The sequence below is a fragment of the Mesoplodon densirostris genome, chromosome 1 (genome assembly GCF_025265405.1).
Source record: "Mesoplodon densirostris isolate mMesDen1 chromosome 1, mMesDen1 primary haplotype, whole genome shotgun sequence".
Lineage (NCBI taxonomy): Eukaryota > Metazoa > Chordata > Mammalia > Artiodactyla > Ziphiidae > Mesoplodon > Mesoplodon densirostris.
The window spans coordinates 9,524,794-9,645,314 of record NC_082661.1 but is presented as its reverse complement, the minus strand read 5'-3'; the positions used below and the strand labels follow the sequence as shown (position 1 = coordinate 9,645,314).

The 120,521-nt window shown below is 50.5% G+C and overlaps 1 protein-coding gene across 1 annotated transcript; it reads left to right on the top strand.

Annotated features, from left to right (window-relative positions):
- Positions 1-52,586: 52,586 nt before the first annotated feature.
- DMBT1 (deleted in malignant brain tumors 1) lies at positions 52,587-118,954 on the top strand. Its single transcript, XM_060095479.1, is given in 48 exon segments — positions 52,587-52,638; positions 52,957-53,148; positions 53,232-53,287; positions 54,633-54,667; positions 55,355-55,413; positions 55,473-55,545; positions 56,078-56,157; positions 56,367-56,396; positions 58,251-58,574; positions 61,074-61,397; positions 62,176-62,209; positions 62,276-62,293; positions 63,874-64,220; positions 66,720-67,043; positions 68,050-68,089; positions 68,685-69,085; positions 73,041-73,043; positions 75,448-75,759; positions 77,264-77,575; positions 80,075-80,398; positions 81,177-81,216; positions 81,451-81,454; positions 82,117-82,140; positions 82,864-83,221; positions 84,001-84,019; positions 84,245-84,278; positions 85,694-86,045; positions 86,825-86,900; positions 87,536-87,861; positions 88,985-89,011; positions 90,467-90,493; positions 94,213-94,536; positions 95,316-95,355; positions 95,847-95,865; positions 96,004-96,352; positions 97,484-97,510; positions 98,966-98,992; positions 102,711-103,034; positions 104,041-104,070; positions 104,753-105,096; positions 105,497-105,500; positions 107,951-107,980; positions 108,243-108,393; positions 110,293-110,501; positions 111,361-111,545; positions 116,054-116,442; positions 117,032-117,303; positions 118,788-118,954. Coding segments are annotated over 48 exon segments (7,518 nt in total).
- The last annotated feature ends 1,567 nt before the right edge of the window (positions 118,955-120,521 follow it).

The following is a 120,521-nucleotide window of genomic DNA, read 5'->3' as shown; positions in this document are numbered from 1 at the left end:
TGCGGGGTTTGGAGCAGGGCTCCCCCTGATGTGTCCTTGAACAGATGCTGCCTTAAGCAGCTTTGGGAACTTTTAGCTCCATGAAAGCTTCCAGGAGTTTGGGAAGCTGGACCCATGAATATGGCGGCCAAGCTTTAGCTTGGAAGTTTGCACAGGCCTGAGTGCCTGCGGGGAAGCGCCCACCACAGAGGACCCTGCTTACACCCAGAGCAAAGCCTGAAGGATTTCTAAGTGTCAGCAGTCAAGAGGGGGGCCTCGGACAGGAGGGAGGTTCAGTTCTGTAGACTGAGAGCTTAATCCTTCCTCGACCACGAGATCTCTATGAGCAATTCATAACTGGAGAGGCTGTGGAAGGTGAAAGGCCGCAGCGAAATGGAGGCGCAGCAAAGCCAAGCCCTCATCAGTATTGATGCTCAGCAGCCGAGCAGCTTGTGCTCTATTGAGCGCAGTGTGTCCCTCTGCTCTGTGCTTAGATGACCTTGTAGAGTCAGGAAGGAGCCAGTAAACGCTTTCCCTCCTGGCATGGGTTTTGCGTTCCCTCCCTCCTCATTAAAGTTGGTGACTCAGAGAATGGCCTGTGGCTTCAGGGGTTCATCCTCAGATGTTTTGCCTGTGGGCCTGCTCCTCTGGTGGTCTCCGGGGCCGAGGTGCTACCACAGGTGGGGAGGACGTGCTGGGTGGCATTGAGGTCAGCACCCGCCCGGCCCCCAGCCCATCTATCTTCGGCCTGTCGTCCACTCGGGAGATGACAGATGGTTCCTCTGGAAGGAATCGGCCTGGCAACTGATGGTCCTGAATTGTCTGTAAACACTCAGCAGTATCTCCCGAAGATCCACAGGGCTCTGGGTGGGGTTGGAGTTTTGCCTGCATATGTTTGGTTTGTAGGCCTACATACAAGGCTGCAGAAAGGACCGCTCAGCATGCTGTAGGCACATGATGTGTCTGGTCACAAGGCTGCACTGGCCTGTGGGGCTCTGTGTCCCATGGGAGCTGCTCATCCTAGCACCCCATACTCATCCTTTAAGCTTTCACAAGACTTCTCAGAACAGATATTTCTTTTTCTTCCTTTGGGCTGTGGTGGAGGTTTTTGCAGCCCGAATTAGCCTTAAAACGTGGGAAGCAGAGCTGAGTTGAAAGAGCATGGCTTTCGAAGTTAGATGGACTTGGGTTCACTCTACTGTCTACAGTGTACTGGCTGTGTGACATTTGAAGAGTTACTTAACCTCTCTGTGCCTGTTTCCCATCTGTAAGAGGGGGATAATAATAATACTTCCTATGGCTGTTGTGGGGATTAAATGAAGTCATACATGGCACACGGTAAGCACTCAATAAATACTAGCGACATATATGTTAACTGTCTTTGAGCCTCAGTTTCCCCCTGTGTAAAATGTGGAACAATAATAATGTCCCCCTTGTACTGGAGTTGTGAGGGTTAACCATGATGGCACGTGCCACTAGGTCAGTACAGCTGCTAGTGTTTTTGTTGTTATTAGCCTTCCATTGTTCCGGTCTTTAATGACACTCACAGTAGCAGACGTCTGTTGGATGCTTGCTGTGTAACAGACACCATGCTGAGCATCTTACATTTATTAGCTAGTAGTTCAGTCCTCAGATCAGCCCTGAGGTGGATGCCACATTTATCCCCTTTGACAGGTAAAGAAATGGCTCTTCAGAAATTAGGCATCTTGATCAAGCCACAGAGCTAATAAGCAGGAGCTGTGATTTAAGCCCAGGAGCTCTGAGTTCATGGCTTTTGTACAGTGCCACCCGGCCCATCTTTACCTTCTTAGGACCAAGCCTTCTGGTCCCTTCATCTCTGTGTAGCCTAGGTCCATCACCGCTTCTAGAAGGTGGTCATGGGGCGTGCGGACTCAGCCCCCTGCGGGGTTGGTGACTCATCCTGGCCCTTTCAGGACTCAGCAGCCCCACTGTCTGGTAGGTCAGCAGCTGCCCCTCTTCTCTGTCTCTGGCAAAGCTTCCTCTGCTCACCCACGCATCTTCCAATCTCGGCCCCCCGGCTCCAGTCCTCTGCTTCCAGCTTTTGCGAAACGTCAAGCGACGCTGCCAAACACGGGCTGGATTTCGCCAGCACGTTTGCGTCAGTTGCCGGTCCCCATCCAGCCCTGCGGGATGCTTTACGAGATGCTCTGGCCAGGAGGGGTTCTGAGCGCAAGAGTTCCTCTGCTGTGCTTCCCGGGCCCAGCTGAGTGGGTGTCACGCCAGCAGCTCTGTACAGGGTCACGCTCTTTTCTGTGTGAACATTTGGAAGAATGCCCATGTCTGGTGGACGGGGTGACGGGCAGAGTGTGTCTACGAGAACTCGCTCAGCACTTGTCTCCACCTGGTTAATGCTTCAGACAGGCCCGAGCCTCCGACGGTGGTGCTTTGATTGGCCGGCGAGGGTGCTGGGCCCATTTTGGTAAATGCCACTCAAGTCAGGGCCACGCTCGCTGAGGTTGTGCGGAAGGGGGCCCGTGTCTGGGCGAGTGGGCCGGTGCGGGTTCCGGGTTATGACGAAAGCTGCCTTCTCCTCTGAAGGTGGTTATAGGTAGGTCAGGGGTATGGTAGCACCAGGGTGGCTTTTTTTTTTTTTTTTTTTTGCGGTACGTGGGCCTCTCACTGTTGTGGCCTCTCCCGTTGCGAAGCACAGGCTCCGGACGCACAGGCTCAGTGGCCATGGCTCACGGGCCCAGCCACTCCACGGCACGTGGGATCTTCCCAGACGGGGCACAAACCCGTGTCCCCTGCATCGGCAGGCGGACTCTCAACCACTGCGCCACCAGGGAAGCCCCCTGCCAGGGTGGCTTTGTGCCACGACGGCAAATAGATTGCTACTGGGTCCTCCGGGCTGAGCCGGTTGTAAGACTCAGCGCAAAGGTGTTTTAAAAAAGAACTGATGTTGGGGGTTCACTCTGAGCCATTCTGATGATGTAACTGACAGGCGGGCCGCAGCGGGCGGCCTGCTCTCACACTGCCCCTCCCCTCTGGAACGTTTCCTCTTCCCCACTGCCTGTCCACCTGGCTGCCGCGTCTCACCCGCTCCACAGTGCTTTCTGTAGCTCTCCAGAGCCATGTTCACATGCCACTGCCCACCTCTCCTGCAGGGACCCCACGTGCTTCTAAAGAACTGTCACCAGAATTGGCCTATGGGATGTGACTGTTGGCTACCTGGATATGAGTGGACCATCAGGATACTCACTTGAAAAGCCACCCCTGTTTTGAAACAAGTGTTATTGATGACATTTCTGAGCATGTATCCCCCCACACCCCCAGGATGCACTGAGCCACAGCTCACAGGAAGGAGTCTGCCTGCCAAGCACAAGGCCCGTTCCTGGAATTAAACAGTGCCCGCGTGTTGGAAGCCCACATCAGAAGGGCCACGGTCTTTGCAAGAGACCTTGGGCCTGGCTACCTGGGCCTCCAAACTCATCTGTGTCCTGCTTCTGGGGCCCAGCTGGGCTGACTCGCTGCTGTCCGCGCTGGCTCCCACCCGGAGCCAATGGTCCTCTGGCGTTTCCATCAAAATGTGGGTGGTGCATATGCAGAGAGCAGAGGCCTTCCTGCCATTAGGCAGTTGTTTTATTTAGAACTTTAAAAGTTGCCTCCGTGTGGTGCCTGCCAAGAATCAGCAAACATCAAATGAAATAAACACTAACAAATGCATTATTAGTTAAAAAAATAAAAATGAAAAGTGGTTCAGATGCTTTATGATAATAATATTCTTACATGTGTCTCACTGGGTCAGGTAAGCTTTTGTACATGAACTGCCTGATCCTCTTTCACCCCATCTCCTCTTCCTCCTCCACCACCATTGTAGGATCTCCATTTTACTGATGAGGATAGTGAGGCACAGAGCAGTTAAGTAACCAGCCTGAAGTCACACAGCAAGAAGGAAGGTAAACTTGCTTCATTGGAACTCAAGTGCCTGGCTTCAAGCCCTCTCTCTCTCTCTTTTTTTTTTTTTAACATCTTTATTGGAGTATAATTGCTTTACAATGGTGTGTTAGTTTCTGCTTTATAACAAAATGAATCAGTTATACATATGCTTATGTCCCCATATCTCTTCCCTCTTGTGTCTCCCTCCCTTCCACCCTCCCTATCCTACCCCTCTAAGTGGTCACAAAGCACCGAGCTGATTTCCCTGTGTTATGCAGCAGCTTCCCACTGCTATCTATTTTACATTTGGTAGTGTTTACTACAACTATTTTACATATGTCCATGCCACTCTCTCACTTTGTCCCAGTTTACCCTTCCCCCACCCCATATCCTCAAGTCCATTCTCTAGTAGGTCTGCGTCTTTATTCCCGTCTTGCCCCGAGGTTCTTCATGACCTTTTTTTTTTTTTTTTTTTAGATTCCATATATATGTGTTCGCATACGGTATTTGTTTTTCTCTTTCTGGCTTACTTCACTCTGTATGACAGACTCTAGGTCCATCCACCTCACTACAAATAACTCAATTTCGTTTCTTTTTATGGCTGAGTAATATTCCATTGTATATATGTGCCACATCTTCTTTATCCATTACTTAGGTTGCTTCCATGTCCTGGCTATTGTAAATAGAGCTGCAATGAACATTTTGGTACATGACTCTTTTTGAATTATGGTTTTCTCAGGGTATATGCCCAGTAGTGGGATTGCTGGGTCGTATGGTAGTTCTATTTTGAGTTTTTTTTTTTTTTTTTTTGCGGTACGCGGGCCTCTCACTGTTGTGGCCTCTCCCACTGCGGAGAACAGGCTCCGGACGCGCAGGCTCAGCGGCCATGGCTCACAGGCCCAGCCACTCCGCGGCATGTGGGATCTTCCCAGACTGGGGCACGAACCCGTGTCCCCTGCATCTGCAGGTGGACTCCCAACCACTGCGCCACCAGGGAAGCCCTATTTTTAGTTTTTTAAGGAACCTCCATACTGTTCTCCATAGTGGCTGTACCAATTTACATTCCCACCAACAGTGCAAGAGGGTTCCCTTTTCTCCACACCCTCTCCAGCATTTATTGTTTGTAGATTTTTTGATGATGGCCATTCTGACCGGTGTGAGGTGATACCTCATTGTAGTTTTGATTTGCATTTCTCTAATGGTTAATGTTGTTGAGCATTCTTTCATGTGTTTGTTGGCAATCTGTATATCTTCTTTGGAGAAATGTCTATTTAGGTCTTCTGCCCATTTTTGGATTGGGTTTTTTTTTTTGTTTTGCGGTACATGGGCCTCTCACTGTTGTGACCTCTCCCATTGCGGAGCACAGGCTCTGGACGCACAGGCTCAGCGGCCATGGCTCAGACCGGGGCAGTGTCCCCTGCATCGGCAGGTGGACTCTCAACCACTGCACCACCAGGGAAGCCTGGTTGCTTGTTTTTTTGATGTTGAGCTGCATGAGCTTCAAGCCCTCCCTTAACCACTCGGCCATTATCCCCTTCGGCTGATGCTGCCCAGTGACATTTGTAACTGAAGACCCACATTTCCAGTGAGGTATAATTTTCACTTGACCCATCTCCGGCCCCCACATGGCTCCCACGTAGCTCCAAGCCCGGTTCCTTGCAACCTGCTCTGCCAGGGCTTCCCGACGCGTCCTTTGTCTGCGACAGAAACACATGTTCTGATGGAAGAAAGTCTGTTCTTGGCTAATGAGGCCGGGGGCAGGGGGGACGCTGTGTCTTGTGCTGGGGGCTCTGTGACGTGCGCCAGGCAGACCGCTTCTGTGTGCGTTTCTACCCCCTGGGTGCCACCCCTCTCCTGTGGCAGTCACCTGTCCTTGTGACAAAGTCCCCTGGAGCCCAGTCAGGGCCGAGGAGGCTTTTGATGACCACGGCTGCCTCTACTCCGTGAAGCCACCATCACCTCCCTCCTGGGCTCTCGGGCAGTGCCTTTGGCTTCTTGCATTGTCTACCCGCCCCAGGTGCCCCTGCCCGGCTCCTGTGCTCTCTTCCCTCCTTGAATGCCCCCGCCAAGCCCCTTTAGGAGTGTTGGGCTACTAGGTCTGGGACCACCTGGTCCCTGCTCACACAGGGTTCCTCTCCTCCTGCCGGATCATTTTATAACCTCCTATGAAGCAGGCATATCACATCTGAGCTCCAGACCCCTAAACTATTCATTACTCGGCTGGGAGAGGAGAAAAGGTCCCATTCAACATCACGGCTGGGATGACGGGGTAGGTGTGTCCACTAGGGGGTGAGCTGGCCTCATGAAAGTCCAGGGAGGTGTCAGAGGACTTGGCTGTGAAAAGGAAGGGTGCCTGGAGGAAGCAACCGGGAGGACCAGCTGGCGAGCCTGCGGGCAGGAGTGGGCAGCTTCCCCCAGCCATGACTGGGCAGCATCGCCAGGCCTAGGGGAGCAGCTCTGACCCCACCGGTTCCCTTCTGTGGTCCAGACACAGCAGCCCCCTTCTCTTCTGTGTGCGCACACGCCGATCTCATTGACTTGTCTGCGTGTTTATTATTTGTTTCTCCTGCTAAAGTATGAATACAAGCCCCCTGACAGCAAGGACCTTACGTACAGCCTCTCCAGTGGGGCCAGGAGTAGGAAAGGAACAGCTGAGGAATAATGAAAAAATGAGCTGCAGTAGAGAAATGTCCTCCACGCTCTCAGGCATTTGCTGTGTCCCTCCTGGCCAATGGGAAGCATCCTGCCGCCTCTGGCTTCCCGTACTTTGAAATCTGGGACAGTTAGACCTAAGGGGCAGGGGAGTACCACTGGGAATGCCTCTCTGATCTTCAGTTTGGGTAGCTGGTTTCCTCTCCTGCTGTATTTATCTCCTCTGGTCATAGTTCTCTTTACTTCTAAGCATCTCTCCCATTTTTGAAGATCAGCAGGACTTAGTGTCCCCAGTGGCACTGGGCTGTGACCTGGTGTAAACTGCTGTGTGTCTGTTCACAGGGACACACCTGGTCTGAGGATCCCCTCCACCCTGGATTCCTGACCCCCAGACCCACCCAGAGCTGAGCCTGGGAACCTGCATGCTAACAGGCCCTGTAGCTGAGAAACCCTGCCTGGGAGATCAGATCTGTTTCCACCTTGTGCTGGGCCCTCTTCCTCCCAGCAAGAAATACTGGGAATGGAGATGATAAGTCGGTCTTCTCCAGGGTGGCAAATTGTCAGGCTGAGAACATTCATTTACAGCCGTTTCTGCCCTCCTCTGTTCCCACACCCACGGGCCTCCAGGCCTCTCCCATCACTCATGTTTTCTCAGGCTCTGATGTGAGTTACTTACTCCTTGCAGAGATGCTGAGCGAGCGATTCACACTCTGGACCTTTTGAGGCTTCCCTATTGTTAAAGGTTGAGGCTGCTGGGGTTCCGGACAATGAATAGGGGGGAGACAGGGGGGCCGTCAAGCATGATGGTTCCAGCCCAACGTGAGGCAGAGGCGGGGACTGAGCAGAAGTGGGTCAGAATCCACCCGCTGCTGGGTGCACAGCCTGGAAAGTGCATTTCAGGCCATGTCCCAGGCGATGTTGGAAGTTATTTAGTCTCTTGGGGCCTCAGTTTGTTCCTGTCTCTGTCTCTCAGTATAGCAAGCACCCATCTTCCATTGAACCAGGTTTAATAACTGCTCCCGCTTTGCTATGTTTGCTTTTTTACAAATAAAAAGGAAATGCCTTACAAACACATTGGAACTTCCCTCGGACCACCTTCGCCCAATCCCATCCTTCCTGCCTCCTCACCCCAGGGGCAACTGTTGTTATTAATTTGATGTGTCACTTTTTCATACATTTGTATATTGCATATATATCTATGGGCAACATATACTGTTTCATCAGGCTTTTAGAATTTCATTAGCGGTATCATAGTGTGTATTTTTCTATAACCGTTTTTATACAACTTTGCTTTTTGAGATTTATCCTGTCATGATAGGTCTATATCTATATGTATATGTTTATCTATATGTATATGTATATGTATATGTATATGTATATCTATATGTATATCTATATGTATATCTATATCTATTTCTGCATCTATTTCTCCATTGTAGTACTCCATCATATGAATATGCCAGGATTAAGTTTTCTGTTTCCTGATTGATGGACCTTTATGGTGAAAAGGTTCAGTGTCTTGGTCTGTAAAGTGGGAATCATTATACCTTTCTCACACATTGTGGAGCCTATGTGAGGGGACACAGGTGAAGGCATCTCACATGGCCCCTGGCCACAGAATCTTCTTAAGACCTACAGGGAGTGGTTTTCCAGCCCCCAGGATGAGTCCTGTTGCAGGACACACTGTGTCCAGTATCTTCCCCAATGTCCAGCGAAGGCAACCTTTCTGGTTGGCCTCATAAAAGGAGGGCTTGTGGCCCAGTGAACAGGGTCAGCCCTGGGGGCTCCTCTCTAAGACTGGAAAGAATTTCATGAGTCCTCTAACCCAGCTTCCTTCACAAGTTACCACCATGAACTGTCCATTCCTTCCAAACCCTAAAGGGCAGCTCTATCTTAAATCGGGTCAGATATCTGTGTCTTGCTAAGTTCTACTTTTTTGCCCCAGTTCTGCCTGAAGGGGTCATACAGGCCATCCCACCCCTCCGTGAACCCCAGCACATTGCACATTTAAGGGCAGCAGCTATGCCCATCCTTACTTCTTTCATCGTCTAGGCTAACCACCCAGAATTTAAGAAGGAGATGCAGCCTTCCTGGGACGCATTCTTCCATCCCTTCGCCATCCTGGTCATCCTCTGAATGTGTTCCTGTTTCCAGTCTCAGATGAGAGATTCCTGGTGAGCTGAGTTTCTGCTGAAATGTTTGGGACTGCAGTGTATGCCAGAAACGAGGATGGCGTACACTCTCTGGATGCTTTTTGCCTTAAGTATAAACAACTTTGTACTGAGCATCTATTGTTTTTTCTGCTCAGGGCCCTCCCCCATCCACAACTTTTCTTGGAACTATCTCTTCACCCAATTCACATGGAAAGTGCAATTGGCATCCAAGCAGCCTCCTGGCACAGTGAAGGGACCAGGGCCCTGGAAGCTCTGAGAAGTGGTTAAGCCTTCCACAACCCTCCCTCCCAAGTCCCCTGATGTTCATTGCTGAGGACACGCATTCTTTATTTTAGGCAATTGATTCGGCCTTCTCTAAATTGCCATACAAATGCAGTGTCACGCTCTGCTTTCCAATTTGTTGGCTTTTTAGGTTGAAACGAAGAGATTCTGGGTTAAGGTTGTGGGTCTCTTTAACGGAGCAGATGCAAATTAGAGAGTTGCTGGCAGCCAGAGATTTCCTTGGTAAGCAGAGAAAATCCAAGCAGAGAGAAGGGGAGGACGGAATGAAGCAAGAGGCCAGTGAGAGAGCTCTGATGGAGCAGTGACGAGGGAAGGAGAGCGTCCCAAGCAGCCTGAGCCCCTGCTTCCCATCCCCTCCTGGGGGCCTGCTGTGTCCTGGACCTTGGAGACCATAAGACACCCCGGACGCATAAAGAATCTTCCTTTTCGTGTGAGCTGCTTCCAGTTACTTTCTGTTTCTGGCAACCAAGAGACTTGATTCATGCAAACTGGAAGCCAAGTTGACTCTATTACCAGAAGCAGCCATGTGACCTGCTGTCGAACCACATCCGCTCCCTCATCCCCTCTCCCTGTGGCCTCTATTCGAGAGTTTTTTTGGTGTTTTTTTTTTTTTACATCTTTATTGGAGTATAATTGCTTTACAGTGGTGTGATAGTTTCTGCTTTATAACAAAGTGAATCAGTTATACATATACATATGTTCCCATATCTCTTCCCTCTTGCATCTCCCTCCCACCCTCCCTATGCCACCCCTCTAGGTGGTCACAAAGCACCAAGCTTATCTCCCTGTGCTTTGTGGCTGCTTCCCACTAGCTATCTGTTTTACGTTTGGTAGTGTATATATGTCCATGCGACTCTCTCACTTTGTCCCAGCTTACCCTTCCCCCTCCCCGTATCCTCAAGTCCATTCTCTAGTAGGTCTGTGTCTTTATTCCTGTCTTACCCCTAGGTTCTTCATGACATTTTTTTTTCTTAAATTCCATATATATGTGTTAGCATACGGTATTTGTCTTTCTCTTTCTGACTTACTTCACTCTGTATGACAGACTCTAGGTCCATCCACCTCATTACAAATAGCTCAATTTCATTTCTTTTTATGGCTGAGTAATATTCCATTGTATATATGTGCCACATCTTCTTTATCCATTCATCCGATGATGGACACTTAGGTTGTCTCCATCTCCTGGCTATTGTAAATAAAGCTGCAATGAACATTTTGGTACATGACTCTTTTTGAATTATGGTTTTCTCAGGGTATATGCCCAGTAGTGGGATTGCTGGGTCATATGGTAGTTCTATTTGTAGTTTTTTAAGGAACCTCCATACTGTTCTCCATAGTGTCTGTACCAATTCACATTCCCACCAGCAGTGCAAGAGTGTTCCCTTTTCTCCACACCCTCTCCAGCATTTATTGTCTATTCGAGAGTCCTTGAATGTCCACCACTGTACTGTGTTTTTATCCTAAGCTACCCCTATTGCCTTGGAAGGCAGTAGGGCATGACCCTGGAATCAGTAAAACGTAGGAGCGGAGGGGAAACTCCCTGTTAAAAGGCTCAATCTGGACTTTGTTAGGGACCGCATTCCACCACTTCATCTGGTCCAGAGAGAAAAAAAATCAGCTCCCAGCTGGGAAACACGTGTGCTTGTAACTATTCTTGCAGTTGATGCAGCCAGGAGAATTGTGCAGCCCAAGGCTTCAGGAACTGGGCTGAGGTCCGGGTCAGCGTGCACATCAGCAACACCCAGTTGCTGGAAAAATTGAGTAACCTGAGGAGGAAGTCCACTCTCCTCCCTGTCTCACCTCTAGCCACCCAGTGTGTCAGCTTGGAGACTTTTGATTTTAGGCAGCGCCAAGGAGCAGCTTTGCAGGGGAGGAGGTGGGGCACCTTGGTTCTGCTCCACGCTCAGCCCTTATTAGCTAGGTCAGCTCAGCCAGGTGAACCTTTAATTCTGTGTGTGTATGTGTGTGTGTGTGCGCACGCATGGATGCTGTTTCATAGAGTTTTGAGAGGATAAAAAATTTTTTAATGGATTAAAAACCTGCAAAAAATAAAAATTAAAAAGGGATTAAAGAGTTTTTGCCAAGCAATAATAATAATGACAGAAATGGCTACCATTAGTTGAAGATAGAAGTGTGTTGACTCTCAATGTTGGTGAGGATGTGGACAAAAGGGAACTCTCTACACTGTCGGTGGGCATGTAAATTGGTGCAGTCACTGTTGAAAACAGTATGGAGGTTTCTCAGAAAATGGAAAATATAAAAATACCATATGACCCAGCAATTCCACCCTTGGATATTTATTCAAAAAACAAAGAAACACCAAAAAACTCATTCAAAAAGATACATGCACCTCAATGTTCATAGCAGCATTATTTACAGTTGCCAAGATATGGAAACAACCTAAGTGTCCATCACCAGATGAATGGATCAAGAAGCTGTGGTGTATATAGACAATGGAATACTACTCAGCCATAAAAAAGAATGAAATTTTGTCATTTGCACAGATGGACTTGGAGGGCACTGTGCTAAGTGAAATAAGTCAGGCAGAGAAAGACACATACTGTATGATATAACTTATATGTGGAATCTAAAAAAGAAAACAAACTAGTGAATATAACAAAAAAGAAACAGACTTACAGATATAGAAAACAAATTAGTGGTTACCAGTGGGGAGGGGAGAGGAGGGGCAATATTGGGGTAGGAGTTTAAGAGGTACAAACTACTACATAGAAGATAAATAAGCTACAAGGATACATATAACACACGGAATATAGGCAATATTTTATAACAACTATAAATGAGTATAACCTTTAAAAATTGTGACTCACTATATTGTACTCCTGTAACTTATATAATACTATACATCAACTATACTTCAATTAAAAGATAAAAAGAAGTGTGTTGACTCTCATATTTGGTCCTTAGAACACCCTGCAGCATAGGTGTTATGGCCCTATTTCAGAGATGAGCAAAGTGAGGTTTTGCTCACTAACTAGCTTGTCCCAGATGCTCAGCTAATAAGAGCAGGAAGTTGATTCCAGGTCTTTTCTGACTCCAGGGTCTATGAGACGCGATTCTCTGCTTCCAGGAGGCACCCTTCACACTGGAAGGCAGCATCGTGCTGGTTCTCCGGGGTGGGTACAGCGCTTTAAGGCCACTCAGAGTCAGTGTGGTTTTACAGCTCTGGCAGAGAGAGGGGACACTGCTCTTTAAACCTAGAGCTGTCTGCAGCTGCCATGCAGCCCCAGGGCAATGGCATCACTCACACCACAGCAGGTGGTTCTTTGTTTTGGGGGAGAATTTGGAGGCCTTTGGGATTGAAAAAGTGAAGGCTCCAACTCAGGCGAAACTCCTGATCTAGAAGGAGAAAAGCAGAAGGAGATGGCTGCTTTGTCAAAGATGACAAGAGGAATTTGGGTCTTTCCTGGGCAGCCTTCAGAGAGAGGTTAGCAAGCCCAGAAAAACCGAGGGCAGAGGGGCAAAGAGGCACAGATCTTGACGGGAAGCCAGTGAGAAATTCCTGGGGGTGAGGAGAGCTGACGGAGGTGCTTATACTTGAAGCTCTAGCTCTTCTGTAAACCCCTTTCATTGTCCCCAGACGTGGGTAAAGTTGTTTTTTGTTGTTGTTGTTGCGGTACGCGGACCTCTCACCGCTGTGGCCTCTCCCACCGCAGAGCACAGGCTCCGGACGCGCAGGCTCAGCGGCCATGGCTCACGGGCCCAGCCGCTCCGCGGCATGTGGGATCCTCCCGGACCGGGGCACGAACCCGTGTCCCCTGCATCGGCAGGCGGACTCTCAAACACTGCGCCACCAGGGAAGCCCCGTGGGTAAAGTTTTGCTGATGAAACTTTAGGTCAATGCTGGGCAGAGAGGAGCAAACGGATGAGGTGGTAAGACCCTGGTGAGACCGGTCGCTGAGCTCAGTGGGTGCAGGAAGCAGGCACCAGTGGTGATTTCCAGTATGAGTTACAGAAACATGGGAGCTGTGCTGATGCTCTCAGTAGGTGACAAGGGATGTGAGCGCTTTATATTTAAATATTGGAGCCCTGGGTCACTCCATAAAGCTGAAGGCGTGAGGATGCACAGACGCTTGACATCGGGTGTCTCGGCCCTTCCTAAGGTGCTGCCTGTGCTTTCCAATTTCCCTCCCATGTTCTGATGCCACGTCCATGGTGCATCCAGAGGATGCTGGGTACCCGTCTGTGACTTTCCTGTTCCTGTGGTCCTATTCCTTCCATGAGCAGAGGGTCTGACACGTAGAGAAGGAGAATGCGAGCTCCCCTGCCCCATCCTCCTGGTTGCAACAAACCCCAAACTCACCAGCACTGCACATTGAAGAGGCAATTGCCAAGCGGCATGGAGTCAGCCACCCACCACTGGGATCATCACCAACAGTCCCTTTCAGACTTCTTTTTCTCATCAAAGCAAGTCCATGTTTTAAAAGGAAACCTGAGAAGGGAGCATTTCCCTGGCAGTGGGTAAGGACTGGAGCCAGCACCTGCCACAGCCCAAGGTGGCGGCTGCGTCACTATGGGAACGGTTTGGAGCCAAGTGCATTTCCTTTGGCTTGGCCACACCCCTAACCTCTTTTTATTCTGGATGGAAATGGCCAAGTAATTTGGCAAGAGATCTTGACAGCTAGATGTGGAACTTATAAACTCTGGGAAGGAGAGTGGCTCTGTAAGATGTTTTCTTGGTCACTCCTAGGACACTACAGTTTTCACTGACAATTTCTCTTTTTCTGTGTCCTTCCAGCCTTGAGGGGGAATAGTCTGTAATGAGCAGTTGAGGTGGACTTCATCTCTGCTGTTTCCAAAATCCTCTTTCTATGGCTTACATATTAGTCACGCGGCAGGCTCACCACGTTGCCAGGCACATTACATACATTATCTTATTTAATCCTCCCATAGCCCTATGGAATAGACATTCTATTAACCTACATAGAAGGAAACCGAGGCTTTGGGTTTGCTTCACTTCAAAACTTATGCTCTTACCAACCGCCTTTACCTACCGTTCACAGCTCAGCTGGAAAGCCTTTTCTAATAGAAAGCCAACCCCTACTCATCCCACCTAAGGGGTCTCCCTCCCCCAACACTGTTTCCTGGATTCCTAGGTCTGCGCTTGTCTGAGGTAGGCTGAATAATGCCCCCACGTCCTCATCCTAATCCCTGAAACCTGCCACTGTATCGCCTGACATGGCAGAAGGGACTTTGCAGGTGTGATTAAATCAAGGATCTTGGGCTCTGGAGATTATTTTGGACTATCTGGGTGGGCCCAGGGTCATCACAAGGGTCCTTATAAGAGGGAGGCAGGAGGGTCAGAAGGAGAGAAAGCAGATGTGACCACAGGAGCAGAGGTTGCAGTGATGTGCTTTGAAGATGGAGGAAGAGACCATGAATCAAGGAATACGTGCACCTCTAGAAACTAGAAAAGACAAGGAAATGATTATCCCCTGGAGCCTCTAGAAGGGACATGGCCCAGCTAAAACCTTGATTTTAGCCCAAAAGACCTATTTTGTTTTGTACTTTTGCCTTCCAGAACTGTAAGAAAATAAATTTGTGTTGTTTTAAACTACCCAGTTTGAGGTAATTTGTTCCACAAGCAATAAGAAACTAATACGGTCCATGTCATGATTTTTTCCCCTGCACTTATGTCCACACCCCCAGCCAGGATGTAAGTTTCTGAAGCCTGGACTGACTTAATTCAGTAGCTATATTTTGAGCACTTGTTCTATTTCTGAGAGTATTGTCTCTGTGGAAAGCAATGCAGGCATGAGTAAAACAACTCTCTTCCCTCAAGAAAAGCACATCTAAAATCTTTGTGTTTTTAGAGGTCCCAGCTCAAAAGAAATGAGTAATAATTAGCTAGTGACTGAGGGGCCCCATCATACAAAGAAAACAACATACAAATGAAAACACAATTAAACTGGGTCAACTTTTGTAAGTGAAATTAAAATAGGAGTTCTCTGATTTTTAAATGAACAGCCGTGAAGCTAAACATTTCTTTAAACTTAAAGACAAAGAACCAGGAGAAGGGGAGGTACTGGAGCCCAGGGGACATGAAGGAGGGAGAGAATTGGTGAGAGGATGGAGGGAGGGATTAAGTGAAGGCACTGCGGCCAAGGGGGTAGGAGTTTCTGAGAGAGAGCAGGGACTTGGTAAGCTGCTTGGAGCATATCTGCCTCTATGATTTACAGTCACTTGCCAACTAAACAAATTAGCCACCTTCCCAGGGGTTAAAATGGCCTTTATCCTTAGACCCAAGCCCTCGCCTCTGAAAAGAATAAGGAAAAACAAGGACCGGGAACTATTAGCGTTACTGTTCCTTACACCAGGGTGTGGGTCAGCCCCAGGGCATTGCTGATAGGCATCCTGCCAGGGGAGGGGATGCCCTGTACCCAGATGGTCAGCTACATCCTTTTAACGTGCAATCTCAAAGATCACCTGTATCAGAATTACCTGAGCCAATATTAAGATTCCTTACCCCCTCCCAGACCCCTTGATTCTGATGTTACCTAAGATTTGAGAACAGTGTGACTTTTCTGTTTATTGGACCAAAGTTTTTCAAAAGATTAACAATCTTAGCAGTTTTATGAACTTAATTAGCATGAAGTTTGGGGCCTTAGTACACCTGGGCTGAACCAATTAATTCTTATGATTGATTTTCCTGTAAGATTTCTAGAGAATACAGAACAGTCTGGATAAAAGCTATCTCCTAATTGCCCTCTAGTAACAATGATTAGGAGTAAACGGATTTCCCTGGCGGTCCAGAGGTTAAGATTCTACGCTTCCAGTGCAGGGGGTGTAGGTTCAGTCCCTGGTCAGGGAACTAAGAACTCACATGCCGTGTGACCGAAAAACAAACAAACAAAACAAAACAAACAAACCCAAAAAACAATTATTAGGAGTAACAACAGTAAGCATTTTATGGCATGTCCAGCAGACATCAGTTTCCCTAAATTAACATGTATTATTCCACCTGTTAACTCATGTTATCAGTATGCTACTTTATAGTATGATATATGGCTCTTAGGACCCTGACATTTGACAAATAGAGGAAGCTGGACTTTTTGCCTGGAAAACTTTGGGAAATCAAAGTTATTCATAAAATAAAGCCACTCTTGGGACATGGTGTTTTCTCACTATCTAAGTGACTGATAACTTACGTCAGCAATTTGGTAGTTTTATAACATACTGGAACAGTGACAACTAATCTTTCTGGCAGATTATTTTTGTGCTGTGCATTACTTGCATGGTCTAAACTGTGACAAAACACTGAAAATGATTAACTGAAGTGTGAAGATGAACACACTGGATAATGTTGGATATTAGGTAGGTGTCTCAAGCCCATTTTCATGGGAAGGAAACCAGATCACCTAGTTTTAGGCAGCTCCCCAGGAGAAGGGCTTCTAGAACACCAGCCCTGGGCTTGGGGTGGAAGATGTGAATTGCTCATGATCCAGTGAATGGGTAACTGTGAATGGAAGACTTCTTAAAATAATGTTGAAAAGGAAAGGTCAGCATGAAGCTCTTAACTCTTCCTAGATCACGGATCTATGTTGTGTGGTGCTAAAACCTAGAATTACACTGTGTTTTAAAAATTACTATTTTGAATATGCTTTTGGAAGACCAAGTACATAAAACAGATAAACCAGAGGGTATTCACGTTACAGCAAAAGGTTTGCAGAACGAGCTGGTTGGAAGTAGGCAGGGCTCTGGAGGCAAACAGAACTGGGTTCAAGCTCTCACTCAGCCAATTAGTAAGCTATTATTGTAGCGCCACTGGGCAATATTCTTCACTTTACTGCAGCTCTAAAATGGGCCGATAAAACTTACCTCCTAGAATTGTTGTAGTGCTTTGGGACACTGTGTATAACGTGCCAGCGCCATGTTGGTCCTTGTTAAATGGAGGTGACCTTCATCATTGCCACCATTCTTCAATCCGACTCCATAGATTTGTGCCTAATTTTTAGGGCTGTATAGATTACATAAAATGTATCCTGCATCCTTATTTTTTTGCCAGGAGGGACATATGAAATGTCATTCATCTCTGTGACCACCTTCCTGCCCACAGTTGCCTGGGGCTTGTTGACTTGTAAGTGATAGGTGCTGGGTTAGATTATGGTTGAATTCAGTTGAATTATAAGCTTTAGATCTTGACAGGGGATGGTGAACTTGAGTTTTTCACCCTTGAGCAGACCAAAGGAAATGACTAGACCTGAAAAGAGTCAACAGAGACTATTATGTCCACCTGTTTACCTGTAATTAACATGCACAATGGCTCTTTGAAATGCGTTCACCTGAGTCCGAGCTCTGAGCACTGTGAAGTCTTGGGAACCTGTCTGGATTCCCTTTCTTTTTTTTAAATTCACATTTTGCTGGAGACACCTTTGGGGCCTACTGGTACCAGGCTTTCGACTTGATTTTATTGGCAAAGGGGACAGCTAGAGGCTCTTTGTAATCGTAGTGCTCTTGTGTTCCCATAGGAGACGGCAAGTGCTTCTGACCTTGGGAAGAGCAAATACAAGCTAGTGGTTAAGCACACAGGCTGGAAACCACTTAGACTTAGACCTGGGATTGAATCCAAGCACTGTCACTTATTATTTGTGATAAGAGTCTACTTACTTAACTTTCCCAAGCCTCAGTTTACTCATCCGTAAAGTGGGTATGATAACATTGGTACTTGTCTCATAAACTATGGGCGGATAAACGAAATACTGCAGCACAATGCTAGTAAAGCTTCTCTCTGTCATCATTGTCTGGTCTTCCAGAGCGGTTTGGGTGCCCTCCTATGAACTATCTTGACGGCAGAACTTGAATTCATTGCTCTTCTTCCTGCACTTTGGACCTCCGCTCATAATGGTTCGTTAGATGAGAACATCAACTTCTAAAGCTCAGACTCTTCTGAGAATTAGATGAAAGCCATGGACTCTATAACTAGGAAGATGCACACACCCCTGTACTTTAAATGTTCATAGGCCTCTCAAGCCCATATGTCCATGGGACCAGGTTTGGGAGCCCCTGGCTCAAAAGAAATTAATCATAAATGGATTATGGAGCACTTACAACGCACCATGCTTGCAGTCTGGTGGGATTCAAAACCTCACTGGCAGTTACTACTTTTCACCAGCCCTTGACTCTTTTGAAGCTGAGGGTCCAGTGGGCTGACCCCAGTCTTCTTCCTTGAATCACAAATTCTGCCAAAGTCAGAATCTGGGTCCTCAGTGGAGGGAGCTCCTCAGCTGTCTTTCCCAGGGAAAGGTCTGGATGCTCAAATTAGAATACTTGTACTAAAGAGAATTGCCTTTTTGACTCAACTCAAGTGAGAAGTATTTCTGTGGTCAAGTTCAAGCAAGCAAGCTCAATAAACGCCTTATGGGAAAGGATGAGGCAAATCAAGAACAGATTACTACACTGTTCTTCGTTGGTGGTCGTTAAATGCATCCAAATAAATTAGTTGGGGGACTCAAATAAAATAGGAGTGGATAAAGGGGAGAACGTTATTTTAGTCCCTCTTTACCTACATGTTTGATTGCTTATGGTTCCTCCTCTAGTCTGGAAGCCCCAGGAAGGCAGGCCTCCTGTGTTCTTTGCTCACTGTACAGTGCCTGGCACACAGTAGATGCAATAAATATTTGTGGAATAAATGATGATTCCTGATTCTCAAACTGCTGTTCTGGGCAGAAACTCTGCCATCAACCAATAGAAGTGCTTCTATGGGTCTGTTTGAAGGACTTAAGATTCACGGAATGATCTTTGACTTCTCTACTTGCTGTAGAAAAAGGTATTGAGGGAAAAATCAGAGGTTCATATAGAGCATGGAGGCATCCAGTACATCTTTCTCAAAGTCCTTATAAATCTAACAAGGCTGACACAGTTAATGCTAATTAAAATGCTTCCTTCTTCTTTTTTTTTTTTTTTTTTTTTTTTTGCCATGCTGCACAGCTTGTGGAATCTCAGTTCCCAGGCCAGGGATTGAACCCCGGCCCTGGCAGTGAAAGCCTGGAATCCTAACCACTAGGCCACCTGGGAATTCCCCATAATTTATGGAAACCTTTAAGATTTTATTTTTTTGGCTGTGCTGAGTGGCATCTGGGATCCTATTTCCCTGACCAGGGGATCAAACCTGTGCCCCCTCAGTGGAAACGCAGAGTCCTAACCACTGGACCGCCAGCGAATTCCCCCTTCACAGTTATTATGATCAACTTTTCTTTACTAGGATTTGCTAAATCCATGATTAATTTGTTGTTGATTTCTTGGCCAAGAACACAATATCCAAATATGACATTATTTTTTTGTAAGCTTTCTGGTTATTTGGCACTAAAAAAAAACCCCGTTAATAGCTGTTTTTATTTTGACTATATCTTATGTATGAACAATAGGGTCAAACAAAGCCAAAGTTTATAGAGTAAAAGGGGAAATTCCCCTCATAGATTTACGTTGCCACTTTCAGAGCTAAATATCCTCCATATCTTGCTGTTTAGTAATTCAGACCTTTATGGATGTCAGTGGTTGCTGATATGACTGGTGGTCAGGAGATAACCTTGGCAGTACAGGAACCATGGTGAAATCGTCTGAATCTCATAGTGAGAACATAGGTCCTTGTCCACTCTCCTGCACTCTGTTAAGTAAAACTGTCTCTGGTGCTAGGCTTTAACATTCCCTAACCTTGAATCTTCCTTTTAACAACAATTGCACAAAGCTCAAGTTCTGACCCATGTTAATCCAATCCACTTTTTAAAACGTACATTGTGCCTTTATGAGCACATCCCCTGCCTCTAGGAGCTCACAGTTTAGCTCGGGAGATGAGAAATAAACTTATGAGAAATTTGACAATGCCAGATGGCATGTATGAAATGCCAGACATATTCTCAGGCTCTGAGGTGGGTCTTAGAGGATAAATAAGTTTGCAGGAGGGCTGGCCGTTGTAAGCAAATGAGAAGAGTTGGAAGAGGGTAAGCTCTGTTACTAGGACATGGTTGGTCGGGAGGAGAGAGTGTGTGCAGAAGCAGGTAGATTGGATGGAGGTGGTGCAGGCCCTTGAATGTCAAACTTGGAAGTCTGTCCTGTAGACAGTGGGCATTGAAGGCTTCTAGATGTATCTGATGGCAGCTGGAAACAGGTCAAAAGGCTAAAGAATTGATTCAAACCCAAAGAAGCTACAGCAAAGAGGTGGGTATATCAGGCCTCTAGATCCATGAGAAATTGCTGTCGAGATGAAACCAAGCCCCCTTCTACAGCCACGAATGCACCCTGTCTCCTCGTTCAGGGGCTCACACAAGGCCCCCCATCTCTCACCAGGTGCCTCCTCCTCCCACTCTATGCTTCCCTGGCAATTCTCCCAGTGTGCCAGTACTTTCTCGTATCTTCATGGCCTTGTACGTGCTAATCCTCTTGTCCACAAAACCCTCCCCACCCTCCCTTCCCGCCTCTGCTTCCTTACTACCTACTTTGTTTCATGACTTGGCTGGAGCGTGGCCTTAGTGACTAATGCTCTCACTCTGCCAGTCCCCAAGCAAGAGGCCCCTCCTTGGTGCCCCCAGAGCTTCCTTAGTTACGATATCACACTGGACGGTTACTATCTGCTTTATAGTTCTCCCCATTGTTTCAGAAGCACTTTAAGAGCAGGGACCTTGTATTACTCATTTTGAAGCCCAACACCTGGCCCAGGAACTGACATGGAGCCGGCTTTCTGCAAATTCTTATTGAATGGATTATGCAAGTTTTTTTCATTTTTTTCCCCCTTCCTGGAACTGGACTTAAATGAAAGCAAAATGTTATAAAGGAAAACTTCTAGGATGTCAGGATAATAAGACCCTAGAACTGTGGTTCTCGAGTGGAACCTCAACAGGTTATGAACCCTTGGATAAGAGTCAGATAAACATTTAAAATGTACTTTTGTTTTAATAAAAGATTTATTTTGTTAGGTGGTATTGATCATAGGCTCGTTGAACTAAGCAGGCATTTGAAGCGAGGTAGCTCTTTCCCCAAAGAGTCATGAGGCTTAGCATGAAATTGAGTCAGAGACAGATGTGGACGTGAGTATTTAAGAGAATACAGTCAGGGCAACAAACATTCTTGATCAAACGGAGATATGGTGGTAAAAAACAGCCAAGTGAATATCACATTAACTGTGAATGCTTTTATAGATGGCATGGAAATCCTGTTGTAATCTTTAGTGTTGTTTTGAGTCTTTTATTTTTCAAGTTCCTGCCAAAATCTAGATGGGAAGCACTGCTATAGAAAGAGTTCCTGAATGGTGACCAGGCCATTGGTCAATAGGTAGCAGGTCTTATGGCAGAGAGCAACAGGAGATATTGGTGGTCTTCTTGCTCTTTCAGCTTGATGCCATTTTTTTCAAAGTGATGAAAGGATAAAAAGTCAAGGACTGGCTTGCTCTTGCTTTTATTAAATTGTTACCCTGTGGCAAGTTTTTTTTTTTTTTTTTTTTTTTTTGCGGTACACGGGCCTCTCACTGTTGTGGCCTCTCCCGTTGTGGAGCACAGGCTCCGGATGTGCAGGCTCAATGACCATGGCTCACGGGCCCAGCCGCTCCGCGGCATGTGGGATCTTCCCGGACCGAGGCACGAACCCGTGTCCCCTTCATCATCAGGCGGACTCTCAACCACTGCGCCACCAGGGAAGCCCTGTGGCAGGTTTTATAAATGTGTCTTGTATTAGGTTAATGATTAAATGATCATTTTCCAATAACCATCATTTTTCAGTCATGTTATTCACTGATAAATTATTTTCAGGCTGTTAAGAGAAAGGGAACTGAGAATCACGGAGTGAAAACTTCTGCCTTTTATGATTTACCTGAAATTGCATTAGTGGTTGGATTTTAATCAAGGCTTGGTGACTAATAGCCCCATTTTTTTTAAAAACAACTCTTCTGTATTCTTAACAATGTTATGCCTGCTTGATCTGTAAGTGTCTGAGAAAAACCTGCTAAGATCCTCAGTTTTTGCTTAATATGTTTCCAGATTATTTTGGTAGATGCAATCAAATTTTGGTGGAATGTTTCTTTTATTACTATGTAGCATTCTTCCTTATCTATATTAATGATTTTTGGTAAGTCATATCATACTTTACTATAAATTAATACCATTATGCAAACTATGGTTTAGTACTTATACAGTATATCTTTCCTCAATATTTCTGTGTCATTTTGTTTTAGGCATGAATTTATAGACAGAATATAGCTTAGTTAAAAAAATATGAATGGATAGTTTGTTTCTTTTAAAGAGTAAGCATGATCTACATTTATTGTGATTTCTCATATATTTAAACTTATTTTAAACATCTTCTTTTATGATTTGTGCTTCCCATCCTTTTTGTTTGCATTTTTTTGCAGTCCTTCCTTCGATTAGATTGATGAAACTTTTTCATGTTCCCTTTTCCTCCTTTGCTGATGTGGAAGCTATAAATTCTGCATTTCTTATTTTATTCTTACCCCTAAATGTCTAAACTTAATACATAATTCTAACTTTTTTTAGAAAAATATAAAGGTATTCAGTTTCTACCATCTACCATCTTAATGTAATAGCTATTGGCATTTTGTTACCTTCCGTTCAATGTATTTATTATGTTTAAATGTGTCTTCAGGCAGTGGTGTTGTCAGAGCTCACTACACCTATGTACAGACTTACAAATACTTTATTTTGGATGTCTATTGTCTTGAGTCTTTTGTCTTCGATTCTTTTGAGGGTAGCTTTCCTTTTGCTTTGGGAAACTGCTTCATCCACTGGAGCAGGAGTTGCCATGTTCTTAGAGACTCCAGCAACTGGCCTTTGCTCATTGGTTCAGGGGTGAGCACTGAACTTAAATTAGGCCAATCAGAGTCCTCCCCTGATTTTTTTGAATTGGAACAGAAAAAAGAGGGCCTGTCCTTTCTAGTCACAGACACTGTGATGGCTTGTGTATGGCACAAGCACTGTCAGCACAATTCCTACAATCCAGAAGTGGCCCAATTAGAACAAGGAAAGGAACCATGAAATATTCTAGGTGGTAGGAGAAATTCATATAACATGTGGACCTGAGAAAAGATGCCATCTATAATGCACAAAATGAATTTTGAAAAAATTCTGAATGACAGGTTTAATTTAATATCCAGCTGAATCTCTTTTTCTCCTTTGCCTGTGTTTGCCTGTGCACCTGTGCACACATGCTTATTTAGGGCAAGGGTGCTTCTCAGCCAGGCTGACACAGGCCATTCCATCCCATTCCTGTTTCTGCTGGTCTCAGAGGAAGGCAGAGGGAACCTTGCCCTAGCAGGACTGGAACAAAGGGACACTTCCTTATTTTAGACAGTGTTTAACAACATTTATTCTCATGACTTGTGTTTTATTTCCCACTAAATAAGGTGGCTGAGAGTAGTGGAGCCTTGTTTTCTGAATTTTTTCAAAGCAAGAAAGTTTCGCCATCTGGGGTTGGTTCAAAGAGATATTCTAACCTGAAGACTGTGGTGCGGATATGTTGGCTTCTTAGTGAAACACTTCTTGTCCAAAGATCCCCAGATATTACGCATATGTGTTCTGTGATGAACACGGTGTGGCTGGCAAGCCCTAGCCCGGTGACCTGACAGAGGCCCCTGAAATGTACACCCTGAAGCTTTAAGCGTTAGTTCCTGAGCTCATGATGACAGATGGCGAAAACACTGTGGACACCGCGCGAGGCGAAGAAAAACAGAGTGGGACAGGAATAGGAAGGCTGTGAAAGAGCCACGTGGGGAAGGATGCCTGTTCCAGGCACAGGGCAACAGGACAATAATCAGGATGGAGACAGGCAGGCACCAGTGGGGTGGGCGGTCTCAGGCCTGGCTCTTTGGCAGGACCATGCTTGAATTCTGAGATGAGGCTGCCCAGACAAGGAATCAGGTGGTGAGAGGGTGAGGGTGAAGGCCCCGGAAGCCAGCAGGCAAAGGGGAGGCTAGGGAACCCTCTGTCTGGCTCCGGAAGAGCAGGTCAAAAAGAAAGGAAGACAGACTAGGAAGAGGTCGGAGAAGACTGAGGCCCCGCCATGTGGAAGGACAGGCCGTGGACGCTGACTGAGGTGACAGAGGGCAGTTGGGAAGTCTGTGCTGGCAGTGGGCACAGGAAGCTGTCCCCCACTCCTGTGCAACCTTTGCTGTAGTCACTGCCACACAAAGAGCACTCAGATGACCTGCCCCTTGTCCTGGGGCTTCTGGGGCATGGCGGGGGCTGCGGGGGCTTCTCACTGATAGGGCGGCTCAGTCCTTCTGGAGGACACTTACCTGAGTGGCCCCTGCACAGCTCGGAAGCTGGGTGAGATGTTTCCCTTTTCCCCACAGTGGCCTTGTGCGGCCTGTCCTTCCCGTCACACACGTCCCCCAGCTGAACGGTCTGGAGGGCAAGCAGCTCTGTGCAGCCTGCAGCAGCCGCTTCCGAGGGGGGACTTCCCAGAGGCAGGGTGACCAGTGGGAAGCAGGAGGGGTTGGACCCACTCCTTTGAATTTGGATGTGTGCTTTGACTTCCCTGGAACTCTGTTTTCTCATCTCTAAAACAGGGGCAGGAGAAGAATTGGATGTGAATGTTCGCTGAGGTCCTTGCTGGTGCTGGGATCCTGCGACTTAAGGGGACCTGAAACTGCAGGTGGGTGGTTTCCAAACAGGGAAGCCAAGGGGTCCTAAAGACTTAGGTGAAGGGGCCATGCCTTCCTGTGGGTTTAAGACTGGGTGCTCCTGCTCTCCTGTTATCAGGACAGCTGATTTGCCTTTTGAATTTCCGTTTCTCAGGCAAAATGGAAAGAAGAGTTTAATTAACCTAGAAAAGTAAAGTAAACTAAACCTTTGAGCGAGCTGATGCTTCAGAAGCCTGATTTACCCCCAAATCACTAGCAAATGATTTTTCAATGTACAAGTAGGGTCCTGATGGATTCCTTTAAAAGGCCAGTTTCCCTACTTTCCATACAAATAAAGTTCCATTCACACAATGTTACTCATGAAGTTTCAAGGACATCTCTTTTGTGTAAAGAAAATATACTTAAAATCCTTCCGGGGCCATTTCGAGACTCCTAAATCTTTTAGGGGAATAGGTAGGAGTCTGTGTTATGATAGGAAGCCATTCATTTTATTATTTTGTAACTTATTTTAAAAATCGTACTTGTCCTTTAGAAATTTGCTTATGTAATTGATACGCTGAAAAAACGCAGTCCATGGTGTAATCGAAACACAAATTTATTTTTTGTTTTTGTCCCTTAAAAATTTAGTATCGCCCCCTGTTCCAGAAAGAAAACTTAGGCTGGTGTTCCTCAGAAGCGCTGTAGAGCACCGTGGTTGCTTAAAATCACAAACCAGAGCTTTGGGGCTGCCAGCCTGGGGGCCTGGGCACTAAGCCCAGGGGCTTGGACACTAGGGTCACCCACCCCTGAGTAAGCCAGCTGGCCTGGGCAGGATGCAGGTCAAGCAAGACTTGCTTCTACAAAGTTATAGTGATGGATGGCTGAGGAGGATCAGGATTAACCTAGTATCAGTCAACCGAAGGGTGGGGATGAGAGGTGGAGCGGGGTGGTGGGGACTTGAGACCACCCAGGAAGAACCTGGGAGCTCAGTACCACCCTAGAAGGCAGGAGAATCCCTGAGGAATGATGGGTGTTGGCCTTCTCATCAGCATTGGTGAATGGGGTACTTCCTTGGCAGTCCAGTGGTTAAGAGTTCAAGCTTCCACTGCTGGGGCCTGGGTTCAATCCCTGGTCGGGGAACCAAGATTCTGGAACAAGCTGTGCAGCACAGCCAAAAATAAATAAATAAATAAATTGGTGAATGGGAGGCTTGTGGCAGGACTTGATTGGATTAAGAAAAATTAATGTGGTGTTTATTCCATCTGAAAATTGTGAAGCAGTTATCACCATGGCTTGTGATAAAGATACAAACATATTCTTCTTCTTAAAAAACATTTATTTGGAAGATGCATTTATACAAATGTAAAGTGAAAGAGTTTATTTTCATATATTTTGCCCTTTTTCATAAAATGAAACATTTTACCCTTTTTTAAAAAAAGTTGCACTTCCATTACAAAATTGTATAGGACCTGGAAATTAAATTTTTTTTTTTTTTTTTTTTTTTTTTTTTTTTTTTTTGCGGTACGCGGGCCTCTCACTGTTGTGGCCTCTCCTGTTGCAGAGCACAGCCTCTGGACGCACAGGCTCAGCGGCCATGGCTCACGGACCCAGCCGCTCCGCGGCATGTGGGATCTTCCCGGACCGGGGCATGAACCCGTGTCCCCTGCATCGGCAGGCGGACCCTCAACCACTGTGCCACCAGGGAAGCCCTGGAAATAAAATTTTGATAGCTTGTTGCAGCAATTTGTCAATGAGACTGTTTTAAATCTAAGCACAAATGGTAATTCATGACTCAAATTACAGCTTATTTCAACTCCCTCTGGCTGCTGTTCTGTCAATACATTAGAATTTTCTAAAGCAGTTTGTGATCAGACACTTACAAGATCTGGGGACACATCTCCCAGCAATGTCAAGGATTTTGACAGCACCCACAAGGTCCAGCTGAAGCCTTAAACTGCTCTAAGTCTCCTTGCATCCCTCAAATCCATGGAAGCTGACTTCACAGGCCACCTGGTGCATTCACCCACCAGACACAGCACAGATGGCTTGTGTACTGCTGGTGATTTCATTTTTACCTCTAAATAAAAAATATTTATGCAAATAATAATTCAAAACACCCAGTGAGGGCTTCCCTGGTGGCACAGTGGTTGAGAGTCTGCCTGCCGATGCAGGGGACATGGGTTCGTGCCCCGGTCCGGGAAGATCCCACATGCCACAGAGCGGCTGGGCCCATGGGCCATGGCCGCTGAGCCTGCGCGTCCGGAGCCTGTGCTCCACAACGGGAGAGGCCACAACACTGAGAGGCCCGTGTACTGCAAACAAACAAACAAACAAACAAAACACCCAGTGATTTTCTAGCTATAAAAAAAGTGAATACATAATGTAGATGAAGATTTGAACTTACACATGCCTAGGCACTGCCAGGTACCATCTCACAAATCTTTCCCTATTAGAGATCTGACTCTTATCTGTTCCCCAGATTCAAGCTTTTAAAGGAATTAGAGTTCATCTAAGCTTTTTTCTTAAAGTCAAAATCTTCTATGGTCTCTAAGGTCTTAGAGGGGCCGAAAAGTTTCCATCTGTTATTTTCTGATGAGCCAGTGATTTTTCTGTCCAGCTGGATTGTTCGTTTCTTCAGGCAGGGATTATTTTATTCTTCCTGGTAGTTTTCCAGCCTCCTGCACAATATGACGGGTGTGGCTGTGCTCGATAAATGTGTGTGCACCTCCATGCATCCCGATACAGACACACTGTCATTTCTTGTTCTATTGTCCGTCTTTATAAAAGACGCATCTCACCACTCTCCTCCTCAAAATTAAATGCAGAGTCCTCCATAAGCTGTTTGAAATCACCTCCTTGCAGCCCAAACCTCCTTTCTGCTGTTCTCAAATGAATCTGCCACTGCCCCAGTGTGAATTTCCTTCCGTGTTTGCAGCCAGGAGGTCCTGCTCAGAGCTGGCCTCTCTCAGTCCCCACACCTTGGTGTATATCAAAATCGTCTGGGAAATTTAAGCAGAAAGATCTCCAGGTCCAACCCCAAACTTAGTGCATCAGAATCTCAAGGGCATGGGACCCAGGCATCTGTATTTTAAACCGATACCCCTGATGATTCCATGCCCCCCCAAGCCCTCACCAGAAGAGCTCAGTGGCCTCTGATTTTGGAATCAGTCTGGAGCAACCTCATCAGCTTCCCACTGCAGGTCGCCCTATTGAAAAACAAAAGGGAAATTTAATGAGCCCCTGCCCTGTGTAAGTTTCTACGGTTCTATGAGGACAGCTTCCAGGAGGACCTGGAGAAAGTTGCTCCATCCCCAGGGAGGGTCCTCCTCACCTTGGGCCACAGGACAAGGGAGGCAAGGTATTTCTGGTTCAACCAGGAAGCCAGCTTCAAAAACTCTGGCTCTCTTATCTCCACTTATCTTGAAGCTATCATTGCAGTTTGCTACTGGAGAGGCAGTGGTGATCAAGGAGTTGTAGGTTCTTAGTTTTATTAGAAATCTGTAAAGAGTCATCAGGTGGAACGGAAAAGAACTTTGATCAGGGAGGGGTCGGGAAACTTAGGGAAGATATATAACCCTTAGGGGCATTGAGTAGATGACGTCTAAGCTCTCTTTTTTGTACTGCGAGGAGCTATCAGAAAAAAACCTTTTCTAATCAAACTGTTTTGTTGATTCACACATGCACGTTGTGGGCTCGGTTTTTAACAGTTCTGAAATCGGGAATTGTCTCAGTTGAGACACTTTTACTGTGCTGTTTCTCCCTTCCTCCTCTTCCAACATAGTTATCAACTCAGGACAAGACTTCTATATAATCCACGCCACATTATAATCAAGGACATTCTGTATATTTTAAGAGGGGGACACAGCCCTTCTCTCTCTGCTGAGTGTGGAGTGTTTTTCCCTTCTCCCTCCTTTCGAGGAGAGAAGAGACAAAAGCTCTACTGGAGAATTCTTGAGAGAATAATAAGGTCAAGAGAAAAACCACCTCCAAGGGGGTTTGTCAGCTCAGGAAAGGCACTGAGGGCTCCTAGCAGTGAAGAGGAGGAGGAGAGGAGAAAGGGACAAGGGGGTCCAGATGCAGGGCTTCTTGCACGGGACTGAGATCCTTGTGCGTCTGTTTGCGTAGAAAAATGAAAGCCTCGTGGGAGTTCTGGGTGCTAGAAAATAGGATAAGATGGAAGATTTTAATAAAGTCAAAGTCAAAATTCCTGATGGCCGTGAATTGACACGCAGGAGCTGCCTATCTCTAGGCTTCACAGGCCACCGTAGCATTCAAGTGTAATCTCTGCCCTGCTGGGGCTGAGGTTGGTGGGGAGGAGGTGGGTGCAGGAGCACAGCTAGCTTCCTCGCCCTTCTCTGCATCACACCCAGGGCACCCCAGGGCACCCCAGGGCTGTGGGAATATGAATTGAAAGCTGCCGTGTTTCACCCAGGTAATCTGTCCGTGAGGCCATTTGGGAGACATTTTTTCAGGGCTTGGGAACAAGAAAACTAATGCCTCTAAGAACAACAGATGAGGGGGCTTCCCTGGTGGCGCAGTGGTTGAGAGTCCGCCTGCCGATGCAGGGGACACGGGTTCGTGCCCCGGTCCGGGAAGATCCCACATACCGCAGAGCGGCTGGGCCGGTGAGCCATGGCCGCTGAGCCTGCGCGTCTGGAGCCTGTGCTCTGTGATGGGAGAGGCCACAACAGTGAGAGGCCTGCGTACCACAAAAAAAGAAAAAAAAAAAAAAAAAGAACAACAGATGAGTTAACTTTTGTACTGATCTTGTTTCCTTCTTAGCTTTGGCTGCTAGGAAGCTTAGAGCCACAATTCCAATTGCTCTCTAGCAACTAAGGTCCGTCGGTGGAAGACCTTATGGTATTTCTCAATTTTGTGTTGAAAATTTCCCCTGGCTTTGTTTTCTAACCTACCATTAGTTTTCATGGTCTTGTTAAACATTTCTCTCCTTGCTATTACACCATATGTGGTTTTGAAAATCGCATCAAACTGTTTTGGAGCAAGGCAGGTGCACACAAACTATGGGAGAAATATCCCATCCCATCAGGGAATCTCAACCAAGAAGAGTATCATCAGGGAGCTTGTAGGATCCGAGTCAGGTAGTCGTGGGTTTGTGTCCTGAGCTCTCCCCACTCTGCTCACTTATTAAACTTGATCGTGGGAGTAGGTACTTCACCTCTGCGAGCCTCAATTTTCCTCATCTGTGAAGTGGGCTGAGTCTCACCTGAAGAGCATATGTGAGGCTTTGTGGTCAAGTACAGGGTGCTGAGAGCATGACAGCTTTTGCAACTTGTCCTCAATTGCTGTTTGAGATCTTGCTGGGTATGCAGTGCTTGGGGAGTGGAAGCTGTGGTTCCTGGTTTCACAAGGAGGACCCAGATTGTGATATGCAGAATAATTAGGCCCCGTCCAATGTTGCATGTGAGCCAGAGGAAGACAGGGAGTGAGTGGGGCCACTGACTCCATGAGTGTGGAGAGAAAAGGCTTCGTGGAGAGAGGCAAGAGGGCTTAATCCGGTTTTCTGAGAATGTGTGAGGCAAGCCCAGAGGAGGAGAGAGAATTCTGAATAAGTCTTTTGGCTGAATGAGAAAGGGTTAAAGCCCTCCCTATGCCCTGGCACTTTTGGCAAGAGGAAAGGGTTAGGCACCAGCTCGCCTACCAGTCCAGAGCTCCTCTTCAGAGCCCAGGCCACCAATGGCTCAGAAGTGACCCCAGAGGTGGGGTAGGTCACGCAGCTCTCCCCCAGCCTTGGGTAAAGCCAGGCTGGCTCTCTTGGCCTGAGGTCAGCTCCCTCCTGGACTGGACTCCCTGGTGGTCAATTCTCAGCCTGATCAAAGGCTACGGCAAAAATGTGCTTCATTCCATTAAATCCACCCAGATGGTTGGTCAGGCATCTCCTGGGGGATACTGCCCATGCGTGGGTGCAGCACACACATACACATACACACATGTGCACTGGCTCTCTGAGTCTTGTGTGGTAACAAGGAAGAAGGAAATACGGACGAAACATTTCTCACTCAAGGAACTAGCTGAGACCCAGTGAGAGCTTTGTGGAGGCCATCAATCACGTTGCCTTCTTCACTGGCCGTGCATAAGAACTCCATTATGGCTGTGCTCTTTTTAAGGTACTTTTGTTTTCTTTGGTTTGGCTGAGTGTTAGGTGCTTGTCATTGCCCTATACCCTTTTAAGACTCTTTTTTCGTTCCAATTTCCTTGGAGTTTTATAGTAGGTGCTGTGGTTTTCAACACCACCTGTCAAGGCCAAAAGGAAGCCTAACTTGAGGGTTGTTCATGAACAAAGAAGTGGATTTGAACCACTGCCTCAAACTCAATGTGAACCAGCTCTCAGGAGCCGAGCAGCCATGGCCACGGCTTCCCGGTCCCTGGGGCCACCCCTGCCACCTGAGCTCACTTTGGGACTACAGTGGGCTCTTCAGCCAATGTGGGCAACAGGTGATCCTCCTTTTTTTAATAAAAAGCTTTCCTTTTGGGTGATAAGGTCCTTCAGGATGCTCTTCTCTGTCCACTTTGATTGCTGTTTGGAACCACTGCCCTCTATCCTCAGAATCAGAATGAAAGGCTGGACACAGGCCTCATCTCCAAGACTGAGAGTGGTGGCTTGGGTCTGATGCCCTTCCCAAGGGTCCGATGGTGGTCCTGCTGGGCTCCTGCTAAGAGCTGGGCTCCCCTCATATTTCCCCTCCAATTCTGGGGTCCAGAGACGTGTGAAGATCCACAGTATTGGGGATGGTCAGTCTGGGTTTGAATCTGGATCATTTACCACCAGTGTCCCCCCTCCTGTGATGCCCACATGGCTTTCCTCTTCTGCTTTGGTGTTGTTTCACTGGCTTGAAAGGCCCATACTCCCTGTTGAAGGAGAGAGAAGGATGTGAGCAGAGAGTTCCAGATCCTGCGGGGAAAGGGCACATGGTGTGGCTGAGGACAGGAAGCAAGGCCAGCCGGGCTGGAGGCCAGTGAGCAGGGGCCAGATGTGGGAGGGCGCGGGGGCCATGTCAACTCATCCCAACCAGGACACTGGTGTAAATGGACGGATGCTCCAGCAATCATGGCTCTGGGATAGGAAGTAAGAAGCGGGGCTGTCCGGGGGAGACTGGACGTCTTCGGTCCCTCTCAGGCAGGGATGCTCCCCTGGCATCTGCCGTTGGCCCTCACCGCCGGCCCCCAGATGCTGACGTGTGGACAGCGCCACCAGGATGAAAAGGGACTGATCTGTGGCAAAATGAGAAAACAGGTCTCAGGAAGGATGGTCCTTGAATCTGATCTTCTGTCATCCCCGATTCTTTTTGTTTAAACATCTATACGTTTATGAAACAATGGTGATGAAAACTGGGCTTTCAAAACATCTTCATTTACCAAATAAAACATGGCAGGCTTGTGGGGACAAAAATGACCCCAAATAACATTTATCTGAAAATTGATAGGTCTGTGAAAGCAAGTGTCTGGGAACAGCAGGTCGGGGTCACGTTGAAGGGCAGAGTCCAGCAGCGCCTCGGTTCTTGGACCCCTTCTGCCCAGTGACCTTCCTTTATCCCATGGCCACACCAGACCTTAGCAGCTTGAAGAACCTCAGCCTGATGTGCTGCTGCCAGACACCACTCCCGGCCACGAGCCTCCACCCTCCCTGTTCTTCGTGCCTCTTCACGGACGATGACAGGTCCAGACCTCATTTCACAGGTGGCCCCCAGGTTCATCTGCTTCACCCCCAGCCTTACTCCTCCTTTTCATCACGCCTTCCAGACCCCCACCCTTGGAACCTCCCAACATTTTCCCCGCCCCACGCTGGGTGGAGAGGACACCGCCGTCCAGGGGTCTGGGCTGCTATTATCTGTGGCTCAGTCTCGGCCAGCCCTACTGCTGGTCCTTCAGTGTAGTATCTTGTCTCGGGGCCCCTCTCCCACCCCCTCCAGGGCTGCATCGACTGAAGGTGCAGGTTCAGCTTTTGTGCAGGTGGAGGTGACCAGTGGGAAGTTGGAAGAGGGCGGGGGAAGCAGGGACTGGGGAGAAAGCACTGGGGTGAGTGCGTGTCCCAGGTCCATGAAGCCAAGGGATCAGAGTCCGTCAAGAGGGAAGAGAAGAGACAAAGCGTTCATTGTCCCCAGTGCCCACCCTTCCTCCTGGGCTCCCTGTCCCATGTGGTGCCTCTTTCACCTGGAGGCCCAGAGACTTGGAGCAGAACTGGTTTTCCTGGGCTCCCTCATCCCCTTTGTCCCTACGCCCTTGCCAGCCAGTCGGCCCCCAGCTTACATTCCTGACTTCAGCTACCATCATCTCTAAAATCTCCTTCCCCACCACCACTGGCCCTGCTTTGTCCCTGCAGTTCAGGGCCCTGCTTTACTCACCTGGATGTCCCCGGCTGGGCAAGTGAGCCCGCCGCGCAGGCAGCGTTCCCCGCAGGTTTGTGTAGTGCAGAGTGAGCCTCGGAGCTCCCGCAGATTGCTGGGACCCACTCTGCAGCCCCAGACTTTGCAGTTCTAACAGGTGCCCAGGTGATGCCGGTGCTGGTGGTCCAGAGACCACACTGTGAGCACCAGTGGTTTTAGTGCACCAACTGGCCGGACGAACCTGGGTTAGTACTTGAGGTATGGTCTGGTTCATCCAGAGGGAAGTGAATTCTTCCTCATTCAGGCCCACCCCACGCCTGAGCAGCAATTAAGATGCCCTTAGATCCATTCACTTTTGGTGGCGCCTTTTCCCACTGCACTCCTGTTATGTTTCCGGTCGATTCGAACATTATAATGGTTTTTACACATGTAAAAACCCACCACCCACCCCCACCATCCAGGACTGGTACAGTTGATTTTTAGACTCAAAGACAGGTGTGATTTGGGTACATGTAATCAGGTTGGCTTAGCTGGTGGTTCAGTCTTTCTAGATTGTCATGCATACGGGTGGTAACTTCTGTTTCTGTTTCATTCTCCCCTCTATGTTGTTGCCCAGTCATGTGTAAGGGTGTTGAAGGAGCTGGGGCTGATGGATTCTCCTGCAGCTCAGGAAACCCTTCGGTAGACCCATCATGAGCCCCTTTGGACCACAAGACTTCACCTAAAGTAACTGAGCTCTAGTCCCTTAATTTAACAAAAAGACGGTCAAATGCCACCCTTCTGAAGCAACTGAATCGAACATGAAAAATCATGAAACGAACCAACCTGGCTGTGGCCCAAGTTCACCCATGCTCTGGTTGGACCTGGTCTATCTGAGTCTCCTGTGTCTCTTACTTACCAGGGGCCCCATTGTCAGGGCTTTGGAAGGGCAGACAGTGTGACAATGTTTAGAGGAAGCCCAAACGGTTCTTTATGCGGAGACTTCCCAAATTGGGTAATGACAGGCTCCATTATCTTGATAAGAGTTTCTTTTGGACACTAGCCAGTTTCCTTGCTCTTATTCTTTGTTCCCCAAGCAAACGACTGGCATATAATCTGATCTCTCAAGCAGAAGAATTCTTTAGTCAAAGGATACTCCGATTGCAAATGAATGGATTGGTCTCCTGGCTCACCCATTAGTGTCTGGCGAGTGTAACTAATGTAGCTGGACTTCCTAGAATCTGATCACACTGGGGCGAATTGAACTTGAAAAGGCTAACACGCCACGATGCTGCCATCCCGTCTACAGCCCCGCGGAAGCAGCCATCCCCACTGTCCCCCACTGCCCTGCGCTTCCTTCGCTTTGCTGTTAGACCTCCACGCTTGAGGCTTCCCTGCTCAGTTGCAATAACCCCCTTGGAAGGGCAGTGTGCTGGGCTCCACCAACCTCATGTACCTTAAGGGAAAGTGTTAAGGATTAAATAACTCCAGGGGGATGGTCACATCTCTGATGTTTTATTTTCCCACTTTGCTGTGAGCCTATTGGGCACTGCAATTTTGCCTATACTACTTCCAACCATGTTGGTCTAGATCTAGTGTTGCCTTTAAAGATATTCTCCCTTTACTCTCTCAGGGAGAAGCCGTTTAGCATCTTTCGTGGGGCATATGTCAAAAAATTCTGTGCTTGTTCTGATGACCTCAGAGCCAGTGTTCCTTCTCTACCCATTCCTGTGAATGTTTCTGAATAGCAAGGCATCCTTTGGTGGGGGGCACTTAGACACAAGGCCTGCCATTTGAATGGAAACACAGTCTTCTTGGGGGAAGGGGAAGGCTTTGGGGTCTAGTGGAGAAATACCAGGCTTTGGAGTTAGACTTCAGTTCAAGCTCTGGCTCTGCCACTTTCTAGCTGTGTGACTTTCATAAGTTACTTAACTTCTCTGAGCCTCAGATGAGGAATCTCTGAAGGAGTTATTGAGCTAGTGTGAGATTTTGACCACCCTATCCAAATAGCCCTCCCTACCACAGATACTTGCTATTCTATCACCTTGTTCATTTCCTTCAAAATTCTTATCCCAATCTGAAATGTTTCTCCCTACGTATTTATCTCATGCCTATTGTCTGTGTTGCCCTAGTTTATAAAGCCCAGGAGGGCAGCGGTCATGTCTATCTGGCATTGAACTTCAGCCCTATTACCTAGAGCAGTTCCTGGAACATCGTAGGCGCTCAGCACTTATTTGTTGACTGAACAGATGTATGGATAACATAATCCTCAGCACGTGGTTGACACCCAGTTAATGTAGAACTCACTCAAACCATCTGGGTAAAGAGCCCTGGTCCTCCTCTTCCGATCTGCCCACACTCATTCAGTCAACTCATTCTGCACATATTTCCTGAGTACATACTATGTGCTAACTATTGTTCTAGATTCTGGGGATACAGCAGTAAACAAAACAGACACAAATTCCTGCCTCATGAAGCTTAAGTTTTAGTGGGCAGACAGGCAAAAGAATAAAGAAGTAAAATATAAGGAGGCCAGATGGTGAGAAGGGCTGTGGAGTGGGTAGGGAGTGCTGGGGAGGGATGGTCAGGAAAGTCTGCCCGGAGGAGATGATATGTCAGAAAAGTCCTGAAGGAAGGGAGGGGTGAACTCACAGATTTCTGGGGGAAAAGTCTTCCAGGCAGAGAAAACAGCAAGTGCAAAGGTCCTGGGGCTGGATGATTGCCAGAGTGGGCTGCAGGGATAGAGGTCATGGGGGTTGGTTGAGCACGCCCTTGTAAACCATGGTGAGGGCTTTCCGCATTGCTCTGAGAAAGATGAGAAGACTATGGTGAACCTTCTATTTTCTAGGGTCATTAGAGGGCTGTGTTTGTTGCTGGAAGATTCTGCAGTTGGACTGCCCCCTGGTGAGCAGAGAGCCGTGTCCGGCTTCCACTCTCCATCCTTCTCACGAGAGGCAGTTTCTGCTGCCCTGGACACTGGCCTGGCTCTGTGTGTCACTTCCTCTCCCTGGAGTGTCCCCTGCTCGAGGCTGTAGGTTACTCTGGAAGGCAGGGGCCGGGGGTGGTGCTGCTCTTGACAGCCACCTTCAACAGCCAGTGCCGACTGAACACCTGATCGGCTTGAAGCTCCCAAGTACAGAGGAGCAGCAGGAAAGGATGAGACTCAGCTTGGTCCTCAGGCTGGGGGCTGGGGTGGGGTGCGGGTCCCTGGTAACCTGGTTGGGAAGACAGGCTCTCTGAGGGCAAAGCTGAGTGATGTTGCAACATTGTAGGTATCACATACACAGTGCCCAGAGGGTTGTTACAATGGTAACAATGGCTAACAATTATGTCAGGCTACTCAGCGACAGTAAAATTAGGTTTTAGAGGTCAAGCTGACACCCGAAGGGGAGCCATGGTCACACAGACTCCTGGGACCCAGTACCTGGAAGCATACGGTGATGCCTGAGAGCCCACAGCCCCCGATTCTTCCCACCTAGGTCTGTCCCACGTCACGGGGCTCCCGGCCTCAGAGATCAGAGACCTCACAGGGTGGGAGGACCCAGGTGGCCGGCAGGATGTAGAGCCAACCTCTAGGGAAAGGGGCTTAGATAACCCAAGCTGAGGGCAGGTGCCTGCTCTACGGCGTCCACTTGGGACCCGGCTCAGTATCAGGGCAGAGCCTCTGGCAACCCCAGGAGCCTCTCTGAGCCTCCAGTTCCTGGTCTGTAAAGGGAGGGGCTGGCCTCCATCAGGGAACCCCCAGCTCTGCCACAGGCTGCCCTCTAGGAGGACAGGGGCTGGTAGCACCGGCTGAGCTGGCAGGGACTCCCCTGCCACACTCAGAGCGGTCCCACTGACTTGTTAATGTTCATATTTGGAGCTTCCCCACGACTTTCAATTTAGGAAAGTGTTCTGCCTCTTTAAAAAAAGCCATGAGGGACCCCTATAGAGGATTCTCCCCAGTGAAGGCCATGCCTCCCGGGTTGAGGTCCAGCGCTTGGTTCTGCCTTCTGGAGTTTTCAAGAGCAGGTAGTCATCAGGACCATAATCACCCAGGGAAGGTCCTTGAGAAATGGGGTCTGAGGGCAGAGTCTTGGATCTTTAATGAGCTTTTCCTTCTTCCTACTGTTCTTAATGTTAGGTTTCATTAGGAAATGGAGTTCTGTAGCTCTGGTCTTCTACCCAGACAGGCTGTTGACATAGATGCTTCTAACCAGTGGGCAGGGGAAAGAAAGGTTGGCCCTCTGAGAGGGGTGGGTCTCTCCAGGACCCTCCTCTCTACACGAGAGGAAGACCACTCTGAACAGGGTCTGATAAAAGGCCATGGGACACAAAGGGCCTTGGGACAGGGTGGGGTCCTGGTGATGAAGGACCCACACTGTGGTGGCAGGTGCCCTGTGGCCCCACTGTGTTCTTCCCTCACATCCAGGACCCCACTGCCTTCCTGCTCCACTGACATCACCCACCTTTTCACCTGGACACACCTCTCCAGCTCGCTTTGAAATGACAGGTAGGTTCCCTCCTCTTCCTTCTTCCTGGTGTCTTCTGAACAAAAAGCTCACAAGCCCTTGTTGTGTTAGGATCTTTACGCTAACCACAAGGGCGAAAGGACAGGGTCATCACAATGACAAAAATGAGGAAATGGTGCTGTTCTTTCTGCTCTGAGCTGAGCTATTGATGGGGTTTCCTCCACAGTCTCCTGGCAGGATCCCTACCACCCACTCCACTCTCACACAGTCCTCGAAGGTCACTCCTGTTCCTCATCTGGTCTTCCCACCCTTGTTTGCCCGATGACCCCTGCTTATACTTCAAGTCTCACTTCCTTAGAGAAACTGCTTCTGCCATCTGACTTACATGTTTTATTCCCTGTATTCTCCCATAGCAACTTGTATTAATACTCATGCCCTGTTGTCATTGTCACCATGCAGGTCTGTCTCTAAGACAAGACAGTGTGCTTCTGTGGGGGAGGGACACTTTGTACCCCCTCCTCCCTCGTGGATATTTCGTACTCCTACCTCTATTTTTGTCTGCTGTGCTCAGGGCAGGCATTACGAATCAATCACAGCGCTCTTTTTTTGATGATCCCAAACTCAGCACTTCACAATCATTCTCAGCCCAGCCCTTCAAGATCCAAACAATCATAACCCCCGTAAGAGGAATCCACGGTGCTGTCTGGTCTTAGGCATTCCCTAGCAGATGTGTATCCTGGTTCTCTTGTCACCCGACTCTCATCAATTGTTGGACTGAAAGTAGGAGAATGAAAAAGAGTAAGGTTATCCTGCGGAAATTTGCCTATTCTCATCAAGGGGAGAGGAGGAACTTGGGAACGATGGGAAGAGCTATAGGATTAAAAAAGAAATCCAAGGTTGAAAGTAACTTTCATCTGGATGAAGCCTAATGCAGACATCCAGCCCTAAATCCTGCTTGGTGGCTGATACAAGGCACGGGCTCCTGGTATCCTTCCAGAACGAAGCACCAGGAGACTAGGGATTAACAGCTCTGTGGCAAGGAAGCCAAGGTGTCATCTCATAGCCTCCACATCTCAGCTGAAAGGTGGGACATGGCTCACTCAGGCCACGATAACAGAGGCAAGTCCTACAAAGCCATATGCTTCTAACCAAGAGTTACCAACCACCAATAGAGTTTTGATAAAAAATAAATGACAAGAAACCTTCTTGGTAGATTGTCGGGATAAAACCAGAGTCTGGTGATAAAGAAAGACTGGGGGTCCCAAAGCGATACCTATGTAAGAGAGGGATTGCGGGCAAGGTTGGGGGCAGGTGTGGTGTGTTTGCCAAGCTCCAAAGGTCAGACAATGTGAATGCCAAGGGCAAGAAATCAAAGATTGTGAGTGGTTGGAGGTGGTTCAGTTTGAGGTCCCATGTTCTCAGCTCCTGGGTTATGGAATCCATGCTAGAGGCAGAAAGTGATGGCTAAAGCTAATATAAGCCCGTGGAATCCATGGGTAACACTCACGTCTTCTGCTCTCCAGTCACGTCTGTACTGTCGCCATCCTCATTTCTCCAAGGCAAAGGGCCAACGGGAGACCTCCCTGCCAGGGCAAATCATCCCCAAGAGATGCTTTTCCCCTTTGGCACCATGTCCTGTATTTGCTCAACAACCTACATCCTGCTGTGCCCCAAACCTTGGAGCAGTTTTCCCACAAATTCATTCACATTCTCCAAGTTTAAAATCAAGCCTATATTCAGGGAGCACTTGAGAGACTTAGAGGTTCACCTAGAAGGAAGTGGAAATTGCATCGCTAATGTCAGTGCTTTTGCAGTTGGAGAATAGCCAGACTGTTCATATGACAATCAATCTAACACGCCTAAATTGTTCCCACAGATTAACCATCGATTGTTAGAAAGGTCACTTACTTCCTTTATCTTTATGGCAGCAGTAGAAATAGAGTACCCCAGGAGACACGCCTCCTTATAGCAAGGAACTTATAAATATCAAGGCATTTTTATTCAAATTGAGAAGAACCCAGAAAATGGGGATCTCTACAGTCATCCTTGAAATATGTCTTTTATTGGGTCAAGTTCTATCTACAGGTATTATATCTAATTACTACATTTGTTAATTTCACTGCTCTAACTCCAAATCATGGCAAATTATATGTGTTTCTTGGTGCTAGACTTTCCATCTCAAGGGGAGTTTTCTATCAAGGGTGGGGGCAATTCTTTGCTAATCATTGTAATTGCAAGTATTTTTATTTTGTTTCTGGCTGAGAAATGCCATGGTTGTAGTTAGAAAAAGTCATTCATTATGTCAGTGTCTACAGTGAGTCACTCAACTAACGAAATGATTGATTGGTCTTAGAAAAATTCCTGAAATTAAGGAAAAGTGTGCACCATTAAGAGGCCCTAAAACTTTGTCATCATTGGTTAAGCCCTTAGTTTGTGTACTGATGAAAATGGGCCGAAAAGATTGCCCTGGAAATGCTCATAATGTGACGTCTTTCTGCAGGTGTGTCTGGCTTATTAATTAATATTTACCAAGCAAGATCAGATCAAGTGGCTGAGCACAGATATGATCATTAAGATTGCAAGTTTGTGTCTGTCACTGCTTTAGAGAAATGATATTTTTTTATAAGATGTGGTTAAATTCTCTCTTTTTTAAAAATTATTTATTTATTTTTGGCTGTGTTGGGTCTTCATCGCTGCGCACGGGCTTTCTCTAGTTGTGGCAAGCAGGAGTTATTCTTCGTTGCAGTGCTTGGGCTTCTCCCTGCGGTGGCTTCTTTTGTTGCGGAGCACGGGCTCTAGGTGCATGGGCTTCAGTAGTTGTGGCACGTGGGCTCAGTAGTTGTGGTTCGCGGGCTCTAGAGTGCAGGCTAAGTAGTTGTGGCGCACGGGCTTAGTTGCTCCACGGCATGTGGGATCTTCCTGGACCAGGGATCGAACCCGTGTCCCCTGCATTGGCAGGCAGATTCTTAACCACCACACCACCAGGGAAGTCCTAGAGAAATGATCTGAAGCTTAGTTAGTCAAGCATATCTTTGTGTTCTTAGAGTGTCACGTGATAAAATGGACACGAAAGAGCCCTGGGCAAATCAGTGAGACCTTGAATCTCAATGTCATTTTACCAAGATGCTAAGTGAACAGGACGATTAGCCAGTCTGTCTATTAGTTCTCTCTTTTTTTCTCTCTGTCTCTCTCGCTCTCTGTCTCTGACCAGGAACACGCTGACAGTTGACACCCACCTTCCCTTCTTGTCAGGAGGACCTCAGGGGGTACTGGCTCTGGACAATCTGAGGGCTGGAGATTGTGCCTCCATCAAAATATTTGAAAATGGAAGTCAGTGTTCTTAGCTCCAGCTTTTACGAGTATGAAGTTAATCCCTGGACTTGCACTGGCTCTGAAAAGTGACAGGGGATTCATGTCAGCCCCTAAAGGACAGGGAGCAAATTGCCATGTCCTTATCTACAAAGGGGCTTAAGGCAGCTTCTACGCGTGGCTTGAAGGAACCTGTGGTTTGACATGATGTTATGTGCACACATATGCCCAGACACACACATACAGGTGTGCCTGCATTTGTATTTTAGACATAAGAATTAACCCTCTGCAAAGTGCTGGCTCTGTACCAGTTGCTCTGTGAGACAGGGTACCTATCTTCCCTTCTCTAAATCTGCTAACGAGTTAGGTATCTGCATTGCAGATGAGGAAACTGAGGCTCAGAAGGGTTCTGTGTCCCGTCCAAGGTCAGCAGTTGCTGCGGACGGTGGACCGGGATTTGAACCAGGAGGAGGTCTGCTGGCATTCGGGTAGTGGGTAGCGGCTTTGGCCCATTAACCCCTACTGTTCCTTGCAGAGATCTGAGGAGTGCTGGAGCCCCCCGGGGGAGCTTTGTGCTGGGGGAACCCATGCAGCAGACACTCTTCTCAGTTCCGGTCTCTGCACAAATTCTTGAGAAGGAGTCAGTGAGCTCAGGTTTGTGCTGGGCTCTAGGGGCCATGGAACGCCTGCTGCTCCTGGCAATGTCTTTGGTTCTGCCATTTACCAGCTCTGGAGCCTCTGCAAGCCTCATTTTCTTCACTGGTAAATTGGGGTTGTGTTCCAGATTCACAGGGTTGTATAGACCTGAGGTCACCCACGCGGTGTCTGGCACCTGGAGGGTGTGAGGGGGACTGGGTGCCATCCACTGTTACTCTTCTAGGCATTTTCCTCACATAACTTCCTAAATGCAAAGTGGTATCTTGGACTCGATCCTAGAAAAAGGAAAAACTGGTGAAATCCAAATAAAGTCTGGAGTTTAGTTAGTAGGAATGTACCATTGTTGATTTGGTAATTGTGACAAATGTACCTCAGTCATGTGAGATGTTAGCATGAGGGAAAATTGGGTAAGAGTATATGGGAACTCTCTGTATTTTCTGCAACTTTTCTATAATTCTGTAAAGTTATTGTGAAAGAATTTCTTTTAACTCAACTTCCCTTGGCCCCATTTCTTCAAGGTCAATGTTTTGCAAAATAGAAAGTAATAATTGCTTACAAACTAATTCCTAGCTAAGTGTTAATGCCTGTACTTCCCCTCTTCACGGTTTATCAGGGGTTTTGGCAATGATTAACACCATGAAAAAAAGGAGGAAATGGAATGGAAGGACTTCAAGGTCCTTATGCGGGTGTCATTGGACTGGGGGAGGCACTTCTGTTATCACTTAAACAGACCTCACAGATGTCTAATTACTCCCTCGCCAGTTCTCTTGGCTGCAACTCGTCTTTACTGTGCAAAAGTCCCCCCGGGCATTATGTCACTCAGTCCAGTCTAGGTGCGGAATGTTACAGAAAGAAGATAAAGTCCAAGGCCGTGCCCCGGGACCGAGTCCCAAAGTGTCACAGTCTGACACCGGGACCCTGCATTCCTGCCCGGCCATCCTCTCCAGCCTCCTGTGTCTCTCCAGACCCCCACCTGGGTTTCAGTTCCCACTTGTTCCCTGCTGTTTTCCACCCCATGATTTTATTTGTTCTACCTGTTTTCCAGGTTACTTGGTAGCAGGATGTCTCACCGTACAAAGCAACCTGTTCTGCCCACCTTGGGCCCTGCAGTAATGCTGCCTCTTGCCATGGTGACTGCGTTCACGCCGTTCCCTCCACCTGCAACGCAGTCTTATTCTTCCCCTCCCCTGGCTAAATCTAGCTGCTATTTTTAAATACGATGGACACTGTCCCATCCAGGAACCCTGACATGTACTCTCGACACACACACACATGCACACACACACACACACGCAGTGTGTCACCCTATGGTTGCCATTCTTATTCTCCCATAACATCTTAACTCTTACACTAGATCATCTGTGGATTTTTCTAGAGATCCTGCTATGCCGGGAGTCCCTGGAGGGCAGGGACCACATCTTGCTTACTTAGTACAACACAGTGCATCACCAAGAGCCTGACAAAGGCTCCCACTGATGGTGATGGAAGGGCAGGAGAGAGGGTGCTTGTGCCCTGAGACATCCCCTCTGTGCCCTGTGCCAGGTCCTGTGAAGTATTTCTCTTCCCTTATGTATAGTTTATGGGGAGCCAGACACTGTATCAGGAATAATACTGACCACAGCCTCTCCATTACTAAATATTATTATTTCAGAATGTTTTGCTTTCTGACAAGTTGAAATGGAATCTCAGTGTTTTCACTTGAATTTTGGGAAGCAGTGGAGCTGAGATGTGAGCACACTTGCTCTGGGATCAGTGCACTCGACTTCCAGCATCAGTTTCACTCTGTCACAGCTGTGTGACCTTTGACGGGTTGTTTTCCTTCCCTAAGCCTTGGATTTCTCTTCTATAGAACAGATTGTGTAATAATTCTACCATAAAGGCTATTGTGAAGATAAAATGAGATACTAGCTTAATTAGCTTAATGCCAGAATGTCCTAATTGCTAAAAGGTATGAGCATCTCCCCTCCCTACCTCACCCCTCTCCCCTCCTTCTTTCTCTCTCCTCTTCCTCCCTCTCTGCTTTATCCTTAGCTTCATTTTTTCCTTATCTTCTTTTTCTTTTTACCCTTGTTTTTTTCTTTTAGGCTACAACCCCAGTTCCCTGCGAACCTAAAAGAATCTGCCTCCTACCTTACCTGCCACCTCATCTCATGCCTTCAGCCTCAAACCACAGCTTTTAATGCATAGTTAGTGTGGAAAATGTAGGAGCTAGAGAAAAACAGAGAAGAGGTGAAAACTCGCATCATCCTATCACCCGAAATTGCCTTTGTTAAAATACGTATTTCTTTCAAATTATGTGATATCATTTTTTCTGGCCGCAACTGTGCGGCATGAGGGATCTTAGTTCCCTGACCAGGGATCAACCCTGTGCCCCCCTGCATTGGAAGCTCAGAGTCTGAGCCACTGGACCACCAGGGAAGTCCCTAAGTGATGTCTTTTCATATACAGTCTTTCTATAGTTTATATTCTGAACATTTTAACATGCAGTCATGATTTTGGAGACTGAAGTTTTTTCAGGTTTTCTCCTTCCTTTTTTTTTTTTTAATTTCAGCTTTATTGAGGTACAATTGACCAAGAAATTTATAGGATATTTAAAGAGTACCTCGTGGTGATTTGATATGCATATGCATTGTGAAAATGTTCTCCCCCACCTAGTTAATGAACATATCTATCTCCTCACATTTTTATCTTTGATTTTGGTGAGAGCATTTAAGTTCTATCCTCTTAACAAATTCCAATTGTACAATAAATACAGTGTTATCAACTATAGTCCCCATGTTTTACATTAGATCCTGAGAACTTATTCATGGTATCAGTGAAAGTTTGTACCCTTTTACCAACCTCTCCCTATTTCTTCCACCCTCTTTCAGGTTCTTTCTGTAATTATAATGGCTAATACTGTGAGGATGATGTTTGTTCATACATCTTTCTCCACATTAAGTAAATTATGATTTCCTTTGGCTAGGTTCTTAGAAGTGGAATTACTAAGTCAAAGAGTTGATCATTTTAAGACTTTTAAAACATATTGATAAATTATTTTCTAGCAGTATACCAATTCTTTCTCCAATCAGTAAAAAAAACAAGAGTGGCAATTTTCTACACCTTCACTGGATCTGAATATTATTATTCAAAAATCTTGGCTGGGGGCTTCCCTGGTGGCGCAGTGGTTGAGAGTCCACCTGCTGATGCAGGGGACGTGGGTTCATGCCCCGGTCCGGGAAGATCCCACATGCCGCGGAGCGGCTGGGCCCGTGAGCCATGGCCGCTGAGCCTGTGCGTCCGGAGCCTGTGCTCCACAACAGGAGAGGCCGCAACAGTGAGAGGCCCACGTACCACAAAAATCTTGGATGAATTGTTGGGTGAAAAACGGTGTACAGTCATTTTAATTTGCATTTCTTTGCTTACAGTGAAGGTGAATGTTTTTAAGCCATTTACATTCCTTTTCCTTGAAGCGTCTGTTTATATCGTTTATCCATTTATTTTGTGTGTGTGAAAGCTAGTATCATCTTTGTTGATTTATATAAATTCTCTCTATAATTTGGATGTTAATACTTTGTCCGTTACACTGATGACAAATATTTTCCCAGTTTGTTGTTTGCCTTTTAATTTTGATTTTCTTCCACACAAATATTTTATATTTTTACAAAATTAAATTTATTGCTATTTTCCTTTTTGATTTCCTGTTGATTTAACACCTAGAAATTTCACAGAAATCAGATAAACATTTAATTAGTTTCCTGTTTTGGTGTGTTTTTAAAAAATCTAGTTCTTCTGTTCTGAAAATTATTTTGCTTTCTGATGTGAAATAGGTATCTAAAATAATTTTTAAATTATTTAAATTTTTAAACTTTGTTTTAATTTTATAGCTTTATTTTGAATATTTTGGAGCTAATAATAATTTTTTGAATGCTGACTACATGGCAAACACTATATTAAGCACTTGATATATTTTTCTGATTTTGTCTTCACAATAACCTTGTGAAGTAGGTTCGTGTAACTACCTTTTTGCAGATGAGGAAACTAGGACTGAGTGAGAATTAATGAATTGCCCAAGTTTAGAGACCAAATAAGCAGCAGAGCTAGAATTTGAACCTAAGTCACCAGTCTCCCAGGTTCATAGGTGGACAAGACCTCCCAGCCCCACTCTCACTGCCCCTACCCCTGCCCCTGCCCCTGCCCCATCAGTATTTTTTTCTTTTTCAAGAACTTATCAGTCATTTTTAGCCTATTTATTTTTTCCTGATAAACTTCAGAATCATTTTTTAAAGAACCAATCAATCCAAGAAAAACCTTTGGATGGAAATTATATCAAACCTATGAATTAGTTTAGAATGACTGATTTTCCTATATTCAGTCCTTCCATCCAGAAACCTGATTCATCTCTTCATCTGCCAGGAGACAGCCAAGAAGCTTCACATAGAGTTTGTAGTTTTATTCTCATGAGTTTATTTCAAAAAGAAAGTTTATTCATAATGTCTTTACTTCCTTGGAGCCCATTTTCACCCATATCTTCCCCTCTGCCTGGCGCACATCCCCTTGGACGTCCAGGTCCCATTCCAGGAAATCTCACGTGATCTTCTGCCGGACTCCTGGACGTCCAGCAATCAGAGCCCTCAGTCCCCTGTCCTGTCATTGCTTACCTGCAGGTCTCGACAACTAGAGCCAATTACCAGAGGCAGCATCATGTAATCTCAACATTCCCCCGGCTTCCTGGAGTCTAGCATGCAGGAGGTACCAGTAAATGATTGTTGAATGAATTATTCCCTATCACTGTGTCGAAACGCTCTTGGTGCAGGACACGAGCGTTTTTCAAACCTTAGTGTGTATCAGAATCACCTCGAACGCCTGTTAAAAACACATATTGTTGGGCACCACCTCCAGGGTAAATTCTTAAGGCTGGGGGAGGCCTAAAAACGTACATTTTGTACAAATTCCCACATGCTGGCTGGAGCTGCTGATTCATGGAACCATTTTAAGAGCCACTGTTCTAAAGGAACACTTTTCTAACGTGACTGGGTCTGGTAGTTGGTTGGTTTTTCAAAAATGTTGTTTAAAATGGGGTAATCATAAAATATGATACAGACACATTTTAAATGTTTTATTTTATCTTAAAACATATAAACACACTTTGATCTGCCAATTTGTTGCTGTAGGCTTTTCTCTCAGTAGGGATCTTCTGCAATTCTGCAATGTCTTTCTTCCAAAAACGATGCCCATTTGGCATTATCTATAATTTCTAATTTTAGTTTCTCTAAAGCAGAGCATGAAATGAAAGACATTTGCAAAGCAGTATGAGGGGAGAAGTTCTATTGCTTTACATATCCTTCTACTTTTTGCTGTTTAATCCACTTGATTTCTTTTAGCAACTTTATTTTATTTTATTTCCAAAGCATTCAGCCTTATTTTTTTTAAGACATCTTTCTTTTTGTACCCATATTTGATCAATTTACTTAATATTTAATCTAAGGCCAGGTACAACCAGCATAAACAGGTTCAGGACTCATACCTGCCTTTAATCGATCACACAGCTTGGTTGGAGTGAAAGATGCCAAGTGTACTAGATATTAGCATACCAGCCTAGAGTTTAGTAGGTTTACAGAGAGGATGGAGAGCCTCAGTGGATCTGGCTAGTGGGTTACATATAGGGTAGTTAAGACAACTTCTAGTCTACTGCCACGTATGGGATGCCTTTCATCTAGAGTAGCCGGATATTGCATATAACAATACAATGCACCCAGTTAAATTCGAATTTCAGATAAATTTTTTTCTTAAGTATACATATATCCCATGTAATATTGCAGACATACTTATATTAAAGCAGTATTCATTGTTTATCTGAAATTCAAATTTAACTGGGCATCCTGTGTTTCATCTGGCAACTCGACTTCCACCCTGTTTTTTCCTGATGTATGTCTATGTCTTCTTCTAAGCCTTGTTGAAATATCCTCTCCTCTCTGGATTCCTCCTGCCCTTCTCCCAAGCCCAGGAATTGCTCCTTTTGAGATTCCCATTCCCCTTCCACTGTGTTCCTCATTGGCCAAGATGGAGAGTTACCGGTTAGCAAGTCTGGCTGCCAGGTGGCCTCTGAGCTCCAGAGGACTACACCTTACCCTCTATGATGGGTCCCTACTGTCCTGTGCGGTGCCCCCTTTGCGGTCAGAGACTGGTCCATATTCCCTGAGTGAATCAATTAATGAACGATGGGTCCAGCTACCTTCCAAAGCAAAGAGTAATGCAACTTTCTCCCCTGCTTGAATTAGCTGGTGGGAGGGTGGGTCCGGATTTAATTCTTGTTTTTGGAAGACCTCTCATTTGGCTATTTTTCCTTGTATTTTCAGCAACCTCAACAGTGAGTGACACCAGAGAAACTACTTTTTGGGAGACACAGACACTCAGCTCTGGTAACTCTATCAAACTCGGGAACCGGGTGATTGTGGTGCCCAAGGCCACCCCCAAGAACTCAGGAGGGACTGCTGCAGAGTCCTGCTGGGTTTTAGATGTAGGACAGGTCCTCTGAGGGAGTCCACTTGGACCCATAGCTCCTTCCTTGTGAGGTGTCATACTGACCATAAGATAGGCCCCAAGTTTCCATGCAAGTCTCTGTCCAGCCACACTTCTTTCCTAAGGTCTCTGTCCCCCAGACTGCCCCACTGGGTGTCCAGCAGGGGTTATAGACAGCAGGGCAGCAGGGGCAGACAGGGACAGCAGCATCTAACTGAGCCTCTCTGGATACAATCACATTTCTCTTCTTTTCTAGAATTGTTAACAGGTCTTGGGGATATAATGAATACCCCTGCCTCAGTCAATGCTTTAAAGGCTAACTTCTCCTGTTCCCTAATTCCTCTTTTATTCTAGTCCTGTGCATGCATGAGCATACCTGCCTGTGCAAAACTGCAGGCCATGATTTGGGCCAAATAATACAAACGTTAAAAATATATATACTGGGGGCTTCCCTGGTGGCACAGCGGTTGAGAGTCCGCCTGCCCATGCAGGGGACACGGGTTTGTGCCCCGGTCTGGGAAGATCCCTCATGCCGCGGAGCAGCTAGGCCTGTGAGCCATGGCCGCTGAGCCTGCGCATCCAGAGCCTGTGCTCCGCAACGGGAGAGGCCACAACAGTGAGAGGCCCGTGTACCAAAAAAAAAAAAAAAATATATATATATATATATATATATATATATACACACGCACATACATACACTGGGAGGCAGAATAGTGAAATGGTTAAGAGCAACTGTTTGAGCACAAATCCTGCCCCGTCACTTACTAGTCAGTTGATTGGGTCACCTACCCGAGCCTCAGTTTCCCTATGGGGTTGTACGAGGATTAACTAAGAGGACACATATAAAACTCGAATATGACCCCAGGTCCCCAGGTTAGAAAAGGTACAAAATCTTCTGCCATGATTAAGCTTTTAAAAATCAGCACCCTTGGGTGTCTGTGAAGGAGGAGAAGAGATGACACAGGTGTGGACTTTTGAGGCATTTCAGAAGCAAGCCTAGACCTCTCATTGCACTAGAGTCTCAAGAAATCTTTTCAATTTGAATTAAATTTCAAAAACAGATTCCAGATTTGTTGATGTTGAGTTACATGCAGTTGTTACATCTTTAGTTCAGAGTCAACTATAAGAAAAGCAATGGCTGAAAGGTGGATTTTTGGTTAGGGTTCCCTGTGCATGAAACATGCATGCGTCTGATTTTTCTTTTATTCCTTTATAGTTTCTGAATCAGATCTTCCCAGAACAAGTGGTAAGTACTTTGAAAACAGCATCTTGTATTTGGTTTAAAATTTATTTATCCTTCTATACAGTTATTTATATCTTAAAGAATAAACACTGCCTCACTGGACTTTGATGAATGGTATGAAGGTTGCATAAGAATATGGTTTGTGTCCTTTATGGAAATACAAGGGCAATAGAAACTTCTTTCAGCTACAGCATAAATGGACCATGTGGTTATCCAGTTAGGTTCTTCTTCAATTTTAATTTGCCTTTGCCTCAAACTTCAGTGCACATCAGAATCAACTAGGATATTTGGCTGAATGCAGGTCCTTAGAGTTCACCTCCCCACTCCAGACACTTGGATTTGGCTGGTCTGGGGTGGTGCTCAGGAATCTGCATTTTTATATAACCGAAACTAAGGATGGTCTGCAGACCACACTTTGAGCAAGCATGCTGCATGGCCCAGGGCTGAATTAAGTTTTCATGTTTACAATGTAATTATGGGACTTAGTTAAAAATTTCCAAAGCAAGCGACAGAAGATACGTGTATATATTTTAAGGGCTACGTTTTTAAACTTATTTTTTCTTAATGTCTGTATTTTGCTTAATGTCAAGTAAATGCAGGTTTTTTAACATTTTCCCAAATGGTTATTGGCTACATCATAAGTCTGACTTGTTGATGTAAAGACTTTTCCATAAGTGAATTGCTGACATTGAACTTTTACACATCTTTCACCATGGCTTCGACATCCATGCCACCTCATTTGGCCAGAAGAGGTCCTACCAGGGATCCTTCTAAACAGGAGAAGTCCCTGCAGGGACTCAGGGTCCAATGGAAAGATAGACATTAATCTCTGAGCACACAGTTACAACTACAGCTGTGATGGGTGCTGCAGCAAGAGGGCCAGAGCAAGAGAGACATTGTCAAGCCATCAGAGAGAGCAGCCCCGAGGAAGTCGCAGGTGAACTGAGGTCTGGGGCTGATGGTGGAGTTAGCCAGACAGAGGAGGAAGGAAGAGTGTTATTCTGTTATTCATTGGCACTGTTGCCAGGAACTTGAGGGAACAGATACAGACTTAGGTTGACAGTAGCCACCCTCCCCCTGCAGTCAGATACTCCCCCCTCCCCATGCTTAGTCATCCTTATATCATGTAGCTAACCAGCGTAGTGTGCTGATGGGAGGTTATCTCTAGGTCCCATTCCCCAAACTGTGCCTTTGATACATTTTCTGAAGCTCTAGAAAAAAAAAGTCTTCTGATCAACAAAGTTTAGAAGTGTCATCTGCCATTGCTGGTAGAACACCGTTTGTGTTTTGGGGCAAATGGGTGAAGAGCTGGTGTGTGGGCAGCTGCAGTCAGACTCGGTCCTTGTCTGCTTTCCAAGTCCTCGTCTAAATCTGCATGGAGATGATGGAGGCAAATCCAGAGATGTATCCATGAGCACATCTCCCGGATGCTCATGCTTGGTCTCCAGCCGACGCATCAAGCAGTGAGCAGTTGGGCACAGTCTCCACTCTGTGCTCCCCTGTCCCTCCGTACCATCCCCTTAGGCCAGACATCCTCCCCTTCGTCCATGGAGAGGGCCCAGACAAGGCTCCCATCCACAGAATCCTTCAACTTCACTGAGATAGATTCATTCTGTATGGCAGAAAAGATAGTACCTGAGAGCGTGAAATAAGCTGGGTGCTTCCTGAGCATAGATCACATCCTGGGACTGTAACTAGTGTTAGAGGGCCTGGTAAGGAGACATGTACTGTATTACATCTAATATTACTGAACACCCCAGATCCAACCCACTTGTTTTAAAGGTCTATTGCAAAACCCCAAACACTTTCAGCAAGAATGCTGCAGGCACAGAAACCCAACATTGAACCACAGCACCCCGTGGCATGATTGTGAGGTGAACTTCGAGCCAGTTTCTGTGACTGTAGATCATTTACAAACAGCAGAATCGCCTAAGATGAATTTGATTTCTTTCTAGATCTGTGGGTTCTCCACACCACAGATGATGGTAAGATATTTTTTCTTTATTTGTCTTCCCGGGGTTTTGCTCGCTGGCTGGGTCGGCCAGGGTTACCTGAGGCTGAGTGCTATCTTGGCCACAGAGCAAGTGCCTGCCCTTTAGAATGCAGGGATGGAGAGGGAGGGGTCAAGGGTTCAGAGATCCTCTGCGTGTCCCAGACACATGTTCAGCCAGTTTTGTCTGTTATTCACCTTCCTTCTTCTCTCTGCCTCTCAGTTATTCATTGCATGAGATTACCTTCAGCTTGGTGTCAGGAGACAGAGGTGAAAAAACAATCAGTGCCTCTTCTCACCATGACTGTCAGTTCTATCAGAGATAGCTAACATCTCCCAAGCATTTGCTTTGTACCCTGCCCCCAATTATTTTCATACACCAAATGAGTTAATGTATAAAAAAGCATTTAAAAGACTGGCTGATGCATACTAAGTGCTCAACTCATGCACATAGTAAGTGCTATTATCATGAAGTCTTTCCAACAACACTTTGAGGGAAGTAGTAACATCACCTTCCTTGTGCAGATGGGGAAACCGGGGCATTGTTAGGTAACTTCTCAAGTTCTTTGTCTAAGGTCACATGGTGGGTCAGTGGCTGGGCAGAGATTTGAACCCAGAACAGGTGCCTTTGCCTCTGTCCAGGATTCTTTCTAAATGTATCATCTCTTCTCCTCTGCTCAGTGAGAATACGCACACTTTGCGCCAAATTTGATACGTCAGGGTCCTTCATGTGCTCACTTAGGGCAGCTGACCCTGCCATTGGGTCTTAGCTGTTTTGAGGCCAATCCCTGCCCTTTCAGAGCATGCCCTGAGAGTCCAGAAATGGCCTGGAAGGGACTTGAGGGACAGCTTTCTGGTGATTGACCTTCAGCAAGGCACAGGCCGAGGCTGAGATCTCTTCTGCAGGGACTTTTCACAGGAGTGACCAGAAGGGGACAGCAGGAGGGGCTAAGGGAGCCCAGAATGCACCTTGGGAAAACCCAACAGATGGTCCATTTGGCCTTTCCTCTCTCTTTCCCCGACCCCTACCCTGACAACGGCCATGAGCACCACCTGCCCCTTTCTCTTCCATCCCATTCCAACCTCTCTGATCACTCCCCGACCCAAACTTTCTCATAACCTCAGACTAACCGCTGACAAGGCTCCTGTTGTCAGGACGCTGGGCTGGATCCCTCAAAACCTGCTGCCTGTTTTCCTTGTGTCATCAGCGTGGGTGATTGCACAGGACCATGGCAGGCAGGAACACGGTGCCCTGTCTGGGGGAGACAGATGAATCAGCTCAGCACAGGAACTGGCACAGAGTAGGCACCTCAGGAATGCTGGTTGAGTCTGTGGGTGTGGATGGATTTGAGACAGGAAGGGCAGGGGCAGGGAGACGAATAGGCCGGCCCCTGGGGAAGGCCAGGCTCAAGGGACGGAAGACCTAACCTCGCAAAATGGCGGTGTAAAAACAGAAACATGACCTTGGAGACAGGCTGGGTATAAGGGATGGGGAGAAGGAGGGATCAAATATTACGCTCACATTTCCGACACAGTTAATGCGGAGCGCGATGACGCTGCTGGTTCAGGTGGAGGAAAGAGCCTGTGCTCAGTGTGGCCGGGGTCGGCCGGGGCAAGGGATGGGATCTAGGAGGCCATTTGAAAACGTTGGTCCAGAGCTTGGGGCTGGGCTGCTCCGGGCTGCTCAGGGCTGGAGAGGTGGAATTGGGGGTCTTCTTCCTGGAAAGCCCTCCAGGTGGGGAAGAGAAGAGGGCTGAGATGGCGCTGGGGGAGCCGCCATATATAGGGTCCTGAGAGAGGAGAAACGTCGGTCCAGGAGAGGGGACAGTGGTCAGAGGACGGAGGGCCGAGGGTGCCGGCTGGTGAAAGCCGGGGCGGCAGAGCGCGTGACAGCAAGGGCTTTCCACCGTGTCCACGCAGGGTGGCCGGGGAATGGAGGTGACCAGTGTCAGGGCCAGGTGGAGCTCCTGTACCAAGGCTGCTGGGACACCGTGTGTGACGACAGCTGGGACAGCCGGGATGCAGACGTTGTTTGCCCGCAGCTCGGCTGTGGCCGTTCACTGCCGGCCATGAGTGGGATGCACCGGGACCCACCTGGTGGGACCCACCCTGGTCAGGGCTCAGGGGACATTCTCACGGGCACCGTGCACTGCTTGGGAAGGGAGCAGCCCCTGCCCCGCCCAGTTGCCCTACAGCAGGTGGTGTGACCGTGAACGTGGCCACGGGGAGCACGCTGGAGTCGGGCGCTCAGGTAGCGCAGACGTCACTGGACAGGGCTCCCGAGGTCCTCAGTGTCGTGACGCATACCCGGGACGCTCTGCAGTTTACCTGCTCTACTCTTACTTGATGTTCGGGGGCAGGTGTCACTGTCCCTTCTCACAGATAAAGAAATGGAGCTTCAGAGAGGGCAGGCGACTTGCTTGAAGTCCTAAAGCTTCACGCAAGTCGCCTGAAGTGGTGGAGGTGGGTTTTAGTCTCGGCACTCCCAGAGCTTGCTGGCGCCGTCCCCTGGGGTGCACGACCCTGTGCACAGCATCACAGCCATCCCTGGCCTGGGATGACCAAACACCTTCCTAAGTGGTACCTTCTCATCCTTTTAAATGCAAGGAAGAAGGATTGGGGAGTTTCGGTCTTTAAAACTTAAATCTCTACCCAAAGCAAACTAAGCAGTAACCAATGTGTTCTCTTTATCGGTGATTAAATGACAAATGAAGGTTATTTACAGCCTCAGTGAAGAAGAGAAATTCTCCCTGACTTAACCTAGCAAATCCCAACATTTCTCCTTTAAGCTCAGAGTGCTGGGGGGCCTTCTAGCACCAATGGGTCCTTTAATCCACAAAGAAGCCTCTAAGGATGTCACTCGTCTTGTGTGCCCCAAAGGGGTGTTTCTAGTCAAAGTATCCATCTTTAGAGCAACCTCTGGCATTTACTATGTGGACTGCTGTGTGTACATACATGTCACTATGCACAGGATGTGACCATGATAATCCAGCTGTCACATGAGAGTGTGCTCCCCAAGAGAGCATGTCTGTCCAAGCAGTCACTTGGGAGCAGGTTATTTTGACATTTGGGGCTCCATCTTTGGAACCTGCCTTTCCTCCTAGCTGGGACCACATTGAGGAATATCTCAGTGATGGTAGGTATTGTCATTCGAGACTACGTTTGAGCCATAGAAATAGGCAGTTGGTATTTGAAGTTTAATCTTGTGGATAGATTTGGGCTGTTCATCAAAGGGTGATATTTTGGATGGACATTGTGGAAGCATAGGAGGTGGTGAATATCCGGAGCCAAGAAGGTCCCTGGTGGCCTCCAGCATTGAATGAGGGCCGACAGAGTGACAGAGAGATGGGTTCTGCTTCAGAAGGAAGACAGCCTTTGGGCAGTGGGCAGGGCTTCCAGATCTTTGCATCCAGCCCCTTTTCTGAGCCAAGGTGCAGGGGGTCAACCCTCCCGGAGGAGAGCCAACATCGAATGACCTTTCCTTCTCTCCACTCTGTAGCTTTGTTTGTCACGGAGGAACCCTCAACAGCAAGTGCAGCAGAAGGTAAAGTTTGTTATGTGGGATCCCTGTGGGCTCATTACCTTTCTGCACCCAGAGGTCCATCTCTGATCCAGAAGAGGTGCAGATGCTGTAAGAGATGGGGGTGCTCAGCTTTCAAGGGTGGGGACTTCTGAACAAGGCCTCAGGCCTGAAAAGGTGTCCCTTCCATGGACCTTGACTCTGAGAGATGGGAGGAATCAACCTGCAGAGGTATCTCCAAGGAGCTCCAAGAAGGAGCTTGGTGTTCTGTCTCCAAGAGGGCCTTAGTGCCCATGCTCAGAGCCTACCGTGTGGTCCTCACTAATGCATGTTGACCTCTGGTCAGGCTAGGGTCCTGGGTCTCTGGCTGCACAGCCTGCAGAGGCAGGTGCATACCTGCTGAGGGGGCCACATCTTCTGTGCCCTTTCCTGAGCCCATATGAGGCCACATTTATTTCTTTTCACTATACAAGAACAATGACCCTTCAGCCTGTGGACATCAGAGGTCCTGTAAACCCCCCTGGGGATACCCCAAGGAGGAGAGCTGGGAGGTCAGTCAGTAGAGCTTGAGATTCTGGCAGCCTGGGCTTGGGGAAGGAAAGTCTCTGTTCATTTCCCTGTGATGAAGTTTAACTCATGGCCATGTTCAAAGTGACCCACTGCCCAGGGAATGGTAGCCATTAAAAATGGTGTGAGTCTGGAACCGGCCTTAGGCCTGTGACCTCAAGAGAGTCATGAGGCGGTGTTCTTGTGCCGTCCTCATCCCCCTTTGCCCCTGTGGTGCCCCTTCTGTGCAAGGTGTCTGATCTGCCTTCTCTCTCTCCCAGCTGCCAGGCCCCAGTCCACGCTCCTGCCAGGTGAGTCCTGCAGCCACTTGACTCCGGGGTGTCCCCTCCCTCCCCACTCACCTCCACAGACTCCAACCAGGAGCTCCAGGCGGGGCGAGTGGACGTTCGCCACCTCTCAGTACCTGCCCTGGTCACTCTAGAGTGAGCAGACGCTCCCAGAGGAGCCATAGCACAAGGATCCTCGGGTCTGGCTCAGAGATTTAAGGACACTGTGGCTACACAGTGTCTCCCCAGAGCTTTGGGTGACAAGGAGCCCTGTCCTGTGGTCGTTTCTGCTCGAAAGCATTGTCTAGACCAAGAGTTATGTGTGCCGGGAGAACAGGGCTGTTTCATGTCCCACGCCCCTGGCGGAGTCTAGGGGATGCTATTACCAAAAGGGAAAGGTGCCCTTGATGGCTTACAGACTGGGGTCCTCTCATAGCCGACTCAGTCAACAGAGTTCCAGTGTAAAAGGTGCACGTGTGAGTGCGGTGCACACAGTTGAGAAGGCGGAGGCGTACGGGAGGGGGTGGCTGTGTGGATTGGTACCGAGCCTGCTAGGACACTGGGGCAGGAGCTGGACCCCAGGCAGAAACTCTGGGGTGCCTGGATGAGCCTCACCCTCATTGCAGCTGGGCTGGTGGACTTGGGGTCCTACCCTAACCGCTGGGGCTCATCCTTGCTGTTCCCACAGGGAGTTAAGGCGGAAGCTCCGGTGGCCAGTCGCACTGGTGGCCGGTCGCAGGCATACCAGGGACTTTCATAACCAGGAAAGTAAGCCCTCAGGTCCAGGCGGTCAGGCACAGGCAGTGAGACACGACGAGGAGCCCCAGTGGACTGAGTTGTCGATGGTGGGCACACACTCTCCACGCGGAGGCCCTAAGAAAAGCCTCAGCAACGTGCGAAGGCTGAGCTTCTTCCACCTGGGATCCCAGTGGGACCCCTGTGTGCTTTGTGTCTGACTTTCCTTGTCTTTCTCGCAGCTGCTCAGCCCCAGTCCACCGCCTGGCCCAGTGAGGCTCCGGCGACCTTCCTCCGGATGTCCCTTTACTCCCTGCCCATCCCCCATTCTTCTCCCCTCTGGGGGAATCGCTGTACTTTGCAGAACCTGGGAGGGACACATCCTTGTCCCCTCCCCTGCTCAGTCTCCCAGCTGATTCTTCTTCACTAGACATGGGGTTTCCAACGCTCCCACCTTCCCATTGATCCATCTGAGTTGTCACGTCCTGTCCTTCATACTGTCTCAGAGATTGTCACCTGCAGGTTCAGAGAACCAAGAATGAGTTCCACCACTCTAGGCCCTGTTACATCCCAGCTGAGGAGAGTTTTGTGGGAGAAGGAAGGTTGATAATCACTGACCTTCTGTTGATGGGACATGAGAGCAGGGAGGCGTGCCTGCATCCCTCACTCCGGGCCACACCTCAGATCCAACAGAGCCACACCTGCAACCGGACGTGGCAGGGACAGTGCCCAGGAGATGGAGGGTCATAAGGGACTGCAGTGCTCTGGGTGCCAGGGACCGTGATTGGCTCCAGCTTCACCCCCTGACTTTTCTGTCCACTTCTGCCTCTGGACAACCCCTCAGATGTGCCAGTGCGGACAGGGCTCATGGAAGGGAGGTGGCAAAGGTTTTCTCATGGGAAGGAGAACATGCCAGGCTTAGAGAGGTGGAGGGAGCCGGCTGACCTCAGACAGGGCCGTTGTCCCAGAGGAGCTAGCTGAGCAGGAGGCTTGCTCAGCAAACACAGGGAGCAAGCGGCAGGTTCCAGATGTGGAACTGGTGTCATCATGCTGCGTAAAAGTTTTGCCAAGTCTTCCTTCCTGTGCTGTCTAACTCTGACCTTTCCCTTTGTTGCCACTTCCAGCCTCCTGGCCGCTTTTAACCTCACGTGCTCCGTCACCAACAGGTAAATAATCCTATCCATCTCCCTGGGGCTTATTTTCTGCTTCTGGATAAACTGGGGGTTTGGATGTGACAGGAGGAGGTTCAGGGTGTGGCCGTCCATATCCTTGTGCCTGTGAGTGAAGCACGAGTCTCTGGAGGCCAGGTCTGAGGTCCGATCTTAGTGGACTGGTGAGCTGTGTCCGGTGGGATCGGGTCCAGATGCTCAGGAAAGCTTCTCCTCCAGGAGGTCAGTGTGGGCTCTGGATGCCTCTCCATCCTGCTGGTACCTCTCCCGGTCTCTCAGGCCATGGATGGCTCTCCGGCCCGAGGGGTTGGGTGTAAAATGCCTGAACTGCTTCTGTCTGGCCCGGTCCCGTCATCTCCAGGGGCGCAGCCAGAACCCAGGGAGAACCACCCGGGAGCCAAGAAGCTACCAAAACGGGGATGGTCTTGGCCTTCTTCCTGCGACCATGACGCTCTAGCCTGGGTGTATCCTGGGTGGGTTGGGGTTACCTTCGTGCTTGCCTCCTCTTGGAGTGATGGGCTATGCCTCTGCATTTGAGCATCTTCAGACTTGGGCAGAATAGGAATCTCTGCTCCCTTCCCTGTGATGAAGATTAACACCTGGGCATAAAAGAAACGTGATTGCTGCCCAGGGGAGAGTCACAGTCCGGAAGTCCCCTGAGTCTGGAACCGGCCTTAGGCCTGTGACCTCAGGAGAGACATGAGGCGCTGTCCTTGTGCTGCCCTCTAGGGACTGAATGGACTGAGAGAAAAAGCGTAGCTCAGTCCAAAGCAGAGGCTTCTATCAAAGAGCCCCGTGGGGATAAATGATGATGACCAGGCTCAGTCAGGTGGTCCGGAAGGAGAACATTACCTTGAACTCAGACGTCTTTCCCTGGAAGGATTCTGAACCTCGTTCGGTCCTCAGGACCTGTTCCTTCGGAAGACACAGGAGAGTGATTTTCCCGTCTCCTTCCAGGAACTGAATCGGGATTGGCCCTGAGGCTGGTGAATGGAGGTGACAGGTGTCAGGGCCGAGTGGAGGTCCTGTACCGAGGCTCCTGGGGCACCGTGTGTGACGACAGCTGGGACACGAACGACGCCGACGTGGTCTGCAGGCAGCTGGGCTGTGGCCGGGCCTCGTCGGCCCCAGGAAGTGCCCGGTACGGTCAGGGCTCGGGGCCGATCGTCCTGGATGACGTGGGCTGCTCGGGGCACGAGCGCTACCTGTGGAGCTGCCCTCACAGGGGCTGGAACACACACAACTGTGGGCACGGCGAGGACGCTAGTGTTGTCTGCTCAGGTTGGTCTCACATAAGCTGGGTGTCCCTCTCTGGGGGTGTGGTTTCCTTCTGACACTCTGATCCCCTCGCAGAGCATTTTCTACATTCCTCGCTTCCTTAAATCACCTTGTCTCTCTGCTAAGAATTAGTATGAGCTTTTGACAAGCTGCCAGGTATGTAGCTGGGGAATTGGAGCAAAGAACCAAACTGAAAGTGACTTGAGGCCTTTTTTCTCCATGCCACAGTGCAAGGCAGAGGCAAAAGAGGCTAGTTCGGTCACGAGGTCTCTGAATGGAGGTCATGACCTAGGACTGCAGGTGGCACGGAGTTTGGTTCCTGAGTCCTGGACGGTAGCCCCTCCAGGGAACTGGGGTGCACTGTCTGCGCACCAGGGCTGTCGTGTGCAGGGCAGTGGCCCCTGTGTGGCCTGCCAGGCACAGCCTTCTCATCACCTACGGTCGGGCCTGACAGATCTCGCACGGGATTTGGACCTGGAGCTGGACCCCTCAGTCTTGCTTCCTCAGTGAGCCCATAAATGCCATGAGGCTGATGACCGGTTTGGGTCCACTCGGTCATCTAGACACAGAGCTAATCCCCTTGACATTGGAAATAAGGGATGCTGGGCTGCCTGGACCTCTCAGGAGGAGCATCCTTGGGGGGTGTGGACGGCAGAGGTCCCACCCCGCGTGGCAGGGCACAGGCATGGACTGAGCGTCTCACCTGCTCAGCGTTGTCCCCCTTTGCCCCTGTGGTGCCCCTTCTGTGCAAGGTGTCTGATCTGCCTTCTCTCTCTCCCAGCTGCCAGGCCCCAGTCCACGCTCCTACCAGGTGAGTCCTGCAGCCACTTGACTCCTAGGTGTCCCCTCCCTCCCCACCCACCTCCACAGACTCCAACCAGGAGCCCCAGGGGGGACGAGTGGAAGTTTGCCACCTCTCAGTACCTGCCCTGGTCACTCTAGAGGGAGCAGACGCTTCCAGAGGAGCCATAGCAGAAGGATCCTCTGGTCTGGCTCAGAGATTTAAGGACATTGTGGCTACACAGTGTCTCCCCAGAGCTTTGGGTGACAAGGAGGCCTGTCCTGCGCTCAACAATGCTTGAAAGCATTGTGTGGACCGTGAGTTATGTGTGCGGGGAGAACTGGGCTGTTTCAGGTCCCACACCCCCGCGGAGTCCAAAAGGGATACTTTCACCAGGGAGCCCTCAGTCAGGAGAGCGTGCTAATCACTCCTGTGGAGTGTGGCGCCTCATCGCTGTGCCGTGGACAGTTGAGGGCCTGATCTGGCTCACGGCCAGCTCTCAGAAAAGGCCTCTTCCTCCCCCAGGCAGTGGAGATTCTCAGACCCCACTTTCCCTGATGTGAGTGACAGGTCACGAGAGCAACCCTGACTGTAGACACCTTCTCTCTAATCCTGCTGTGTTTTCCCTTCAGGCTGGTGGACGCCCACAACTCCTGCCGATGGTAAGCGTGGCTTGGGTCCTGCAAAACACTCCACTCCTCAGGCCTGGGTGCAGTTCCTGACTCTTGGTTTGAGCCTCTGAGCTCAGCGCCTCATCTACTGTGGAGGGTTCCTTTCGCGTGCCAGAGTTATGGAGAACCTTCACCTCTCACTTGTGGCATACGTTACTCAGAATGCTTTTGTTGCCAAGCGATAGGATCCCAACTGACACTCTCTTGAGTTGGGGGTGGGGGTGGGGGACGCAATGACTTCCATAGGTCAGTGGTAGGACGGTCTTCAGGTAGAGTTGGATCCAGAAGTTCCAGTACAGCTTCTCCCGTGCACTTTTATTACCTCTATTTTCTAATGTTTATAAACTTCACTGTCAGCTTGCTTCCTGCCAAGGGGCAGTTGTTAGCCACAGGTCTACAGCCCGAGAGGGGAGAGAGTCTGGTTTTTTTCTAGCTCTTCAGCCAGCAAGCCGTGGAAGGGCTCTGAACAGCCTGCTACCAATAGATGCCTTGTCCCTAGGCGTGTCCATGTGCTCTGATGATTTTCAGTAGGTGCACGGCTTCTTCAAAAGTCAGCAAAAGTTTGGGGTTTGAAAATGACATGAGTTAGTGTGCACCGAAAAGTAGTTTTTAGTATAACCTTGGTCCTGATGGAGTGGGTGCCCATGTGGGAATGAGCTTCTGAAGGAGGCTCCCTGGCGGGGTCTGGGAAGCTGTCTCTGGTGGGCTCCTGCTGCAGGGGCTCCAGTTCATCCCAGTGGTCCCTGGGGATTCAGGCTGTGGACTTCCCCTCTTCCCACCTCCTTCCCAAGGTTGGGATCAGCCACCAAATTGCTGGGCCTTGTGGGGAACCCATCAGAGAAAAAGCATAGCTCAGTCCACAGCCAAGGGTTGTATCAAACAGCCCCGTGGGGCTAAATGATGATGACCAGGCTCAGTCCTGCCTGCCAGAAGGAGAACATTACCTTGAACTCAGAAGTCTTTCCCGGGAAGGATTCTGAACCTCATTCGGTCCTCAGGACCTCTTCCTCTGGAAGACACAGGAGAGTGCATTTTCCCGTCTCCTTCCAGGAACTGAATCGGGATTGGCCCTGAGGCTGGTGAATGGAGGTGACAGGTGTCAGGGCCGAGTGGAGGTCCTGTACCAAGGTTCCTGGGGCACCGTGTGTGACGACAGCTGGGACACGAACGACGCCGACGTGGTCTGCAGGCAGCTGGGCTGTGGCCGGGCCTCGTCGGCCCCAGGAAGTGCCCGGTACGGTCAGGGCTCGGGGCCGATCGTCCTGGATGACGTGGGCTGCTCGGGGCACGAGCGCTACCTGTGGAGCTGCCCTCACAGGGGCTGGAACACACACAACTGTGGGCACGGCGAGGACGCTAGTGTTGTCTGCTCAGGTTGGTCTCACATAAGCTGGGTGTCCCTCTCTGGGGGTGTCGTTTCCTTCTGACACTCTGATCTCCTCGCAGAGCATTTTCTACATTTCTCGCTTCCTTAAATCACCTTGTCTCTCTGCTAAGAATTAGTATGAGTTTTAAGCCAAGCTGCCAGCCATGTAGCTGGTGAAATGGAGCAAAGAAGCAAACTGAAAGTGACTTGAAGCCTTTTTTCTCCATGCCACAGTGCAAGGCAGAGGGAAAAGAGGCTAGTTCGGTCACGAGGTCTCTGAATGGAGGTCATGACCTAGGAGTGCAGGTGGCCGAGGGTTTGGTTCCTGAGTCCTGGACGGTAGCCCCTCCAGGGAACTGGGGTGCACTGTCTGGGTACCAGATCGGCCGTGTGCAAGGCAGTGACCCCTGTGTGGCCTGCCAGGCACAGCCTTGTCACCACCTACAGTCGAGCCTGACAGATCTCACACGGGATTTGGACCTGGAGCTGGACCCCTCAGTCTTGCTTCCTCAGTGAGCCCATAAATGCCGTGAGGCTGATGACCGGTTTGGGTCCACTCGGTCCTCTAGACACAGAGCTAATCCCCTTGACATTGGAAATAAGGGATGCTGGGCTGCCTGGACCTCTCATGAGGAGCACCTTTGGGGGATGAGATGGCAGAGGTCCCACCCCGCATGGCAGGGCACAGGCATGGACTGAGCGTCTCACCTGCTCAGCGTCGTCCCCCTTTGCCCCTGTGGTGCCCCTTCTGTGCAAGGTGTCTGATCTGCCTTCTCTCTCTCCCAGCTGCCATGCCCCAGTCCACGTCCCTGCCAGGTGAGTCCTGGTGCCTCTTGACTCCGGGGTGTCCCCTCCCTCCCCACTCACCTCCACAGACTCCAACCAGGAGCCCCAGGGGGGACGAGTGGAAGTTTGCCACCTCTCAGTACCTGCCCTGGTCACTCTAGAGGGAGCAGACGCTTCCAGAGGAGCCATAGCAGAAGGATCCTCTGGTCTGGCTCAGAGATTTAAGGACATTGTGGCTACACAGTGTCTCCCCAGAGCTTTGGGTGACAAGGAGGCCTGTCCTGCGCTCAACAATGCTTGAAAGCATTGTGTAGACCGTGAGTTATGTGTGCGGGGAGAACTGGGCTGTTTCAGGTCCCACACCCCCGCGGAGTCCAAAAGGGATACTTTCACCAGGGAGCCCTCAGTCAGGAGAGCGTGCTAATCACTCCTGTGGAGTGTGGCGCCTCATCGCTGTGCCGTGGACAGTTGAGGGCCTGATCTGGCTCACGGCCAGCTCTCAGAAAAGGCCTCTTCCTCCCCCAGGCAGTGGAGATTCTCAGACCCCACTTTCCCTGATGTGAGTGACAGGTCACGAGAGCAACCCTGACTGTAGACACCTTCTCTCTAATCCTGCTGTGTTTTCCCTTCAGGCTGGTGGACGCCCACAACTCCTGCCGATGGTAAGCGTGGCTTGGGTCCTGCAAAACACTCCACTCCTCAGGCCTGGGTGCAGTTCCTGACTCTTGGTTTGAGCCTCTGAGCTCAGCGCCTCATCTACTGTGGAGGGTTCCTTTCGCGTGCCAGAGTTATGGAGAACCTTCACCTCTCACTTGTGGCATACGTTACTCAGAATGCTTTTGTTGCCAAGCGATAGGATCCCAACTGACACTCTCTTGAGTTGGGGGTGGGGGTGGGGGACGCAATGACTTCCATAGGTCAGTGGTAGGACGGTCTTCAGGTAGAGTTGGATCCAGAAGTTCCAGTACAGCTTCTCCCGTGCACTTTTATTACCTCTATTTTCTAATGTTTATAAACTTCACTGTCAGCTTGCTTCCTGCCAAGGGGCAGTTGTTAGCCACAGGTCTACAGCCCAAGAGGGGAGAGAGTCTGGTTTTTTTCTAGCTCTTCAGCCAGCAAGCCGTGGAAGGGCTCTGAACAGCCTGCTACCAATAGATGCCTTGTCCCTAGGCGTGTCCATGTGCTCTGATGATTTTCAGTAGGTGCACGGCTTCTTCAAAAGTCAGCAAAAGTTTGGGGTTTGAAAATGACATGAGTTAGTGTGCACCGAAAAGTAGTTTTTAGTATAACCTTGGTCCTGATGGAGTGGGTGCCCATGTGGGAATGAGCTTCTGAAGGAGGCTCCCTGGCGGGGTCTGGGAAGCTGTCTCTGGTGGGCTCCTGCTGCAGGGGCTCAAGTTCATCCCAGTGGTCCCTGGGGATTCAGGCTGTGGACTTCCCCTCTTCCCACCTCCTTCCCAAGGTTGGGATCAGCCACCAAATTGCTGGGCCTTGTGGGGAACCCATCAGAGAAAAAGCATAGCTCAGTCCACAGCCAAGGGTTGTATCAAACAGCCCCGTGGGGCTAAATGATGATGACCAGGCTCAGTCCTGCCTGCCAGAAGGAGAACATTACCTTGAACTCAGAAGTCTTTCCCGGGAAGGATTCTGAACCTCATTCGGTCCTCAGGACCTCTTCCTCTGGAAGACACAGGAGAGTGCATTTTCCCGTCTCCTTCCAGGAACTGAATCGGGATTGGCCCTGAGGCTGGTGAATGGAGGTGACAGGTGTCAGGGCCGAGTGGAGGTCCTGTACCGAGGCTCCTGGGGCACCGTGTGTGACGACAGCTGGGACACGAACGACGCCGACGTGGTCTGCAGGCAGCTGGGCTGTGGCCGGGCCTCGTCGGCCCCAGGAAGTGCCCGGTACGGTCAGGGCTCGGGGCCGATCGTCCTGGATGACGTGGGCTGCTCGGGGCACGAGCGCTACCTGTGGAGCTGCCCTCACAGGGGCTGGAACACACACAACTGTGGGCACGGCGAGGACGCTAGTGTTGTCTGCTCAGGTTGGTCTCACATAAGCTGGGTGTCCCTCTCTGGGGGTGTGGTTTCCTTCTGACCCTCTGATCCCCTCTCAAGGCATTTTGTACATTTCTCGCTTCCTTAAAACCCCTTGTCTCTCTGCTAAGAATTAGTATGAGCTTTTTGACAAGCTGCCAGGTATGTAGCTGGTGAATGAGAACAAAGAACCAAACTGAAAGTGACTTGAAGCCTTTTTTCTCCATGCCACAGTGCAAGGCAGAGGCAAAAGAGGCTAGTTCGGTCACGAGGTCTCTGAATGGAGGTCATGACCTAGGAGTGCAGGTGGCACGGAGTTTGGTTCCTGAGTCCTGGACAGTAGCCCCCCAGGGAACTGGGGTGCACTGTCTGGGTGCCAGGTCTGCCGTGTGCAGGGCAGTGACCCCTGTGTGGCCTGCCAGGCACAGCCTTGTCACCACCTACAGTCGAGCCTGACAGATCTCGCACGGGATTTGGACCTGGAGCTGGACCCCTCAGTCTTGCTTCCTCAGTGAGCCCATAAATGCCATGAGGCTGATGACCGGTTTGGGTCCACTCGGTCATCTAGACACAGAGCTAATCCCCTTGACATTGGAAATAAGGGATGCTGGGCTGCCTGGACCTCTCAGGAGGAGCATCCTTGGGGGGTGTGGACGGCAGAGGTCCCACCCCGCGTGGCAGGGCACAGGCATGGACTGAGCGTCTCACCTGCTCAGCGTTGTCCCCCTTTGCCCCTGTGGTGCCCCTTCTGTGCAAGGTGTCTGATCTGCCTTCTCTCTCTCCCAGCTGCCAGGCCCCAGTCCACGCTCCTACCAGGTGAGTCCTGCAGCCACTTGACTCCTAGGTGTCCCCTCCCTCCCCACCCACCTCCACAGACTCCAACCAGGAGCCCCAGGGGGGACGAGTGGAAGTTTGCCACCTCTCAGTACCTGCCCTGGTCACTCTAGAGGGAGCAGACGCTTCCAGAGGAGCCATAGCAGAAGGATCCTCTGGTCTGGCTCAGAGATTTAAGGACACTGTGGCTACACAGTGTCTCCCCAGAGCTTTGGGTGACAAGGAGGCCTGTCCTGCGCTCAACAATGCTTGAAAGCATTGTCTAGGCCGAGAGTTATGTGTGCGGGGAGAACTGGGCTGTTTCAGGTCCCACACCCCCGCGGAGTCCAAAAGGGATACTTTCACCAGGGAGCCCTCAGTCAGGAGAGCGTGCTAATCACTCCTGTGGAGTGTGGCGCCTCATCGCTGTGCCGTGGACAGTTGAGGGCCTGATCTGGCTCACGGCCAGCTCTCAGAAAAGGCCTCTTCCTCCCCCAGGCAGTGGAGATTCTCAGACCCCACTTTCCCTGATGTGTGTGACAGGCCACGAGAGCAACCCTGACTGTAGACACCTTCTCTCTAATCCTGCTGTGTTTTCCCTTCAGGCTGGTGGACGCCCACAACTCCTGCCGACGGTAAGCATGGCTTGGGTCCTGCAAACCACTCCACTCCTCAGGCCTGGGTGCAGTTCCTGACTCTTGGTTTGAGCCTCTGAGCTCAGCGCCTCATCTACTGTGGAGGGTTCCTTTCATGTGCCAGAGTTATGGAGAACCTTCACCTCCCACTTGTGGCATACGTTACTCAGAATGCTTTTTTTGCCAAGCGATAGGACCCAACTCACACTCTCTTGAGTTGCAGGTGGGAGTGGGGGCCACAATAACTTCCATAGCTAAGAGGTAGTCGGTCTTCAGGTAGAGCTGGATCCAGAAGTTGCAGTACAGCTTTTCCTCTGCACTTTTACTACCTCTATTTTCGAACATTTATGAACTTCACTGTCAGCTTGCTTCCTGCCAAGGGGCAGTTGTTAGCCACAGGTCTACAGCCCAGGAGGGGAGAGAGTCTGGTTTTTTTTCTAGCTCTTTAGCCGGCAAGCCCTGGAGGGACTCTGAACAGCCTGCTACCAATAGATGCCTTGTCCCTAAGTATGTCCATGTGCTCAGATGATTTTCAGTGGGTGCACGGCTTATTCAAGTTTCAGGTTAAGTTTGGGGTTTGAAAATGACATGAGTAAGTGCTCAGCAGAAAAGTAGTCTTCAGAATAACCTTGGGCCTGATGGAATGGGTTCCCATGGGGGAGGGTACATCTGAAGGTGGCTCCTTGGTGGGGTCTGGGAAGCTGTCTCAGGTGGGCTCCTGCTGCAGGGGCTCAAGTTCATCCCAGTGGTCCCTGGGGCTACAGGCTGTGGGCTTCCCCTCTTCCCACCTCCTTCCCAAGGCTGGGATCAGCCACCAAATTGCTGGGCCTTGTGGGGAACCCATCAGAGAAAAAGCATAGCTCAGTCCACAGCCAAGGGTTGTATCAAACAGCCCCGTGGGGCTAAATGATGATGACCAGGCTCAGTCCTGCCTGCCAGAAGGAGAACATTACCTTGAACTCAGAAGTCTTTCCCGGGAAGGATTCTGAACCTCATTCGGTCCTCAGGACCTCTTCCTCTGGAAGACACAGGAGAGTGCATTTTCCCGTCTCCTTCCAGGAACTGAATCGGGATTGGCCCTGAGGCTGGTGAATGGAGGTGACAGGTGTCAGGGCCGAGTGGAGGTCCTGTACCGAGGCTCCTGGGGCACCGTGTGTGACGACAGCTGGGACATCAACGACGCCGACGTGGTCTGCAGGCAGCTGGGCTGTGGCCGGGCCTCGTCGGCCCCAGGAAGTGCCCGGTACGGTCAGGGCTCGGGGCCGATCGTCCTGGATGACGTGGGCTGCTCGGGGCACGAGCGCTACCTGTGGAGCTGCCCTCACAGGGGCTGGAACACACACAACTGTGGGCACGGCGAGGACGCTAGTGTTGTCTGCTCAGGTTGGTCTCACATAAGCTGGGTGTCCCTCTCTGGGGGTGTCGTTTCCTTCTGACACTCTGATCCCCTCGCAGAGCATTTTCTACATTCCTCGCTTCCTTAAATCACCTTGTCTCTCTGCTAAGAATTAGTATGTACATGTTTTTGTGTTTGTTTTTTTTTTTTCCGGTACGCGGGCCCCTCACTGCTGTGGCCTCTCCCATTGCGGAGCGCACGTTCTGGTCGCACAGGCTCAGAGGCCATGGCTCACGGGACCAGCCGCTCCGCGGCACGTGGGTACTTCCGGGACCGGGGCACAAACCCATTTCCCCTGCATCGGCAGGTGGACTCCCAAACACTGCGCCACCAGGGAAGCCCAGTATGAGCTTTTTGACAAGCTGCCAGGCATGTAGCTGATGAATAAGAACAAAGAACCAAACTGAAAGTGACTTGAAGCCTTTTTTCTCCATGCCACAGTGCAAGGCAGAGGCAAAAGAGGCTAGTTCTGTCATGAGATCTCTGAGGGAGGTCATGGCCTAGGACTGCAGGTGGCCCAGGGTTTGGTTCCTGAGTCCTGGACGGTAGCCCCTCCAGGGAACTGGGGTGCACTGTCTGGGCACCAGGGCTGTCGTGTGCAGGGCAGTGACCCCTGTGTGGCCTGCCAGGCACAGCCTTGTCACCACCTACAGTCGAGCCTGACAGATCTCACACGGGATTTGGACGTGGAGCTGGACCCCTCAGTCTTGCTTCCTCAGTGAGCCCATAAATGCTGTGAGGCTGATGACCGGTTTGGGTCCACTCGGTCATCTAGACAGAGAGCTAATCCCCTTGACATTGGAAATAAGGGATGCTGGGCTGCCTGGACCTCTCAGGAGGAGCATCATTGGGGGGTGAGGACGGCAGAGGTCCCACCCCGCGTGGCAGGGCACAGGCATGGACTGAGCGTCTCACGTGCTCAGCGTCGACCCCCTTTGCCCCTGTGGTGCCCCTTCTGTGCAAGGTGTCTGATCTGCCTTCTCTCTCTCCCAGCTGCCAGGCCGCAGTCCACGCTCCTGCCAGGTGAGGCCTGGTGCCTCTTGACTCCGGGCTGTCCCCTCCCTCCCCACTCACCTCCACAGACACCATCCAGGAGGCCCACGAGCCCTGGAGGGACTCTGAACAGCCTGCTACCAATAGATAACTTGTCCCTAGACATGTCCATGTGCTCTGATGACTTTCAGTGGGTGCACGGCTTCTTCAAAAGTCAGCATAAGTTTGGGGTTTTAAAATGACATGAGTTAGTGCGCACCGAAAAGTAGTTTTTAGTATAACCTTGGTCTTGATGGAGTGGGTGCCCATGTGGGAGTGAACATCTGAAGGTGGCTCCTTGGCGGGGTCTGGGAAGCTGTCTTAGGTGGGCTCCTGCTGCAGGGGCTCAAGTTCATCCCAGTGGTCCCTGGGGATTCAGGCTGTGGGCTTCCCCTCTTCCCACCTCCTTCCAAAGGCTGGGAGCAGCCACTCAATTTCTGGGCCTTGTGGGGAACTCATCAGAGAACATGCGTAGCTCAGTCCACAGCCAAAGGTTCTATCAAACAGCCCCGTGTGGATAAATGATGATGACCAGGCTCAGTCAGGTGGTCCGGAAGGAGAACATTACCTTGAACTCAGAAGTCTTTCCCTGGAAGGATTCTGAACCTTGTTCGGTCTACAGGACCTGTTCCTCTGGAAGACACAGGAGAGTGATTTTCCCGTCTCCTTCCAGGAACTGAATCGGGATTGGCCCTGAGGCTGGTGAATGGAGGTGACAGGTGTCAGGGCCGAGTGGAGGTCCTGTACCGAGGCTCCTGGGGCACCGTGTGTGACGACAGCTGGGACACGAACGACGCTGACGTGGTCTGCAGGCAGCTGGGCTGTGGCCGGGCCTCGTCGGCCCCAGGAAGTGCCCGGTACGGTCAGGGCTCGGGGCCGATCGTCCTGGATGACGTGGGCTGCTCGGGGCACGAGCGCTACCTGTGGAGCTGCCCTCACAGGGGCTGGAACACACACAACTGTGGACACGGCGAGGACGCTAGTGTTGTCTGCTCAGGTTGGTCTCACATAAGCTGGGTGTCCCTCTCTGGGGGTGTGGTTTCCCTCTGACACTCTGATCCCCTCGCAGAGCATTTTCTACATTCCTCGCTTCCTTAAATCACCTTGTCTCTCTGCTAAGAATTAGTATGAGCTTTTTGACAAGCTGCCAGGTATGTAGCTGGGGAATTGGAGCAAAGAACCAAACTGAAAGTGACTTGAAGCCTTTTTTCTCCATGCCGCAGTGCAAGGCAGAGGGAAAAGAGGCTAGTTCGGTCACGAGGTCTCTGAATGGAGGTCATGGCCTAGGAGTGCAGGTGGCCGAGGGTTTGGTTCCTGAGTCCTGGACAGTAGCCCCTCCAGGGAACTGGGGTGCACTGTCTGCGCACCAGGTCTGTCGTGTGTAGGGCAGTGACCCCTGTGTGTCCTGCCAGGCACAGCTTTGTCATCACCTACAGTCAGGCCGGACCGATCACTCATGGGATTTGGATTTGGACCTCAGTCTTCCTCCCTCAGTGCGCCCATAAATGCTGTGAGGCTTTTGACTGGTTTGGGTCCACTCGGTCCTCTAGACACAGAGCTGATGACCTTGACGTTGGAAATACATGATGTTGGGCTGCCTGGACCCTTTGGTCTGGCTGACTGTAGAGCAGTTCCACAGCAGTTTGAACTCCCACAACTGTGGGCACCACACGGCTGCCAGTTTTATCTGCTCCGCTTGGCTTCCAAGTCATTGAGCTTCTATTTTAGTGCGTTTTTTTCCAGAAAAGGGCTCTTTGTGCTGGGCTCCCCTCACTCTGAACTTCCCTGAAGGATGGGCAGTTTCCCTGAATGTATCACCCATATACCTTGGTCCCTGAATGTCTTGGGTCTGGTGTAGCACCTTCCTTAGTGGACCACCAGGGCAGAGATGGGTGAATACAGGTTGCAACAACAAATTCCCTACAAACCATTTTTATTGTGGAGCCTGATGTATGAGTTTGAGGTTGGCTCTTCAGCTCTCCTGGACAACTCGCATGGTGCCCTTCTCACGCCCTGGAGGGTAGGGGCCAGGCACTCAGCATCCCTCTCTCAGGAACCTGATGGGTGTGTTTCAGCACATACTGGGTGCTGAGGCTGATCATGTTTCCTCTTTCTTGCAGGCGCAGAAATCAACTACACTACCCCAGGTGAGTCACTGCAGCCCAACCCAAGACTCCTCTCCAGAATTCTCCCCTCTCAGGTGTCCAGAAGGAGGAGAAGTGCAGCCTCCTCCTATGGAGTGCTTTCCACTGAGGACTCTGGAAGCTGTTTTAGTGATAAGCTGAGTCCCCCAAACTATGGCTGTTACTCACCTCTGGCTGGAGGGCCCCTCTGGTCTCCTGCCACCGCTTGCTGCCAGTGCTCGTTCAGAGACGCTGTGGGGGAAGAGGTTTGGTTTTCTCGTTGTTTCCAACGAAAATAACCCCTAGTCATTCCATAGAGAACTGTGACCATGCTAGAAACATGGCCAAGGAACACTCTTACAAACGTTTGTCTGTTAAAGAATGCTTCACGTTGAGAGCAATCCCTCAAATATCTTTATGATACAGAGAAAATATCTGGTGCTAATATGTTGAGAAGTGCTACATACTCCGACCCTTTCTGGCCAGCCACAGTGTAAATTGGAATAATCAAGGCTCTGAGAAGTCCTGCAGCAAGGAAAAGGATTTATTTTCTCCATCAAACTGATGACCATGGAATTAAAAAATGATCCAGCAGTATCCTAAAATCACTTCATTTTCTTTCTTGATTGGTGGCACCCATCCACTCCAACCACTCAGAGTAACTATCATATCCTTCCACCTGACCGAGAGGGCATGGATTTCTTCTCCCCAGCCTTGGCTGCTGGTCCCCGAGCTGCAGTCATGGTGCTCACTCTCCAAAGAGTTTGCCTCTCCTGCCTTTCCTGGCACGTGGCATCGCCTGCAGCTGATGTCCCAGCCCCTGGAGGGCTGGGCCTCTCTTTAGGCTCCTCTTTGCCCTTTAGTAGCTTGGCCAGCCTAAGATTCAGATCTCTGGTCAGTCCCTAGGCGAGGCTGCCCTCCTCCCCCGTGAAGACCCCACCCCTCCCCTTGGACACTAGACCCCGGTCCGTGCTGGCTGGCTGGAGCCTGCTTCATCTCTGAGCTCGGTGTGTAATCAGCAAGAACTCCTGACTGGCTGCTCTTGAGCTGCTGCTGAACTCCCCCTCTGCCCCCCACCCCTGAGACCTTTCCTCTCCGTCCCCACCCTCCCCTCCTCACCACCTGGCTTCCTGAAGCAGCAGCAGCTTCTGGCTGCCCCTCCCCTCTGATCCATTCTCTGCAGTGCAGCTAGGGGCATCTTCACGAGATGCCAAGGTCAGTCCCATTCTCGGGGACGGACTCATTCCTCAGGAAATGGACACCAAGGTTGTAAGAACAAATTCCCCCAAACATTTTTTTGTGTGTAGACTGATATCTGAGGTTGAAGTTTCCTATTCAGCTCTCCTGGACAACTCCCAGGCCGCCTTTCTCAGGCCACAGAGGGGCTGGGCATTCAGCATCTCTCTCTCGGGAACCTGATGGGTTTCTTGCAGTGCCTTCTGGGTGCTGAGGCTGATCGTGTTTCCTCTTTCTTGCAGGCCCAGAAATCAAATCCACTACCCCAGGTGAGTCATTGCAGCCTAACCCAGCAAGGCTCCTCTCTGGAATTCTGCCCTCTCAGGTTTCCAGAAATAGAAGGAGAAAAGCATGCTCCTCCTGGGGAGTGATTTCCCTCTGAGGACTCTGGAATCCGTTTCAGTGACCAGCCGAATTTCCAAGACCATGGCCGTCACTCATCTCGGGCTGGAAGGCCCCTCTGGTCTCCTGCCACCGCTTGCTGCCAGTGCTCTTTCAGAGAGACTGTGGAAGAAAAAGATTGTTTCCTCTGGCCATTTTGGATGAAAATAACTGTCCCAGTCATCCCATGGACAACTGTGACCATGTTAGAAGCATGGCCAAGTAGCAGTCTTACAAATGTTTGTCTGTTAAAGAATCCTTCATGTTGAGAGCAATCCCCCAAATGATCTTCTTGCCGATCTCACAGATGCAGCAGTAGGTAGTGGCATGAAGCGAGATCTTGATTCCCTGCCCAGGAATTGAACATGGGGAGCCTGGATGAAAACCAGGAATCCTAGGCACCACACCCCCTGGCTTTTGCCCCCAGTGAAACGCATTTCTCACGGAGGCAAAAACTGTAAAAACAGGCACAAAGTTTATTAGTAGAGACATAGCAGAACAACAAGTGGGAGAGCACACAGAGAAACTGTTAAGAGAGGAGCAGGGCAGAGATGCACACCCGGAGAGCAAGGGTGTGGGCGTCCCCCTAATGAGGAGGAACGCAGTGAAGAGGCGGGTAAGTCATTTATACAGGGCAGTTCTTCCGGGTCTCTGTTTACCTCTGGCCAATTATCTGGTTTCTTTTTCCACACCTGACCTGCCCTAGGACCCTCCCCACATGCTTGCGCAACTTTTTTCCAAGATGCATTCCAGCCCAGAGGCCTATGGGACGGCCTTAGCATCACCTGTTATGGGGTGGCGCCCCCTCCTTTTTGACCCCCAAAGAGGCTTTCTGTGCATGTGCAATGTTTCCCTTGCCCCAAGGATGGGCAATGTATGACCTCTTGATCTTTTAACAGGGTTTAGCCCCTCTTTGTCCCTGCCATAAAAGTGTCCAGTGTTCAGTTATCTACCCCATTCCTGTTGTTGTTTCTTATATTGAAGTGCAGATCTCAAAATACAGATAGGAGTCTGGTCATAAATATGTAGTCCAGAGCCCGTTTGTCTCTTGCCTCAGGAAATGTAAACAGGGAGCTGGTAATGAATGTCTGGCCTGGAGTCCATCTTCTTCTCACCCCAGGAAGTGTGAACAGCAGGCCAGTTGTAAATGTCTAGCCTGGAGCCCATCTTTCTCCTGCCTCATTGCCATAGTGATAATATCTGGTGCCAAAGAAGGTGGGAAGTGCTATGTACTCCAGCCCATTTGGCCTGTCTCAGTGCAGGTGGGATGGTCAAGGCTCTGAGAAGTCCTGCAGTAAGGAAAAGGATTGACTTTCTCCATCAAACTGACAACCTGGAATTAAAGAATTATCCAGCAATATCCTAAAATCACTTCATTTTCTTTCTAGATTGGTGGCGTCCATCAGCTCTAATCACGGAAAGTAAGTGTCACATTTTTCCATCTGACCCCCCGGGCATGGGTTTCCTGTCCCCAGGCGTGGCTGTCTACGTAGCTAATGCCGACACATGCATAGCCCACCTCAACCTGCACACACAGCCCACCCAGGCTGCCCCACCACGTCCTGCCCCGGCCCTCACCCACAGCCAGCGTGGAGCCTGCACACTCTCAACCTCACTCTCCCCTGCTCGGTAGATGACTTCTGTTTTAACTAAGGAGATCACCTTCCCCTTCTTTTTTCTGAATGAGATAAGTGATTCTCAAAAACATAGACCTCATGGCTTTTATTCCTTGGAGTATCTCCAAAGCTTTGGGAGAAAGAAGGGGGATAAAGAATAAACGGATAGGTTCACAAATAATCATGCTTTTACAAGTATTTTTTACCTCATGATATGGATGGAGTTCAGTAGGTTTCCATTGTTTGTAAGAAATGATATGGCTACTTTTCCTTGTCATTGTCTTCTCTTACCATCATTTTAAATAAATGCCCCTGTGATGAAGAATATTTTCATAAATAAATTTTGCATACCTCCTCAATATTTTTTAAGACAGAGATAGATTTACTGGCTAAATTTAATATAGTGCCTTGTACATAAAATGTACTGAAGAAATACTAACTCTTATTATGTTAAACATTTTACCATCTTTGCCTTGTGTATGGTCAAATCACCATTAAGAATGTTTGTAAAATTACAGAACAATGAAAAGGATATATTAATCTCCTCACTCAGGTATTAAATATCAAATACCGAATTAATGATATAATTACAGCGACAGGTGCTTCACAGGGAAAGTTCAGTGTGCAGGGAGGCATATTAGCAGAGTCTTTACTTGCTCAAGGGATTAAGGGAAGTTCTTTACGAAGTGACACTTTTGCTGAGGCTTACAGGAGAAGCAGGTTCATTGGTAAAATGCCTTCCAGCCAGAAAGAATGCTTTGATGGTCTACGTGGGAAGGATCTTGGCTTTTCAAATGAGTGACAGGTGGCAACAGGAGGGATTGTGGGAGAGCTGGGTGAGGGAGGGCCAGATCCTTCAGAGCTTGTGTGCAGATTAAAACTCCTGGCTTTATGCTAAGGGCAGTGGGAGCTGCTGAAATGTTTTGAGCTAGGGAATTCCACAATCAGAAGTGTGTTTGCAGAAGATCACACGTATCTTTTCTGCCAAACTGCACTTCCCGAGGGCGGGAATTATGTCTGCTATTTTCATTATTGCATCCTTATTATCTAGCATTGTGTCTGGCATTCCATAAGTAGAAAGAATAGTGAACACATGAATGGATGGATGAATGTATAATTACTATTGGCATTCTGATGTAGAGTCCATATATATATACGGGGGCACGCACACACACACACAAAGTACAGTATGCTTTTTACCCTGTTTTATAACATCCTTTTTCACTTGAGTATATAATAAATACTTTTTTGATGGTCTTAAAGTTAGCATTTTTATGGCACTGAAATTATTTCTACGTCATAAAGTTTAATGGCTGCACAGTTTACGACTGTATGGATATACCATGATTTAGTTAAATAATGACAATTCATAGGACAAAAGAAGTAATTCTTTCTAACTGACTCTGAACAGCCTGCTACCAATAGACGCCTTGTCCCTAAGCATGTCCATGTGCCCTGATGATTTTCAGGGGGTGCATGGCTTGTTCAAGACTCAGCATAAGTTTGGGGTTTGAGAATGACATGAGTGAGTGCTCAGCGAAAAGTAGTTTTTAGAATAACCTTGGGCCTGATGGAGGGGGTTCCCAGGTGGGAGTGAATATCTGAAGGTGGCTCCTTGGCAGGGTCTGGGAAGCTGTCTCAGGTGGGCTCCTGCTACAGGGGCTCAAGTTCATCCCAGAGGCCACAGGGGAATCAGGCTGTGGGCTTCCCCTCTTCCCACCTCCTTCCCAAGGCTGGGATCAGCCACTCAATTGCTGGGCCTTGTGGGGAACTCATCAGAGAACATGCGTAGCTCAGTCCACAGCCAAGGGTTCTATCAAACAGCCCCGTGGGGCTAAATGATGATGACCAGGCTCAGTCATGCCTGCCGGAAGGAGAACATTACCTTGAACTCAGAAGTCTTTCCCGGGAAGGATTCTGAACCTCGTTCGGTCCTCAGGACCTCTTCCTCTGGAAGACACAGGAGAGTGCATTTTCCCGTCTCCTTCCAGGAACTGAATCAGGATTGGCCCTGAGGCTGGTGAATGGAGGTGACAGGTGTCAGGGCCGAGTGGAGGTCCTGTACCAAGGTTCCTGGGGCACCGTGTGTGACGACAGCTGGGACATCAACGACGCCGACGTGGTCTGCAGGCAGCTGGGCTGTGGCCGGGCCTCGTCGGCCCCAGGAAGTGCCCGGTACGGTCAGGGCTCGGGGCCGATCGTCCTGGATGACGTGGGCTGCTCGGGGCACGAGCGCTACCTGTGGAGCTGCCCTCACAGGGGCTGGAACACACACAACTGTGGACACGGCGAGGACGCTAGTGTTGTCTGCTCAGGTTGGTCTCACATAAGCTGGGTGTCCCTCTCTGGGGGTGTGGTTTCCTTCTGACACTCTGATCTCCTCTCAAGGCATTTTGTACATTTCTCGCTTCCTTAAAACACCTTGTCTCTCTGCTAAGAATTAGTATGAGCTTTAAGCCAAGCTGCCAGCCATGTAGCTGGTGAAATGGAGCAAAGAACCAAACTGAAAGTGACTTGAAGCCTTTTTTCTCCATGCCGCAGTGCAAGGCAGAGGGAAAAGAGGCTAGTTCGGTCACGAGGTCTCTGAATGGAGGTCATGGCTTAGGAGTGCGGGTGGCCCAGGGTTTGGTTCCTGAGTCCTGGACGGTAGCCCCTCCAGGGAACTGGGGTGCAGTGTCTGGGCACCAGGGCTGTCGTGTGCAGGGCAGTGACCCCTGTGTGGCCTGCCAGGCACAGCCTTGTCACCACCTACAGTCGAGCCTGACAGATCTCACACGGGATTTGGACGTGGAGCTGGACCCCTCAGTCTTGCTTCCTCAGTGAGCCCATAAATGCTGTGAGGCTGATGACCGGTTTGGGTCCACTTGGTCATCTAGACAGAGAGCTAATCCCCTTGACATTGGAAATAAGGGATGCTGGGCTGCCTGGACCTCTCAGGAGGAGCATCATTGGGGGGTGAGGACGGCAGAGGTCCCACCCCGCGTGGCAGGGCACAGGCATGGACTGAGCGTCTCACGTGCTCAGCGTCGACCCCCTTTGCCCCTGTGGTGCCCCTTCTGTGCAAGGTGTCTGATCTGCCTTCTCTCTCTCCCAGCTGCCAGGCCGCAGTCCACGCTCCTGCCAGGTGAGGCCTGGTGCCTCTTGACTCCGGGCTGTCCCCTCCCTCCCCACTCACCTCCACAGACACCATCCAGGAGGCCCACGAGCCCTGGAGGGACTCTGAACAGCCTGCTACCAATAGATAACTTGTCCCTAGACATGTCCATGTGCTCTGATGACTTTCAGTGGGTGCACAGCTTCTTCAAAAGTCAGCATAAGTTTGGGGTTTTAAAATGACATGAGTTAGTGCGCACCGAAAAGTAGTTTTTAGTATAACCTTGGTCTTGATGGAGTGGGTGCCCATGTGGGAGTGAACATCTGAAGGTGGCTCCTTGGCGGGGTCTGGGAAGCTGTCTTAGGTGGGCTCCTGCTGCAGGGGCTCAAGTTCATCCCAGTGGTCCCTGGGGATTCAGGCTGTGGGCTTCCCCTCTTCCCACCTCCTTCCAAAGGCTGGGAGCAGCCACTCAATTGCTGGGCCTTGTGCGGAACCCATCAGAGAACATGCGAAGCTCAGTCCACAGCCAAGGGTTCTATCAAACAGCCCCGTGGGGGTAAATGATGATGACCAGGCTCAGTCATGCCTGCCGGAAGGAGAACATTACCTTGAACTCAGAAGTCTTTCCCGGGAAGGATTCTGAACCTCGTTCGGTCCTCAGGACCTCTTCCTCTGGAAGACACAGGAGAGTGCATTTTCCCGTCTCCTTCCAGGAACTGAATCAGGTTTGGCCCTGAGGCTGGTGAATGGAGGTGACAGGTGTCAGGGCCGAGTGGAGGTCCTGTACCAAGGCTCCTGGGGCACCGTGTGTGACGACAGCTGGGACATGAACGACGCCGACGTGGTCTGCAGGCAGCTGGGCTGTGGCCGGGCCTCGTCGGCCCCAGGAAGTGCCCGGTACGGTCAGGGCTCGGGGCCGATCGTCCTGGATGACGTGGGCTGCTCGGGGCACGAGCGCTACCTGTGGAGCTGCCCTCACAGGGGCTGGAACACACACAACTGTGGGCACGGCGAGGACGCTAGTGTTGTCTGCTCAGGTTGGTCTCACATAAGCTGGGTGTCCCTCTCTGGGGGTGTCGTTTCCTTCTGACACTCTGATCTCCTCGCAGAGCATTTTCTACATTTCTCGCTTCCTTAAATCACCTTGTCTCTCTGCTAAGAATTAGTATGAGTTTTAAGCCAAGCTGCCAGCCATGTAGCTGGTGAAATGGAGCAAAGAAGCAAACTGAAAGTGACTTGAAGCCTTTTTTCTCCATGCCACAGTGCAAGGCAGAGGGAAAAGAGGCTAGTTCGGTCACGAGGTCTCTGAATGGAGGTCATGACCTAGGAGTGCAGGTGGCCGAGGGTTTGGTTCCTGAGTCCTGGACGGTAGCCCCTCCAGGGAACTGGGGTGCACTGTCTGCGCACCAGGTCTGTCGTGTGCAGGGCAGTGACCCCTGTGTGGCCTGCCAGGCACAGCCTTGTCACCACCTACAGTCGAGCCTGACAGATCTCGCACGGGATTTGGACGTGGAGCTGGACCCCTCAGTCTTGCTTCCTCAGTGAGCCCATAAATGCCATGAGGCTGATGACCGGTTTGGGTCCACTCGGTCATCTAGACACAGAGCTAATCCCCTTGACATTGGAAATAACGGATGCTGGGCTGCCTGGACCTCTCAGGAGGAGCATCCTTGGGGGGTGTGGACGGCAGAGGTCCCACCCCGCGTGGCAGGGCACAGGCATGGACTGAGCGTCTCACCTGCTCAGCGTCGTCCCCCTTTGCCCCTGTGGTGCCCCTTCTGTGCAAGGTGTCTGATCTGCCTTCTCTCTCTCCCAGCTGCCAGGCCCCAGTCCACGCTCCTACCAGGTGAGTCCTGCAGCCACTTGACTCCTAGGTGTCCCCTCCCTCCCCACCCACCTCCACAGACTCCAACCAGGAGCCCCAGGGGGGACGAGTGGAAGTTTGCCACCTCTCAGTACCTGCCCTGGTCACTCTAGAGGGAGCAGACGCTTCCAGAGGAGCCATAGCAGAAGGATCCTCTGGTCTGGCTCAGAGATTTAAGGACATTGTGGCTACACAGTGTCTCCCCAGAGCTTTGGGTGACAAGGAGGCCTGTCCTGCGCTCAACAATGCTTGAAAGCATTGTCTAGGCCGAGAGTTATGTGTGCGGGGAGAACTGGGCTGTTTCAGGTCCCACACCCCCGCGGAGTCCAAAAGGGATACTTTCACCAGGGAGCCCTCAGTCAGGAGAGCATGCTAATCACTCCTGTGGAGTGTGGCGCCTCATCGCCGTGCCGTGGACAGTTGAGGGCCTGATCTGGCTCACGGCCAGCTCTCAGAAAAGGCCTCTTCCTCCCCCAGGCAGTGGAGATTCTCAGACCCCACTTTCCCTGATGTGTGTGACAGGCCACGAGAGCAACCCTGACTGTAGACACCTTCTCTCTAATCCTGCTGTGTTTTCCCTTCAGGCTGGTGGACGCCCACAACTCCTGCCGACGGTAAGCATGGCTTGGGTCCTGCAAAACACTCCACTCCTCAGGCCTGGGTGCAGTTCCTGACTCTTGGTTTGAGCCTCTGAGCTCAGCGCCTCATCTACTGTGGAGGGTTCCTTTCATGTGCCAGAGTTATGGAGAACCTTCACCTCCCACTTGTGGCATACGTTACTCAGAATGCTTTTTTTGCCAAGCGATAGGACCCAACTCACACTCTCTTGAGTTGCAGGTGGGAGTGGGGGCCACAATAACTTCCATAGCTAAGAGGTAGTCGGTCTTCAGGTAGAGCTGGATCCAGAAGTTGCAGTACAGCTTTTCCTCTGCACTTTTACTACCTCTATTTTCGAACATTTATGAACTTCACTGTCAGCTTGCTTCCTGCCAAGGGGCAGTTGTTAGCCACAGGTCTACAGCCCAGGAGGGGAGAGAGTCTGGTTTTTTTTCTAGCTCTTTAGCCGGCAAGCCCTGGAGGGACTCTGAACAGCCTGCTACCAGTAGACGCCTTATCCCTAAGCATGTCCATGTGCTCTGATGATTTTCAGGGGGTGCACGGCTTGTTCAAGACTCAGCATAAGTTTGGGATTTGAGAATGACATGAGTGAGTGCTCAGCAGAAAAGTAGTCTTCAGAATAAGCTTAGAACTGATGGAATGGGTTCCCATGTGGGTGTGAACATCTGAAGGTGGCTCCTTGGCGGGGTCTGGGAAGCTGTCTCAGGTGGGCTCCTGCTGCAGGGGCTCAAGTTCATCCCAGTGGTCCTTGGGGATTCAGGTTGTGGGCTTCGCTTCTTCCCACCTCCTTCTCAAGGCTGGGATCAGCCACTCAATTGCTGGGCCTTGTGGGGAACCCACCAGAGATCATGCGTAGCTCAGTCTACAGCTAAGGGTTCTATCAAACAGCTTCACATGGATAAATGATGATGACCAGGCTCACTCCGTTACTCCGGAAGGAGAACATTACCTTGAACTCAGAAGTCTTTCCCTGGAAGGATTCTGAACCTCGTTCGGTCCTCAGGACCTGTTCCTTCGGAAGACACAGGAGAGTGATTTTCCCGTCTCCTTCCAGGAACTGAATCGGGATTGGCCCTGAGGCTGGTGAATGGAGGTGACAGGTGTCAGGGCCGGGTGGAGGTCCTGTACCAAGGCTCCTGGGGGACCGTGTGTGACGACAGCTGGGACACGAACGACGCCGACGTGGTCTGCAGGCAGCTGGGCTGTGGCCGGGCCTCGTCGGCCCCAGGAAGTGCCCGGTACGGTCAGGGCTCGGGGCCGATCGTCCTGGATGACGTGGGCTGCTCGGGGCACGAGCGCTACCTGTGGAGCTGCCCTCACAGGGGCTGGAACACACACAACTGTGGGCACGGCGAGGACGCTAGTGTTGTCTGCTCAGGTTGGTCTCACATAAGCTGGGTGTCCCTCTCTGGGGGTGTGGTTTCCTTCTGACACTCTGATCCCCTCGCAGAGCATTTTCTACATTTCTCGCTTCCTTAAATCACCTTGTCTCTCTGCTAAGAATTAGTATGAGCTTTAAGCCAAGCTGCCAGCCATGTAGCTGGTGAATGAGAACAAAGAACCAAACTGAAAGTGACTTGAAGCCTTTTTTCTCCATGCCACAGTGCAAGGCAGAGGCAAAAGAGGCTAGTTCGGTCACGAGGTCTGTGAATGGAGGTCATGGCCTAGGAGTGCAGGTGGCCGAGGGTTTGGTTCCTGAGTCCTGGACGGTAGCCCCTCCAGGGAACTGGGGTGCACTGTCTGGGTGCCAGGTCTGTCGTGTGCAGGACTGTGGCCCCTGTGTGGCCTGCCAGGCACAGCCTTGTCACCACCTACAGTCGAGCCTGACAGATCTCACACGGGATTTGGACCTGGAGCTGGACCCCTCAGTCTTGCTTCCTCAGTGAGCCCATAAATGCCGTGAGGCTGATGACCGGTTTGGGTCCACTCGGTCATCTAGACAGAGAGCTAATCCCCTTGACATTGGAAATAAGGGATGCTGGGCTGCCTGGACCTCTCATGAGGAGCACCTTTGGGGGATGAGATGGCAGAGGTCCCACCCCGCATGGCAGGGCACAGGCATGGACTGAGCGTCTCACCTGCTCAGCGTCGTCCCCCTTTGCCCCTGTGGTGCCCCTTCTGTGCAAGGTGTCTGATCTGCCTTCTCTCTCTCCCAGCTGCCAGGCCCCAGTCCACGTCCCTGCCAGGTGAGTCCTGGTGCCTCTTGACTCCGGGGTGTCCCCTCCCTCCCCACTCACCTCCACAGACTCCAACCAGGAGCCCCAGGGGGGACGAGTGGAAGTTTGCCACCTCTCAGTACCTGCCCTGGTCACTCTAGAGGGAGCAGACGCTTCCAGAGGAGCCATAGCAGAAGGATCCTCTGGTCTGGCTCAGAGATTTAAGGACATTGTGGCTACACAGTGTCTCCCCAGAGCTTTGGGTGACAAGGAGGCCTGTCCTGCGCTCAACAATGCTTGAAAGCATTGTGTGGACCGTGAGTTATGTGTGCGGGGAGAACTGGGCTGTTTCAGGTCCCACACCCCCGCGGAGTCCAAAAGGGATACTTTCACCAGGGAGCCCTCAGTCAGGAGAGCGTGCTAATCACTCCTGTGGAGTGTGGCGCCTCATCGCTGTGCCGTGGACAGTTGAGGGCCTGATCTGGCTCACGGCCAGCTCTCAGAAAAGGCCTCTTCCTCCCCCAGGCAGTGGAGATTCTCAGACCCCACTTTCCCTGATGTGAGTGACAGGTCACGAGAGCAACCCTGACTGTAGACACCTTCTCTCTAATCCTGCTGTGTTTTCCCTTCAGGCTGGTGGACGCCCACAACTCCTGCCGATGGTAAGCGTGGCTTGGGTCCTGCAAAACACTCCACTCCTCAGGCCTGGGTGCAGTTCCTGACTCTTGGTTTGAGCCTCTGAGCTCAGCGCCTCATCTACTGTGGAGGGTTCCTTTCGCGTGCCAGAGTTATGGAGAACCTTCACCTCTCACTTGTGGCATACGTTACTCAGAATGCTTTTGTTGCCAAGCGATAGGATCCCAACTGACACTCTCTTGAGTTGGGGGTGGGGGTGGGGGACGCAATGACTTCCATAGGTCAGTGGTAGGACGGTCTTCAGGTAGAGTTGGATCCAGAAGTTCCAGTACAGCTTCTCCCGTGCACTTTTATTACCTCTATTTTCTAATGTTTATAAACTTCACTGTCAGCTTGCTTCCTGCCAAGGGGCAGTTGTTAGCCACAGGTCTACAGCCCAAGAGGGGAGAGAGTCTGGTTTTTTTCTAGCTCTTCAACCAGCAAGCCGTGGAAGGGCTCTGAACAGCCTGCTACCAATAGATGCCTTGTCCCTAGGCGTGTCCATGTGCTCTGATGATTTTCAGTAGGTGCACGGCTTCTTCAAAAGTCAGCAAAAGTTTGGGGTTTGAAAATGACATGAGTTAGTGTGCACCGAAAAGTAGTTTTTAGTATAACCTTGGTCCTGATGGAGTGGGTGCCCATGTGGGAATGAGCTTCTGAAGGAGGCTCCCTGGCGGGGTCTGGGAAGCTGTCTCTGGTGGGCTCCTGCTGCAGGGGCTCAAGTTCATCCCAGTGGTCCCTGGGGATTCAGGCTGTGGGCTTCCCCTCTTCCCACCTCCTTCCCAAGGTTGGGATCAGCCACCAAATTGCTGGGCCTTGTGGGGAACCCATCAGAGAAAAAGCATAGCTCAGTCCACAGCCAAGGGTTGTATCAAACAGCCCCGTGGGGCTAAATGATGATGACCAGGCTCAGTCCTGCCTGCCAGAAGGAAAACATTACCTTGAACTCAGAAGTCTTTCCCGGGAAGGATTCTGAACCTCATTCGGTCCTCAGGACCTCTTCCTCTGGAAGACACAGGAGAGTGCATTTTCCCGTCTCCTTCCAGGAACTGAATCGGGATTGGCCCTGAGGCTGGTGAATGGAGGTGACAGGTGTCAGGGCCGAGTGGAGGTCCTGTACCGAGGCTCCTGGGGCACCGTGTGTGACGACAGCTGGGACACGAACGACGCTGACGTGGTCTGCAGGCAGCTGGGCTGTGGCCGGGCCTCGTCGGCCCCAGGAAGTGCCCGGTACGGTCAGGGCTCGGGGCCGATCGTCCTGGATGACGTGGGCTGCTCGGGGCACGAGCGCTACCTGTGGAGCTGCCCTCACAGGGGCTGGAACACACACAACTGTGGACACGGCGAGGACGCTAGTGTTGTCTGCTCAGGTTGGTCTCACATAAGCTGGGTGTCCCTCTCTGGGGGTGTGGTTTCCTTCTGACACTCTGATCCCCTCGCAGAGCATTTTCTACATTTCTCGCTTCCTTAAATCACCTTGTCTCTCTGCTAAGAATTAGTATGAGCTTTAAGCCAAGCTGCCAACCATGTAGCTGGTGAATGAGAACAAAGAACCAAACTGAAAGTGACTTGAAGCCTTTTTTCTCCATGCCGCAGTGCAAGGCAGAGGCAAAAGAGGCTAGTTCGGTCACGAGGTCTGTGAATGGAGGTCATGGCCTAGGAGTGCGGGTGGCCCAGGGTTTGGTTCCTGAGTCCTGGACGGTAGCCCCTCCAGGGAACTGGGGTGCACTGTCTGGGTGCCAGGTCTGTCGTGTGCAGGACTGTGGCCCCTGTGTGGCCTGCCAGGCACAGCCTTGTCACCACCTACAGTCGAGCCTGACAGATCTCGCACGGGATTTGGACCTAGAGCTGGACCCCTCAGTCTTGCTTCCTCAGTGAGCCCATAAATGCCATGAGGCTGATGACCGGTTTGGGTCCACTCGGTCATCTAGACACAGAGCTAATCCCCTTGACATTGGAAATAAGGGATGCTGGGCTGCCTGGACCTCTCAGGAGGAGCATCCTTGGGGGGTGTGGACGGCAGAGGTCCCACCCCGCGTGGCAGGGCACAGGCATGGACTGAGCGTCTCACCTGCTCAGCGTTGTCCCCCTTTGCCCCTGTGGTGCCCCTTCTGTGCAAGGTGTCTGATCTGCCTTCTCTCTCTCCCAGCTGCCAGGCCCCAGTCCACGCTCCTACCAGGTGAGTCCTGCAGCCACTTGACTCCTAGGTGTCCCCTCCCTCCCCACCCACCTCCACAGACTCCAACCAGGAGCCCCAGGGGGGACGAGTGGAAGTTTGCCACCTCTCAGTACCTGCCCTGGTCACTCTAGAGGGAGCAGACGCTTCCAGAGGAGCCATAGCAGAAGGATCCTCTGGTCTGGCTCAGAGATTTAAGGACACTGTGGCTACACAGTGTCTCCCCGGAGCTTTGGGTGACAAGGAGGCCTGTCCTGCGCTCAACAATGCTTGAAAGCATTGTCTAGGCCGAGAGTTATGTGTGCGGGGAGAACTGGGCTGTTTCAGGTCCCACACCCCCGCGGAGTCCAAAAGGGATACTTTCACCAGGGAGCCCTCAGTCAGGAGAGCGTGCTAATCACTCCTGTGGAGTGTGGCGCCTCATCGCCGTGCCGTGGACAGTTGAGGGCCTGATCTGGCTCACGGCCAGCTCTCAGAAAAGGCCTCTTCCTCCCCCAGGCAGTGGAGATTCTCAGACCCCACTTTCCCTGATGTGAGTGACAGGACACGAGAGCAACCCTGACTGTAGACACCTTCTCTCTAATCCTGCTGTGTTTTCCCTTCAGGCTGGTGGACGCCCACAACTCCTGCCGATGGTAAGCGTGCCTTGGGTCCTGCAAAACACTCCACTCCTCAGGCCTGGGTGCAGTTCCTGACTCTTGGTTTGAGCCTCTGAGCTCAGCGCCTCATCTACTGTGGAGGGTTCCTTTCATGTGCCAGAGTTATGGAGAACCTTCACCTCCCACTTGTGGCATACGTTACTCAGAATGCTTTTTTTGCCAAGCAATAGGACCCAACTCACACTCTCTTGAGTTGCAGGTGGGAGTGGGGGCCACGATAACTTCCATAGCTAAGAGGTAGTCGGTCTTCAGGTAGAGCTGGATCCAGAAGTTGCAGTACAGCTTTTCCTCTGCACTTTTATTACCTCTATTTTCGAACATTTATGAACTTCACTGTCAGCTTGCTTCCTGCCAAGGGGCAGTTGTTAGCCACAGGTCTACAGCCCAGGAGGGGAGAGAGTCTGGTTTTTTTTCTAGCTCTTTAGCCGGCAAGCCCTGGAGGGACTCTGAACAGCCTGCTACCAATAGATGCCTTGTCCCTAAGTATGTCCATGTGCTCAGATGATTTTCAGTGGGTGCACGGCTTATTCAAGTTTCAGGTTAAGTTTGGGGTTTGAAAATGACATGAGTAAGTGCTCAGCAGAAAAGTAGTCTTCAGAATAACCTTGGGCCTGATGGAATGGGTTCCCATGGGGGAGGGTACATCTGAAGGTGGCTCCTTGGCGGGGTCTGGGAAGCTGTCTCAGGTGGGCTCCTGCTGCAGGGGCTCAAGTTCATCCCAGTGGTCCCTGGGGCTACAGGCTGTGGGCTTCCCCTCTTCCCACCTCCTTCCCAAGGCTGGGATCAGCCACTCAATTGCTGGGCCTTGTGGGGAACCCATCAGAGAACATGCGTAGCTCAGTCCACAGCCGAGGGTTGTATCAAACAGCCCCGTGGGGATAAATGATGATGACCAGGCTCAGTCAGGTCCTCCAGAAGGAAAACATTACCTTGAACTCAGAAGTCTTTCCCTGGAAGGATTCTGAACCTCGTTCGGTCCTCAGGACCTCTTCCTCTGGAAGACACAGGAGAGTGCATTTTCCCGTCTCCTTCCAGGAACTGAATCGGGATTGGCCCTGAGGCTGGTGAATGGAGGTGACAGGTGTCAGGGCCGAGTGGAGGTCCTGTACCGAGGCTCCTGGGGCACCGTGTGTGACGACAGCTGGGACACGAACGACGCCGACGTGGTCTGCAGGCAGCTGGGCTGTGGCCGGGCCTCGTCGGCCCCAGGAAGTGCCCGGTACGGTCAGGGCTCGGGGCCGATCGTCCTGGATGACGTGGGCTGCTCGGGGCACGAGCGCTACCTGTGGAGCTGCCCTCACAGGGGCTGGAACACACACAACTGTGGGCACGGCGAGGACGCTAGTGTTGTCTGCTCAGGTTGGTCTCACATAAGCTGGGTGTCCCTCTCTGGGGGTGTGGTTTCCTTCTGACACTCTGATCTCCTCTCAAGGCATTTTGTACATTTCTCGCTTCCTTAAAACACCTTGTCTCTCTGCTAAGAATTAGTATGAGCTTTAAGCCAAGCTGCCAGCCATGTAGCTGGTGAAATGGAGCAAAGAACCAAACTGAAAGTGACTTGAAGCCTTTTTTCTCCATGCCGCAGTGCAAGGCAGAGGGAAAAGAGGCTAGTTCGGTCACGAGGTCTCTGAATGGAGGTCATGACCTAGGACTGCAGGTGGCCCAGGGTTTGGTTCCTGAGTCCTGGACGGTAGCCCCTCCAGGGAACTGGGGTGCACTGTCTGGGCACCAGGTCTGTCGTGTGCAGGACTGTGGCCCCTGTGTGGCCTGCCAGGCACAGCCTTGTCACCACCTACAGTCGAGCCTGACAGATCTCACACGGGATTTGGACGTGGAGCTGGACCCCTCAGTCTTGCTTCCTCAGTGAGCCCATAAATGCTGTGAGGCTGATGACCGGTTTGGGTCCACTCGGTCATCTAGACAGAGAGCTAATCCCCTTGACATTGGAAATAAGGGATGCTGGGCTGCCTGGACCTCTCAGGAGGAGCATCATTGGGGGGTGAGGACGGCAGAGGTCCCACCCCGCGTGGCAGGGCACAGGCATGGACTGAGCGTCTCACGTGCTCAGCGTCGACCCCCTTTGCCCCTGTGGTGCCCCTTCTGTGCAAGGTGTCTGATCTGCCTTCTCTCTCTCCCAGCTGCCAGGCCGCAGTCCACGCTCCTGCCAGGTGAGGCCTGGTGCCTCTTGACTCCGGGCTGTCCCCTCCCTCCCCACTCACCTCCACAGACACCATCCAGGAGGCCCACGAGCCCTGGAGGGACTCTGAACAGCCTGCTACCAATAGATAACTTGTCCCTAGACATGTCCATGTGCTCTGATGACTTTCAGTGGGTGCACGGCTTCTTCAAAAGTCAGCATAAGTTTGGGGTTTTAAAATGACATGAGTTAGTGCGCACCGAAAAGTAGTTTTTAGTATAACCTTGGTCTTGATGGAGTGGGTGCCCATGTGGGAGTGAACATCTGAAGGTGGCTCCTTGGCGGGGTCTGGGAAGCTGTCTTAGGTGGGCTCCTGCTGCAGGGGCTCAAGTTCATCCCAGTGGTCCCTGGGGATTCAGGCTGTGGGCTTCCCCTCTTCCCACCTCCTTCCAAAGGCTGGGAGCAGCCACTCAATTGCTGGGCCTTGTGCGGAACCCATCAGAGAACATGCGAAGCTCAGTCCACAGCCAAGGGTTCTATCAAACAGCCCCGTGGGGGTAAATGATGATGACCAGGCTCAGTCATGCCTGCCGGAAGGAGAACATTACCTTGAACTCAGAAGTCTTTCCCTGGAAGGATTCTGAACCTCGTTCGGTCCTCAGGACCTCTTCCTCTGGAAGACACAGGAGAGTGCATTTTCCCGTCTCCTTCCAGGACCTGAATCAGGATTGGCCCTGAGGCTGGTGAATGGAGGTGACAGGTGTCAGGGCCGAGTGGAGGTCCTGTACCGAGGCTCCTGGGGCACCGTGTGTGACGACAGCTGGGACACGAACGACGCCGACGTGGTCTGCAGGCAGCTGGGCTGTGGCCGGGCCTCGTCGGCCCCAGGAAGTGCCCGGTACGGTCAGGGCTCGGGGCCGATCGTCCTGGATGACGTGGGCTGCTCGGGGCACGAGCGCTACCTGTGGAGCTGCCCTCACAGGGGCTGGAACACACACAACTGTGGACACGGCGAGGACGCTAGTGTTGTCTGCTCAGGTTGGTCTCACATAAGCTGGGTGTCCCTCTCTGGGGGTGTGGTTTCCTTCTGACACTCTGATCCCCTCGCAGAGCATTTTCTACATTCCTCGCTTCCTTAAATCACCTTGTCTCTCTGCTAAGAATTAGTATGAGCTTTAAGCCAAGCTGCCAGCCATGTAGCTGGTGAATGAGAACAAAGAACCAAACTGAAAGTGACTTGAAGCCTTTTTTCTCCATGCCGCAGTGCAAGGCAGAGGGAAAAGAGGCTAGTTCGGTCACGAGGTCTCTGAATGGAGGTCATGGCCTAGGAGTGCAGGTGGCCGAGGGTTTGGTTCCTGAGTCCTGGACAGTAGCCCCTCCAGGGAACTGGGGTGCACTGTCTGCGCACCAGGTCTGTCGTGTGTAGGGCAGTGACCCCTGTGTGTCCTGCCAGGCACAGCTTTGTCATCACCTACAGTCAGGCCGGACCGATCACTCATGGGATTTGGATTTGGACCTCAGTCTTCCTCCCTCAGTGCGCCCATAAATGCTGTGAGGCTTTTGACTGGTTTGGGTCCACTCGGTCCTCTAGACACAGAGCTGATGACCTTGACGTTGGAAATACATGATGTTGGGCTGCCTGGACCCTTTGGTCTGGCTGACTGTAGAGCAGTTCCACAGCAGTTTGAACTCCCACAACTGTGGGCACCACACGGCTGCCAGTTTTATCTGCTCCGCTTGGCTTCCAAGTCATTGAGCTTCTATTTTAGTGCGTTTTTTTCCAGAAAAGGGCTCTTTGTGCTGGGCTCCCCTCACTCTGAACTTCCCTGAAGGATGGGCAGTTTCCCTGAATGTATCACCCATATACCTTGGTCCCTGAATGTCTTGGGTCTGGTGTAGCACCTTCCTTAGTGGACCACCAGGGCAGAGATGGGTGAATACAGGTTGCAACAACAAATTCCCTACAAACCATTTTTATTGTGGAGCCTGATGTATGAGTTTGAGGTTGGCTCTTCAGCTCTCCTGGACAACTCGCATGGTGCCCTTCTCACGCCCTGGAGGGTAGGGGCCAGGCACTCAGCATCCCTCTCTCAGGAACCTGATGGGTGTGTTTCAGCACATACTGGGTGCTGAGGCTGATCACGTTTCCTCTTTCTTGCAGGCGCAGAAATCAACTACACTACCCCAGGTGAGTCACTGCAGCCCAACCCAAGACTCCTCTCCAGAATTCTCCCCTCTCAGGTGTCCAGAAGGAGGAGAAGTGCAGCCTCCTCCTATGGAGTGCTTTCCACTGAGGACTCTGGAAGCTGTTTTAGTGATAAGCTGAGGCCCCCAAACTATGGCTGTTACTCACCTCTGGCTGGAGGGCCCCTCTGGTCTCCTGCCACCGCTTGCTGCCAGTGCTCGTTCAGAGACGCTGTGGGGGAAGAGGTTTGGTTTTCTCGTTGTTTCCAACGAAAATAACCCCTAGTCATTCCATAGAGAACTGTGACCATGCTAGAAACATGGCCAAGGAACACTCCTACAAACGTTTGTCTGTTAAAGAATGCTTCACGTTGAGAGCAATCCCTCAAATATCTTTATGATACAGAGGAAATATCTGGTGCTAAATATGTTGGGAAGTGCTACATACTCCGACCCTTTCTGGCCAGTCACAGTGTAAATTGGAATAATCAAGGCTCTGAGAAGTCCTGCAGCAAGGAAAAGGATTTGTTTTCTCCATCAAACTGATGACCATGGAATTAAAAAATGATCCAGCAGTATCCTAAAATCACTTCATTTTCTTTCTTGATTGGTGGCACCCATCCACTCCAACCACTCAGAGTAACTATCATATTCTTCCACCTGACCGAGAGGGCATGGATTTCTTCTCCCCAGCCTTGGCTGCTGGTCCCCGAGCTGCAGTCATGGTGCTCACTCTCCAAAGAGTTTGCCTCTCCTGCCTTTCCTGGCACGTGGCATCGCCTGCAGCTGATGTCCCAGCCCCTGGAGGGCTGGGCCTCTCTTTAGGCTCCTCTTTACCCTTTAGTAGCTTGGCCAGCCTAAGATTCAGATCTCTGGTCAGTCCCTAGGCGAGGCTGCCCTCCTCCCCCGTGAAGACCCCACCCCTCCCCTTGGACACTAGACCCCGGTCCGTGCTGGCTGGCTGGAGCCTGCTTCATCTCCGAGCTCGGTGTGTAATCAGCAAGAGCTCCTGACTGGCTGCTCTTGAGCTGCTGCTGAACTCCCCCTCTGCCCCCCACCCCTGAGACCTTTCCTCTCCGTCCCCACCCTCCCCTCCTCACCACCTGGCTTCCTGAAGCAGCAGCAGCTTCTGGCTGCCCCTCCCCTCTGATCCATTCTCTGCAGTGCAGCTAGGGGCATCTTCACGAGATGCCAAGGTCAGTCCCAGTCTCGGGGACGGACTCACTCCTCAGGAAATGGACACCAAGGTTGTAAGAACAAATTCCCCCAAACATTTTTTTGTGTGTAGACTGATATCTGAGGTTGAAGTTTCCTATTCAGCTCTCCTGGACAACTCCCAGGCCGCCTTTCTCAGGCCACAGAGGGGCTGGGCATTCAGCATCTCTCTCTCGGGAACCTGATGGGTTTCTTGCAGTGCCTTCTGGGTGCTGAGGCTGATCGTGTTTCCTCTTTCTTGCAGGCCCAGAAATCAAATCCACTACCCCAGGTGAGTCATTGCAGCCTAACCCAGCAAGGCTCCTCTCTGGAATTCTGCCCTCTCAGGTTTCCAGAAATAGAAGGAGAAAAGCATGCTCCTCCTGGGGAGTGATTTCCCTCTGAGGACTCTGGAATCCGTTTCAGTGACCAGCCGAATTTCCAAGACCATGGCCGTCACTCATCTCGGGCTGGAAGGCCCCTCTGGTCTCCTGCCACCGCTTGCTGCCAGTGCTCTTTCAGAGAGACTGTGGAAGAAAAAGATTGTTTCCTCTGGCCATTTTGGATGAAAATAACTGTCCCAGTCATCCCATGGACAACTGTGACCATGTTAGAAGCATGGCCAAGTAGCAGTCTTACAAATGTTTGTCTGTTAAAGAATCCTTCATGTTGAGAGCAATCCCCCAAATGATCTTCTTGCTGATCTCACAGATGCAGCAGTGAGTAGTGGCATGAAGCGAGATCTTGATTCCCTGCCCAGGAATTGAACATGGGGAGCCTGGATGAAAACCAGGAATCCTAGGCACCACACCCCCTGGCTTTTGCCCCCAGTGAAACGCATTTCTCACGGAGGCAAAAACTGTAAAAACAGGCACAAAGTTTATTAGTAGAGACATAGCAGAACAACAAGTGGGAGAGCACACAGAGAAACTGTTAAGAGAGAAGCAGGGCAGAGATGCACACCCGGAGAGCAAGGGTATGGGCGTCCCCCTAATGAGGAGGAACGCAGTGAAGAGGCGGGTAAGTCATTTATACAGGGCAGTTCTTCCGGGTCTCTGTTTACCTCTGGCCAATTATCTGGTTTCTTTTTCCACACCTGACCTGCCCTAGGACCCTCCCCACATGCTTGCGCAACTTTTTTCCAAGATGCATTCCAGCCCAGAGGCCTATGGGACGGCCTTAGCATCACCTGTTATGGGGTGGCGCCCCCTCCTTTTTGACCCCCAAAGAGCCTTTCTGTGCATGTGCAATGTTTCCCTTGCCCCAAGGATGGGCAATGTATGACCTCTTGATCTTTTAACAGGGTTTAGCCCCTCTTTGTCCCTGCCATAAAAGTGTCCAGTGTTCAGTTATCTACCCCATTCCTGTTGTTGTTTCTTATATTGAAGTGCAGATCTCAAAATACAGATAGGAGTCTGGTCATAAATATGTAGTCCAGAGCCCGTTTGTCTCTTGCCTCAGGAAATGTAAACAGGGAGCTGGTAATGAATGTCTGGCCTGGAGTCCATCTTCTTCTCACCCCAGGAAGTGTGAACAGCAGGCCAGTTGTAAATGTCTAGCCTGGAGCCCATCTTTCTCCTGCCTCATTGCCATAGTGATAATATCTGGTGCCAAAGAAGGTGGGAAGTGCTATGTACTCCAGCCCATTTGGCCTGTCTCAGTGCAGGTGGGATGGTCAAGGCTCTGAGAAGTCCTGCAGTAAGGAAAAGGATTGACTTTCTCCATCAAACTGACAACCTGGAATTAAAGAATTATCCAGCAATAACCTAAAATCACTTCATTTTCTTTCTAGATTGGTGGCGTCCATCAGCTCTAATCACGGAAAGTAAGTGTCACATTTTTCCATCTGACCCCCCGGGCATGGGTTTCCTGTCCCCAGGCGTGGCTGTCTACGTAGCTAATGCCGACACATGCATAGCCCACCTCAACCTGCACACACAGCCCACCCAGGCTGCCCCACCACGTCCTGCCCCGGCCCTCACCCACAGCCAGCGTGGAGCCTGCACACTCTCAACCTCACTCTCCCCTGCTCGGTAGATGACTTCTGTTTTAACTAAGGAGATCACCTTCCCCTTCTTTTTTCTGAATGAGATAAGTGATTCTCAAAAACATAGACCTCATGGCTTTTATTCCTTGGAGTATCTCCAAAGCTTTGGGAGAAAGAAGGGGGATAAAGAATAAACGGATAGGTTCACAAATAATCATGCTTTTACAAGTATTTTTTACCTCATGATATGGATGGAGTTCAGTAGGTTTCCATTGTTTGTAAGAAATGATATGGCTACTTTTCCTTGTCATTGTCTTCTCTTACCATCATTTTAAATAAATGCCCCTGTGATGAAGAATATTTTCATAAATAAATTTTGCATACCTCCTCAATATTTTTTAAGACAGAGATAGATTTACTGGCTAAATTTAATATAGTGCCTTGTACATAAAATGTACTGAAGAAATACTAACTCTTATTATGTTAAACATTTTACCATCTTTGCCTTGTGTATGGTCAAATCACCATTAAGAATGTTTGTAAAATTACAGAACAATGAAAAGGATATATTAATCTCCTCACTCAGGTATTAAATATCAAATACCGAATTAATGATATAATTACAGCGACAGGTGCTTCACAGGGAAAGTTCAGTGTGCAGGGAGGCATATTAGCAGAGTCTTTACTTGCTCAAGGGATTAAGGGAAGTTCTTTACGAAGTGACACTTTTGCTGAGGCTTACAGGAGAAGCAGGTTCATTGGTAAAATGCCTTCCAGCCAGAAAGAATGCTTTGATGGTCTACGTGGGAAGGATCTTGGCTTTTCAAATGAGTGACAGGTGGCAACAGGAGGGATTGTGGGAGAGCTGGGTGAGGGAGGGCCAGATCCTTCAGAGCTTGTGTGCAGATTAAAACTCCTGGCTTTATGCTAAGGGCAGTGGGAGCTGCTGAAATGTTTTGAGCTAGGGAATTCCACAATCAGAAGTGTGTTTGCAGAAGATCACACGTATCTTTTCTGCCAAACTGCACTTCCCGAGGGCGGGAATTATGTCTGCTATTTTCATTATTGCATCCTTATTATCTAGCATTGTGTCTGGCATTCCATAAGTAGAAAGAATAGTGAACACATGAATGGATGGATGAATGTATAATTACTATTGGCATTCTGATGTAGAGTCCATATATATATACGGGGGCACGCACACACACACACAAAGTACAGTATGCTTTTTACCCTGTTTTATAACATCCTTTTTCACTTGAGTATATAATAAATACTTTTTTGATGGTCTTAAAGTTAGCATTTTTATGGCACTGAAATTATTTCTACGTCATAAAGTTTAATGGCTGCACAGTTTACGACTGTATGGATATACCATGATTTAGTTAAATAATGACAATTCATAGGACAAAAGAAGTAATTCTTTCTAACTGACTCTGAACAGCCTGCTACCAATAGACGCCTTGTCCCTAAGCATGTCCATGTGCCCTGATGATTTTCAGGGGGTGCATGGCTTGTTCAAGACTCAGCATAAGTTTGGGGTTTGAGAATGACATGAGTGAGTGCTCAGCGAAAAGTAGTTTTTAGAATAACCTTGGGCCTGATGGAGGGGGTTCCCAGGTGGGAGTGAATATCTGAAGGTGGCTCCTTGGCAGGGTCTGGGAAGCTGTCTCAGGTGGGCTCCTGCTGCAGGGGCTCAAGTTCATCCCAGAGGCCACAGGGGAATCAGGCTGTGGGCTTCCCCTCTTCCCACCTCCTTCCCAAGGCTGGGATCAGCCACTCAATTGCTGGGCCTTGTGGGGAACTCATCAGAGAACATGCGTAGCTCAGTCCACAGCCAAGGGTTCTATCAAACAGCCCCGTGGGGCTAAATGATGATGACCAGGCTCAGTCATGCCTGCCGGAAGGAGAACATTACCTTGAACTCAGAAGTCTTTCCCGGGAAGGATTCTGAACCTCGTTCGGTCCTCAGGACCTCTTCCTCTGGAAGACACAGGAGAGTGCATTTTCCCGTCTCCTTCCAGGAACTGAATCAGGATTGGCCCTGAGGCTGGTGAATGGAGGTGACAGGTGTCAGGGCCGAGTGGAGGTCCTGTACCAAGGTTCCTGGGGCACCGTGTGTGACGACAGCTGGGACATCAACGACGCCGACGTGGTCTGCAGGCAGCTGGGCTGTGGCCGGGCCTCGTCGGCCCCAGGAAGTGCCCGGTACGGTCAGGGCTCGGGGCCGATCGTCCTGGATGACGTGGGCTGCTCGGGGCACGAGCGCTACCTGTGGAGCTGCCCTCACAGGGGCTGGAACACACACAACTGTGGACACGGCGAGGACGCTAGTGTTGTCTGCTCAGGTTGGTCTCACATAAGCTGGGTGTCCCTTTCTGGGGGTGTGGTTTCCTTCTGACACTCTGATCTCCTCTCAAGGCATTTTGTACATTTCTCGCTTCCTTAAAACACCTTGTCTCTCTGCTAAGAATTAGTATGAGCTTTAAGCCAAGCTGCCAGCCATGTAGCTGGTGAAATGGAGCAAAGAACCAAACTGAAAGTGACTTGAAGCCTTTTTTCTCCATGCCGCAGTGCAAGGCAGAGGGAAAAGAGGCTAGTTCGGTCACGAGGTCTCTGAATGGAGGTCATGGCTTAGGAGTGCGGGTGGCCCAGGGTTTGGTTCCTGAGTCCTGGACGGTAGCCCCTCCAGGGAACTGGGGTGCACTGTCTGGGCGCCAGGTCTGTCGTGTGCAGGGCAGTGACCCCTGTGTGGCCTGCCAGGCACAGCCTTGTCACCACCTACAGTCGAGCCTGACAGATCTCACACGGGATTTGGACGTGGAGCTGGACCCCTCAGTCTTGCTTCCTCAGTGAGCCCATAAATGCTGTGAGGCTGATGACCGGTTTGGGTCCACTCGGTCATCTAGACAGAGAGCTAATCCCCTTGACATTGGAAATAAGGGATGCTGGGCTGCCTGGACCTCTCAGGAGGAGCATCATTGGGGGGTGAGGACGGCAGAGGTCCCACCCCGCGTGGCAGGGCACAGGCATGGACTGAGCGTCTCACGTGCTCAGCGTCGACCCCCTTTGCCCCTGTGGTGCCCCTTCTGTGCAAGGTGTCTGATCTGCCTTCTCTCTCTCCCAGCTGCCAGGCCGCAGTCCACGCTCCTGCCAGGTGAGGCCTGGTGCCTCTTGACTCCGGGCTGTCCCCTCCCTCCCCACTCACCTCCACAGACACCATCCAGGAGGCCCACGAGCCCTGGAGGGACTCTGAACAGCCTGCTACCAATAGATAACTTGTCCCTAGACATGTCCATGTGCTCTGATGACTTTCAGTGGGTGCACGGCTTCTTCAAAAGTCAGCATAAGTTTGGGGTTTTAAAATGACATGAGTTAGTGCGCACCGAAAAGTAGTTTTTAGTATAACCTTGGTCTTGATGGAGTGGGTGCCCATGTGGGAGTGAACATCTGAAGGTGGCTCCTTGGCGGGGTCTGGGAAGCTGTCTTAGGTGGGCTCCTGCTGCAGGGGCTCAAGTTCATCCCAGTGGTCCCTGGGGATTCAGGCTGTGGGCTTCCCCTCTTCCCACCTCCTTCCAAAGGCTGGGAGCAGCCACTCAATTGCTGGGCCTTGTGCGGAACCCATCAGAGAACATGCGAAGCTCAGTCCACAGCCAAGGGTTCTATCAAACAGCCCCGTGGGGGTAAATGATGATGACCAGGCTCAGTCATGCCTGCCGGAAGGAGAACATTACCTTGAACTCAGAAGTCTTTCCCTGGAAGGATTCTGAACCTCGTTCGGTCCTCAGGACCTCTTCCTCTGGAAGACACAGGAGAGTGCATTTTCCCGTCTCCTTCCAGGACCTGAATCAGGATTGGCCCTGAGGCTGGTGAATGGAGGTGACAGGTGTCAGGGCCGAGTGGAGGTCCTGTACCGAGGCTCCTGGGGCACCGTGTGTGACGACAGCTGGGACACGAACGACGCCGACGTGGTCTGCAGGCAGCTGGGCTGTGGCCGGGCCTCGTCGGCCCCAGGAAGTGCCCGGTACGGTCAGGGCTCGGGGCCGATCGTCCTGGATGACGTGGGCTGCTCGGGGCACGAGCGCTACCTGTGGAGCTGCCCTCACAGGGGCTGGAACACACACAACTGTGGACACGGCGAGGACGCTAGTGTTGTCTGCTCAGGTTGGTCTCACATAAGCTGGGTGTCCCTCTCTGGGGGTGTGGTTTCCTTCTGACACTCTGATCCCCTCGCAGAGCATTTTCTACATTCCTCGCTTCCTTAAATCACCTTGTCTCTCTGCTAAGAATTAGTATGAGCTTTAAGCCAAGCTGCCAGCCATGTAGCTGGTGAATGAGAACAAAGAACCAAACTGAAAGTGACTTGAAGCCTTTTTTCTCCATGCCACAGTGCAAGGCAGAGGCAAAAGAGGCTAGTTCGGTCACGAGGTCTGTGAATGGAGGTCATGGCCTAGGAGTGCAGGTGGCCGAGGGTTTGGTTCCTGAGTCCTGGACAGTAGCCCCTCCAGGGAACTGGGATGCACTGTCTGGGTGCCAGGTCTGTCGTGTGCAGGACTGTGGCCCCTGTGTGGCCTGCCAGGCACAGCCTTCTCATCACCTACGGTCGGGCCGGACAGATCTCACACGGGATTTGGACCTGAAACTGGACACCTCAATCTTGCTCCCTCAGTGCGCCCATAAATGCTGTGAGGCTTTTGACTGGTTTGGGTCCACTCAGTCCTCTAAACACAGAGCTGATGACCGTGACTTTGGAAATAAGCGATGTTGGGCTGCCTGGACCCTTCGGTCTGGCTGACTGTAGAGCAGTTCCACAGCAGTTTGAACTCTCACAACTGTGGGCGCCACACGGCTGCCAGTTTTATCTGCTCCGCTTGGCTTCCAAGTCATTGAGCTTCTATTTTAGTGCGTTCTTTTCCAGAAAAGGGCTCTTTGTGCTGGGCTCCCCTCACTCTGAACTTCCCTGAAGGATGGGCAGTTTCCCTGAATGTATCACCCATATACCTTGGTCCCTGAATGTCTTGGGTCTGGTGTAGCACCTTCCTTAGTGGACCACCAGGGCAGAGATGGGTGAATACAGGTTGCAACAACAAATTCCCTACAAACCATTTTTATTGTGGAGCCTGATGTATGAGTTTGAGGTTGGCTCTTCAGCTCTCCTGGACAACTCGCATGGTGCCCTTCTCACGCCCTGGAGGGTAGGGGCCAGGCACTCAGCATCCCTCTCTCAGGAACCTGATGGGTGTGTTTCAGCACATACTGGGTGCTGAGGCTGATCATGTTTCCTCTTTCTTGCAGGCGCAGAAATCAACTACACTACCCCAGGTGAGTCACTGCAGCCCAACCCAAGACTCCTCTCCAGAATTCTCCCCTCTCAGGTGTCCAGAAGGAGGAGAAGTGCAGCCTCCTCCTATGGAGTGCTTTCCACTGAGGACTCTGGAAGCTGTTTTAGTGATAAGCTGAGGCCCCCAAACTATGGCTGTTACTCACCTCTGGCTGGAGGGCCCCTCTGGTCTCCTGCCACCGCTTGCTGCCAGTGCTCGTTCAGAGACGCTGTGGGGGAAGAGGTTTGGTTTTCTCGTTGTTTCCAACGAAAATAACCCCTAGTCATTCCATAGAGAACTGTGACCATGCTAGAAACATGGCCAAGGAACACTCCTACAAACGTTTGTCTGTTAAAGAATGCTTCACGTTGAGAGCAATCCCTCAAATATCTTTATGATACAGAGGAAATATCTGGTGCTAAATATGTTGGGAAGTGCTACATACTCCGACCCTTTCTGGCCAGTCACAGTGTAAATTGGAATAATCAAGGCTCTGAGAAGTCCTGCAGCAAGGAAAAGGATTTGTTTTCTCCATCAAACTGATGACCATGGAATTAAAAAATGATCCAGCAGTATCCTAAAATCACTTCATTTTCTTTCTTGATTGGTGGCACCCATCCACTCCAACCACTCAGAGTAACTATCATATTCTTCCACCTGACCGAGAGGGCATGGATTTCTTCTCCCCAGCCTTGGCTGCTGGTCCCCGAGCTGCAGTCATGGTGCTCACTCTCCAAAGAGTTTGCCTCTCCTGCCTTTCCTGGCACGTGGCATCGCCTGCAGCTGATGTCCCAGCCCCTGGAGGGCTGGGCCTCTCTTTAGGCTCCTCTTTACCCTTTAGTAGCTTGGCCAGCCTAAGATTCAGATCTCTGGTCAGTCCCTAGGCGAGGCTGCCCTCCTCCCCCGTGAAGACCCCACCCCTCCCCTTGGACACTAGACCCCGGTCCGTGCTGGCTGGCTGGAGCCTGCTTCATCTCCGAGCTCGGTGTGTAATCAGCAAGAGCTCCTGACTGGCTGCTCTTGAGCTGCTGCTGAACTCCCCCTCTGCCCCCCACCCCTGAGACCTTTCCTCTCCGTCCCCACCCTCCCCTCCTCACCACCTGGCTTCCTGAAGCAGCAGCAGCTTCTGGCTGCCCCTCCCCTCTGATCCATTCTCTGCAGTGCAGCTAGGGGCATCTTCACGAGATGCCAAGGTCAGTCCCAGTCTCGGGGACGGACTCACTCCTCAGGAAATGGACACCAAGGTTGTAAGAACAAATTCCCCCAAACATTTTTTTGTGTGTAGACTGATATCTGAGGTTGAAGTTTCCTATTCAGCTCTCCTGGACAACTCCCAGGCCGCCTTTCTCAGGCCACAGAGGGGCTGGGCATTCAGCATCTCTCTCTCGGGAACCTGATGGGTTTCTTGCAGTGCCTTCTGGGTGCTGAGGCTGATCGTGTTTCCTCTTTCTTGCAGGCCCAGAAATCAAATCCACTACCCCAGGTGAGTCATTGCAGCCTAACCCAGCAAGGCTCCTCTCTGGAATTCTGCCCTCTCAGGTTTCCAGAAATAGAAGGAGAAAAGCATGCTCCTCCTGGGGAGTGATTTCCCTCTGAGGACTCTGGAATCCGTTTCAGTGACCAGCCGAATTTCCAAGACCATGGCCGTCACTCATCTCGGGCTGGAAGGCCCCTCTGGTCTCCTGCCACCGCTTGCTGCCAGTGCTCTTTCAGAGAGACTGTGGAAGAAAAAGATTGTTTCCTCTGGCCATTTTGGATGAAAATAACTGTCCCAGTCATCCCATGGACAACTGTGACCATGTTAGAAGCATGGCCAAGTAGCAGTCTTACAAATGTTTGTCTGTTAAAGAATCCTTCATGTTGAGAGCAATCCCCCAAATGATCTTCTTGCTGATCTCACAGATGCAGCAGTGAGTAGTGGCATGAAGCGAGATCTTGATTCCCTGCCCAGGAATTGAACATGGGGAGCCTGGATGAAAACCAGGAATCCTAGGCACCACACCCCCTGGCTTTTGCCCCCAGTGAAACGCATTTCTCACGGAGGCAAAAACTGTAAAAACAGGCACAAAGTTTATTAGTAGAGACATAGCAGAACAACAAGTGGGAGAGCACACAGAGAAACTGTTAAGAGAGGAGCAGGGCAGAGATGCACACCCGGAGAGCAAGGGTGTGGGCGTCCCCCTAATGAGGAGGAACGCAGTGAAGAGGCGGGTAAGTCATTTATACAGGGCAGTTCTTCCGGGTCTCTGTTTACCTCTGGCCAATTATCTGGTTTCTTTTTCCACACCTGACCTGCCCTAGGACCCTCCCCACATGCTTGCGCAACTTTTTTCCAAGATGCATTCCAGCCCAGAGGCCTATGGGACGGCCTTAGCATCACCTGTTATGGGGTGGCGCCCCCTCCTTTTTGACCCCCAAAGAGGCTTTCTGTGCATGTGCAATGTTTCCCTTGCCCCAAGGATGGGCAATGTATGACCTCTTGATCTTTTAACAGGGTTTAGCCCCTCTTTGTCCCTGCCATAAAAGTGTCCAGTGTTCAGTTATCTACCCCATTCCTGTTGTTGTTTCTTATACTGAAGTGCAGATCTCAAAATACAGATAGGAGTCTGGTCATAAATATGTAGTCCAGAGCCCGTTTGTCTCTTGCCTCAGGAAATGTAAACAGGGAGCTGGTAATGAATGTCTGGCCTGGAGTCCATCTTCTTCTCACCCCAGGAAGTGTGAACATCAGGCCAGTTGTAAATGTCTAGCCTGGAGCCCATCTTTCTCCTGCCTCATTGCCATAGTGATAATATCTGGTGCCAAAGAAGGTGGGAAGTGCTATGTACTCCAGCCCATTTGGCCTGTCTCAGTGCAGGTGGGATGGTCAAGGCTCTGAGAAGTCCTTCAGTAAGGAAAAGGATTGACTTTCTCCATCAAACGGACAACCTGGAATTAAAGAATTATCCAGCAATATCCTAAAATCACTTCATTTTCTTTCTAGATTGGTGGCGTCCATCAGCTCTAATCACGGAAAGTAAGTGTCACATTTTTCCATCTGACCCCCCGGGCATGGGTTTCCTGTCCCCAGGCGTGGCTGTCTATGTAGCTAATGCCGACACATGCATAGCCCACCTCAACCTGCACACACAGCCCACCCAGGCTGCCCCACCACGTCCTGCCCCGGCCCTCACCCACAGCCAGCGTGGAGCCTGCACACTCTCAACCTCACTCTCCCCTGCTCGGTAGATGACTTCTGTTTTAACTAAGGAGATCACCTTCCCCTTCTTTTTTCTGAATGAGATAAGTGATTCTCAAAAACATAGACCTCATGGCTTTTATTCCTTGGAGTATCTCCAAAGCTTTGGGAGAAAGAAGGGGGATAAAGAATAAACGGATAGGTTCACAAATAATCATGCTTTTACAAGTATTTTTTACCTCATGATATGGATGGAGTTCAGTAGGTTTCCATTGTTTGTAAGAAATGATATGGCTACTTTTCCTTGTCATTGTCTTCTCTTACCATCATTTTAAATAAATGCCCCTGTGATGAAGAATATTTTCATAAATAAATTTTGCATACCTCCTCAATATTTTTTAAGACAGAGATAGATTTACTGGCTAAATTTAATATAGTGCCTTGTACATAAAATGTACTGAAGAAATACTAACTCTTATTATGTTAAACATTTTACCATCTTTGCCTTGTGTATGGTCAAATCACCATTAAGAATGTTTGTAAAATTACAGAACAATGAAAAGGATATATTAATCTCCTCACTCAGGTATTAAATATCAAATACCGAATTAATGATATAATTACAGCGACAGGTGCTTCACAGGGAAAGTTCAGTGTGCAGGGAGGCATATTAGCAGAGTCTTTACTTGCTCAAGGGATTAAGGGAAGTTCTTTACGAAGTGACACTTTTGCTGAGGCTTACAGGAGAAGCAGGTTCATTGGTAAAATGCCTTCCAGCCAGAAAGAATGCTTTGATGGTCTACGTGGGAAGGATCTTGGCTTTTCAAATGAGTGACAGGTGGCAACAGGAGGGATTGTGGGAGAGCTGGGTGAGGGAGGGCCAGATCCTTCAGAGCTTGTGTGCAGATTAAAACTCCTGGCTTTATGCTAAGGGCAGTGGGAGCTGCTGAAATGTTTTGAGCTAGGGAATTCCACAATCAGAAGTGTGTTTGCAGAAGATCACACGTATCTTTTCTGCCAAACTGCACTTCCCAAGGGCGGGAATTATGTCTGCTATTTTCATTATTGCATCCTTATTATCTAGCATTGTGTCTGGCATTCCATAAGTAGAAAGAATAGTGAACACATGAATGGATGGATGAATGTATAATTACTATTGGCATTCTGATGTAGAGTCCATATATATATACGGGGGCACGCACACACACACACAAAGTACAGTATGCTTTTTACCCTGTTTTATAACATCCTTTTTCACTTGAGTATATAATAAACACTTTTTTGATGGTCTTAAAGTTAGCATTTTTATGGCACTGAAATTATTTCTACGTCATAAAGTTTAATGGCTGCACAGTTTACGACTGTATGGATATACCATGATTTAGTTAAATAATGACAATTCATAGGACAAAAGAAGTAATTCTTTCTAACTGACTCTGAACAGCCTGCTACCAATAGACGCCTTGTCCCTAAGCATGTCCATGTGCCCTGATGATTTTCAGGGGGTGCATGGCTTGTTCAAGACTCAGCATAAGTTTGGGGTTTGAGAATGACATGAGTGAGTGCTCAGCGAAAAGTAGTTTTTAGAATAAACTTGGGCCTGATGGAGGGGGTTCCCAGGTGGGAGTGAATATCTGAAGGTGGCTCCTTGGCAGGGTCTGGGAAGCTGTCTCTGGTGGGCTCCTGCTGCAGGGGCTCAAGTTCATCCCAGAGGCCACAGGGGAATCAGGCTGTGGGCTTCCCCTCTTCCCACGTCCTTCCCAAGGCTGGGATCAGCCACTGAATTGCTGGGCCTTGTGCGGAACCCATCAGAGAACATGCGTAGCTCAGTCCACAGCCGAGGGTTGTATCAAACAGCCCCGTGGGGATAAATGATGATGACCAGGCTCAGTCAGGTCCTCCAGAAGGAAAACATTACCTTGAACTCAGAAGTCTTTCTCTGGAAGGATTCTGAACCTCGTTCGGTCCTCAGGACCTCTTCCTCTGGAAGACACAGGAGAGTGATTTTCCCGTCTCCTTCCAGGAACTGAATCGGGATTGGCCCTGAGGCTGGTGAATGGAGGTGACAGGTGTCAGGGCCGAGTGGAGGTCCTGTACCAAGGTTCCTGGGGCACCGTGTGTGACGACAGCTGGGACATCAACGACGCCGGCGTGGTCTGCAGGCAGCTGGGCTGTGGCCGGGCCTCGTCGGCCCCAGGAAGTGCCCGGTACGGTCAGGGCTCGGGGCCGATCGTCCTGGATGACGTGGGCTGCTCGGGGCACGAGCGCTACCTGTGGAGCTGCCCTCACAGGGGCTGGAACACACACAACTGTGGGCACGGCGAGGACGCTAGTGTTGTCTGCTCAGGTTGGTCTCACATAAGCTGGCTGTCCCTCTCTGGGGGTGTGGTTTCCTTCTGACACTCTGATCCCCTCGCAGAGCATTTTCTACATTCCTCGCTTCCTTAAATCACCTTGTCTCTCTGCTAAGAATTAGTATGTACATGTTTTTGTGTTTGTTTTTTTTTTTTCCGGTACGCGGGCCCCTCACTGCTGTGGCCTCTCCCATTGCGGAGCGCACGTTCTGGTCGCACAGGCTCAGAGGCCATGGCTCACGGGACCAGCCGCTCCGCGGCACGTGGGTACTTCCGGGACCGGGGCACAAACCCATTTCCCCTGCATCGGCAGGTGGACTCCCAAACACTGCGCCACCAGGGAAGCCCAGTATGAGCTTTTTGACAAGCTCCCAGGCATGTAGCTGATGAATAAGAACAAAGAACCAAACTGAAAGTGACTTGAAGCCTTTTTTCTCCATGCCACAGTGCAAGGCAGAGGCAAAAGAGGCTAGTTCGGTCACGAGATCTCTGAGGGAGGTCATGGCCTAGGACTGCAGGTGGCCCAGGTTTTGGTTCCTGAGTCCTGGACGGTAGCCCCTCCAGGGAACTGGGGTGCAGTGTCTGGGCACCAGGGCTGTCGTGTGCAGGGCAGTGACCCCTGTGTGGCCTGCCAGGCACAGCCTTGTCACCACCTACAGTCGAGCCTGACAGATCTCACACGGGATTTGGACGTGGAGCTGGACCCCTCAGTCTTGCTTCCTCAGTGAGCCCATAAATGCCGTGAGGCTGATGACCGGTTTGGGTCCACTCGGTCATCTAGACAGAGAGCTAATCCCCTTGACATTGGAAATAAGGGATGCTGGGCTGCCTGGACCTCTCAGGAGAAGCATCATTGGGGGGTGAGGACGGCAGAGGTCCCACCCCGCGTGGCAGGGCACAGGCATGGACTGAGCGTCTCACGTGCTCAGCGTCGACCCCCTTTGCCCCTGTGGTGCCCCTTCTGTGCAAGGTGTCTGATCTGCCTTCTCTCTCTCCCAGCTGCCAGGCCGCAGTCCACGCTCCTGCCAGGTGAGGCCTGGTGCCTCTTGACTCCGGGCTGTCCCCTCCCTCCCCACTCACCTCCACAGACACCATCCAGGAGGCCCACGAGCCCTGGAGGGACTCTGAACAGCCTGCTACCAATAGATAACTTGTCCCTAGACATGTCCATGTGCTCTGATGATTTTCAGTGGGTGCACGGCTTCTTCAAAAGTCAGCATAAGTTGGGGTTTTAAAATGACATGAGTTAGTGCGCACCGAAAAGTAGCTTTTAGTATAACCTTGGTCTTGATGGAGTGGGTGCCCATGTGGGAGTGAACATCTGAAGGTGGCTCCTTGGCGGGGTCTGGGAAGCTGTCTCAGGTGGGCTCCTGCTGCAGGGGCTCAAGTTCATCCCAGTGGTCCCTGGGGATTCAGGCTGTGGGCTTCCCCTCTTCCCACCACCTTCCCAAGACTGGGAGCAGCCACTCAATTGCTGGGCCTTGTGCGGAACCCATCAGAGAACATGCGTAGCTCAGTCCACAGCCAAAGGTTCTATCAAACGGCCCCATGTGGATAAATGATGATGACCAGGCTCACTCCGTTACTCCGGAAGGAGAACATTACCTTGAACTCAGAAGTCTTTCCCTGGAAGGATTATGAACCTCGTTCGGTCTACAGGACCTGTTCCTTCGGAAGACACAGGAGAGTGTATTTTCCCGTCTCCTTCCAGGACCTGAATCAGGATTGGCCCTGAGGCTGGTGAATGGAGGTGACAGGTGTCAGGGCCGAGTGGAGGTCCTGTACCGAGGCTCCTGGGGCACCGTGTGTGACGACAGCTGGGACACGAACGACGCCGACGTGGTCTGCAGGCAGCTGGGCTGTGGCCGGGCCTCGTCGGCCCCAGGAAGTGCCCGGTACGGTCAGGGCTCGGGGCCGATCATCCTGGATGACGTGGGCTGCTCGGGGCACGAGCGCTACCTGTGGAGCTGCCCTCACAGGGGCTGGAACACACACAACTGTGGGCACGGCGAGGACGCTAGTGTTGTCTGCTCAGGTTGGTCTCACATAAGCTGGGTGTCCCTCTCTGGGGGTGTGGTTTCCTTCTGACACTCTGATCCCCTCGCAGAGCATTTTCTACATTCCTCGCTTCCTTAAATCACCTTGTCTCTCTGCTAAGAATTAGTATGAGCTTTTGACAAGCTGCCAGGCATGTAGCTGGTGAATAAGAACAAAGAACCAAACTGAAAGTGACTTGAAGCCTTTTTTCTCCATGCCACAGTGCAAGGCAGAGGCAAAAGAGGCTAGTTCGGTCACGAGGTCTCTGAATGGAGGTCATGGCTTAGGAGTGCGGGTGGCCCAGGGTTTGGTTCCTGAGTCCTGGACGGTAGCCCCTCCAGGGAACTGGGGTGCACTGTCTGCGCACCAGGGCTGTCGTGTGCAGGGCAGTGACCCCTGTGTGGCCTGCCAGGCACAGCCTTGTCACCACCTACAGTCGAGCCTGACAGATCTCACACGGGATTTGGACCTGAAACTGGACACCTCAATCTTGCTCCCTCAGTGCGCCCATAAATGCTGTGAGGCTTTTGACTGGTTTGGGTCCACTCAGTCCTCTAGACACAGAGCTGATGACCGTGACTTTGGAAATAAGCGATGTTGGGCTGCCTGGACCCTTCGGTCTGGCTGACTGTAGAGCAGTTCCACAGCAGTTTGAACTCTCACAACTGTGGGCGCCACACGGCTGCCAGTTTTATCTGCTCCGCTTGGCTTCCAAGTCATTGAGCTTCTATTTTAGTGCGTTTTTTTCCAGAAAAGGGCTCTTTGTGCTGGGCTCCCCTCACTCTGAACTTCCCTGAAGGATGGGCAGTTTCCCTGAATGTATCACCCATATACCTTGGTCCCTGAATGTCTTGGGTCTGGTGTAGCACCTTCCTTAGTGGACCACCAGGGCAGAGATGGGTGAATACAGGTTGCAACAACAAATTCCCTACAAACCATTTTTATTGTGGAGCCTGATGTATGAGTTTGAGGTTGGCTCTTCAGCTCTCCTGGACAACTCGCATGGTGCCCTTCTCACGCCCTGGAGGGTAGGGGCCAGGCACTCAGCATCCCTCTCTCAGGAACCTGATGGGTGTGTTTCAGCACATACTGGGTGCTGAGGCTGATCATGTTTCCTCTTTCTTGCAGGCGCAGAAATCAACTACACTACCCCAGGTGAGTCACTGCAGCCCAACCCAAGACTCCTCTCCAGAATTCTCCCCTCTCAGGTGTCCAGAAGGAGGAGAAGTGCAGCCTCCTCCTATGGAGTGCTTTCCACTGAGGACTCTGGAAGCTGTTTTAGTGATAAGCTGAGGCCCCCAAACTATGGCTGTTACTCACCTCTGGCTGGAGGGCCCCTCTGGTCTCCTGCCACCGCTTGCTGCCAGTGCTCGTTCAGAGACGCTGTGGGGGAAGAGGTTTGGTTTTCTCGTTGTTTCCAACGAAAATAACCCCTAGTCATTCCATAGAGAACTGTGACCATGCTAGAAACATGGCCAAGGAACACTCTTACAAACGTTTGTCTGTTAAAGAATGCTTCACGTTGAGAGCAATCCCTCAAATATCTTTATGATACAGAGAAAATATCTGGTGCTAATATGTTGAGAAGTGCTACATACTCCGACCCTTTCTGGCCAGCCACAGTGTAAATTGGAATAATCAAGGCTCTGAGAAGTCCTGCAGCAAGGAAAAGGATTTATTTTCTCCATCAAACTGATGACCATGGAATTAAAAAATGATCCAGCAGTATCCTAAAATCACTTCATTTTCTTTCTTGATTGGTGGCACCCATCCACTCCAACCACTCAGAGTAACTATCATATTCTTCCACCTGACCGAGAGGGCATGGATTTCTTCTCCCCAGCCTTGGCTGCTGGTCCCCGAGCTGCAGTCATGGTGCTCACTCTCCAAAGAGTTTGCCTCTCCTGCCTTTCCTGGCACGTGGCATCGCCTGCAGCTGATGTCCCAGCCCCTGGAGGGCTGGGCCTCTCTTTAGGCTCCTCTTTACCCTTTAGTAGCTTGGCCAGCCTAAGATTCAGATCTCTGGTCAGTCCCTAGGCGAGGCTGCCCTCCTCCCCCGTGAAGACCCCACCCCTCCCCTTGGACACTAGACCCCGGTCCGTGCTGGCTGGCTGGAGCCTGCTTCATCTCCGAGCTCGGTGTGTAATCAGCAAGAGCTCCTGACTGGCTGCTCTTGAGCTGCTGCTGAACTCCCCCTCTGCCCCCCACCCCTGAGACCTTTCCTCTCCGTCCCCACCCTCCCCTCCTCACCACCTGGCTTCCTGAAGCAGCAGCAGTTTCTGGCTGCACCTCCCCTCTGATCCATTCTCTGCAGTGCAGCTAGGGGCATCTTCACGAGTTGCCAAGGTCAGTCCCAGCCTTGGGGACTGATTCCTCAAGGCCTTCTGGTCACAGATCCTCACTGCTCAGGACAACCTCTAGGGCTCTGCACAATTCTCTCATGTCATCTGGTTAGCTCCCGCCATCCCTCCTGTCCCTGCTGCGTGCACACTGAGGTTCCCCAAATGTGCCCGGTACACCTAGGTTCCTTCGCTCACACTGTTCTCTCTGCCTGGAACACCATTTTTACCTTTTTGCCTCGCCTCCCTGATTATCCACCCCCCTTTCCCTGCTCAGTCTGGGTCAGGAGCCAAAGCTCCAGGGTCCCACCACCTCCTGGGCTTTGCTCCATCACAGGCCCAGCCCATGACGCTGGGATTTGCTCTTTTCCATCCTCTCCTCCAGGCTCTGTGGTCCCTGAGGGCAAGGCCTGTATCCAGCATTCACTGTGAACCCAGGGTTGGCACATTTCCAGGCACAGAGCCAGCAAGGATTCAACAGTTGTGTCAAGGGTACCAAGAAACTGATCATTATGTTTTCTTTTTGTCAACAGATCCTGTTTACAACCTCACCCGCCCAGCCAGTAAGTTCTGAGCTCCCTGACAAGTCCCCCTTCCCTTCTGCTCAGTGACAGTGACACTGGGGAGGGATGAGGAGAATGATGAGGAGATGTTTTCCCTAAGTACAGTCTCTGTGGAGGGGCACCCCACTGACCATCAGTGTTCAGTTTGGGTCTAGGCACCTCCTGGTGGGTTTCTGTCTTGGGAATTGTTAAAAAACATCTCCCCCAGGTGACTGTGCAGCGTGCATTTTAGGTCATCAGTATTTCCATTTTATCCCAACAGCAAATTATTCCTGCGGAGGCTTCCTGTCTCAACCTTCAGGGAGCTTTTTCAGCCCATTCTACCCTGGGAACTATCCGAACAATGCCAAGTGTGTGTGGGACATTGAAGTTCAAAACAACTACCATGTGACTGTGGTCTTCAGAGACGTCCAGTAAGTGTGTGTGAGGGACCTTGCAGACACTTCAGAAGGGGATAAATGGCACCTAGCACTTCAGGAGAGATGTTTGCCCCGTTGACATCTCTTCTTATGGGTTCCATTTTCGACCGAGCACAGAGGTGGCACCAGGACCAGAGCCCTGGTTTCAAGTTGCACCTATGTCACTAATTTCCTGTGTGACCACGGGAAATCACTTAACTCACCTTAGCCTCAAGAGAGGAGAATAAAATAACTGCTTTCCTACCCTTGCTGGTTACCGGGAGGGCCACAAGAGAGAAATATATGAAAATACTTGGACAACGTTATCCAGTGGGAGGGATTATAGTTAGGAGTAATAATAATTATTATTATTACAATATTTATTATAATAGTAATAATACTCATTGTTAGGAGTAATAATAACAAGAATCCTATTAACAACCGCACCCGTTTTTCTGAACCCTTTTCACTCTACCCCCTCCGTTTTTGGGGTGAGTTTCGGGCAGAGGAGGAGAAATCCCTGCAGCAGAGCTTAGGTTATCTGTTCCTCATCCAACGAAGAGTTGGAATCCTTGTTTTAAGTGGAGGAGCCTTCATCAGAACGACAGTGATACATGATTGGTTCAAGGAGGGGGGTGACCACAGCAAGTCACCAGTAGTTTCTAGAGTCCTGGGAAGGAGGTACCATAATTTCTCCTCTAACAGCCACCACTGAACAAAGCAGTTTTCTCTCTTGATTTCTGGTTGCAGTGGCCTTGGGAGTCTCTGCCTTGGAAATTTGTGTGGGGTTTTGTGAAAAGTACAATATTATTTTAATCTCTTCATCATTACAATTCCTACTGGATTTTGGGGACTGTATGAAATCCTTTAGAGGAAGGTTGACCGTGACTGGTTCTGAGTCAGCATCTTAATAACAGTGACCACCATTTGTGACACTTTATGAAGCACTTTTCCATATATTACATTGTTTGAGCCTCACGACGGCTTTCTTCAGTATACATGGGTAGGGAGATTTCACCTTCGTAAATAAGAAACCTAAGCTGCAGAGAGGCTATTTGACTTGCCCAGTATTTTTTTGTTCAATTATTTGTTTCTATCACTATGAATTCATGGATTTTAAAAAATTCTATGGGAAACTGGGGTCTTTTTGATCAAAGAAAAAGTCTAAGGTAGGATGTGATCCTTTCTCACGTGATGCAAAAGGCTGTCAGGAGAAGGGCTGTAGATCTCATATGTGTGACCCCAAAAGGCAGGACTAGAACCATGTATGGAGGTCATGGGAAGATGAATCTCCCCCCGATTTAAGAAAGTCTCACAACCTGGTGGTTACCAGTGGGGAGAGGGATTGGAGGAGGGACAGTACAGGGGTAGGGGAGTAAGAGGTAGAAACTATTATGTATAAAATAAGCTACAAGGATACATTGTATCAATACAAGGCAGGGAATATAGCCAATATTTTATAATAACTATAAATGGAGTATAACCTTTAAACATTGTGAATCACTATATTGTACACCCGTAACTTGTATAATATTGTACATCAACTATACTTCAATAAAAAAGGAAATCTATTACTTTCAATTATTAATTTTGTCAGAGTTTCTGGCTTAGCGGTGTGATGCCTCTCACGGAGATCTGACCCCCTGCATCAAATCCTGGTTAAAAGCGAAGCCAGATCCCTGGTGGCTCAGTGGTTGAGAGTCTGCCTGCCGATGCAGGGGACACGGGTTTGTGCCCCGGTCCGGGAAGATCCCACATGCCACGGAGCGGCTGGGCCCGTGAGCCATGGGCGCTGAGCCTGCGCATCCAGAGCCCGTGCTCCGCAACGGGAGAGGCCACAGCAGTGAGAGGCCCGTGTACCGCAAAAAAAAGAAAAAAAAAGTGAAGCCAGAACTGTGCGTTGTGTCTCTGCAGGCTTGAAGGCGGCTGTAACTACGATTATATTGAAGTGTTTGACGGCCCTCACCACAGTTCCCCTCTGCTCGCCCGGGTTTGTGATGGGGCAAGGGACTCCTTCACCTCGTCATCCAACTTCATGTCCATTCGCTTCGTCAGCGATGGCAGCGTCAAGATGAGAGGGTTCCAGGCTGAATACTACTCCAGACTTTCCACTGGGAGCACAAGTAAGTCCCCGTCTGTCTGGGTGGGGCCCCTCGGAGTGACTTCTGCTGCTCAGCCATCCCATGGCTGTGAAATGAGAAATGATAGCCGCGTTTTCAGGTCACCAAGGCTCAATCTGGTGCAGAAAGGGGCCAAGAGCAGTGGGTCTTGGGACTCTGGCTCCCAGACATGGCCGATGGGTGGTGCGTTGGCCTTTCTGTGGTCAGCAGAGATGAAGTAGAAGGGCAAGGTGTTGCTTTCAACAGATAGTGAGATGTCAGTGTCAAGGGCAGAGGGGATCACCTGGCTTGAGGCCTTGTGGCCTTCCCAGAGTGTGGGACACTGTGACCTTGTCCTGAGACCTAGCACATTCGGCTGCTGCCTGAAGATGGTCTGAGCTGGTCACTCAGCCACGTCCAGCAGAGGCTGATGGCCACGGTTTGAGCTGTTAAGTGGACTGATGTACAGATTGGCCAGGGGCCAGGCAAGGTGAGGTACTGGCTCTCTTTGAGGTCAGGATTTTAAGCACCGACCTGCCCCTTAGCTAAAGGACCTATGTTTAGGTCCATAGCTAAGGACGTTGATTTTCCGACATCCCCGCAATTCAACCCGAGCGCTACTTTACTATATGGATAAGCGGCAACTTGGCAAAACATTTTGCTTGTTTCACACCCTGCCTTCACTTCTCCATCAGAGGAGTCCTAGTCCCTGTGCCCTCAAGGGGTCTCATGAGAGTGAAACTGACTTGGGCCCCAGGGCACCGGGCGTGGTGGTGAGCTGTGTCCGCACGCAGACCATCTGCCAGCCATCTCAATCTCTGCTCCTTTCTGTGGGCTTGCGGGGACGCTGACACTGACCGCACTGTCTGCCCTTGGCCCCCAGAGCTGCTTTGCCTGCAGAATCACATGCGAGCCAGTGTGAGCGTGAGCTACCTCCAGTCCCTGGGCTACTCTGCCAGAAACCTTGTCATCGCCGGCTGGAACAGGAACTACTGGTGTCAGCCCCAGATGACTTCGAGCCAGGTGACCTTCACAGTTCCCTACTCTGGCTGTGGCACCATCCAGCAGGTAAGCCTGGAGCTTCTTCCTTTCCCCCCTGCTGGCCCAGCTTTCTTACAGTGCCCTGCGCTGTGCTTTGTGAATTCTGGGACCCAGAAAACATGATTAGGATACAACCAGAACGTAATCGGGCTGAAGATATAAATCCATCCCTTGGTGCCATGACGTAGCTGCAGCCATGTCCAGATAGAAGGAAGGAAAGTCAGTGGGGAGTTTTTCCCACATTGTCCATCAGAGAGGGTGCCTGGCAGGCTGCTATCACTTCAGCAACAGCGATAGCAGCTCCCAGGGGCAGCTCCAGGTTCTAAAGGGCCTGGAGCTTATACAGGTTGGTGTTGGGGTGGGCAAGAGAGGCAGGTGCCTCATTCATGGAAAGAATGCAAGCATATCTTAGTTTTAGAAATCTTACAAAAACACATGGCTGTGCCAGTGCATTGCTGAGCCCCGGAAGAGCCTGTGCAGGCGGGCCCTGAAGCTTAAGCTTCATTAGCTTCACAGTAAATTGGCCTCTGCAGCTATCATTTGTTGAGCTGTCACCACCTGGGGCGACCAGTTGTCTTGGTTGACCTGGAACTTTGCAGATTTTAGCATGGAGAAGTCTTATGTCTCAGGAAACTCCTTAATCCTGTCCCCCTACAAGTGGCAGACGCTGAGATTAGTCTGTGTCCAACTCCCCCAAATCCCCAGCAAGATGATGCAAGTCTCCCCTCACTGTCATCCTACTTGAAAAACAGGGAGACTGGGCTTTGAGGGGTCAAGCAGGCTGCTTAAAGCTACTTAGCCAGGAAGCGGTAGGGCCAACGCCAGACTCTGAGAATCTCAAAAATGTGGCACTGAGTGAAAGAAGCCAGGCACGAAAGATTACCCACCCTGTGACGTCATTTCTATGAAATTTGTGTACATAGTAAGCCGACCTGGCGGGAGGGGACTGCCTGCAAAGGGGCAGGATGGAGCTGTTTGAATTAATGAGAGTGTTGAGTCTTTTACTGTCAAACCCCACCGAATGGTAAACTTAGAGTTGTTGCATTTAATTTTATGTAAATTCATTTTAAACGCTGCACTCTAAGTTCTGAATTTTTGGCTGACACCTAAGTAATCACTTCAAGATTTTGTCTGTCAGGGAGCAGACACAGTGCAAATACTTTTATTAGGTTTAGGACCGCAGTATAAATATACAGCACAAAAGGCTCAAATACGTACCATGTGAGTGACACACGCGATCAGAGGGTTTGCCCATCACCAAAGACGTACCGTACCTTTGCCGCGTGCCAGGCTAGGTGCTATGAGCGTGCTGTTCATTATCTGGCAAGGTCATAAGGAACCGTGAGAGTAGGAGGGGACACTCGTTAAGCTAACCACATGGGCCTGTCGGCCACAGGTGGGTGCCCGCGCCCAAGGGTCTGCAGTTGCCACTGTGGCCCCCCAGCTCCCACTGGACAGTCCCTGCAGACACCAGATCTCCTTCTGATAGGAGCCGAGTGGGTCAGGGAGGCTTACACGCAGAGAAGGGCACAGATGAGTCACGCCCTGCAAACGTTCTAGTGGACCTGGCTTTTACCTTTCGTGCTGTCAATCAGTCGTGTTGGATTCTGGTTTGTCCTGAGTTTAGTCAGGGGGAATCAGTCTACCAAAGGTGACCCAGCCCTCCCAGTTCCGGACATGCAGCCTGGAGCCTCTGACATCCGATCCATCCTATTTGTGTTCCTTCATCTCCAATAGGAGCTGCCAAATCCACGGGCCAGCCCTGGTCTTCCAATGTGGCTGGTCATGGGCAGCACAGGCTACATTCTGATTCCTCTGCTTATTTAAATACTTGTATCCCCTAGCAAACCGTGCCTCCAGGGCAGGCCAGTGTTTCATTCATCTTTGCAACTGCCAGTGCCCCTGGTGTGGAGCCTAAGCCTTTATAATCAGATTATTAAGGGCTAGTATGCGTGCCAGGCACTGAACGAAGAGTTCCACGAGACTTTCAAAATTCTCGAGATAACTTCTATTCCCATTTAATTGTGAGGAAACGGAAGCTTGCAGAGGTTAAGCCACTTGCCCAAGGCCACATGAACATGAACTGTGGAGCCGGCATTCAAAGGCAGGACGGCATGAACCGTAGCTGGTACTTTCTGCATCTCCTCCAGGTGCCCCGTTTAGTATGTGTCTGACAAACGTTGGATCATGTGTCTGAACAGGCAAGGTCTCCCCACCACAGGAGTGGGATGCCAGGCGGAAGGGGCCAAGTCTCTATGGGAAAGCCGTGGACATGTCTGCCAGACTCCCACTCCATCCCAAGTGCCTTGCACACTGAGCAGACGTCTAATAATGAATTTTAATTTAAAATCAGAACAGCTTCTGATGATCAAGAAATAAACCTGCACCCCACGTTCATTGTTTGGCATGCATTCAGAATCTAGCTTGACCATGGAAACCACAGGCAAATGTGAATTCAAGAACACTTTCATGGGACTGTACAGAGTTCAACTGAAGGCACCTCAGCTTGTCTTTGAAGGAGTAACAAAGTGGCAACATTTATATGGTTTCTTGCAATAACCATTGGCACTCCAATATAAAGTCCCCCCCCCCCACTTTTTTAAGAAAATATAAAGGCAGAAAACACAGTGTACTTCCCATGAAGGACTGGAAGGCATAGAGCCCTTCCTAGGCCCTTTGCCAGACCTGAGTCCAAAGTGCGGGCTCTGGCGCTCCCTGCAGGCCAGAGCCTCCCTCTGACGGGAGAAAAGGGAAACCCACGGTCAGAGAGTAGGCAAGGGTCCCAGGGTGGCAAGACCACTTTAGATAGTTTTTAAACTTTTCTCTTTTCACATGTCTTTCTGGAAAGGACAAACTCAGAGCTGAATTTTGCAGCTTCAAACATGAAGTGAAAGCCTCTCCAACACATGCTGCTCTAAAGAATAATTATATTTACGTTGTACAAGTGCTGGCTTCAGAAGGGAACTTGTCTAATCTCCCAAATGGCCAGGAATGAACTTTTGCTCCTGACAGCATATATGACTAACTTGCTGTGACAAACTTGCTTTGTTTTTTTTTTTCAGTACGCGGGCCTCTCACTGTTGTGGCCTCTCCCGTTGCGGAGCACAGCCTCCGGACGCGCAGGCTCAGCAGCCATGGCTCACGGGCCCAGCCGCTCCGCGGCATGTGGGATCTTCCCAGACCGGGACACGAACCCATGTCCCCTGTATTGGCAGGCGGACTCTCAACAACTGAGCCACCAGGGAAGCCCCTATTTTTTTTTTTTTAAAGAGTAAGGTTGTCTTACATTTTAGGGCTTCTATTTAGGCCACTATGGTGTTATTTTTATGCCTGTTCTTGCAGAAGCACCCACAGCTGGTGGGAACTCGTACCAGGCAAGGACAAGTTTGCTTACAACCATCACAGCATTTGGGAGGGAAGGAGTGCGCCACCCCCAGTCTCCACCTGGGGACGCTGCTCTTGTGCTCACCTCACCTGCGGCCAGATGATCATGACCATGGGGCTTCCAGGGGCGCTTGCTCACCTGTGTCCCCTTGGCCATTTGGGCTGGTTGCTCCTGGCACCATCCTTCTTTCATCACAAGTACTTTTGTTGGACTTCTGTCCCCTGGACCTTTCCTCCATTCCATGGATCTTTACTGATGCTATTGATGCTATAGTTAACACTACACCAAGCCCTGGGAAAAGAGAGATGCTTAGACACCACCCTTTCCTTGAAATGCTTACAGACCACCAGGTGTGAGACCCTTGTCTCTGGAAAGGTCACTCTTATGAGACGGTAGGCACATCAAACAGCGTGAGAGACCAACATTCTTAGGAATTTGCTGCTTCATGAAAGGCACAGCAGGAAATGGTCCTGTGGTTTGGGGAGTGGAGAAGCAAAGCGTGACAGGAAGCGCTCCAGCATTGCCACGGCCCCCACTCCAATCCCCCACACACACCACCACCTCGTGGTCCATACGAGCCTCTGGGGAATTTCCTGCCCCAGAGGTCAGAGACCTGCCGCAGCCATAACTCTGGATCTCTGTTGCTTCGGGCTCCGGCAGCTTCAGACACCAAACTGCAATAACTACTGACCCATCCAAACAGCACAGTGAAAACGAATCCCACTAGCCCCTCCCACGACTGCCTCCCCTGATTTCTCCCAGCAAGAGTGAGAGTGAAATAGAACAAGCCAGAAGGGCCCTGAGCCATGGAGACCAAACTCAGCTTAGTCATACAGCAGGGGTAGGGAGTCATCCAGACACCCCCATCTTTCCATAAGCAGCAGCTCCTGGGAGGCACCAACACACTGTGGTCCCCGTCACGTGGCAGAGGAAAGGGGACGTGTGAAAGGAGGGAGTCTTGCTGGTGAAGTGTATCCATCCCAGGGAATGGTAGCCATGGTGATAGGCATGATGTGCCGTCTCTGTGTGGTTCTGGGAGGGTTTTGAAATCTTGCAGCACCTCTTCAGTCTCATTCTCACCCAAAGCAGCAACGAGATTCCCTTAGTGGGTGACGTTTGCCTGACTCTGCTCGCCTGCCTGTCTCCCCAGGTGGATAATGATACCATCACCTACTCCAACTTCCTCAAAGCAGCTGTTTCGAGTGGCATTATCAGCAGGAGGAAAGACCTCCACATTCACATCAGCTGCAAAATGCTCCAGAACACCTGGGTTAACACGATGTACATTGTTAATGACACCCTCGAGGTCAAGAACATACAATACAGCAATTTTGACGTGAACATTTCCTTTTATACATCCTCTTCATTCTTATATCCCGTGACCAGCAGCCCATACTATGTGGACCTGAACCAGGATTTGTACCTTCAGGCTGAAATCCTCCATTCTAACGCCTCCCTGGCCTTATTTGTGGACACCTGTGTGGCGTCACCATCTCCCAATGACTTTACATCTTTGACTTATGATCTCATCCGGAGCGGGTAAGGAGTGTCTTCATGGGGTGGACTTCAGCCTCTACCTGATAACTCACACACAGCCAGCCCAGAGCTCAAGGAAGGCAGATTGGGCTCCCAGTAGCTCCAGCTTAACCAGCCAGGCTGTCATCTCTGGGCATCTGGAGAACTGAGTGGCCATCAAGCAGGTTAACTATAAAGTAAAATTAGACCGAGTGACTAAACTCCAGGCAAGCCTTAATATCAAAAAGACATGCCTGTAGTGGGAAAACACTGATTTTGAAGCAGATGGAGGTTGGGATGCCAGCTCTGCCCCGTCCCAGCTGCATCGCTCTGGACAGGCAATAGCGTCTCTCTGAGCCAGTTTCTGCAGCCATCAAATGCACGTAGTGAAGCCCATACATATCACAGCCTGTTGGAAGGATTAAACAAGAAGGAGGAGGTGGGGTGCCGCACAAAGAGCATGCCCAGCAGGTGGTCCACAAGGAAGGCTGTGAAGGCAGCAGGCGGTCCTCTGACCGCCACCCTCTGAGGAGGATGCCCAGCCCACGGGGTGGGTGGCGTGAGGAGGGCAGCGCCTTGCTGAGGGCTGACGGTGACTCCTCTCCTTCTCCAGGTGTGTGAAGGATGAAACCTACCGATCCTACCGCCAGCCCTCGCCCAACGTCCTCCGCTTCAAGTTCAGTTCCTTCCACTTCCTGAGCCGCTTCCCCTCCGTGTACCTGCAGTGCAAGATGGTCGTGTGCAGGGCGTACGACGCCTCGTCCCGCTGCAGCAGAGGCTGCATCGTGAGGGCCAAGAGGGGCGTGGGCTCCTACCAGGAGAAGGTGGATGTCGCCCTGGGACCCATCCAGCTGCAGGTCCCGCATGCTGAGAAGAGGAGCCTGGGTAGGTGGCCATCTCCCCACCCCGCCATCTGCCGGGGCCCAGGCCCATGAACCGTGGGGACTTGGGATGCTTCCGTGGGTGTCCCGTTTCCCCTCGAATAGGGCTCCTGTGCTACCCTGGGCGATATGAAGTGGAGCTAGACCTGGTTCTCACCTTCTTCCAAGAGCTTCTGGTCTCTGGGGGATGCGCATGTAGGGTGTGGTCAAGACAGTTCTCATGTGGGCCACAGAACACCTGACGGTTTTACCCTCTGGGTTCTGAATACCCAACCTCACACTCCTCTTCTGTAAAACAAAAACGTTAATACTTACCTCTTAGGACTGTTGAGGGCGTTACACAAAACACTGTTAGTTACACTGCTCTGGCCCCTGCCTGGTGTAAGTCACTGGCTGCAAAGAACGGTGATTTTGTTACTATCGTTACTGTCACCAATGTTAACAGTAATCATCACATTATTACTTATAATGATGGTGACAAACTGTAGCCCTGGAGAAGCACAGTCAGGGTCTGGGCAGGGCCGTGTGGGTCCAGGCAGGACTGGTTTATTCTCGCGGCTCCCAGGGGTTGATCCTGGAAAAGCCATTTCATTTTCCCCATCTAGAACGGGGAGCAGATTTCCCACTGTGCTGTTCTGCTGTGCACGTGGGTGAGGAAATGTTTGCTGAGGGATTCCCATGATTTCTGGTCCAGACCGGGCCAGGTCGACAAATGTGGTGGCGGCGTTGGTGACAGGAGCAGATGCGGAGCAGCACTGGTCACAAATCCTCCCGCAGTCACAGGGCTTCACCCCACAGAGGATCTCTGACAGCTCGCTCCCCTCCAGGCCCAGATTCAGGCCCTTCCCCGGAAGTCTGGCTGCTCCCAGGGTCTTTCCTCCCATGTGCAACATTCCAGGCATCTTTGGAAGACCTATTATGTGCCAGGAGACAGAGAACTAAATACATCAAAATCCTTGCCCAGAGGAGCTTCCATTCCAGCGGGAGGGGACACAGTGCGGCCATAAGTCACCTGCATGGTACCCACCACGGGGGCTGGAGCTACAAGAGAGAAGGAAGGCAGGGCAGGGGGAGGGGCAAAGGCGGCCGATGATGACACTGCTCACGTCTCTCCTTTCCCTTCTCTTCCCACCGACACTGTGGTAGCTTAAGGCCGGTGTCCCTCTTGCTGGGACCTTTGTGCCCATTTCCCAAATGGGCTCAAATGCCCCAACTCACTCTCCTCCCATCCATCGGTAGCCTTCAGCCAGATATCTTATGCCAAAGCCCAGCTCTGACTTCCTGTTCACACACCTTCTTTGCTCCTGTTGGCCAACAAGACACTGTGAAATCTGCCAGGGCTGACACTCAGCTGCTCTTTGGGGTCTGACCTCAGTTTCCTGAAAGGCACTCTTTTCTCCCTTCTCTTCCCCGCCCACCAAACAGTTCTGATTGCCATCACCCTGCCCGGGGACCCCCGTCCTTACAGCTCTCCCCTCTCCTTCCCAGACCGGCCAGAGGTTGACCTGGAAGAGGAGGCCAGCGCCCAGGGGAGCTACCACAGTGCCACCATCTTTGCTGGGGTCTTCCTGGTCGTGCTCTTGGCTGTAGCAGCCTTCACACTGGGGAGAAGCACCCGTGCTGCCCATGGCCAGCGTCTGAGCTCTAGGATGTGAAGCAGGAGGACACGCGCGGTGCTCAGACACAGGCCCCCATGCCCTGGAGCCCGTAAGAGGAGGGAAGAAACCAGCGTCCAGAGCTTGGCACGCAGAGCACCCAACTCTGGCCCAGGTGCACAGTGGTGGGTGGTGGAGGAGGGGGTGAGAAAGATGGGAGCAGGTTTTCCCAGAAACGCAGACTTGGTGCTGGGACAAAATGTCAGGCAAGCAGGTGCTGGAACCTAAAATCCCACGTGAGGCAGTGAGCCACACACTAGAAGCAGCAGCGCTTGTTCTAGATAGAATTTCTTTTCTGACTCTTTATGAACCAGCTTCTTTGGCCTGTGGTGTATACATTAGCCTTTTCTTATCATAGGACAAGCCAAATAAAGAAATTTTCAAAGCAAGTGTTGGTTTGGTCACTGTTTCCAGTGTCACATCTAAGCACTGATCCCTTCATGTGAGGTAGGCAGGTAATGTGGGCTCCCACAAGGAGTGAGATAGGCCACGGGGCCCTGCCCTGTCGTGCCCCTGAGGCAGAGGAGAGTGTGGAGTGAGCAGTGGACAGATGGGGGTGAGACAGCTTCACCGCACCCTCCACACACAGCCCCTGGGGGTCTTCACGGGCAAGGTGGCTGTGATGGGCAGACAGCCATGCCCACATCAACCTGCTTCCCCTCCCTGGACCCATTACAGCCTCTGTACGCAGGGCATGGGAGGCAAAGTTGGGCACATTCTCTTCTTGTACGTGTCCTCGATGGAGCAGGTAGTTGTAGGAGGGCTGAGGTTGGCCCGAGGGTCCTGGGGTGGTGTCGAGCTTGGGGTGTGGGCTGAGAGGGTGAAATGTCAGGAGCTCATGGGGGAAACAGGACAGAAAACTCTCGACAGAGACCTGCAATGACCCTTGACACGTCGGCTCCCTCCCACATGGCCTCCCGTGAGGTGTGAAGTGTGGAGTAGACTTGGTGGAGGGTCAGGAAGTACAGGAAGTTGGAGCCTTTAACATCTGTGTGAAAGCATCTCCCGCTAGGTTGACAGGGGACCTGCTTGACACTGCTGCATGCGGTTGGCCATCTGACCACTAAAACCTCTGTCCCCTGTCCTTTGGCCACTGGAGCCTCATTTATATCACCCTGGTTTGGGAGGGGACCACTCACCCTTATTTTCCTGGGACCTTCTTGGTTTGACACTGCTGCTCCTTGTCCTGAGAATCCCCTCTGTTCCCCGACTAACCAGGAGGGTTGGTCAACCTAAACTTTGGGCAGCAGGGCTAGCGGGGAGCTGGGGTCTAGGTTCCCACGACAACCACGCCATGTAGCAGACAGGATGGAGAAGCAGGCAGGAGACCAGGCCAAAGTGCAGCAGCCAAGGTGGCTGCTACCTGCCTTGATCCCCCGGACACAGGATTTGGGAGACTGCCCGTTAGCTCAGGTTAGTGTCTGGTCTTTTTTTTTTCTTTTCTGGTCTCTAGGGGCCAAAACCAGATGGGTGAGAAGACCTCAGGTTTTAATCAGGACTGGATCAAGACCCTGAGTTACAAAAGCATATGGGCCTTCATGACGTGTGTGTGCATGTGTGTGTGTGC